Below are 107,556 nucleotides of genomic sequence, written 5' to 3' on the forward strand. Positions count from 1 at the left end.
GTCTTGCAGACAACTTCTGCTTTCCACTCTGCCAACAAAGAGAAGCAGAATGCTTGAAAGCATTTTTATACGAGGAAAACGAGGACGAAATGCAAGGAAACACAGAAGTTGAATTTTTTTTTTTTTTTTAGTGTCTATACACTCATTTTATTAGAGAGAGAGAGAGAGAGCGAGTTCCCATCTTTTCACTCATTGCTCAAATGCCTGTAATGCCCCTGGCTGAAGCCAAGAGCCAGGAACTTGATCCAGGTCTCCAATGTGGGTGGCAGGAACCCAATTGCTTCACCATCATTGCTGTCTCCAGGATCTACTCTGGTAGGCCGCTGGAATCAGGAGCTGGAGCCAGGTATCAAACCCAGGCACCCTGATATGGGACATGGTTGTCCTAACCGATGGCTTAACCACTAGGCCAAATGCCCACCCAGAGTATTTTTCCAGAGTATCTGGAAAATTACTCTGTTGCAAAAGGAGTGGCTGCAGCACATAGGCCAGAAGTAGCAGGTGAGAAAGACACATGACATGCTGGATGCCATGCTAGGGAACTTGGGCTTTTTCCTGGAGGCAATGGATTGCCAATAAACTTCACCATGGTCAGATCTGTACTTCAGGGTAGCAGGTACTTAGAACTGTGCAGGGAGACCAGCTTGCACATGCCTACAGCGGGCCACAAAAGATATGACAGGGCCTGACAGCGAGCACAGGGAGGCCACATAGTGTTCACTGAGGAGGGCCCTGAAGGTGGCCAACACGACGGTTTTGCAGAGAGCTTAAGAGAGTAGAAATGACAGGACTTGATGGATGTAGAATGGAATTAGAGGAAATGAGACGCCTTCTTAGGTTTCTGGCTAGGATGACTAAAGACAGTGCCATTAGCCAAGAAAGATTAAAGAGGAACAGGCTTTAAGAAGCACAGCCGAGGGGCCTGAATTTGACGTCACTGTAACCCTTACTGACGGAGAGATGTCTGCAGCTACCATGCACAGCTGTGTGGCTCTCAGAAGAGTCCCGGTTGACAAGAGGAAGACAGCCTCTGCAGAAGGGAATGCTGATAAGCAGCATCAACCTCGCACCTGAGAGTGGTCCGCTGTCTCTGGCGATCAGAAGGTCATCACTGACCTTGGCCTGAGAAGTTTCCGCAGTGGAGAAGGGGAAGGCTGTGAAGAAGTGAAAAGGCAGAAGCCCCTCTTCCAGGGAGCGTGGCTGGGAGGGGAAGCTATGGCATAAGTTCACAGGGCAGAGGACCACAGGGATGAGGACGGATTCTTCTTTTTAGGGGAGGAGAAGCCCGGGGCTGCTGAAGCTCAGGGGTGGACCCCGAGTTGAGATCGGGGAAAAATTGAAGGAGTGAGGGACTTCGTCAAGGAACTGGAAGGTAGTGAGTCAGAGGAAGGGTGAAGCAGGGACTTTCTTCCTCTGACAGCCCTAGGGAGTAGCTGGGGATTGAGTGTCCTCTGCCCACTGTCCAGGTGTCAGCCCAGGAAGTGAAGAGAGAGCATGCAACAAATAATGAGTCTCTACTTTGCTTACATAGAGGCGTGAGTCAGGTAGACACCAGAGAATGAGGAAAATACTAGAAATGTGAACCAATCATCGTGAGCGGGGTATGAACCCCAGGGTTGTTTGGAGGAAGAATGGGATGTCTGGGGCTTTTGGAACGATGCAAGGAAGGACTGAGAGAAGCTTGGCAGGACATTCCCCTCTTAGGCAGCAGATTCTGCAAAAAGCCCAAGAGTCTAGGTGGGAAAAATGGAAGGGCGGACAGAAAACAAGCAGTAACGACCTGCTCCAGATTTCAGGCATTGAGTTAAATTAGGCACCTTGTTGGCAGGTGTTTTGAATCCTCCAAACACTCCTGTGGGAAATGCATTATGACTTCTATCTTGTTGAGATAAAATTGAACATTGGTTCTTTCTCTTTCATTCCACATCTCCACGGGGGAGTAAAATGCTTTGAACGTGGAGGGGGTAGTTTTTACTTCACTTATGAAGCCAGGTGAAAACAACATGAGGAAACTTCCTCTGTGGGCCTCAGCCAGTGCAATCACCTGTCTGTAGGGCCTTGGTCATGGCTGGGGGAAAACCTGGTGGAATTCCAAAGAAAAGCCCAAGGAACTAGGGTGTGGAAGTGATCACCTGTGGTGGGAGCAGGTCCCCCAGGGCCCAGCACAAACCAGGCACCCCGGGGAAAAAACTGTGTTGGGGCTGGGCCCATTTCAGAGAGGCACACTGAAACATGAACTGGCATTTAAAGTTAGCACACCCTTCCATTTGTAACTTTCTATGATAAAATGAACTAGAAGAGAGGAGTTAGATGCCTCTAAAAAAATAACAAGGGGACAGCAATCATCAACACCGGCTGTGTAAACGTATTGAAATACCACACTGTACCCCGGAGATATGTGTTAATAGAAATGTACAAAAATCCTTATGGAATGCAAAGCGATTAAAGATATATAAAAAATAGAATAGCCCGCAAAAGGATAAGAAGCAATATATGATAATCTATTGCTTTCAGTACGATTGGGGAGGACTAAGCAAACGAGCAGATGATCTACTGGCGATCAAAAGATTTTCTAATGTTTTATAACATGAGTGTTATATGATTTTATGCCGTTTTACATTCACGCCAAAGACCTTTTTTGCACTTTACTCGTTTTTTCCAGCAGTTGGGCTCTCAGTCCCACGTGACGCGCCGCAAGGTTGTCATGGAGACCACAAGAAACTTTTTAAAAATACAATACCGCTCCTGTCGCCGCAGGCAAGAGAAAATCGCGGCTCCGCCCTCCCAGGCCAGGGCCGCGGAGAGCGCCCAGAAGCCGCACGTGCCCCGGGCCCCCGGGGAGCCAGGCGGCGAGGGCGCTGCGCCGCCGGGAGGGGGAGGCGAGGCGCGCGTCACGTGGCCGGGGCGGGGCCTGCGCGCCGCCCTCCCGCCTCCCGTCCGGCCGCCGCCGCCGAGTCTCATTCATGAGAGCCGCCTGGCTCGGCTGCGGCCCAGGCGGCTCTCGAGACAGCGGCGGCGGCGGGCGCCCCGGACCCGCGCGCGCCCCCAGCCGGCCCCGCCCCTCCCGCCGCCCGCGAGCCCGCCCTCCCCGGCGGGCCCTCGCCGCAGCCGTCCAGCCGCCGCGTCCCCTCGGCCGGCCGCGGGCGCCGGCGCGGCCCGGGAGCCGGGCAGCCGCCTCAGGTAAGCGGGCACGGGCTGAGGTCCTCGCGTCCACCATCGCTGGGCGGACTCGTGGGGCGGCTGTGACGGGGCTGCGCGGGAGGGCCGGCGGGGGCTCCCTCGCGGCGCTGGCCGGGACCCTCCGAGGCAGCGCGCGCGGCCGGGCCGCCCCCTCATCCCCATCCCCATCCCTGACCCGCGCCACGTAGTCGCGGCTCCAGTCGCCGCCGCAGGACGAGCTGGCGGGGTGCGTGGAGCCAGGAGGAGGACCACGGGCCCCCGGAGGCATGCGGGTCCGTGCCGCCGCTCGTGGGGTCGGTCACCTGAGACCCCCCCCCCCCCCGGGTCTGTGGCGCGGAGATGCGCTCTGCGGCCGAGCGGGTAGCGACTGGGAAAGCCCGTGGGCGGCCGGGGCCCTAGCGCGCTGGGCCCAGGGCGAGCGGGGGCCGGCGGGGAGCTGTTACTTCCTCTGGGCGGGCGGTCGCGGGCCCGGCGCCTCCTCCCCGAGTCTGCAGAACGTATTCGGGGTGAGCTGTTTTCGCAAACCCCCAGCCCCCGAGGCGAAGCTTCAATTGTATCGAACGTGCGGAGATAACAGTCCGCACCTAGGGCTCTCTCCCCCCTTTGGACGCCGAGGAGCCCCATTTTCCCCAGTCACTCGAACAAATTAAGACGATTGGCATTGAAAATCCGGGGTGACATTTTGAAGGCATAATTATGCAAAACTAGAGCAGAAAGATCACCCTTCCTTTCAGAAAGTACTGGAACTCTGAATACTTGGAAAGGCTCTGAAGGATTGCCTAACGAGCAGCCAGACTGATTTTTGATGCACATTTGGGGCTTGTTTTCCAAATTTGTGGATTGTTTTTCATTGAATATGAGCCCCTCTTTGTTGAGGTGAAGCCAGGCCCTGCCGAAGTTCTTTGCCCCCAGAGAGATGCTGGCCATTACTACCTATTAAAATTAGGCCTGCCTAATTTATTATATTTTTACAATGCAATGTCAGGTTTGAAGTGCATTTTCAAATATTTGTCATCTGTTTAGTGGCCCATAATATATGGCTTATGTGTTGCTGGTGTGGTGTGAACAAGTGGCTTGCATGAAAAGCATGGTGGGCGATGCTGGAGCGGGAAGCTGGAGAGTGGGCACGCAGGTGCTGGAGTCGAGGCAGACACTCAGTCCTTGGTGGGCTGGCGCGCCTACTGAGCATCCTCATTTTGGCCAGACCCTGCTGAGTGTTGGACTGGGTGGATGGCTTTTTCCCTCCCATTAAGTGAGAAGTTGTTGATTGTAGTACAACTTCAGTATCCCTTGCCCCAAATTCTTGGGACCAGAAGTATTTTCTCATTTATTTTCAGATTTTTAAATATTTGAATATACATCATTGAGCTGTTTTGCGAATGGGACCCAAGTTAAGCATGAAATTCATTTATATTTCATACATATATATAACCTAGGTAGTTTTGTACAGTATTTTAAATAATTTTGTGCGTATTCCAAAGTTTCATGGAGTAGAATTTTCTACCTATGCTATCATGTCGACACTGAAAGTTTAGAATATTGGAACATTTTTGGATTAGGGTTGTTCAACCTGTGTCCCAGATTGAAGTATCTCGATACGCAAATGTTGGTGGGAACCCTTGTAGAATGCTAGAAAGGAAACAACAGCTTCTGTTTTAATTTTTCCTAGCACGATTAAGAGTCAGCAGAGAAACGTTAGGCTTAAGATGAACTGGAAACAGAAGCATTTGAAAACCCTGAACACTGTAGTAAAACGCTGGAAGCAAGTAATAGGGTCAGCTGGGGCTTTGTTTCCTTTATTGCTACATTCTTGTAGCAGTAAATGTTATCTCCCTGCATTGTAATTTTTGGTCTTACTGGACTGTTCCTTCCACTGGAACCGGAGTGCTACCCAGTGTCAAGTACAGACTTGACTTAGAGCCTTGGTTGAGGTCTGTTGAATGATGGCAGGAAGCAGCAGTCTGTTTGCCCTTCCGGGTGACCTGAGAGCTCCTGGCACTTCCTGAATGAGTTCACTCAATTTTCCTGAATGGTGAGCCTTGGATGAATAATCTTGGTGGTACCCGGTGGTCAAGGTGGTTGAAACTTTAATGAAGCCAATGAACAAATACAGCGAACATTTGTGATGTTTAGTTTAAATATTAATGTTTAGTTTGAATAGTTTGGTTCTCTGTGTCAGCAGCCATATTCTATGCCTCTTTGTATACATATTTCCTGATATATATCGACAGCTAGAAGCTTCCTTATTAGGAGACAGGTTTGGCTACCTCCCTTAGGTGCTTGGCAACCTGAGTCAGGAAGGTTTTAAGTTTTTTTTTTTAAGTGTTTATTTTCATTTACTTGAGAGAGGTAGGTAGATATCACTTCACAGATGCCCACAGTAGTGCTGGGCCAGGCTGATTCCAGGAGCCTAGAACTCCATCTGCGTCTCCCAGGTGGGTGACTGGGACCCAAGCACCTGAGCTGTCATCAGCTGCCTCCCAGGGTGCATCAGCAGAAAACTGGATTGGAAGTGTATCTGGAACTCCAGCCAGGCACTCCAGTATGGAATACAGGCATTGCAAGCAGTGGCTTAACCCACCACGCCACTGTGTTCTGACATAAATTGTTCATCTTTAAAATCCTTCCTTTGCTCTGACCCTAGGGATTCTCACTGTGTGTGTGTGTGCATGTTGGCTTGCACGTCAGTTGTCAGGTAGTGGTTTAGAACCTTTATTTTGAAATCCTGTTTTTAGCTCTCTGATTCCTTTCTTGGCTAAGTGCCTGGCCATACTCCGTTTCGGACCTATCATTTGCCTTCTTCATGGTGAAACAAGTCACAAGTTGCTAGGCAGAGCCTCTAATTGGCAGAATACATATATGTATATATATATACATATACATATATATATACACACATATAATTTATGTATCATTAAGACTTGAAAGAGTTTGAAGATTTTATTATAGGCTGGAGCAGTAAGTTTTAGGGCTATATCTTAGTAATGAGGCATTAGAATAAGTTACCTTGGTGGCTTTGCTAGAAACTGATTTTTTGAATTCACTTCCCCAACTGTCAACTAGATTTTTTTGTTTTAGTAATATACTCTTACTAAACACTTTACATGAGTGAGGTTCTGTACTTTTAACACTGACGTATGATGGAAGGTCAAGATGGAACATCTAGGAATCTCTGAGTCAGGGACAGTCTGTGACAAAGAGGTGGCTACAATGCTGCTTTGCCCCTCCAGTCTCTGCTGTTCTCATGTTAGGCCCCCTGCTCCTGATATGAGGCTGGAAGCTTCCCTGCCCCTGTTCAGCTCTTCAGTCGATAACTGAACAGTGCTGCAGTAGAAGATAAATCCCTTACTGTGACTTTTAGGATTAAAATGGTGAAGAAAATATCATTTATCTGATTTGACTCACTGCCTGAGTTTAGAGTATTTTTCCTCTAAAGCCTTTGAATGCTAAATTTTTGTCAGTTTCAGTTGGTATTAAAATTGTTCTAAGAAATGAGGATAATGGGGCTGGTGCTGTAGCACAGGAGGTTAGACCACGGTCTGCAGTGCCAGCATCCCATGTGGGCCCTCCACTTCTGATCCATCTCCCTGCTAATGTGCCTGGGAAAGCAGCAAAGGGTGGTCCAAGTCTGGATTCTGATGAAGCTCCTGGCTTCGACCTGGCCCAGCCCTGGCCCTGGCCACCATTCGGGGAGTGAACCAGCCGATGGAAGATGTCTTGGTGTCTCTCCCTCTTTTTCTGTAATTGACTTTCAAATTAAATACATAAATAAATAATAAACTTTAAAAAAAAAACTGTTAAAAAAAAAGCCAGAATTCATTTAACAAGTAAAGTCTAACAAATGATTAAGTTATCAGTCCTTTTCCTACTTTCATTTTATCTCTGTACAAAGCCAATGTTGTTTATATGACTTTTAAAAAGATTTATTTATTTAAAAGAGTTAGAGATCTTCCATCAACTGGTTCACTCTCCAGATGGCCACAATGGCCAGGGCTTGGCCAGGTCAAAGCTAGGAGCTTCATCTGGGTCTCGCTTGTGGGTGGCAGGGGTCCAACTCTTGGACCATCTTCTGCTTTTCCCAGGCCACGAATAAGGACATGGATTGAAAGTTGGAGCAACCAGGACACAAACTGATGCCCGTGTGGGATGCCAGTATTGCACACGGTGGTTTTACCTGCTGTGCTACAACTGCCCCCAAATCTCGAATATTTTAAAATTCTTTTTCAGTTATATAGGTCACATGTAAAATTTGAATAACTGTATAACTGCATTAGAAAGGTAGAGGGGTAGAGTGGTTTCTAGAATGTGATCTTTTAAAAATCCTTTAGGAATGTGGTACTGTTTTTGAAGTTAGAACATTATTAATACTTATGTGTATCTGTAGTGCTTTATATTTTTAACCTGAATTACCAATATTAGGCTATTCTACCTTTTCTATGGAGAAGAAACATTGGCTCACAGAAAAGTACTCTTTGTTCTTGGGTAGCCTGTAGATTGCTTTCCTGGTTTGCCTGTGTATCCAACTTTTTGGCATGTTTGAACAGTTTAGAAAGCCTTTACTCCCATCGTTGTTTTTTTTTTTTTTTTGAGCATTGAGCAGCAACTGAACATTAAGTCCATTGTCTTTGTTTCATACATTCCTTATTTACTTTTTCTACCAATTCTCTTAATTTTATGGTTGTATTTGTCTAAACTGCCCAATTTTTTTCAGACAGAGTACAAATAAAATTTAAATAATGACTTACAAATTTGAGTCATTTTAAAATCATAGTGCCTTTTTTTCTTTCCTGTTCAAGAATCTAGGATGATCCATTCTTACATATTTTAGTAAATCTACATTTTTCACTTCATCTTGGGTCTCTCAATTTAAGTTTCAGTTCATTTCAGTTCATCTCCACTTCGCCCAAACATTTAATTTTTAAAAATTTTTTTAGGGCCGATGCCGTGGCTCAGTAGGCTAATCCTCCACCTGCGGCGCCGGCACACCGGGTTCTAGTCCTGGTCAGGGCGCCGGATTCTGTCCCGGTTGCTCCTCTTCCAGGCCAGCTCTCTGCTATGGCCCGGGAGTGCAGTGGAGGATGGCCCAAGTGCTTGGGCCCTGCACCTGCATGGGAGACCATCCTCCTGGCTCCTGACTTTGGATCAGCGCGATGCGCCAGCCACGGCGGCCGTTGGAGGGTGAACCAACGGTAAAGGAAGGCCTTTCTCTCTCAGTCTCTCTCTCTCACTGTCCACTCTGCCAGTCAAAACATAAATAAAAAATTTTTTTTTCAATATTTATTTTCCTTGATCAACTTTGGAGGTAGGAATTACGTCCTTTTATTTGCCTTAATATTGTTATGCTGTTTGTGTTTCTTTGTTTTGGTTGTCAAGTCATTTATGGTTTTCTTCTAGTTGTTGATCAGCATTGGGGTGAATGAATATTATCTCCTTGATTTTCTGTCACTCTCTGTAGGTAAAACCATTTTGCCAGCTTTTTTTTTTTTTTTTTTTAAATTTAAGGTACACAAATGTCTTGTATTTTATATATACAGATTTAGGAACATAATGGTACTTCTGACCCTCTTTTCTGCCCACACTCCTACCCTTCTTCCTTTCCCATTCCCACTCTTAATCTGTTTTTTTGTGTTTGTTTGTTTTGTTTTATTTATTTGAAAGAGTTACAGAGAGAGGTAGAGACAGAGAAAGAGGTCTTCCATCCGCTGGTTCACTCCCCAGATGGCCGCAACGGGTGCAGGGGCTCAAGCACTTGGGCCATTTTCTGCTTTCCTAGGCCATCAGCAGTGAGCTGGAGCTGGATTGGAAGTGGAGCAGCTGGGACTTGAACTGGCGCTTGTATGGGATGCTGGCACTGCAGGCCAGGGCTTTAACCCGCTGTGCCACAGTACTGGCCCCTGCTTTGTTTTCTGTAAATACTGAACTAAGGGGAAAAGTAGTGGAGAGAGAAGGATGGAATGAAAGTATTAAAAAAGTAGCCTTGAGGATTTGGCAAATTCTAGTCCAGAAAGTATTTGAGGAGGGGAGGAGGAGTTTAAGCCTGGATTCTTATGGAGTATGGCAAAGGGTAGAGAAGATCTGTTGATTTTTCAAGTAGGTATTAAAGGGAAATGAGGCTGAGACCTTTGTAGGTTGATGGGTAGCAGGGGCCTGAAGGACAGTGAGCTGAGGTGGGTATGGAAAACTGTGATTTTCAGTGTGTTGGAAACTTTTTGAAGGTCTGGTGTGTTCTTCTGTTGTTTCAATTTTGACTTTTGTTAGTTTCATATAGATTTTAAGTAAGATTTAAAGGATGCCTGAAGGGACATGAATTTGAAAAGTTTAAGAAACATAATTAAAAACACTAATATTTCAAAAAGATTGGGTACCAGGACCTAGGTTTAAAAATTACTTGGTTTTAGTGGTTATAACTGTACTTTAGTAGATGAAGAGAAGCTAAAGATGGGGAAGCATCCTTAATAAATGTAAAGTTGGAAAAATGATTTTACTTGCAAAAAAAAATACATGTGTGCCATTCACTTTAATGACTGAATTTCTGCATTTACAAATAATGAAATGGAGTGGAAGGGATAATGGACCCAAGGCTATTGATTTAAATATCATGTTTAATAATTTTTATTTAATTGAAAGGCAGATAGAGACAGAGCTATCGTCCATTCACTCGTTCACTCCTGTGATACTTGTAACACCTAGGACTGGGCCAGGCCAAAGCCAGGAACTCAGTCTGGGTCTTCCATGTAGGTGACAGGGGCCCAAGTACTTGAGCCATCACATGCTGCCACCCACACTGCACATTTGGAAGAAGCTGAATCAGCAACTGAGGGGTCAGGACTCAAACCCAGACACCGATATGAAATGTGGGCATCCCAAATGATGTTTTAATTGCTGTGGCAGAGGCATGCTAAGTGGTTTTCTTAATTTATAGTAATATTATTTCTTTTTATAAAAAGGAAGTATAATTGTTAACAAAAAGTTCATCAGAGATTGAAATATACCTGAAGGCTTTTTTGATATCTTGTAATAAACAGTGGAATTGGGTAATGGCCAAGATAGTTCTAATCTGTCAGTGCATTATTAGTGATATTTATACTGTTGGCAAGATGGATATATTCAGCTGTGCTAGAAACTTGGTGTTTAACTTATTCTAAAAGAGTGATGTCCACAATGCAAATAATGCTTAAAAGGTATTTGTAAATAATCATTTTGTCATAATATCATGTAATAATTTGATTACATGACTGTGAATTGTTATCCACTATGTGGTCTGCAAAACCATCAGATAGTTAATATGATTTAAATCTCATTTGAAGGGCCGGCATTGTGGCGTAGTGGGTGAAACCACCACCTGCAATGCTGGCACCCATGAGTGCCAGTTCATGTCCCAGCTGCTCACTTCTCATTTGCTCTCTGCTGATGGACTGGGAAAAGCCTCTCAGGGTGCATATTAGCAGAACTCAAACCCCGATACTCTAATATGGGATGCAGGTATTCCAGCTGGTGGTTAACTACTAGGCCAGTTGCCTGCACTCATAGCTTCTATATATGACGGTATATGAATAAGGAATAAGACCTTTATAGGAATAAGACCCATTTATAGAAAAATTAGAAAGCTGTTTCATCATTAAAAATATGTATCAGGCCAATTACTTATAAGACAAGACTGATCTTCTATTGTAAGAATTTCTAGCTTGCCTAAGTAGCTTTATTTAAAAGGTAAGAATTTGGAATTTTGGCGTCTTTCTTACGTATTGTGTCCCTTTGTGATTCTTAGTCCATAAAATGGTGCTGATTCCTATTAGGAGCACTAAATATTCTAGGAGGTACTTAATGTTTGTAAAAAGATTATTGATTAAATTTTGAATACCTTCTGTGAGCTACATAGTGTTCTAACTAGCTTCACATAAATTAACACAACAATTCAGCAAGTTAGAAATAATAGCTGTTTTCTTTTTCAAGATTGATTTGAAAGGCAGAGCTGAGGGAGAGGGAAAGGGACAATTTCCTGTCCATTGGCTCACTCCCCAAATGGCTGCAACAGCCTGGCCGAAGCCAGGAGCCAAGAACTCCATCCTGGTTTCCAGTGTGGGTAGCAGGGGCCCAAGTACCCAAGCCATCCTCTATTACCTTCCTAGGCTCATTATCAGGAAACTGGATTAGAAGCAGAGCAGCCATCAGTTAAATTACTTGGATAGGTGCTGGCTATACAAGCAGCAGCTTACCTTGTGGGGCCACACCATCAGCACCTAGCCCTGTTTACTACTTTTTCTTTTTCTTTCTTTTTTTTTTTTTTTTTGTTATAAAGATTTATTTATTTATTTGAAAGGTAGAGGCAGAAAGAGAGAGAGAGAGGGAGAGAGAGAGAGAGAGATCTTCCATCCACTGGTTCACTCCCTAGATGGCTGCAAAGGCTGGAGCTGCGCCCATCCGAAGCCAGGGTAAACCCAGGACTTTAGCCGCTATACCACAGCGCCGGCCCCCTAGCCCTGTTTGCTATGTGAGGACACAGCAACTGAAAGGGATTTGCCAAAGGCCACTCCACCATGTGGCAGGGACCGACCTCTGTTGCCCTTACTCCCATCCCACCGCACTGCCCAAGGACTGTAATAGTGTTTGTGCATTTATTTGACATTTCTGAGTTATTGTCATGTTTTTAACTTTTATTAGATGAAATTCTAGAAACTTTTTTTTTTCTCACTTCAGAAAAAGAGACAGCTCCCATCCACTGGTTCACTCTCCAGTTCCCTAAAACAGCTAGCACTGGACTGGGATTTAAGCTGGGAGCAGGGATTTCAATCCAGGTCTCCCATGTTGGTGGCAGGAGCCCAATTACTTGGGCTATCACCACTGTCTCCCAGGGTCGTCTTTGGTAGGAAGCTGGAACCAGGAGCCAGAACCAAGAATTGAACCCAGGTACTCCAATGTGGGACACACGTGTCTTAACTAGTGTAGAGAACCTGTTACTAATGTCAGCACCTGTAAACTGGGTATAAAAGGATAGCACCTGCTTTACAGGGACCTTGAGTTTCTCTGAATCACTTAATGTATGCAAAGCCAGTTGTGCCAGGGAGAGAAATACCAGCCAAGATAGCGGCAGAGTTGTTTCAGCCCCACCATTCATGCTTGATGCATGTTCTGGAATGAGTTAGATAATGTAACTCTGATGTCTCTCTGTCTGCTTTTCACAGATCCAGGTTGAGACTGGATCAGGTATCTGAAAGATTTTTCATACATTATGGCCCTTAAACTCAAGCTAAATTTTGCTCTTAGGCTTTTAGCCTGAGAGGGAGATGATTCTATTTTAGTGGGGGAAGAAAGGACAGGAGTTTGATTTGAGACAGCCTTTGTCAGTATCTAACATGATACCTTTTCTGTGGTTTTCCCTGATAATTTTGACTGTTCCTGATTTGAGTAAGTATATACCATAACCCTTGGGTTATATGAAGCTCAGCTGTGTGTAGAAGAAACCTGAAGTTAAACAGTTTCTGAGTTGCATGGAGCTTCCAGGCTTTTAATCTTCAAAAATCTTTGCCCATCCTGATTATTGGTAGCCGGTTGAAAACCTTAATACGGTTGAGTATCTGAGTTCTTGAACAGAATTGCCTTTTTTGAACTAGAGCTTTCTTCACTAGACTCACTTGATAACTACATTTGTGGAAAAGCTCCTCTCTAGTAGACTTTTAATAATGCTTTACTTTCTGTCATTTAATCAATGAATGACTTGTCAACTCTTTACAGAAGAACCTTTATTTAAACAAGTACTTGGGGCTGGCATTGTGGTGCAGTAGGTTGAGCTGCCACCTGCTGGTATTCCATGTCAGAATGCTGATTCAAGACCAGGCTGCTCTGCTTCCCTACTCTCTGCTATTGCTCCTAGGAAAGCAGTCCAGAAGTCCCTAGTATTTGGGCCCCTGATTTCATGTGGGAGACCCAGAAGAATCTTCTGGTTCCTGGCTTTGGCTTGGCCCAGCCCTGGCCATTGGAGGCCGTTTGGGAAGTGAACCAGCAGATGAAAGATCTCTCTCGCTATCTCTCCCTCTCTCTTTGGCATTTTGTCTTTCAAATAATTACATAAGTCTTCAAATCAAAACAAAAAACAAATACTCATGCACTCATAGACCTTTAGGAATTCCCAAATTCAAGAGTATTCTTTTTTAAATATTATTTTTTCCCCTTCTCTGCTTCCTTTTTGCATTGATACATAGAAAGTTTTGATTTTTCTTTTTTTAAAGATTTATTTATTTTTTGAAAGGCAGAATTAGAGGCAGAAGCAGAGAGAGAGAGAGAGGTCTTCCATCCGCTGGTTCACTCCCCAGATGGCTGCAAGGGCCAGAGCCACGCCGATCCGAAGCTGGGAGCCAGGAGCTTCTTCCTTGTCTCCCACGCGGATGCAGGGGCCCAAGCACCTGGGCCATCTTCTACTGCTTTTCCAAGCCATAGCAGAGAGCTGGATGTTAAGTGGAGCAGCCGGGACTAGAACCAGCACCCATATGGGATGCCGGCACTTCAGCCGGTGGCTTTACCCACTATGCTACAGCGCCGGCCCCTGATTTTTCTTTTTAAAAAAGTATTTATTTATTTGAAAGAGTTAAAGTGGTTCATTTTCCCAAATGGCAGCAATGGGTGCAGGAGCCCCAGCACATTAGCAGGGAGCTTGATGGAAAAGTGGAGCAGCTGAAATTTGAACTTGTTGCAGGCAGCAGCTTAACCTACTTTGCCACAGTGCCGATCCCAAGAGTATACTTTTGATAGACAATTTATTCAGTTGTTACTTTTGTAATACAGGGATAACTGGTTCTGAAGATTAAATGAGGTTGCATGTTAAATCAGTGCCTTGTCCTAGTAGGCTAAGCCTCTGCCTGTGGCACTGGCATCCCATATGGGTGCCAGTTCAAATCCTGGCTTCTCCTTTTCTGATCCAGCTCTGTGCTATGGCCTGGGAAAGCAGCAGAAAATGGCCCAGGTCCTTGGGCCCCTATACCCGCATGGGAGGCCCAGAAGAAGCTCCTGGCTTCGAATCAGCTCAGCTTTGGCTATTGCGGCCATCTGGGGAGTGAACCAGCAGGTTGAAGACCCTTCTCTCTGTAACTCAACCTCTCAAATAAATAAATAAAATCTTAAAAAAAATCAGAGCCACCAGCCACCTGAAGGTCCAGAGACCAGCAGAAGTCTAGGAGCTGCAGCTAGACCAGGGACAGCAGAGTGGAGACAATCACAAGGCAAAGGGCAAAAGACATCAAACATCCCTCTTGCTCTGAAGTAGTGTGTTGGCATTGTAAGGGAATTAAGTAAATCCTGTTCAGTGTAAAGCAGAGTTTTTTGAAACCAGGACAGGAAGGTATTGGGAAGGGAGTATTGCACGAGTGCTTGAAAGTGACAGTCAAAGGAAGTAACCTGGAGAGAGCTTCATGTGTTTTTAATGTGTAAAGATGATGTTTCGAAATATGTTTTTATGCCTCAAAAAAGTTGTTTCATGTGCTTGCTTAAAATTGTTCCTTGACCCAGAACTTTTATCTTCATGGAATTGACATTAATAATTTTGTATACAAATTCTGTCCACTGCATGTGTTTCTAAATGAAGCTTTGGGATTTTTGCCATCATTTCACTTATAGCTTTATGAATTCTGTTTGTACAGTCCTGAATGTAGATAGAGCCTTATCTTTGTATCTAGAATGTGACTCCTAGAAAGCAGAGTTGTCTTTTATACTTACTGTAGAGCAGATGAATGATTAAGTGAAAGAAAATAAGTTCGCTGGCTATTCGTAGAACATTTAAGTAATTAACTTTTTTTCTATAAACTCTAATAATTGATTCTTACTAAAATGGACAACAATTTTAAATTATAAAAGTACACAAGGCTGGCACCGCGGCTCAATAGGCTAATCCTCCGCTTTGCGGCGCCGGCACACCGGGTTCTAGTCCCGGTCGGGGCGCCGGATTCTGTCCCTCTTCCAGTCCAGCTCTCTGCTGTGGCCCCGGAGGGCAGTGGAGGATGGCCCAAGTGCTTGGGCCCCGCACCCAAAAAAAAAAAATTCTAAGATTTTTTTTCTCATTCTTGAATGCTCATTTTCATTAGCATCCTTTTGTTCATAGTATTTTCTCTTGCCTCTGACAGTATTATAATGTTTATGGAACTTCTTTGCATTGTTCTTTTCCCTAAAAATTTTTTTAAAGATTTATTTATTTATTTGAGAGGTAGAGTTACAGACAGTGAGAGGGAGATACAGACAGAAAGGTTTTCGATCCACTGGTTCACTCCCCAAATGGCTGCAACTGCCTGAGTTGATCCAATCCAAAGCCAGGAGCCAGGAGCTTTTTTTGGAATCCCATGCGGGTGCAGGAGCTTGGATCATCTGCTGCTGCTTTCGCAGGACATAGCAGAGAGCTGGATTGGAAGAGGGGCAGCCAGGACTCAAACCGGTACCCATTTAGGATGCTGGTACCACAGGCGGAAGATAAGCCTACTGTGCCACAGCGCCGGCCCTTCTTCCCCTAAAATTTCCCATTTGTTTTCATTTCTGTCTTGTAAATTAAGCTCTCCACAGATACCTAGTATTTGTTGGCTATTTTTGTGTTGAATGAGACTGAACAGCTGGTTGGAACTACTTTGTGCGGGCACTTCCTTTAAGTGCTGGTAGCCCTTAGGATAGGTGATCAGGTAAGGAAATTTCAAGTATCATTATCTGCATATCTCCCTTTCCCCTTTGGATGATAAATTCCCGGAGAAGAATCTGCTCAGTATCTTGTTTGAGAAAAACAGAATTGGGGCTGCCAAGGAATGAAGGAGAAGGTGGCCCTGATATCTGAGCCTTCAGAAGTTTCTCTAAAGTGATTGCAGCTTGCTACCTGGTGGTATTTCCTGTGTCAGGTCTGTCTGATTTGCTGAGTCAGCTATCTCTTCTCCATCTGTTACTTTTCTTTTTTAGTGGACACTTATTTTTAGAACAGTTTTAGATTTGCAGAAAAATTGAGAAGATGGCATAGAGTTCCCATATATCCTATGCTGAGCTTCTCCTGTTACTAACATCTTCCATTAGCCTGGAAGATTTGTAACAATGAGCTGATACTAATACATTAATATTATTAACTTAAGTCCATAGTTTATTTAGATTCTCTGTCTTTATCTGTTGTCCTTCCTCTGTGCCATTATCTCATTCAAATTGCTAAGGTACCTCACACCTCTTTGGCCTCCTCTTGCTGTGGTAGCGTCTCAGACTTTTCTTTGCCCTTGCAGATGTGGGAAGTACTAATCAGATATTCTGTGGGATGCCTTAATGTTAGAATTTGTCTTGTTTTTCTCATTATCAGACTGGATTATGAGTTAATAAGAGGAAGATTACAAAAGTAAATACTATTTTGTCATGTAATATCAAGGGTATGCTATCCATATGAAAATATTGTTGTTATTGTTAATATTGTTATATTGTTATTGCATTTGATCACCTGGTTGAGGTAGTGTAAGTCAAGTTTCTCCACTGTAAACTTAATATTTTTTTCTCCTTTTTCATTCTGCATTCTTTGGAAATCACTCAGCGTGGTCCACACCTAGAGTTGGAGAATTATACTTTGTCTTTTTTTTTTTTTTTGGTAATAAAAATGCATTTATTTGAAAGGCAGAGTGATGGGGATTTAGTGGAGGTAGAGATACAAGATACTCCATCCATTGGCTCAGTGCACACATGCCCACAACAGCCAGGGCTGGGCCCAGGCCAAAGCCAGGAGCCAGGAATTCCATTTGGATCTCCCATGTGGGTGGCAGGGGCCTAAGCACTTGAGCCACCAATGCATTAACAAAAAAAAATTAACAAGAGACTGTGTTGGAAAGAAACATAGTAGCTAGGACTCAAACTGGTTCTCCAGTGTGGATGTGGACATTGCAAGCAGTGGCTTAACTGAGTGTGCAAAACACCTGCCCACCTTAAGCTTTCCTTCAGTCTGGAGTATTACTTGGAATTTGTATCTTCTTCCCCATTCACGTAATCAACCATTTGTTTATATTGGAGTGTACATATAGATATTTATTTGATACTTTATGTTACAGTCCAGTACTACTTTATTTATTGTGCTGCCTCAAATTGTTCTGACTTTGGCCATTGAGCAGTCTTTTAGTTGGCTCTCTGCTCCTTTGATTTATGCCCCCAGTGTGGGGTTGGATTTTATTTTATCTGCTTTCTTTCTTCTGGTGCTCCATCCATTTTTCATCTTCCAAGAATTTAACCTGTTTCATATCCCGTCAACACGTCTAACCATTTTCTTCTGCCTTTGTATTTCTTTTTTTTTTTTATTTTTTTAAGATTTATTTATTTAAAAGGCAAATTACGGAGAGAGAGGAAGAGACAGAGAGAAATCTATCCACTGGTTCACTTCCCAGATGACCGTAATGGCCAGGGTTGGGCCAGGAGCCAGGAACTCTATCCCTGTCTCCCATGTGGGTGGCAGGGGCTCAAGCACTTAAGCCATCCTCTGCTGCTTTCCCAGGTGCATTGGTGGAGAACTTGATTGGAAATGGAGCAGTGAGAACTTAAACTAATGCTCATACGCAATATTGATGTTGCAGGATGCAGCCTAACCTGCCATGCCACAAGCTGGCCTCTTTGTATTTCTTTTTTTTTTTTTTAATTTTTTTTAACTTTTATTTAATGAGTATAAATTTCCAAAGTACAGCTTATGGATTACAATGGCTTCCCCCCCATAACTTCCCTCCCACCTGCAACCCTCTCCTTTCCCGCTCCCTCTCCCCTTCCATTCACATCAAGATTCATTTTCAATTCTCTATAATACAGAAGATCAGTTTAGTATATATTAAGTAAAGATTTCAACAGTTTGCCCCCACATAGCAACACAAAGTGAAAAAATACTGTTGGAGTACTAGTTATAGCATTGAATAACAGTGTACAGCACATTAAAGACAGAGATCCTACATGATATTTTTTAAAAATTAATTTTCTATGCAATTTCTAATTTAACACCAGGTTTTTTTTTTCATTTTCAATTATCTTTATATACAGAAGATCGATTCAGTATATACTAAGTAAAGATTTTATCAGTTTGCACCCATACAGAAATACAAAGTGTAAAAATACTGTTTTAGTACTAGTTATAGCATCACTTCACATTAGACAACACATTAAGGACAGATCCCACATGAGATGTAAGTACACAGTGACTCCCGTTGTTGACTTAACAATTTGATACTCTTGTTTATGGCGTCAGTAATCTCCCTAGGCTCTAGTCATGAGTTGCCAAGGCTATGGAAGCCTTTAGGGTTTGCCAACTTTGATCTTATTCCGATAGGGTCATAGTCAAAGTGGAAGTTCTCTCCTCCCTTCAGAGAAAGGTACCTCCTTCTTTGATGGTCCCGTTCTTTCCACTGGGATCTCACTCGCAGAGATCTTTGATTTAGGTCTTTTGTTTGTTTGTTTTTTTTGTTTTGTTTTTTTTTGCCCAGGGTGTCTTGGCTTTCCATGCCTACAATACTCTCATGGGCTCTTCAGTCAGATCCAAATGCCTTAAGGGCTGATTCTGAGGCCAGAGTGCTATTTAGGACATCTGCCATTCTATGAGTCTGCTGTGTATCCCGCTTTCCATGTTGGATCCTTCTCTCCCTTTTTGATTCTATCAGTTAGTGTTAGCAGACACTAGTCTTGTTTGTGTGATCCCTTTGACTCTTAGACCTATCAGAGTCATCAATTGTGAACTGAAATTGATCACTTGGACTAGTGAGATGGCATTGGTACATGCCACCTTGATAGGATTGTATTGGAATCCCCTGGCACATTTCTAACTCCACCACTTGGGGCAAATCCGATTGAGCATGTCCCAAATTGTACATCTCCTCCCTCTCTTTTTCCCACTCTTACTGTTAGGCTAGTGAGTGTATTCATTTGCTAGGGCTGTAATAACAAAATTAATTTATTGTCACACAGTCTAAGAGCTAGATTGTTGGCAGGGTTGATTTTTTTCTTCCCTCCTAGCTTCTGAATATTTGCTGCGATCTGCAGTGTTCTTGACTTTTAGATGCATCACCCTGATCTGCCTTACTTTCAGAAGACATTCTTCCTGTGTGCATGTGTGTCTCTGTGTTCTAATTTCTTTTCATAAGGACAAAACTTATGCTGTCCTAGGCCTCACTCTAATGACCACATGTTGACTTGAGTACCTCTGTAAAGATCCTATTTCCTAATAAGGTCACAAGCAGCAGAAGATGGTCCAAGTGCTTGGGCCCCTGCACCCATGTGAGAGACCCAGAAAAAGCTCCTGGCTTCTGGCGTCAGATCAACCCAGCTCTGGCCATTGCAGCCATTTAGGGAGTGAACCAGCAGATGGAAGACCTCTCTCTGTCTCTCTCTCTGTAACTCGGCCTCTCAAGTAAATAAGTAAATCTTTTTTAAAAAATTCTGTCATATGCTTAACTTGTTTGGACCCTACAATTCCTTTACCTAAAGTTGCCCCCTTCTGCCCTTCCTCCCTTTGTGACAGCATCTCTTTTATTTCCTTTACAATAGATAATCCCAGTCTCAAATTGTTGTCCCTCTTGCTCCATTAGAACGTAGGTACCAAAAGTGGATATTTGGCACAGTGATTAAGATGCCAATTGGGATACCCACATCCTATGTCAGAGTGCCTGGGTTCTAGTTCTGGTTGCACTATTGATTCCAGCTTCTTGCTAATGTGCACTCTGGAGGGCAGCAGTAGTGGCTCAAGTGCTTGGGTTCCTGCCACCCACATGCTAGACCAAGATCAAGTTCTATGTTCCTGGCCTTGTTCAGCCCCAGCCTCAGCCCCTGCTATTGCAGGCACTTGGGGAGTGAACCAGCAGATGGAAGATCTCTGTCTCTCTGCCTTTCAACTAAATAAATATAATAATCATAAAGAATGTAGGTACCAGTGGCAGGAACCTCATCAGCTAAGTTCATCAGTGCTTGAGTCTGGCTCAGAATAGAATCGTGCCTGACACACAAGCGTAGCCCACTGCTGGTGAATGGATTGGTGGATGAAGCAGGCTTTACTTTCTGACATTTCTAGGATTGCTTCACTGACTGTTGTTGCTCTTGGAAGTCTTCCTTTCTTGGTGAAGTTGCTCAGTGTTTAAGTCAGCTTGCGATAACACACTGGTGCAGCCTTACATGGTGTTTGTTTTGTGAAGCTGTAAAAAAAAAAAAAAATGGGACACAGCCCTAACAGGATTGATGGGTGGTGCTGACAGCCACAGTGCAGCTGGTGTAGCTTCTGGCTCCACAGCCTCTCCCTTTATCCAATCAAATGTCTTCCCAGAGCCAGGAAAGGGAGGTCTCCCTTCTGACATTTCTGAATATTTTCATAGGGTTCTATTGGGCACTGTGCAGATAAAGTAGGGTGGGAAATTCAAGCTGTGTTTGACTGCCATTTGGAAAGATGCACTCATCGCCATAGCCTCTCTTTGTTACCCCAGGACTCTGCAGATGCAGCACAGGAAGCTTGGTGCTGGGGACGGATCCCTCGTGGTCACCATATTCTATTTAACTGACACAGAGAGACCCAGGCAATTTCAAAGAAAAGACGCTGGGAATTTGTGCTTCCTGATCTAGCTTGACTTCTCTCTAGGGTCTGGGATGCTGCATTCCTAAGAGCTAGAGCTGGGAAAAATTGGAGATATTTTAAAAGTCTAAGAGTCTGTCATAGGTGTGAGGATTTTCCTGGTCACTTCTGTGACATTAACTAAATAAACTGATGGAATGATTGTTTTCTTCTCTTTTTAAAAAATTATTGATTCTGATAATCATGAAGATCTCCATCTACCAGAAACATAATCAATGCAGTTTTCGAGGATGGTGAGATTGTTTATGCAGCAAAAGTCACCTTTTGTCTAGAACTTAAGTTACGCATTTCATCATGGGACGCTGTGGGGTTGCCAGTACAGGGGCATGGCATTCTAATGATGTCTTGAAGGGATTGTGGTAGCTTTGACCTCACTTAGGTTCCTTTAAATTTCATTTAGGTTTAGAAAAATACAGACCTCCAGAAATGAAGTATACATATTTATGAGGTGCTGATTCTGGCATCTTTCATGCAAAGTTTATGTCTGATCATAGAATAGTGATTACTAGAAGCTGGGAAAGGTAGTAGGGAGAGAAAAGGAGGGAGATTGGATAATTGGTACCAAAACACAGAGAAGAATAATAAGTTCTAGTATTCTATAGCATACAGGGGTGACTATACTTCACAAATAACCCGTTAAATATTATATGAAGAAATAGAATAGAGGAGCTTAAAGACGCCAAACAATTTTAAGAAAATGGAATTGCTAATCACCCTGATTTGATCCTTATGTGTTGTATACTTGTATTAGACTATCACATTGTACCCCATAAATTTGTGTAATTATTATGTATTAGTAAATTTTTTTTTCAATTAGCTTTGGCATTCCTAGCAGTTATAGAGAACTTGGTTCCTGAGACAAGGTCTTTGTAAAACCATATGATGCTTTGAGGGGCTGGGGTGGTGTGGTTCTGTTGTGAGGTGTGTGTGTGTGTGTGTGTATGATATTCTAGAGAAGGATACTGTCCTGGGATGTGAACAGCTGAATAGTCATTTCTTTTCTGCATGCTTGTTAAGATGGAGATGATGGATGATGTAATTGATGGGCATTCTGAATAACATGTAGTACTTTATTAGTAAGTCTGTAAAGTATATCCATAAGATCTGATTACCTTGGACTCATCAGTTTTACCCCCAATTATATATGCATAATAAGGAAACTCTTGTTATTGCTGTTTTGAAAATGTAACTGTGAAGGGAATATAACCAAAATGTGCATAGTCAAATGTACATCTCCCACTTGACAGTACGTTCATTTCGATGATGCTGTTGTTCAGAAAAACATGCTGTGAAGCCTTTTTAAATCGCTGTCAGTCTTACAGTGTGTCCTTTATGCTCAGTGTTGGAAGATCTTTATCTTTCAAGTTAGATTGGGCTTTTGAAAATAGAACCATTTCAAGTAATATTTGGTCGAGGCCGGTGCTGTGGTGTAGCAGGTAAAGCCGCCGTCTCTAGTGCCGGTATCCCATATGAGTGCTGGTTCAAGTCCCAGCTCCTCCACTTCCAATCCAGCTCTCTGCTGTGGCCTGGGAAAGCAGTAGAAGATGGCCCAGGTCCTTGGGCCCCTGCACCTGTGTGGGAGACCTGGCAGAGGCTCCTGGCTTCTGGCTTCGAATCAGCGAAGCTCCAGCTGTTACAGCTAATTGGGGAGTGAACCAGCAGATGGAAGACCTCTCTCTCTCCCTCTGCCTGTCCTCCTCTCTCCGTGTAACTTCCAAAAAAATAAATAAATCTTAAAAAAAAGTCATATTTGGTGAATTAAGCATGTCAGAGAGATGAATCTTATTTACTTTTAGACTCTAGTAACGAATTTTGATCATATGATACTAGTTTTGGTTTTTATCCTTTGCAGCACATTATTATTTCCACAGTAAGTTGAATTTAAATATAGCTGTTTCGGATAGGAGCACTAACAACATACTGGACAGTGGCATATTTAGGGAATCAATTTCGTGTAGGCTTCAGAGGTTTTTAATGTAAAAGACAACATGCATGTTAAGTAGAGTTAGGTGGCATGTAGTTGTGATAACCAGTTTAACACTACAACGTGGTAGAAGAGGATACGATACACTGGTTAAAGTACCTTCCTTCCCTCAGTTGTGTGAATGCTGGTGTGGGAACTGCTGGATCCACTAGTTTTTACCTGAAGACCATCCCTTTAAGTCCCTATGTTCCTCTGACCCATTGTAGTCTTATTTTGGCAATTGGACTTCGAATGTGAATTATACTGAAAACTACTTTACAAATAGGCTGAAGAGTAGAATTCAGTTAGAAGGGCCTGAGGGAATGGGGAAATGATTTGGGAAGCTAAGACAAAGAGATGCAAGGAGCTGTTGCTTGAAGTAGGAGTTTAGATTTAGAAGTGCTTGTTTACTTTCCTATATCCTTCACTAAATAATGCGCTCATTGAGCATAAGTCATGGAGCCAGGCACTTGGTAATTTTCTTCCTTCTTTTTGTGAAAAACACATTAAGTAGCAATTAGTTTCTAGGTGCCACCTCATGGATCCTTGCAGTAATTCTGACTCCTGCTCTGTGGAGGGGTCATATGAAGCCCAGAAAGTGCTGAGGGGGTCTGGGAAATGGAAGAGCTCTATGTTAAAAACTTACCTGTCTAAATTCAGAGCCCACATTCTGTGCCTGCTGGTCCACATCTAACTTGTGGGACTCAGTCAGGGGCCACATACGATTGGTTTAAATCCTTACTTCTCAACTGGAAGTAATTTAGCCTCCAGGAAGCAGTCATAAGCGATGGGAGACACAGCCAGGAAGGGTGCTCCCGACACCTGGTGGTTGGAGGCGAGGAATGCTGCACCTCTCTTCCCCTCTAAGAGAATTTTTTTTTTTTTTGACAGAAATAAATTGATTTTTCCATCCACTGGTTCACTATCCAAATGTATACAATAGACAGGGCTGGGCCAGGCCAAAGCCAGAGGCTCAGAACTCAATTTTGGTCTCCTACATGGGCGGCAGGGACCCAAATATTTGAGTCATTACCTACTGCCTCCCCATGTGTGTATTAGCAGGAAGCTGGAATTCGAAGTGGAGCTAGGACTTGAATCAGCACTCCAAAATGGGATGCCAGTGTCCCCCAATCAGGGACCTAACCACTGTGTGCCACAAAGCCCACCCCTCTCAAAAAATTATCTGGCCCCAAATGTTAGTATGCCAAGACTGAGAAACCTTAGTCTAAATTATTAAAAGCTGTAAATACAAATACCAACCCCATGCCTAGCCTCCATTCCCACTAACAGCCGTACAGAAGGTGTGTTTTTTCTAGATGTCTGAGAGCCTGCATGCAGGTCTGCTGCACAGATCTGCTTGGGAAGCACAGGACGCAGGTCCGGAGACAGTGTGGTTTGTGCTTAACGCTTGTTCTCTTAGCTAAATTGTCTTCAGAAAACCTTCCTAGAGATCTGATGAAAAGAGAAACACAGTCTTTTTGCTGCAGGTTTGTGCTATACAGAGCCTTCTAAAGTACAGGGGGAAAGGCTGAAGGCAGTCCTCATGCAGCATATAGTGGGCAGTAGAAAAATGTTTTAGAATATTTTATTTCCACAGTAACAAATCTTTGCTTGATAGACATGCATTTATGTATATTCTGTACATCTTCATTTTAAGGACTGTTAAGATGTTAGGCTAGATTGGGCATGTATTAACTACTTTGGCCAGAAGGTAATTGAAGTTTTCAGTACATGCATGTTCTTATCTCCAAATAGCACTTTGGATTGGAGTCAGGGATTTCTTGCTCGGGATCTACATAGTCCTGCCATAGTGCTGCTTTTGTGGGTATGCACATATTCTGCTGGTGTTCACACTCTGATTAATGAGATGACACAGCTACCATTAAATTGTATATCTCTCCTCCATCTCCATCTCTTATCTGTCACCTACCTACACATGCACTATTCTTTACTTCTAGAAGCTTAGAAGCTTAGTTTAGGAATTAGAGTTGGGATCAGAAGTGGATTTGTTTTGGTACTGTGTCATTTTGCCAGAAGGAAGAAGCCCCCTGTTGAACATAGCTATACATGAAATGAAAGTTATACGTAATTTTTTATTGAGGAGTCATTGTTGTTATAGTATCACCATACTCGTGATGAAAACTAGGTTGTAGGAAACATTTTCCATTTAGTAGAGTTAAAACTCATGTAACTAGTTTTTACAGTATCAGCTTGTTTTACCTAGAAGGAAAGCATGGAAACTATCCAGTTCATTTTTTCAGATGAGGAAATTAAGAGTTAGTGATATACAATTATTTGCTCAAATAACCTAGTAAGATAGTGACAGTGTAAGACTAGGATTTTATAGTATTTAAAACCTAGAATTAATATATTCTCATTTTAAATTCTGGGTTATATTGACATTGCTTCAAGTTTCAATTAAGGTTTCATTGCACAATTTTTTTATTGTGGCATATTACATGTAAAACTTGACATTTTAACTTTTTTTTAAAAGATTTATTTTTAAAGATTTTATTTATTTGAATGGCAGAATTAGACAGTTTTCCATCTTCTGGTTCACTGCCCAAATGGCTACAATGGCCAGGACTGGGCCAGGCCTAAGCCAGGAGCTTCATCCAGATCTTTCATGAGGGTCACGGGCCATCCTTCACTGTTTTCCCAAGTACATTAGCAGGAAGCTGTATTGGAAGTGGGACAGCTGGGATTCAAACTAGTGCCCATAAAGGATGCTAACATTACAAGTGGTAGGTTTACCGGCTATGCCACAACACTGGCCCCAGTTTTAACTATTTTTAAGTATACTATTTAGTGGCATTAATTATATTACAGAGTTTTGCAAGCATCACCACTATGTCCAAAACTTTTTCATTACCCCAAACTATAACCATTAAGCAATAACTCCATTCTCCCCACCCTGCCTCCTGATACCCTGTGTACAAATTACTAGGGAGTCACAGGGCACAGATCTAAGAGCAGTGTGGCTTTCACTTATTACCATGTTTCCTTGATTAAGTTAGACTTTCTGTTTATGAGTTTGCCTATTCTGGATATTTCATATAACTGGAACTATTTTGTGTTTGGCTTGTTTTATTTAGCATATACATAGTTTACTGTATAAATTCTTATTTATATGTAGCTTGCATTACCTTTGTATGCTTACTGCTTTTCACATTTAGTTTTGTGATTAAAATCTATATTAAAATTTTGAGTAAAATTAGTTTAAAATGATCAATGATTTTTATACAAATTAAATATTCTTTTCCTCAACTTTTTTTTTTTTAAGTGTGCTGAAAGACAAATGCAATAAAATGTTACACTTGTTCTAAGTGCTATTGCATCCCTAGAAGAGAGGAACATTTCTTGTAATGTGCTACTTCAGATAGCTCTTTGCTTTTCTGATCTTATCTGTGTTCTGTTATTATAAGCTTATATTGAAAACATTACTGATGTTTAACCTCTAAGAGTAGCAAAGCTGATTGACTTTTCTTTAAGATTGATTTATTTAAAAGGCAGAGTGATAGCGAGAGGAGAGACAAAGAGATATCTTCCATCTGCTGGTTCACGCCACCAAATAACCACAACAGCTAAGTCTGGGTGACGGGAGCCCAAGTACGGGAGCCATTCTTCACTACCTTCCTAGACATATTAGCAGGGAGCTGAATCAGAAGTGGAGCAGCCAGTACTCAAACCAACACTCAGATGTGGGATACTGGCAACACACTGAGTCACAACACCAGCCTCTAACATAACTTTGCTTTACAACTGAGTTGTGTTATTTGAGGCTTTCCTCTCAGTGAGGGAGCAGTTACTTCCACCATCTGAAATTGTGTTTGTCTTTGTGTGTGTAATACAATTGTCATGTATAAAACTGAGTGTCAACACTGCAGTTTTTTTCTTTTTCTTATACGCTTTAGTTGAACTTTAGATAGCAATAGTGTCAAATTTTGAAGGCAATAATTAAGAATTTGATTATTTTCTTTTAATTTAAATTTCACTAGTTACCCTTACTTGGTTAAGTTTACATGTAGCATTAGGATTTTCTGTTGTAAAAGTGACTTCTTTAAGTTGTCATTCTCTTAGCAAATTAGCCATTTTTGTTCCTTGTTAACTTCCTGAAGAACACAGAGGAACCTGCATGCAAGAATAGGAAACATTGCACATCCTGACAGAAGTAAGAGTGGCAGAGTACAGTTAGAGGTTGGGAGGCTTGGTGGAAGTTGAAAAAAAGCAGCAGAAATTGGGAGAGCGGACCTCTGAAGCAAAGCAGGGTTGCCAGGTTCCATTGGGGGTCCACTTGAGGCTACAGGTCAAAAATTTATGCTGTCACCCATCTGTCCTATTGAGCTGGCTCTTCCTGACAGCACTCATGCTGATCATTAAGATAATAACGTCAACTGTGAAGGTGGTATTTTTTCTTTAATAAGATAGAGTGCAAGCTGTAACTTAAATTATGGTTAAAAGCAGGGTCTCTAGAATCAAACTTTGATTTATATCCTGGTCTCTCACTTGGTACCTATAAGACATGAGCAGATTCTCACTGCTAAGGATAATTATGTATGTAAAATGTTTATTGTTTATGTTCTTTGTACATTTATCTCTTGACATCCTATAGAATTTATTTGTGTGAACTTTATATGTGAAAGAATGACTACATTCTTGCCCCAGAAACTACACATGCAGAAGATTATTGCTGACTTTTTTTGGTTTCTGAGTACTTAGCATTACTATAGCAGCTATTCATTCCTGTATGTGGAAGATGGTGGCAGGAAGGAGAGTAACAGCTAATCACGAATATTTTTTAAATTCAAAAAATTCTAGGTGTTTGAAGTAAGTGAAAGATACCAAAGCAACAAAATAATTAAAGCAACCATCCCTGGTTTTTCAAGTGGTTGAGAAAATCTTTTTTTTTTTTTTTTTTTTTAATTTTTTTGACAGGCAGAGTGGACAGTGAGAGAGAGGCAGAGAGAAAGGTCTTCCTTTTTGCCGTTGGTTCACCCTCCAATGGCCACTGCGGCGGGAGCATCACGCTGGTCCGAAGCCAGGAGCCAGGTGCTTCCTCCTGGTCTCCCATGCGGGTGCAGGGCCCAAGCACTTGGGCCATCCTCCACTGCACTCCCTGGCCACAGCAGAGAGCTGGCCTGGAAGAGGGGCAGCTGGGACAGAATCCGGCGCCCCGACTGGGACTAGAACCTGGTGTGCTGGTGCTGCAAGGTGGAGGATTAGCCTAGTGAGCCGCGGCGCCAGCCAGAGAAAATCTTGAAGTAGAAGGGAAAAGTCTTCTTGGGAGTTAAGGAATGTATGACTGAATAGGGTCTCTACATGTTGCCAATCTCATGATTTGTGATTGTCTTCACTGGATTGAGATAATGATGGAATCAACTTTTGCTCACCTTGATTTAACATTCATTGCTATTTTCTTTGGTAAATTTAAACTATCTCACTTTTTTGATATAGAGTGGAGAAACACAACATAATGCTTCCTGAAGTACTTTTCAAACTTGGCCTTACGGTGTTGTGAAGCTCTAGGATGCCCCTGTTACTTGTATGTTTATGACAGATAATTTGTTTCTGCATAGTTTAAATCATAATTTTAAAATTATTTAGTATTTTTTAATTTGACAATAATAAGACTTTGATTTCAACATGATTTCTTGAGTTTGGATGAAATAAGAATGATGGTCCTGTAATTAGTATGTCCTTCTGTGTGCATCACCACACAAACTGCTGTTCAGAAGGTGAAGAGAAGAAAATGATGGACATTTAAACAGAAACTATTATGTGCTTCAACACATCCCCATCTCCACCCCAGTAAAGCAGGGCAGAAGGGTTCCCATTTCTTTCAGCTTTATTTTGTTGGAAGTTTCCAGAATTATGCGACAGAAATCAAGCCATAATTCTCCTGATCCTTAATTTGTCTGTTTAATATTACTCTCTTGATGATCAGATATACCTGGCTGCTGCAGCCAGGCAACTGTTTTTTCTCTCATATGAAAATATTGGGTGAGGGGCCTGCACTGTGGCACAGCAGATAAAGCCACTGCTTGTAGCACTGGCATCCCATGTGGGTGCTAGTTCAAGTCCCAGCTGCTCTGCTTCTAATCAGCTCCCTGCCGGTGTACCGGGGAAAGCAGCAGAAGATGACCCAAGTTCTTAGGCTCTGCACCTATGTGGGAGGCCCCAAGGAGGCTCCTAGCTTCAGATCTGCCTGGTTCTGGCCATTTCAGCCATTTGAGGAGTGAACCAGCAGATGGAAGATCTGTCTCTCCCTCTCTCTCTCTAACTTTGCCTTTCAAATAAATAATTAAACGCGCACACACACACATGGTGAAAGCTTGACCTAGGACATTAGTGTCAACAGGGTTAGAACTCAGAGGTTTATTTAGTCCCAAACTCCTTAAACTTTAAGGCAAACACTGAGGATATTCCAAGCCATACAGTAAATATTACACATCAACCCTTGAACTTAGTAGAAGAGAATTTTGCCATTAGGCACCTTTTATTATTAAAAAAGTAGACCAATCAGGGTAGAATACAGAACATGTGACTCTTAAATGAGAAATCTTCAAATGTCTTATTTTTTGAAGGCCACCGACCTCAGGAGACCCTTCCTGTTTTTCTCCTATATTCTTGGAAAGACCTTGTTTGCATTTGATTATTCACTCACAGTTCAGTGCAATACCCACTAGCTGTCCTCTTTAGAGTTTGAGGGCAGTATGAAGATATTATGAAACACTGGAACTTGAGTAATACTATATAGCCAGCATCTATTAAGCAATTAAGCCCCAAATGTTTGAAAAACCTGAGCATTACCAAATTTTCCCGTTTAATTTGTTTCCATAGTTTAAACAGTGAATTATAAGTAATTCTGAATAGAAGAAGAAACCCTTTTTATGCTGCAGGGTAGCTGGTAGGAGAGCCAGCCAGTGCTAAATTAAAACAAGGAAATTTGTTGCAGGTGGTCTGTGCTCTTTCTACATTGTGGTTCCCTCAATAATGAGTGTCTTTGAAGATGCAGAAATGCACTGAAGTTGATTACTTTATTGTGATATAATTACAGTGGAGATTATGAAATTCTTTGTAATTGAAACTTTAAAAATATTTTCATCATGATTTTTCTCCACCCAAAACTTTCTCATTTTCTCACATTTTCATCGGTAATCCAGGAGAAGGGTATTGCTGTTCTGCAATATGACCACTAGGGGGAGTATAATTATTTTATGTTTGTGGTAAAATGAGAATGGCTTATGGCATAAAAGTACTTCTATTGAATCAGTGTAGCACAAATTCAAAGAAGCAAATTTTAGGTTAAGAAGTTTTAAATTAATCACCAAATTTTCTCAAAAAGCCCATCATATACATCACCTTTATGTAACATACTTACAGGATTAGTAGGAGAAAAACAAAGAAGGTATATATTTTACTTAGCATTGTTATCACTTGTGGAATCTGAATAAGATTCTGATTTTCCTAACTAGCATTTTAGCTTTGTTTCCCTAAATGATACTGTTGTTTTGAAAAATTCATGTCTTAGTAAAGACTTCGAATTTCCATCTACCTTCTTTCTTAAGATCACTCAAGATGCTGAAAGTAATTTTTTCTTAGTACTCAACCACTTATTGTTATTTTAACCTATAAAAAAAAGTTTGACATCATAGGGACTATTTGAAATTGCTGGTCCTGTAACAGGAGTTGTGGTGCAGCAGATCAAGCTACCACTTGTAATGCCTACATCTTGCCTACATCCCATATCAGAGTGCTGGTTTGAAGTCCTTGCTCCTCTGCTTCTCATCCAGCTCTCTGCTAATGTGCCTGGGAAAGCAGTGGGTGATGGCCCAAGTACTTGGGTCCTGCCATCCATGTGGGTGACAGCTGAAGTTCCTGGTTTCCGCTTTTGCTCTGGCCCACCTATGGCTGTTGTGGCCATATCAGGAATGAATCAGTGGTTGAAAGTTCTCTCTTTGTCTCTCCTTTGTCACTCTGCCTTTCAAATAAGATAAATCTTTTCTTAAAACTTGTTAAACTCAATTTTAGCATTTATTGACAGAGGTGATAGACTAGAACCAGAATGTCAGGTTGATGCTGAGGTCACCCATGGAGGAAACTGTAGGTTTGTGCCGGGTGGTGACATAAGTGTTTACAAAATGAGCTAAATCTCTGATGGATCCATGGTGCATTCTCCCTTGCAGTCAGGACATTCTGTGACTAATAGATCAAAATAATAAAATAATACCGTGACTAGCAGGAAACCCAAATGGTTGACCTGGGGCCTAATTATTGTGTAAGAGCCCTTTTAAGTGAATGTTGCCTGAACAGAGTTCATCCTGCTGACCTCTGCCCTCTACCACTAATCACTTATTTTATGCCCTTCCTCTTCTGTTTCTTGTCAGCCTCCTTCCTCCTTCCTAGCCCATTCTTGATCTCAGCTTAGAATAATGAAAAAAAGCTCTGCCAAAAATTGGGAGGCCATGTGTTCTGATTAAGCAGGTTATCTTGGACTAATTGCCTGATCCCTTTCTGGACTGTTTTGTCACATTTAAAATGGATAAAGTTTTTGTTTTTCCCTTCCATCCACCTTCCTACTTATAAATTTCCCTTCCTGCATATTTTCTTAATCTGTGCCCCATTTTGTTTCCCCTGCCCCTCTGACTTCTCCCTTCTTTCATCTTTGGTTGTTTCTTTTTAATCTCCCTGTGTTGTTCTCTTACTTGCCGCCTCTTTTCTCCTGGTCTCTTGTTTTTCCTTCCATTTCATTCCTCCACTAGCAGCACCCCAACATTGGATTTTTATTACTGCCTTCTGATGCCAGGGATCTGAAACTGCTGCAGGTCATGGAAGAAGAAGATTTCAGTTTTTTTGGTTTTTTTGACAGGTAGAGTTATAGACAGTGAGAGAGACAGAGGGAAATGTCTTCCTTCCGTTGGTTCACTCCCCAAATGGCTGCTATGGCAAGAGCTGCACCGATCCGAAGCCAGGAGCCAGGTGCTTCCTCCTGGTCTCCCACGCGGGTGCAGGGGCCCAAGCACTTGGGCCATCCTCCACTGCCCTCCTGGGCCACAGCAGAGAACTGGAGTGGAAGAGGAGCAACTAGGACTAGAACCTGGCACCCATATGGGATGCTGGTGCCCCAGGCGGAGGATTAACCAAGTGAGCCACGGCGCCGGCCCCTAAGATTTCAATTTTTATATAGGCATGTAGACCACAAAAATCCGATCATTGGGGCCACCATTGTGGGGCAGTGAGCTAAGCTGCCACCTACAGCGCTGGCATCTCTTATGGAAGTGTGAATTTGAGTCTTAGCTGCCCCATTTCTGATCTGGCTACCTGCTAATGTGCTTGGGAAGGCAGCAGAGCATGGTCCAAGTACTAGGACCACTGCCACCTATGTGGGAGATCCCAAAAGAGTTCTGGGCTTCTGGCTTCAGCCTGCACCAGCCTGGCCATTTTGGCCACGTGGAGAGTGAAACAGTGGGTGGAAAATCTCTATTACTCTGCCTTTCAAATAAATAAATCTTTTTAAAAAAAATCCACTCACTTTTCTTTTGAAAGGAGAGATTTGTGTACATGATGTGTAGTGAATTAGGTTACAAGCCATGGTAGCTACTTTGGTGTATTCCAGGCCACAATTTTACCTGGTAGACGAGACAACAAGCAGGGAAGCATGTTGATGCAAGAAAAGTTCCTGCTAGTTCTGCTGAAATTGTTTCAGTTCTGCCACTTAACATTTTATTATATGAACCTTAATATATTGCTACATTAAACATTATCACTTCTTCCTTGCTTGGTCAAGTGTTTAGAAATTTTGTCTTTTTGTGAAGTTTAGTTGTAGAGAAGGTGGTTTAATAATGTGAAGATTGTTCACTATATATGGATTGGGTAGTATATTTTTGTTGAATTAAATACTTTCACAGAATGATAAATTCCTGCCTGTTTTAGTTCTTCAACAGGTGAAACTTTGAATGTTCCTCCCCTCCCCCATTGCTTTCAGAGTTGTTTCAGCAGGGACCTATAGCAGTAAGGACAGTAGAAACAAGATATAAGCCACATGTGTAATTTAAAATTTTCTAACAATACTAAAAAGAAAAAACCTGGTGAAATTAACTGTAATAATACCTTACTTAGCTCAGTATATCTAAAACATTACCATTTCTGCTACAGTTATTTGGCACAGTGGTTAAACAAATAACACTTGGCACCTGCATTCCATATCGAAGTGCCTGGTTTGAGTCCCAGCTCCTTGGCTTCCGATTCAGCTTCCTGCTAATACACATCATGGGAGGCAGCACTGATGGCTCAAATACTAGGGTCCTCGCCACCCACCTGAGAGACCTGAGCTCCTGGCTTCCACCTACCCTGGTCATGGCTATTGTGAACATTGGAGGAGTGGACTTGTGGATAGAAGATCTTTCTCTGTCTCTCTCAAATAAAGCAAAAACAAAGCAAAAAAAAAAAAAATTTAAAAAAATTCCAAATGTGGGGCCAGCATTTGTGGCATAGCAGGTAAAGCTGCTACATGCAGTGCCAGCATTCTATATGAGTGCTGGTTTGTGTCCCAGCTGCTTCACTTCTGATCCAAATACCTGCCAATGGTTTGGGAAAAGCAGTGGGAGATGGCCCTATCACCCATATGGGAGATCTGGATGAAGTTCCTGGCTCCTGACTTAGGCCTGGCCCAACCCTGGCTGTTGTGGCTGTCTGGAGAGTGAACCAGCAGATGGAAAAATCTCTCTGTCACTGTCTCTCATTCTCTGTCACTCTGATTTTCAAATAAATAAATAAATCCCTAAAAAATTTTCAAATGTATATGCTATGTTTGAAATAAACAAAATATTACTATGCCAATGTGTGATAAGCATAAAAAAATATGAGATTATTTCACATTCCTTTTTTTTTCATTCCAGGTTTTCAAAAGCTTGTGTATATTTTATACTTAGAACATGTTGCATTTAGAACTAGCCTGATAGCAAATGCTCATTATCCACATGTGATTAATGCTATTTATAATGTATAGCACAATCTTAGACAAATGCCTTGAATAAAATAACATTCTTTATTTAAAAATATAGTGGAATGACAACTATTAAGACTTTAGAGTTTAAACATCTGCATGAGTTTTGGGGGACACAAGTCGTACTCTACCCATAACATGGTTTTGGAATCAAAGCAAATACTGGCCTCATAGAGTGAGTTTGAAAAGAATTGATGTTCTTAAGAGTTTAGTAGAATTCAGCAGTGAAAAAAAATAGTATATTTTTGTCTGTTTTAGATTTTTAGAAAAATTCAGTTGCATTTACTGTAGAGTTACTAAGAGCTGGTAAGGAAATGCCAGGAATCTTTGAATTTTACAATATTGCAGCATCATATTCTTGAAGTATAATGAAATTTGCTGTTTACTGTGCTAGGTAGGATCTCTCCCAGAATTGTCAAAATATATTGGGTTGTGTCATATGTGACGAAGTAAACATGTTTAGTTAGTTGGGTGCTATGAAGTAAATGTAGCTTAGCTGAGTTTGAGGAAGCTGACTGATTTTCAGAAAATAGATGTAAATTATGTCCCTACCATGATTAATTTACATAAGATCACTTCTCTGAATACATAGCTATTTTCTTTCTAAAAGTGAGGATGTGATTGGTTTAGAGAATCATTAACTCAATCCCTGTCCAAGTGATGGAAGCTACAGTGACCGTCATGTGATTGGGCAGGGCTTGGTACCTATCAGTGTAAACACATGGTACAGCCTGTCCCAGGCCTCTGCTTATCTCCTTTAGAGCGAAGGGGTTGAGGCATTTGGAGCAAATCTCATTGGTAAAGTTGTGTATGCATTGCTTTTTTTTTTTTTTTTTTTTTTTAAGAACCATTTCCTTTCAGTTTTAACCAATATCACTGTTGTCTGCAAACAGTTTGCACAGTTTGTCAGCAGGGAAGCTTTCTGTTTTGATAACTTCATCTCTGAAAAAAGAACATGCTTAATAATCAAGTTCAACTTTAAAATGTTTTACGTAGAAGATGATAGTGAAGATGAGGAAGAGCAGGTTCATGAGGACTCATTAAGTAAGACTCAAGGGATTTACCATGGCAAGGCCCCTTCAGGCATTCTGGTGAGTTCCATCTGCATCCATGTCTGTTCCCTTGCTTCTTTGCTCAGTCTGGATAGTACTGAGATGAGAGGACACCCACAGAAGTGGCTAGTGCTCTTTCTTTGGAAGCTTAATGTCGTGGTGAATTTTACTAACTTGTGTTATGTTGAACAGAAATTGGCTACCTGCCCTCTCTCTTTTGCTGTATGCCATCTTTCTACCTTTAGTAACTCACTGCCTAGGAAAAAAATTTAGGTGTTGCTTTAAACTGAGAATCTTTTAAGCAGGTTTCAAAATAATGTGTTTGGTCCCATATTCTCTTTATATCCCAGTGTAGTAGTTAAGTATAAAAATCATTTTAAGGGGCCAGTGCCGTGGCTCACATGGCTAAAAATCATTTTACAACTATGGTTTTTATTTTCCTAGCCAAAATTTTTTGAAAGCTAAACAATTATGAAACTGGAATTTTATTTGTTTGATTGAGGAGAAGACTGTAGTCTTTATTCTGTGATTATAAACAAAAATGTTTTTATTGGCTAGAGAGGTATGTGAGAAAAATATACATTGATTTTTTTTTTTTTTAAGAGTTTTCTCTCCCAGCCAAGTAATGAAAGTCAACAGAGTGCCTTCCCCTAGGAGGTTCACACCTCCCTTAGGATATACCCCATGTGAAGAGATAGATAGGTCTGGGCCTCTTAACTCACAAGGCCTAAAGCCCAACAGATTATTATCAAGCCCCTTCTATCAGGTTCTATTTGCCTCTCAATCAGAAAAATTACTTGTAGCTTAGACAGCACCTTTCTTAGCTCCTCTAATAAAGACTCTGTCCTTTGTTCTAGGCCCTGTCTAGCACACTTGGGCCTCATTCCTTTGTAATCATAACCTCTACTCTACCACCAATGGCTCTACTCCCAACCTGTGTGTACTGATGGTCCTCTTCCCCACTTAATGCTGTATAATTGTTCAAACCTGGTAAATGCCACTCTTAGGATCATTGGTTACTATCCTCACTGTCTTCTATGACCTTGTCTAAATATGATCAGAGTCGGCAAACTTGGAAGGCTTCCATAGCCTTGGCAACTCATGACGACAGCCTAGGATGGTTACTGGCGCCATAAACTAGAGTGTCAATTTGTTGGGTCAACAACAGGAGCCACTGTGCACTTGCTGCTCAGTGGGATCTCTGTCCTTAATGTGCTGTACATTTTGATTTAATGCTATAACTAGTACTCAAACAGTATGTTTCACTTTGTGTTTCTATGTGGGTGCAAACTGTTGAAATCTTTATACTAAATTGATCTTCTGTATATAAAGAGAATTGAAAATGAATCTTGATGCAAATGGAAGGGGAGAGGGAGCGGGAGAGGGGAGGGTTGCGGGTGGGAGGGAAGTTATGGGAGGGGGAAGCCATTGTAATCCATAAGCTGTACACTGGAAATTTATATTCATTAAATAAAAGTTTAAAAAATAATAATAATACAAAAAGAAAAATATAAAAAAATAAATAAATAAAGAGTTTTCTCTCTTGTTGCAAGGTATAAAATAGGATAAGTTATGTAAGTATAGAGTAACTCCCAAAAGTGCATTAAGGAGACAAAATCAGGTGACAGAGTTTACCTGTGGAATCTTTTCTTCTAAAAACAATGTGACATAAATGCTTACTTTAAAGGTTTTTTAAAATTGCAGTTGACTTTTTGTGAAAACAGCATAAAATAAAAAGGATAAATTACAGTTTCTGAATATCTGGTTCTTGTTCTTGAAATTATAAAATTTTATTGTCATCTTTAAAAATGTTATGCTCTGTGTGCTTTTTGTTTTTGGATCTCTTGATAAATATATATTCATAATTCTCAAGAACTGATGGAAAGATGTTAGATTATGAGTGGAAGTCGGGTGCTCCTGAAATAGGCAGTTTACTTTTGAAATCTCCATTTTAATATGAAGTGTATAGGTGTCTGGGTTCATGTACATTTATTGTAGAGGTCAGAAGGGAGAATAGTGAATTTAAGTGACAATGAGAACATTTTAAAATTCATTTAGTAAGTAGCACCAACACACACAAATTATCCATCACAGGGGAAGAAGTTCCTAAACTCTTGCTGGTGTTTTTACAGGGAGGTCAAAGGGTGTTTGCTGAGGCTGCATTTTATTAACAGTTTTCTTTTACTGTTTGAACGTTAGAGTCCCATGAGTCATCTCCCAGCTGCATGAGGAGCGTGAATTTTCTGAATGGCCAGTGTTTGGAATACTAGATTGGATATCTGCTAAATAAGCTGTAATTATATAAGCATTCAACTTTATAACCTGGGTGTGTGTGTGGTAAGAGAGAAGGAGAGGATACTGGTTTTCAGGGTTTGGGCCTTCTGGACCTGGACATTCCTTACACATCTTTTCCGGGCACATCTCTTGTTTTGGAAGGTGACAGGTTCAATTTTGATGGAGTCTTCTCTCATGGTTTTATGTGTTTGGAATGTATATGTATACTTCTCATGGTTTAAAAACCCACAAGAAAACTATGTTTTTTTAGAAATTTAGATATTTGAAAAATACATTTTTTTTTAAAGTTCTTAAGGGGCTGGCATTGTGGTACAATAGGTTAGGACCCCACTTGCAGTGCCAGCATCCCGTATCAGAATGTGAGTAAGAGTCCTGACTCACTGTTCAGCTTTCAATTCAGCTTCCTGCCAGTGTGCCTGGGAAGGCAGTGAAAAATGACCCACATACTTGTTACCCATGTGGGAGACCTGGATGGAGTTTCTGGTTCATGGCTTCAGCTTGGCTCAGTCCTAGCTGTTGCAACCATTTGGAAATGAATTAGCAGATGGAAAGTGGAAGGTCTATGTGTCTCTTCCTTTCCCTTTCCCCACCCTTAGCCTCTCCCTCTCTGTCACTCTGCCTTTCAGGTAAATCTTCAAAAAAAATCTTCAAAAAATTTTAATTTCCTTTTTATTTAAAAGGCAGAGAGAGGATGCTCTCGTCCACTGGTTCACTCCCCAAATGCCTGCAACACCAGGGACTGGGCCAGGCTTAAGCTGGGAGCTCAGTCCAGGTCTCTCTTCACGAGCTTGATCACATTATCTGCTGCCTTCCAGGGTCTGTATTAGCAGAATGATGGAGCTAGGAGCCCAGGCGTTGAACCTAGCCACTGTTAGGGGATGCAGGCAACCTAACAGGCATCTTAACTGCTAGACTAAAGGCCCAACCTTCTATATTTTTAAAACAAGTTCAGATAATCTCTTAATTTAACAGGGAAAAGGCCAAGTTATGTTATATTCAAATACTCCAAAGTTCCAAAACAATCTGCCTTATTTTCCTCTCATTTATTTTCCCTTGACACATAGTGGTTGTACATATATAAGGGGTGCAGTATGATATTATTAATACATGTGTACAATAGGTCATGATCAGATCAGGGTCATTGGTATGTCACCTCAAGTTTGTATCATTTTCTCATGTTGGGAACATTCAAAATCCTATTAGATATTTTGAAATATTCAACTAGTTATTGTCAACTATGCATATCCTACTATTCTGTAGACCACTAAAAGTTCTATACAACTGCATTCCTATACTCATTTAACCATTCTCTGTCACACACCCTTCCCAGCCCCCTCATTTATTGTAAATTATCTTGATTACATTTCATGAGTTAGGGCAGAATGTACCACAGGAGTCCTAGCCAAATACTTATAGAATGGGAGGCTAAGATTTAGAACTAGAAGGAACACCAGAGGTCTTCTGGCTGTTCTTAGAGAGAACCAGGGTACAGAGGTTTCCCAGACATGTTGTCGGCAGAAGTGAAACTTAGATCTTCACATCCTCACCAGCTGCAGAGGACTCTGGGAAGCCCCAAGAGCAATGCTCCTCAGTTCTTGTCTCTTTGAGCTCTTTACCAGAGGACCTGGGCATTCCTGATTAACTCAAAGGCTAAGTAAGATTTGATTACGAGGCCAGCGCCGTGGCTTAACAGGCTAATCCTCCGCCTTGCGGCGCCGGTACACCGGGTTCTAGTCCCGGTTGGGGCACCGGATTCTATCCCGGTTGCCCCTCTTCCAGGCCAGCTCTCTGCTATGGCCCAGGAGTGCAGTGGAGGATGGCCCAAGTGCTTGGGCCCTGCACCCGCATGGGAGACCAGGAGAAGCACCTGGCTCCTGGCTTCGGATCAGCGCGATGAGCCGGCCACAGCGGCCATTGGAGGGTGAACCAATGGCAAAAAGGAAGACCTTTCTCTCTGTTTCTCTCTCACTATCCACTCTGCCTGTAAAAAAAAAAAAAAAAAAAAAGATTTGATTACGTAAACAGTGGTAGCAGGCAGCAAGTCACCCTGCAGATGGAGCACAGCATGTGATGCAGAGTGCTTTTTACTAAGTTAGGAAACCCTGAGTCCACCTGGGGTTCAAGGTGATGGCATGGATATCGGAACAGGTAGGGGTTGGGGCCCAGCTTTATTACATTGTTGTTAACTTGTAGCTCAATGAAATCCCAAAACAACACTGGAAGAATGGATTCAAAATAACCACATTCCTCCAATCTAGTATGAGCAGTTCTCTCTGTCTCATACACACACACACACACACAAATTTAGCTGAGTAAGGAGAATTTCATGTCCTCACAGAAGTAGTGTTATTAAAATTAACTGCCTCATAATTAACTGTATAACTCAGTCAACCCGAGTCCTGGAACTAGGAAGAGAAAAGGACTTTCAAGAAGCAAAAATTTTTTACTGCTTTTCTAGGTTCTTTAAGGCCCAAAGTTTACTAAATTTTTGATAAGCTTTTTCTGAGTTCCACTTTCCAAATCCTCTTTTAGCTCCCACTCTTCCTGGACAACAATCTTGATGCATTTGAAAATTACGCCTTTTTTCTCCTTCCTGACCATCTACTTCTGCCCCCTGCCCCTCAATTTTAGGAGGAACCCTGGATATCTGTGCTTTTGCTCTAGCTGTGAATGCACATGGTTCCTTCATCCCTGGGGAGGTGGCTGCATTTGAAAGAGGATTTAAGATTTGTATTTATTTTCATTTTGCTTGAAAGGCACAAAGAGAGCCTCTATCTATTCCCCCAAATACTTGGAATAGCCAGAGCTGAGCCAGGCCAAAGTCATGTGGGTGACAGGTACTGAAGTACCTGAACCATCACTTGCTGTCGCCCAGGGTATACATTAACAGAAACCTGGAATAGGATGTAGAGCCAGGACTTGAACCCATACACTCCAGTATGGGATGTAAGCATCCCAAGTGGCATCCTAACTGCTGCGCAAACAGCCTACCCTGAAAGAGTAATCCTAGGTTGCTATGGTATGATCCCTAAACAAGATAATGTAGGCTGAAAACTTGAAGGCCTGATAAGAGGATATATGGGGCTGGGTTAGAACTCCTGTATTCCTTGAATGTCAACATTGTTTTGAGCATTTCCTGTTTTCTGGAACTGTAAGATGCTCCAGCATCATCTTTTATTTTCCTACCTCTACCACTACCCCTAGAATCAGCCTCCTTCAAAAATAAATTCCCCTTTTTTTTGTGTGTGTACTGAAGTAGAAAATGACTCAGTTTTATGGTGAATATTCTTATAAGAATTTGTCAGAGAAGTTGAGATTAATGTTGAGTGGGTTAAATGCCCAGAGAAGCTGTTAAACATTTTGGTTAACATATAAACAGTCCACCCAAACAAATGACAAAATGTTTCAGAATTTCATTAAAATCAAATTTATTTTAATCCTTGAATTACCGTCTTTTTTCTTTTTAAAGGTAGTCTTCACTCTTTATAAAGCACAGCTTTCTTTTTAAAGCAACAGCTTTTTCAGACTTCTTGATAATAAATCCTACAGCCTTGAGTGGTCCAGAGTGTTGGATTAGAAACTTTATGAATACAGTTACTTGTTAAGTTAGCTAAAGCAGGTGTAGTACCCTTTAAATGCCAATGGTAGTCCATCTGGCTTGTTCCAATCTGAACTTAACCAGGGTACCTATATGATAAAGGCGAGAGAGCTTCAATGTGACTTGTTCAATTAGAACAAGTCTAAAATGTCAACTTAATTCACCTGTGATCTTCACTAAGATTGTTTTCAGGAGAGTGCGAGAGGGTGACAAGATGGAAGGGAGGAAGATGAGTGAAGTTTACCCTGTCTTTCCCTGGACTTAAAACCTACAGGAAAATGTCAAATTGTTCTCAGTCTGGGGCTGTAATTTTGACTTAGTAAGAGTCAGAATGTCAACTCCTGACTCCTAGCTCAGTGTGTAACTAGAACTTAACAGAGTCAGAATGTTTCAAGGGGACTTGTATCCTATCAGTGTCAGTGACTTCCATAGAAGTGCTACACATAGTTTTCTTAGCAACCCACTAAAATTGTGTTCCTTTTCTATGTAGAAGTAAAGGATTGGATTCCTGATACATTTTAGAGATGTTTATGATTATCAGTGATCACCACTGAAAACAGGTTGCACAGCTGTCTTAAAAGATGGAGATGAGTGCCTGTCACTTAAAACACACATAAACATAATCATATCTTAAAGGCTACTCTTTTTTTTTTTTAAAGTTGACATGTCACGCCTTTTTTTTTTTTTTTTTTTTTTACTTGAAAGTTTCTGTGTAGAGGAGAGGCAGAGAGAGAGAGGTCTTCCATCCAATGGTTCATTCTCCAATTGGCCACAACGGCCAGAACTGTGCTGATCTGAAGTCAGGAGCCAGGAGCTTCTTCCAGGTCTCCCACGTGGGTGCAGGGGCCCAAGGACTTGTGCCTTTTTCTGCTATCCCAGGCCATAGCAGAGAGCTGGATGTTAAGTGGAGCATCCTGGACTTGAAACGGCACCCATATGGGTTTCCAGCGCTTCAGGCCAGGGTGTTAACCCACTGTGCCACAGTGCCAGCCCCTAAAGGCTACTCTTAATAGCCTAATTTTTAAATTTTGAAAGCATATGGGTGTGTCATGGCCTAAAAACCTTTGTGGAATTCCTACCTACATATACCTTGAAAATTCCATAAACTTAGTGTTTAGGAGCTTGTGGTCCCTAGCTACAGTTGAGTTTGGACATTCATCTGGGCCTCTCTGGAACTGCTCGATCCAGATAGTTACTTACCTTCTTCGGGGCCTTGTTTTTGTTCTAGTACAATGCATATAACATTTACATCACTAGTAGTGAGGAATAAATCAGATGAGGTGTATACAGTAGCATTTGGAAAGGTTAAGTGTTGATTTTTTTCCTTTTCCTATATCACCTCCCCATGACTAACACTAGGAAGAAATAATTAAAACTTCTGAATTGCAGCCTGGGTCATATGTGATCTGTCATGGATAGTCATTTCCTCGTGTGACCATAAGGAAATGAAGAGTTTGTATTTTCACCAGTAGAGTAAATCTACATTTTAAGCCAGTGCCACATGTGAAAATTCAAACTTATAAATGGTTAAATTATCACTTTGAAAATAATTAAAAAGGCATTTCTTTAAATAGCAGATTCCCATAGTGCCCTGAAGATACCTCCTTATGAAATTAACCTTGCAAAAATACATCTAAACAATTCCACTCATAAGTATTTACCCAAATAAAATAATGTTCACACAAAAGCCTGTATGAAAATGTTATAGTAGCTTTATTTGTAATTACTAAAGGCTAAAAATAACCCAGATGTCTTCCAGCTGTGACTGTATAAACAATTTTGGTATATCGGTACAATTGGATGCTACCTAACAACAACAAATGAACTACTGCTACATGCAACAGCATTAATTCATCTCAAATGCATTACAAATAGAAGAAGCTGGGTTTCAAAAATACATACTATATGGTTCCATTTATCTAATAATCTGAAGATGCAAGAATAAGGCCACAGAACGTGTCAGAAGTTGTTGGTGTGGGAAGGATTGACTGCAGAGGAACATGAGGCTGTTTTGGGAGAGTGATCTTGATGACCATGGCAGTTACATGATTGCATGGCTAAAACCGGCTAAACTGTGTACTACACAAAGGCTCATTTTAATGGGTTCTTTCTAGCCTATAAAGTGTATTTTTAACTATTTTGAATAGTTCAAGGTTGGCTATTTGACATCTTTAAAATTTCAACTCAAAGGAGAGTCAACATGAACATTTAGCTAGTCGGTTCTCTATGCTGATAGGTATAGCTATGACGCAAAGGTTGACTGGTGTAGTCATTTAATATCTTTCCTGAGTAATTAATAAACTTAAGCTCGTTATGCTATTTTTAAAAAATTTATTTTACTTGAAAGTCACAGTTACACAGAGCAGAGAGAAAGGTCTTCCATCCGATGGTTCATTCCCCAGATGGCCACAACAGCTGGAGCCAGGCCCATCCAAAGCGAGGAGCCAGGAGCTTCTTCCAGGTCTCCCATACAGGTACAGGGGCCCAAGGACTTAGGCCATCTTCTACTGCTTTCCTAGGCCATAGCAGAGAGCTGGATGGGAAGTGGAGCAGCCAGGTCTCGAACCGGCGCCCATATGGATGCTGGCACCACAAGAGGCAGCTTTACCTACTATGCCACAGCACCGACCCCCATTATGATTTTTTTTAAAGATTTATTTATTTATCTGAAAGGCAGAATTAGAGAGATCTTCCATCTGCTGATTGACTCACAGATGGTTGCAATGGCTTCTGGTGATTGAAGCTAGGAGCTTCATCTGGGTCTCCCACATGGGTGGCAGGGGCCGGGGCCCAAGCAGTTGGATATCTTCTGCTGCTTTCTTTTACTATTAGCAGGGAGCTGGATCAAAAACAGGGTAGCCTGGACACAAACTGGCACCCATATGGGATGCCACAATGCTGACTCCTCATGTTTCTTAATGATTTTACCTCTTACATTTCTGTCTATCCTGCAGCTTGGTTAAATGTGCCATGTCACCTGTCACCTTAGACTTACAAAGTTAAAGATGGGCATTTTTTAGCTGTGACAGGAACAGAGAAGAGCTAAATTATCAAAGTCTTTATGAAGTTTTATTCTGTAGTTTGGCAAATGAAGGGAGAATTGGTGAATAGAGAAATACAAGAGTGTAAACCATTTTGTTTTGTAGAGTTACTGTAGTTTGAAACAAGTCTGGTCACATGAGTGATTTGGGGTTAAGACAGAAGCTGAAGCCCACTTCTGACATGCAGCTTGCCATTTTAGTATCTACTCAAGCAACACTGGAGGTTTTTTTGGTTTATTTTTTGTTGTGGTTTTTTGTTTGTTTGAAACCTAGAGATATGTGTAAAATTGAACATTTAATTTTTCTTGCTCTGTACCAAGTTCTCTTGTTCAAGAAAATGAATGCTCTTGTACACTGTTGAGTGTCAGAGAAATTGTTATCAGCCATTACCTTGATGGTTGTACTCTGTAGGATTATAATGTTATATTGTCTTGTAAGTAAAATAACAAATAGAAAATTGTTATTGTTTTTAATCTATTTTTAGTACTTCAAGGTCTAGCTATTTGAAATTTTGAACATGCATTTTGTAGCTAAGTCAGCATAAACATTTAGCCAGAAGTTTTTCCTATGTTGATAGGTATAGTCATCAGAAAAAGCTTAAGTAACACTAATGGTTCTCTTGCACTGTTTTCTTTGATGTAGATCCTGATTGTGGTCATTGTCACATTCAGCTCTTGCTTATATCTCAGCTGACTCCCCACGCGGATTTCCTGATTGACCAGCTTGCTTCCGTCCTGGGTTATGCTGGGAACTTGCTTGGGTTCTTCAGAATGATCTGCACAGTTGTCATTTGTTCTCACGGGTATATTTTTAGATTTACCCATCCTGAGGCCGGTGTCATTCTTAATTGTCACTCACATAGACTAGATTTATGCAAATTTTTTTTCTGTGAGGCCCTCACAGACCTCCGGAGAAAAGTGTTGGTTTCTGAGTTTATGAGCATCACTTTTGGGACTTTGGATTGACTTCCCATTGTTAATGTGTTTTTTTTTAAGTGGTTGTATATCTTCATTTACCGATTGAATTTCGCTGTCTCAGTGAAACAAAATAAAATGAAGCACTGTGTATAATCCTCCCTCTCCTTGCTGATTCTGTTCACTATATCTTGCATTCATTCATTGATTGGTACATTCATGGATATAGAAATAGTCATTAAGAATGTGCCATTGCAGGATCCTGTGCCCTCCTTTGGGAAGAGAGTGAAACCTGAACAACTTTCCCTTCTTTGTCACTACTTAGAGTTTGGAGGTATGGTAAACACACTGGTGCAGCCTGGTGCATCCTGTAGTGGGGAGAAGGAAGGGTTCCCCTAACACTTCAGCCTTGTTGTTGTGTTCCACTTTTGTCTTAACCACAGAACAGGTACCATTGACAGTCCTTTCCATAGGTATTCCTGCTGTAAGAAGCTGAAGCAAGTAATTGAAAGATTGGGACCACAACTAAGAAAATAACATATGTTGCTGTAATCACAAAATGTCTTCCCTTTGGTTTTGTTAATAGTGATTATGTTGAAATCATCCTAGAGAAGTGTTCTCAGTGAGCAGAAATATGTGCTTCCATACTGCCTTAAAGAAAATGTTTTGATGATCCAAAATCTGAATTTATTATCAGTCTTGACAATTAAATTTAACACTAGCCTCACGTCTTCTAATTAAAAAAAAACAAAAACATTGTTTTCAGGTAGCAGGCAGTTTTCATTGGGTTATGCTGAGGTGTTTTCTTGCAAGTTTGCCAGGCTGATTTAAAAAAATTTTTTTTACTTGTTTATTTGAGAGAGAAAAGATGCATTTTCATTCCCTGGTTCATTTTCTTTTCTTTTTTTTTTTTGACAGGCAGAGTGGACAGTGAGAGAGAGATAGAGAGAAAGGTCTTCCTTTTGCCATTGGTTCACCCTCCAGTGGCCGCCGCGGTAGGCACGCTGCGGCCGGCGCACCGCGCTGATCCGATGGCAGGAGCCAGGTGCTTCTCCTGGTCTCCCATGGGGTGCAGGGCCCAAGTACTTGGGCCATCCTCCACTGCACTCCCTGGCCACAGCAGAGAGCTGGCCTGGAAGAGGGGCAACCGGGACAGGATCGGTGCCCCGAGTGGGACTAGAACCTGGTGTGCCGGCGCCGCAAGGCGGAGGATTAGCCTAGTGAGACGCGGCGCCGGCTCCCTGGTTCATTTTCTAAAAGCCCACAACTACTAGGACTGAGTCAGGCCATAGCCAGGGGTCAGGTACTCAGTCTAGTTCTTCCATGTGGGTGTCAGGAACCTAATTACTTGAGCCCTCACCACTGCTTCCACAGATTCCACATTAGCAGGAAGCTGGAGTCAGGAGCCAGGCATCAAGCCAGGCACTCCCTTGGAACTATGCTTCCCTAATACGGCTCATCTTCATAATTAGTCATGAAATTTTAAAAACAGAACTCAAGGAAATTCATTTCTTTAAAAACCTCCCAAGATAATTTTTATGTATACAAAATTTTGAACCAAATTAGTAAATAACTTCTCTAAGTCCAATCTCAAAGAAAAGTTCCTTGCCAAATCTGGGTTTTTTCCCCCATGTATCTAAGTTGATCCTTTTCTTCACTCAGTAATATTTACTGAATCCTAACTATTTGTTCAATGTGTTTCTAGCTCTGTTTAGCATGATTACCATGATTTTGGCATGATCCTAACTACTGTTTCCTTTCCCATAGATTCTGCCCTCAGTCAGTCTCCAAGCCTTACTGATCCCAGTCCCCGTGTGCCTCTTCTGCCTTAGACCTGTATTTTGTCTCTTTTCTTGAATTTGTTGCAGTGGTTTTGGAAATGGTCTGTGTTTTAGCCTTCTTCTGTCCAGTTCATCTTCCCCACATGATCAGATATTGTCATTCCATGGCTAGAACCATTGATCATGCCTCTCGCTGGTGAGGTAACTTGCATGCCTCTTGCCTTCATGATGTAACAGCCTTGTATCATCTCATCTTTGCTTCTCAAACTTGGCTTATCTTCACCATATGCTGATCTCTGTCCCTGGGGCTCTCCTTTTCCTACTCTGATAAACCCTCACACTTAGTTGTACTCCTGGAACAAATATTTTCTGCTCCTTGAAGTCTTCCTTGACTCTCTCAAGCAGAATTTTCTCTTTGCCTTTTGAGAGCTTTTCTAAAAGTAACCAAAATGTCATTATTGCAAGATGTTATACAAGTTAAGACATAATTTGTTATGTCTCTTTACTCTTGGTAGAAATAGGGTCCCCCATGAGAGGAGGGCAGTTTTGTTACCTATGTATTTTAAGGACTTACTGTGGCTTCTGGCATAAAGTAGGTGCTCAGTTTGTTTTGCTGATACAAAACCAAATCTTACCAGAAACAAGCCAATAAAATGGAATTTGGTATTTGATTAAAAATCTGTTGTTTTTGATGATGGAGTTATATAGTCTTTTTTTTTTTTTGACAGGCAGAATGGACAGTGAGAGAGAGAAAGGTCTTCCTTTGCCATTGGTTCACCCTCCAATGGCTGCCGTGGCCGGTGCACTGCAGCTGGCCCACCACGCTGATCCGAAGCCAGGAGCCAGGTGCTTCTCCTGGTCTCCATGCGGGTGCGGGGCCTAAGCACTTGGGCCATCCTCCACTGCACTCCTGGGCCACAGCAGAGAGCTGGCCTGGAAGAGGGGCAACCGGGACAGAATCCGGTGCCCCGACCGGGACTAGAACCCGGTGTGCCGGCGCCGCAAGGCGGAGGATTAGCCTGTTGAGCCACGGCGCCGGCCAAGTTTTCTTCTTACAGACTTCCTTTTTCATTGTGACAAAAAGGTTATCTGCAGAACTTAGTGTATTGAGGCAGTTTTCTGGGAGATACTGGGTTTTAATTTACAGATTCTGTACACAGGTCCTAGAAGTGAAGAGAGTGCTGTTCCACCAGCTGCCCTACACTGCTGGACAGAAAGAGACCTGCCACATTTTTGGGAGACATTTGGGGTTCTTGTTCTGCTGAGGACCTGGGAGCAGTAAATTTTAGATGTGGAACTGCCAACATTTCTTCATGGATTGATTCACCTTCTAGGAAGGAGATCACTTGAGCCTTAATGGACCAGCTATTTTCTGGAGTGGACCAGGTTGGACCAGGTTGTTCCTTGTTGTTGCTGCTGTTTCCCATTTCTTATTTTATAAGAATTAAAAGGTAACTAATAAAAATTAAATTATGGTGTTTACTAGAGTGGAGAGAGTACAGAGAAGGAGGAGATGGGATATCTGCACCGCCATATTTATAGCAACACTGTTCACAATAGCCAAAATATGGAATCAACCAAGATGTCTATCATCAGATGAATGGATAAATAAAGTGTATTATATATATGCACAGTGGAATATTATTCATCTATAAAAGGATGAAATTCTACCATTTGCATCAAAATGGGTACAACTGAAGGTCATCATGTTGAGTGAAATAAGCCAGACGTAGAAAGACAAATACCATATGTTTTTCCATTTATGTGATAGCTAAAATTTGAAAAAATAAGAAATGCCTGTATATCAGTATTGCTGCAAATATTGTTTATCAAACTTTGCTTTATGTCTTGTCACACCAGTGGCTAAAAAAAAATCTAGACCCAAATAAGTTCCCATAAGATGTGGGCAAACTCTTGAGGCTTTACCTTCTGCCCTCCCTTACCAGGGAGAAGCTTACAAGTAGGTGCTACTGTGAAATCAGTGTTCCTTTTCATTATCTATATTCAGGTAAACAAATTTCTTAGTCTCCAGAATACTCCAGACTCTGATGTGGCCACCTCTGTAGTACTCTGGGGTTCTTGGAGAAAAATTGTAAGGATTTAGTACAAAGTGAGTTCAGCTCTCAGATCTCTTGGCCTTAAGAGGGACACCAGGTGATCCTGGGATTCCAGTGATTTAAACCACAGGTGGGAGGTAGCAGAGAAAGTTAGGTCTCTTGAGTTGAGGTGGAGCTCGGTTCCAGTGAATAGAAATCTTATAAATACCTCTTGTCTCATCCTCAAATACAAAATAATGCAGGCCTTGTGTAATGAACATTCTCTTCTTGAAGACCAAGTGTAGTGTTTTTGAGAAAGTTTTTAAAAAATGCTAAGCACTAATCAAATGCAGAATGTAATTGGGTGTCTTGGAGGACTTCGGTCCAGGAGCTTAGGCATAAGCTAGAATGTCTAACTAGGTAACAGTGTCCTTTATTTCTTGAAGCATCTAGGAGCCTCTGTTCCCTCTTAGTACTTTCCTTGCCTCTGTCAGCAGGTTAGGTGGAATGACAGGTTATTTGATGAAGGCTGCTTTATTCTCTGTCCATAAGCCTGATCGTGTTGCCCCCAGGAAGTCTGCTTTATAGCCTTGACCTGTGATTCAGTGGGAGGATTGGTAGTAGATGCAAGGCCACTTGGAGGTGCCTTACACAGCACCTGACACATGTGCAATATATAAGAAAATGTATTTGTGCTATTTGTTAGTAGTAGTACTGCAAATATATAAACAAACTTTTGGAAACAGATTTTAATGATAATTGGAATAGAATGCGTCTATTTTATATTGATGTTATAAGTTGTTGTATTTTAATAACCATCTTGTATCTATGGTTTTTGTCTTTTCCTGCACTGAAGTTATTTTTGATTGAATGTATCACCTTAAAATAATTTGGGGCAGTTTTTGTAGGAGGAAGGTGTGTATTTAAACCTATTTACTGATGCATTCAATTTATAAATCCCCACTACAAGTCATGATGTTTTACTTTAGTTTCTTTTTTTTTAAGCCTATTTATTTTTAAAGATTTATTTATTCATTTGAAAGATAGATTTACAGAGAGGCAGAGGCAGAGAGGTCTTCCATCTGCTGGTTCACTCCTCAAATGGTCACAATGGTTGGAGCTTTGCCGATCTGAAGCCAGGAGCCTCTTCTGGGTCTCCCACGCCGGTGCACATGTCCAAGGACCTGGCCTATCTTTTGCTGCTTTCCCAGGCCACAGCAGAGAGCTGGATTGGAAGTGAAACAGCCAGGGCTTAAACCAGCGCCCATAGGGGATGCCAGCACTGCAGGCGGCGGCTTCACCTACTACACCACAGTGCTGGCCATACTTACTTTAATTTCTTCAATGCTCGGGAAAAGATGCTAAGCATCTAAGCCGTTGTATCTAGTTTTGTGTATCCTATTGAGAAAGACAGACAGCTCTATAAATTGATCTGTCAAAAGTGAAAGTATGTCCAGTCATTTTAAGGAGTAAGAATTTTTAGTCCTAGTTGTAGTATGTATTAATGTCATCTAGAAGAGGATGGCTAATGGTCAGTGTGATATCTAGTAGACATGGTAACCAGAGTCATCTGATATTGCTGTGTGCTTCTTGGTGAAGCAGTGAGACTCTGTCAACTGGAAGTATCCCAAAATTGAAAATCAGCACAGCATATTACATTTGAGAAGATACTTGTCTTAGTCTACTCAGGCTGCTTATAACAAAATACCGCAGATGATATGTGGCTCACTAAATGTGGTTAAGCAACAAATACTTATTTCTCACAGTTCTAGAGGCTGGGAAGTCCCAGATCAAGGTGCTAGAGGATTCAGTGTTGAAAACCCTCTTCCTGGCTTACACACTTCTTGCTGTGTTCTCACATGGTGTGGGTGAGAGAGTGGAGAGGGAGTTGATTTCATTTTCTTTAAAACTAGAAAGAATAATATCCATCTGTAAGCTGGTTCTGAGGTGATAATGCATATATAAATGTAAGACGTTGCAATGTAGTAAGCTCTTAGAAAAGTTTCTGCTTCTGTAATTATTAACAAGATCATATTTCAGAGATATGCTAGCAGCATTTTGATACTTTAAAAAAAACTGGATGAGTTCTTCCATTCCAAGAATCAATAAGTGCATTTTCATATTTTCACGTGTTCTCATGAACCTCACGATAGGGATGCTGGTCCTCAAATGTCCCTCAGTTGTTCATGAGGGCATCTTCACATCCGCCTGCCCTTCTGATTATGTATACTGTCTACTTTTTCTCTAACTTCTTTGTAAGATTATTATTTAATAGGCAGAGAGAGAGAGAATGATCTTCCATATGTCAGTTCACTCCCCAAATGGTTGCATCTAACAAGGGCTGGGCCAGGCCAAAGAGGCCAAAGCTAGGAGCCAGAAACTCCATTCACATTTCTCACCTGGGTGGTGAAGCCCAGGCATTTGGCCATCTCATGCATTAATAGGAAGCTGGATCAGAAGTGGAACAACTGGGGCCGGCGCTGTGGCTTAGTGTGAAGCCACCATCTGCAGTCAGTATCCCATATGTTTGCCGGTTCAAGTCCTGGATGTTCCACTTCTGATCCAGCTCTCTGCTATGGCCTGGGAAAGCAGTGGAAGATGGCTCAAGTCCTTGGCCTCCTGCATATGCATGGGGTTCCCAGAAGAAGCTCCTGGCTTGGGATAGGCACAGCTCCAGCCGTTGTGACCCTTTGGAGAGTGACCGGCGGATGGAAGGCCCCACCCACCCACCTCTGCCTCTGCATCTCTGTAACTCTGCCTTTCAAATAAATAAATAAATCTTAAAAAAAAAAAAAAAAAAGAACAACTAAGCCTCAAAGCAGCATGATGGGATGCTACCATTGCAGATGGCAGTTTTACCCACTGTTCCACAACATTGGCCCCTCTCTTGGTATCCTTTTCCCTGTCTCTTGGGATGTTTCCCCATATATGGCTTGGATTACATAATCATCAATGTTTTCTGCTCCTGGTTCAGAGTTTGGCTTTCCCGAACATTGACCAGGGCAGTTTGGTGTCAGAAGCCTCATTTCTTTGTTTTTGGGCTTTGTTGCTGTTACTCAGTTGCCATGTAGGAACCAAGTTTTATGGTGCTGCAGTCGTGCTTAGAGGCAGCTGTTCAGCACATCTGCTCATGTGTGTGATGATCAATTCTTTTTCCTTCAGACACAGCCATGAAGAAATCTCTTCCTTCAGCTTTGTTGGGTGACCCTTCTAGCAGTTTTCTGCTTATCACTCCCAGGGCATAGTACATGTTAAGGCACTGGATCTCCCTTTACTTTTGTTTTCCCAACTTTCATGTAATGTCAACAAAATTGTTTCATATATGCTAAGAGAAAACTAGTGATTTGACAGCCTGTATTTTTCTGCATTTAGCAACTAGCATTTATACAATAGATTTCTATCTGTAACAGCACATCCCTTAATCATGGTAATTAAAATCATCTTGAATAGATGTAGTTACACTTAATTATGGATTTTATGCTTTGGTTGATGTACACTGCCGCACATTTTTATTTATGAAACTGTTGTTTATAGCTGGATTCAGGTGCTTAAAAGTTATTTTCATTGTCTTAAGAAAAGTCCTATATAGTCACTTAAAATATGTATTTATTTGGAAGAGAGACAGGGAGAAAGACCTTCTGTCCTCTGGTTCACTCTCTGAATGCCCTCGACAGTGGGACTGGACCAGGTGAAAACCAGGATCCTGGAACTCATTCTGTATGGGTTGAGGGATCCAACTACTTAAGCCATTATCTGGTGCTTTCTAGAGTATACATTAACAGTAAGCTAGATCAGAAGAAGAGCCAGGACTGAAGCCCAAGGACTCTTGTATGGGATGTGAGCATCCTAAGGTGGCCTCTTAACCACTGCACCAAATGTCTGCCCTTAAATTTTTTGAATTTTCTGTAACAAAATTAATTTTAATATTGCCAGCATCATTCAGGTGTTAAAATGGAAATGGCATAGAAAATTAATTAATTTTAAAAAAAAATTATGTAGGATCTCTGTCTTTAATGTGCTGTACATTGCTATTTAATGCTATAATTAGTAATCCAATGGTAGTTTTTTCACTTTATGTTGCTATATGGGCAAAATGTTGAAATATTTACCTAATATATACTAAACTGATCTTCTGTATACAAAGAGAATTGAAAATGAATCTTTACATGAATGGAAGGGGAAAGGGAGCGGGAAGGGGGAGGATTGTGGGCGGGAGGGAAGTTATGGGAGGGGGGAAGCCATTGTAACCCATGGGCTATACTTTGGAAATTTATATTCATTAAATAAAAGTTAAAAAAAAATAAAAAAAATTAAAAAAAAAAGAAAAAAAATATTCCTATTGTTTACTCGGGATTTTCTTTGTACTTTTACTGGGAGGTTTTCCTGCCTTCACCTTCTTTCATAGTGATGACAGTGTTTCTGTGTGCAGCACATCCTTAAGCATCTTTTGTAAGGCTGGATAAGTGGTGACAAATTATTTAGATTTCTGTTTGTTATGGAAGGTCTTTATTTCACCTTCACTCATAAATGAGAGCTTTTTTTTGCAGGGTACAGCATTCTGGGTTGACAGTTTTTTTCTGTTAAGATTTGTAATGTATCTCACTATTCTCTCCAAGCCTATAGGGTTTCCGATGAGAAATCAGCTGTGAGTCTAATTGGAGATTGTCTGAAAGTGATCTGGCATTTCTCTCATGCCTGTTTTAGAATCTTCTTTATGTTTTACAATGTAGAGTTTGACTACAGTGTTTCATGGTGAAGATCTTTTCTGGTCATGTCTGTTAGGAGTTCTATGTGCCTCCTGTATGTGGACATCCCTTTCTTTCTCCAAAGTAAGGAAGTTTTCTGTAATTATTTCACTGAAAAGGCCTTCTAATCCATTCTCTTTCCATGCCTTCAGAAATTCCTGATACCAATATGTTGGGTCATTTGATAGTACCCTGTAAATCTTCAATACTGTTTTTTAGTTTTCTAATTTCTAATTCTTTTTTTTTTTTTTTTTTTGGCCTGACTGTAAAATTTCCAGAGGTTTGTCTTCTAACTTGGATATTCCTTCTTCTGTCTCACCAAGTCTATTGTTAAGGCTTTCTGCCACGTTTTTTATTGATCTATTGAATTCTTCATTTCTAATATTTCATTTTGATTTCCCTCTAAAATTTCAATTTCATAGGCAGAATGTTCATGTATGTCATGTATGAATTTCTTCATGTCATGTATGAATTTCTTTGTGGATTTGCTTCTGATACTTCAAGTAATCCTACAATCACTTTTTTGAATGCCGTTTCTGGCATTTCTTCAACCTCTTCATTTTCACATTCTAGTATAGAAGTGTGTTCCTTTGAAGGCCTCGTGTTTTTCTTCTTATTCTTGTTTCTTTAATTGCTGTGTTTATTTTTAAGCATTTGTGGAGATACTGGTTGGTTTTTTTCCCTGTGATGGCTTTTATCTTTGGACTATTGCCTCTGTGGCTTAGTGGAGTGTCCGCTCTTTCGATGAATACCCTGAAGCATGTGTGGTCAGGCAGTTTTATTCAATGCTCCAGGGTGAGGGAAGTGTCCAAAGTGACACCCAAATTGGGCATGGCAAATCTCTTTTAATCAGAGAGGAGGTTTAATATGTTCTGTCGGCATAGCCTCATGCTCACCTCCTCTCCTCCAAGGAGACCAGAGCCTGGTTGCCATCCCTAGTGGGTATAATATGCATTCATGCTGTCAGAGAACAACACAGACAATGCATGCAGTCCTCTGTGTGAGCACGGATCCCACAGCAATGACCCTACCTGCAACAGGGAATCATGGAGCTCTGAACATGTGGAGCCGCCCACAGTGACTATCGAAGACCCAGCCACACCCTGTGCCCTCACACGCAGTCACAGTGTTTTCACAGTCCTAGCACACAAGGCTCCCACAGTCATGAGCACCCAGCCCCTGTCAGTTCTCCCAGCCAGACTCAAGCATCTCCTTTCAGCTAATTACTGGGCCCATGGACAGGAGCTGGCACAGCTGTTACATATGTCCAAAATGGTGCCCTCCCACTCTCAGCTAGTTACAAGACACTGGTGCCAGCTGGTTGGGGAGAAAAAAACGTGCCACCCCCTTTTTTCCTCTATATTTACTGGTATACTGTCCCTTACAGGGTTCCAAGCCAGACTCACACCGCAGCTTTATTGCCAGTGGCTTGGGCTGCTGCAGTCTGGTTTCACTTTACTCTCTCCAAAGCTGGTGATGAGGCTGTAGGCTGCTGGGGCCTTGAGTTGTGTATCTCCATACCCTCCACATGGATCTACAGTGTCCCTCTAATTTGCATGGAGTTTCCTCTGCCATTTTCTCCCTAACTCTTCCCTGAGATTTAAGTCTCTCTACTTTTTTTTTTTTTTTTTTTTAACTATCTTCCTCCAGATTAGAACAGTAAGCTCCCTCCCTTTCTGCTATCTTGGTGTCTATTCAGAAATATTCTTTTTTTTTTGACAGGCAGAGTGGACAGTGAGAGAGAGAGAAAGGTCTTCCTTTTGCTGTTGGTTCACCCTCCAGTGGCCGCCGCGGCTGGCACGCTGCGGCTGGCGCACCGTGCTGATCTGAAGGCAGGAGCCAGGTGCTTCTCCTGGTCTCCCATGGGGTGCAGGGCCCAAGGACTTGGGTCATCCTCCACTGCACTCCCGGGCCACAGCAGAGAGCTGGCCTGGAAGAGGGGCAGCCGGGACAGAATCTGGCACCCCAACTGGGACTAGAACCCGGTGTGCCGGAGCTGCAAGGCGGAGGGTTAGCCTATTGAGCCGCGGCGCCGGCCCAGAAATATTCTTAACACATAAGAATTGTGTACCATGACCTTAAGAAGTAAGGACCAGGGACCAGTGCTATGGTACAGTGGGTTAATGCCCTGGCCACAAGCGCCGTCATCCCATATGGGCACCGGTTCGAGACCCGGCTGCTCCATTTCCTGTCCAGCTCTCTGCTGTGGCCCGGGAAAGCAGTGGAGGATGGCCCAAGTCCTTGGACCTCTGCACCCATGTGGGGGACCCGGAGGAAGCTCTAGGCTCCTGGTTTCGGATCGGTGCAGCTCCGGCCATTGTGGCCATTTGGGGAGTGAACCATCATCGGATGGAAGATCTCTCTCTCTCTCTCTCTGCCTCTCCTTCTCTCTCTGTGTAACTCTGACTTTCAAATAAATAATAAATTTAAAAAAAAAAAATAAGGACCAAAAAAGATGTGTATATTCTCTTTTCTTCTAAATTGCAGTACTCTCTTCTGAAATAAAATGCAGTGTGATATTCACAGGGTGAATCAGCAAGTGGAAGATGTTTGGTATCAGTGGCCATTAGGGAAGTGTAAATGACAGCCAGCATGACTGCATATTTGTCATCTATGGCTAAAGAGAAAATAACAACAATGCTACACTGTGATGTAGATACCAGATAACTAGATCTCTGATGCACTGCAGGGTAGGAATGTAAAAAGATATAACAGCAACTCTGGAGAAGTTTGACAGTGTCCTAAGAGAACTAAGTGTGCAATCAGCAGTTGCAGTCTTGCACATTTGTAATAGCCACAAACTGGAAACAGTTCAGCCCTTCCTCATTAGGTGAGTGATAAACTGTGGTTCGTCTGTACCAGGGAACACTACTCGGCAAGAAAAAGGAACAGACTGTTGATAGAATACCTTGGATAAATCTCCAGAAAAATATACTGAGTGACAAAAAGCAGCCCCAAAAAGTTGCATGTTGTATCGTTCCATTTGTATAACTTCCTCTTTAAAATGACAAAAATTATAGAAATGGAGAATAGATTGGTGGTTGCCAGGGATTAGGGAAGGAATGAGGTGATAATGAAGTAAGTGTGGCTACAGGAGAGATCCTTGTGATAATGGAAGTATTGTGAATCTTGAGTGTGTCGTTGTTGATATTCTGACTGTGAAGTTGCACTAGTTACTCCATGTAATGAACACATGAGGTTGGGGCAGGTGTTTGGTGCTGCTTGAGATGTTTGCATCCCATATCAGAGTTCCTGGGTTTGAGTCCTAACTCCACTCCCAATTCCAGCTTCCTGCTGGCAGGCACCCTGGGAGGCAGCAGGTGATGGCTCAAGTAGTTGGGTTTCTGGCAGTCAACATGGGAGACCTGGATTGAGTTCCTGACTCCCAGCTTTTCCCTGGCCCAGCTCTGGCTGTTTTAGGCATTTGTGTCTCTCTGCCTTTCAGATAAATAATAAAACAAATTTTTTTTAAAGTATGAGACAGAGGTATTTCCAACCATTACATATGACTCTACACCGATATTAAATTAGAAAGGTTCATTTTGTAAAATATGAGATGTTACGTGAATGTTCTGATTAAATGCTGTTTCCTCCCTGAGTGTTATTTTTTAAGTCAAATTTATTAGTGATTCATCTGATTATTCCTTTATTCATTCAGGAAATAATTGAGCACTTGAAATGTACTTAATCTTGCTTTTCTGTCAAGGTCAGGTCAGTCTAAATCCCAAATGACTGCCAACTTGTAATTGTTTTATAATTACTATATAAAGATGCCACCTTACTTTATCATTTAGGCAGCAAATTCTGCAGAAAAGTGTACATTGCTCAAAGCCAGCTCTTGTGTAGGCATATTTCAGACATTGCTAACATTGGTTTTAAAATATTTTTCAAGGTATAATTATTCTGTCTGTTTCATAATGTAGAACTGATGAACCTTGTGTGGAAGAGCAGGAAAAAAAAATACTAGAATCAGGGCATTACCTGGTTCATCTGAGGAGAGTAGAGTGAGTTTCTGTATAGGCAGATGTCTTGTAGGCCCTAATGAGATGGAATTCATTCTTACAGCCCCACTTTAGACTTCCCTGACAACACGGAATGTGCCCTCTGGAACTTTTCAGAGCATGGAACTTTGAGCTCCAAGGTAGCTCCAAAGCTGGGTTCAGAAAGACAACTGTGGCTATGGTGAATAACTTGGAGAATAGTTTGTCATACATGTGGTTCAAGGAAAGTATGTCTCTGGTCTTGGTCTGCATCACTCCAGTCCCCTGGAGAATGACTTGCACTTAATTGTGCTTTGGATAGTATTAAGGTGTCGGTGTCTAACAATTGCACTTTGGTAGCTCAGTAGCTAGAAATGAAATCTGACAACCTTAGGACTAAAGGGTGAATTTCTTTTCTTTTTTTAAAATTAATGGAAGGATTGAGGGGAGGCATAGGAACAAAACCAGCCCCAGCTTCAGCTGCCCTCCTTTGACCCTTGCTGGAGGACTCTTCGCAAACCTCTGATAATCCTCATTGGAATAGTGAATTGAAGTTGAGGAACCAGACTGTGCTTTGAACTTTGTGGAACACATGTATATGTTTAGGCATTGAAGAGATTTTTTTTCCTTGGAAGTAGTGTTAGAAGTGGATTAGACCCAGACCTCCCATCAGAGTTTATTTAATCTAGCATATATCTGAGACATAATATTCCATTAATAGTTAAATACTGAACCCAGCTCTCACTTGCTACATTGTGTTGTTGAAAGGTGAGATGATTTTTTTATATATGTATATAATTTGACTGCTGTGGCCAAAATAAATGGATAGCCCAGTTCCAAATGCTGCATCAGCAGGACAGCAGTGAAGATAGTCATGGTTCTTGGTGATTCTGTGCAGGTCCTGAAATTTGAAGAAAAATCTCTAATGGCAGTTGGTACTATCCTTTATGGTAAGAAAAGAAAAGGCAGTTTCTGTGTCCTCAGTCTCTGGTGGGGACAGCCTGTCAGATACAGGACAGCTTGGGACTGTATGTGTCTGGAAATGTATAAAGACAGTAGTAGCATCAGACTGATGGGTTTAAGACCAGCAAGATTAATAGGGATATGAAATCTGGTGTAAAAATGAACAATGTAGTTTCCCACTATTTCTTTGTCATTGTCATTAGCGCTACAAATTTGTTAACATCAAATTTTTTTTTTTCTTACAGTCTCAAACCATGAATTATGTGGGACAGCTGGCTGGGCAGGTGCTTGTCACTGTGAAGGAACTCTACAAGGGCATTAACCAGGCCACCTTATCTGGGTGCATTGATGTCGTCGTGGTGCAGCAGCAGGATGGCACCTACCAGTGTTCACCTTTCCATGTTCGCTTTGGGAAGCTGGGAGTCCTGAGATCCAAAGAGAAAGTGGTGAGTTGCAGGGCACAGCCTGTCCCTCATGGAGGGGAAAGTTAGTGTCAATGAGTAAAATGCTATTGGTAGCTTTGGGGACTTTTTTTTTTTTTTAAAGATATAAATGATGTTGAAGGCAAGTGACACAAAAAGTCAATCTTTAGATATCGATTTTGAAGTTGCTTATAAATTCAGTAAGTTGTAATATGGGAAATTTCTCCAAGGGGAAAAGAAACTGAAAATAATTATGATAATCCTATATGTTGCTACTAAGAAGAACAAAACTAAAGCTAGAATTATACTTGTGGATGTTAGGCTTATTTAGAAAAAGAAAAATTTCCTTTACCTTATATTGCACTTTAAAATATTTAGGGTAATGCTATCATATGGAATTGGCTGACACAATCAGCATATTTCCTAGAGGAAATTAATTAATGGTATATTTTATTTGTTTTAACAAAGCTTAAAATCTTGTGATCTGAATTCAATCATTGTTACCAGCACTTGTCCCTAGGTATGATGGACATGCCACCTCACAGACCATACTGGTTGGCTTTCATTTGTTATAGGAAAGATTCCTTCAGAAGATATTTATGTTGGTTTTTCTTTTTATAGATATAGATACAGATATAGATATATAGAAATACAGATAATATCCATCTATCCTCTTCCCTTCTGGATTTGGAGATATTGAAATGTTTGCCAGTGTATCTGATACCAATCAAGCTGGAAAATTTGAGTTAGTAGTAAAATGTTGCAGGTACCTAGTAGCATTTTCTTTTCGATTCTTGCCCCAACAGTATCTGCCTAAATAATGTAGAGGTTTTGTCAAGGTTTTAAAGCACAGTGAATCTTTAAAAAGAAAGGGGGGGGGTAGTCAGCACTGTGGCGAAGTGGGTTAACTCCCTGGCCTGAAGTATGGGGTATCCCATATGGGTGCCGGTTCGAGACCCAGCTGCTCCACTTCCTATCCAGCTCCCTGCTATGTCCTGGGAAAGCAGTAGAAGATGGCTGAAGTCCTTGGGCCCCTGCACCCACTTGGGAGACCCAGAAGAAGCTCCTGGCTTTGGATCAGCGCAGCTCCGGCCATTGCGGCCAATTGGGCAGTGAACCATCGGATGGAAGATTCTCTCTCTCTGCCTCTCTGCCTCTCTCTCTCTCTGCCTCTCCTCTCTCTGTGTAACTCTTTCAAATAAATAAATAAATCTTAAACAGAAAAGCACAGTGAAAGATCCTCATAGCTGTCTAGCACAGATCTAGATCTATGGCATGAGTTGGAAACATCTGTTTTCAACTTTTTGCTATTTGACACAGTTTATCTCATTCTTTAAACAGAAGTTTCCATGTATTAAACTTGCGTTATGTTGAGAGTAAAAGAGAATGAATTTCACAAAATTCAGTGTTCTTTCTTTTTATTCTCCCTTCAGGAAAAACTCATTTCTAGGTGTTAGAATATCAATTTCCACCTGAGAGTACTGTTTAGAATAACAGGGCTTCTGTGCTCTGGCCTCTGCTCCCAGTCACCCTTTAGAAAGCAAGAGCAGTTGCAATTTGCTGTGTGTCTTAGAAACTTTCCTTTGTAAAAATGGTGTTGTATAGCTACAGTTTAGCTTCTCTGTTATTTTTTCTTTCTTTCAGGTTATAGTAGCTAATAGTAATGTCAGGGTGAATCTATTTTGGGGGAATCAGCAACAAACTTTATACACTGGAATTTCCCATCAGTTGTGCAAGGATCTCTGTAAAACTGCTTCTAGGGCTTTTTTATTTTTATTTTTCTGAGATCCAGGTTTTTGATCATATTGGATCAGTCTTCTGGCCTTTTGAGATGGAACCTGCAGGCAGTTTTACTTTACAGAAGATTTGTGCATCTGCAAATGGTGACTGAGCACAAGATAGCTTTTTCTGCATGCTGTGTGCCTCTGATTTAGGAAGTAATTCAATTTCTGTGCAAGGCTTCACAATTCATTTGTTTGAACATTTCGTCTAGCCCTTGAGTTCCTAGTAGGAGCGTATCCCTAAGATGCAGAAAAAGAGAACAGTTCTTTCTCACTCCCTCAGTATCCTGGAAACCCAAAGGATAGGTTTGGGAGAAAGTTTGGCCATTTGATTTACCAAAACACATCATGCCTGTAACATTAAAATTGAATCCATATCTACTTTGAGATATGCTGGAAATTTGTATTAACTTTTTTTTTGCATTGAAACTTCTGTTTCTTTGCATTGATTCTAATTTTAAGTAAGTTTGTTAGAGAAAGCTTTTCACTGATTTAATATAAGGCCTCATTTTTAAATGTGGTGATACCTATGAAGTGGACTTGAAGTTATAACCATGCTAAAACTACTGTTTAGAGAGCTGCAGTATAATAATTTTGATTACATGTTCTTGTTTCATAGAACATCAGTACTCCTGGTGTATCATAGTAACTCAGGAGTTTAATTTTAGAAGGTGAATCTGTACCTGATATTTTTAAATATTAATTTGGATGCCTTATCACACAACTGATGATTTAATTATTTAGAAAAAAAAAAAAAAAACCTGGCGGGGGCGGCGCCATGGCTCACTTGGTTAATGCTCCGCCTGCGGCACCAGCATCCCATATGGGCACCGGGTTCTAGTCCCAGTTGCTCCTCTTCCAGTCCAGCTCTCTGCTGTGGCCCGGGAGTGCAGTGGAGGATGGCCCAGGTTCTTGGGATCTGCACCCGCATGGGAGACCAGGAGAAGCACTTGGCTCCTGGCTTCGGATCGGCGCAGCACCAGCCGTTGCGGCCATTTGGGGGGTGAACCAACAGAAGGAAGACCTTTCTCTCTCTCTCTCTCACTATTTATATCTCTAACTGTCGAATATATTTTAAAAAAAAGAAAAGAAAAAGAAAGAAAATAACCCTGGGGCCAGCACTGTGGTGTAGTGGGTAAAGCCTCTGCCTGCAGTGCCAGATCCCATATGGGCACCAGTTCAAGTCCTGGCTGCTCCTCTTACCATCCAGCTCTCTGCCATGGCTTGGGAAAGCAGTAGAAGATGGCCCAAATTCTTGGGCCCCCTGAACCCACATGAGAGATCTGGAGGAAGTTCTTGGCTCCTGGCTTCGGATTGGCCCAGCTCTGGCCATTGTAGCCATTTGAGGAGTGAACCAGTGGATCGAATACTGACTCTCTCTCTCCCTCTCTCTCTTTGACTCTGCCTCTGTAACTTTGCTTTTCAAATAAATAAATAAATCTTTAGAAAGAAATAAGTTAAATAACCCCTGTTATAAATGTTACCATTATGGGTAACAAAAATCTACCTCTTAATAAAAGCAAACAAAGCTTGCAGAGCTGAAGTTCAGGGGCATTTGTTCAGTCCGGATTGTATTAAAGTTGTTAACAGAATTCGTACTCCCCACCTCTTAGCTCTGTCACCTTGTTTGGATTCTTTTTAATGTGAGATGGCTGCCAATGCCTGAAGCTCACTTAACCCATTGGAAAGACAACTTTCTACAGAAGTATAGAATAGTGCTTTCAGACTTGGATTATGTATCTTGGGGAGTAGTTCATGTTGCCCAGTATGAAGTTTATTGATTGGCCTGACTTGAACAACTGTTCTACTTCCACTCTAAAAATATGCCTGAAATACAAAGTCTGAAATAGAGAATGAATTGATCCCCAAAAGACACTGGAGATTGTCTTAGACAAAGAATGATATACAAAATCAAATGTGTGCTACATCTAGTAGTTTCTCAGAGTATATCTGTTCTACTTCAGCATCTCAGTTCTATGCTGTGTGTGTTGAGCGAGAGTGAGCCACAGTGTAAGAACTAAAATTATATGGAAATGAGTGGTTTTGTTTGTTTTTTTTTTTGTTGTTGTTGTTGTTTGTTTTTTTTTTGTTTGTTTGTTTGTTTTTTTGACAGGCAGAGTAGACAGAGAGAAAGGTCTTCCTTTTTGCCATCGGTTCACCCTCCAATGGCTACTGCAGCCGGCGCACCGCGCCGAAGGCAGGAGCCAGGTCCTTTTTCTGGTCTCCCACGGGGTGCAGGGCCCAAGCACTTGGGCCATCCTCCACTGCACTCCCGGGCCATAGCAGATAGCTGGCCTGGAAGAGGGGCAACCAGGACAGAATCCGGTGCTCCGACCAGGACTAGAACCTGGTGTGCCGGCGCCGCAGGTGGAGGATTAGCCTATTGAGCCATGGCGCCGGCATGAGTGGTTATTTTAGAATCCAGTTTACTAGAATTTAATAAAACAAGTGTCCTCTTTAAAATAATCACCTAGGTTGGACGTTGTGGCACAGTGGGTTAGGTTAAATTGCTTGCTTGGGACTTTGGCATCCCAAATCAGAGTGCCAGTTCAAGAGTGGCTGCTCTGCTTCTGATCTAGTTTGCTGCTAATGTGCCTGGAAAGCAGCAAATGATGGTTCAAGTACTTGAGTCCCTGCCACCCACTTAGGAGACCTGGATGGAGTTCCAGGTTCTTTGCTTTGGCTTGGCCCAGCTCCTGCTGTTGCAACCATTTAGGGTGTAAGCCAGCAGATGGAAGATATCTCTCTCCCCCTCCTTCTCCCTCCATATCTCTCTTTCCCCCTCTTCCTCTCCCTCTTTCCCTCTCCATTTCTTTCTCCCTCTCCCTCCCCCCCATTTCCTTCTCCCTCTCCCTCCCTCCCTTCTCTCCCCATCTCTCTCTTTCTGCCTTCAGATAAGTAAAATTTCAAGTAATCACCTTAGGAAGGATTTATAACAACTTAGTGCTTTCTCTCCATAAGTATTTTAAAAAATCCTTTTACTCTGTTGCCTAAAGAAGTCATGGCATACCCTTTTTAATAGCTTCAATATTGGCACAGTGTGAGGTTCAGTTTAATTTTTGGAAAGACCAAATTCCATTCAGAGTCGAGAGAGTAAACGATAAGTAATTATACTCGTATTGAGAAATGTCATATTTGATCCCTAGAAGTAAGGACTTTGAAATGTAATTTTTCTAAGATGGTATATAAACAGTTTAGACTGAATTTATATCCTAAAGAAACATCATTTTATTTTTCCCGGCTGTACTGGGTAAATGGATAACTTCCAGAAAGGACAATTATGAGGGATAGTTGAATCTGTTTTTTTATTAAATATAAAATAACTTTAAATATTTCATTTGTTGTTAATTTATCCTAAACAGAGTTTATACAATAATAACTGTTGTTTTAATTATATTCCGTGTCCAACATCTGGTTCAGTAATTTTAATTAAAATTTTTAGATCATCCTGAGAAACTTAAAATTTAAGATTATGGAGCTAATTTAGTTTTTCCCTACCTTCTTGCTAACAATAGTTCAGAAAAATAATTTTTTTAAACTTTTTTAGTTCTCATGTAACTTTTTAAGTTAATATTCTGATTGTAGAAGAAGCTGCTGCTGTTAGAGCTGCTTCAGAAATTTCAGATTGTGCTAGGTATTTAGGTGACTTCTGCCAGTCTGAGTTTCTTTGCAGTGACTATTAACAGTAATATGTAAAACATTAAAGAGGCTGATTGGAAAATGAGTTAATATTTGTCCCATGCAAACTGATTTATGAAATTGTTTCTGGAAAATTAGTTTTTGTGTTAAATTACTAGCATTCTTAAGTCACCTTGAGTTTTTCCTCATTTTAGTTTCCCATTTTCTAATTTTTCTTTCATAACATTGCTGTTTATCCTTTTTTCCAATTTATCCTATTTTCCAATTTCTATTATAGTTAACATACAGTAAATTAACATATTTAAAGAATATAGTTTGATAAATCTTAACGTATGTTTGCACCTATTAAACCATCACTGCAATCAAGATAAGAACATTCTTTTTTTTTTTTTTTTTTTTTTTGACAGGCAGAGTGGACAGTGAGAGAGAGACAGAAAGAAAGGTCTTCCTTTTTTTGCCGTTGGTTCACCCTCCAGTGGCCGCCGCGGTAGGTGCGCTACGGCGGCGCACCGCGCTGATCCGATGGCAGGAGCCAGGTGCCTATCCTGGTCTCCCATGGGGTGCAGGGCCCAAGTACTTGGGCCATCCTCCACTGCACTCCCTGGCCACAGCAGAGAGCTGGCCTGGAAGAGGGGCAACCGGGACAGGATCGGTGCCCCGACCGGGACTAGAACCCAGTGTGCCGGCGCCGCAAGGCGGAGGATTAGCCTGTTGAGCCGCGGCGCCGGCCCAAGATAAGAACATTCTATTGTCCTTAGTTCCCTCCTGTTTTGTTTTTTTTTGTTTTTTGTTTTTAACAGGCAGAGTGGACAGTGAGAGAGAGAGAGAGAAAGGTCTTCCTTTACTTTTGGTTCACCCTCCAATGGCTGCTGCGGCCGGTGCGCTGCGGATGGCGCACCGCGCCGATCCGAAGCCAGGAGCCAGGTGCTTCTCCTGGGCTCCCATGCAGGTACAGGGCCCAAGCACTTGGGCCATCCTCCACTGCACTCCCGGGCCACAGCAGAGAGCTGGCCTGGAAGAGGAGCAACCGGGACAGAATCCGGCGCCCCAGTCTTGATTAGAATCCAGTGTGCCGGCACCGCAGGCAGATTAGCCTATTGAGCCGCGGTGCCTGCCAGTTTCCTCCTGTTTTTGACAGTTCCTCAGTCTTTGTTTTTCTTGATGTTGATTTAATTTTTTAGCTTTTTATTTTTTTGGTTAATTTTTAGAGTTAAGGACAAATTAAAATGAATTTTAAAGTGTTCATGTTTCACCCAACTTCTTCCCCTAATGTTAACATTTTATATGACAGTTTTACAGTTATCAGAACCAGGAAATCAACATTGATATTAATACTGTTAACTAAAGGCCTTATCCAAATTTTACACCAGTTTTTTGATGACTTTACTCTTTCTGTTCCAGGATTCTATCCAGAGCTCCATGTACATTCATCCTGCATTCTCTTACAATTCCTCAGTCTTTCCCTATGACCTTGACTCTTAAAGAACAGTTATTATGTTGACTGTTTCTTGATTTGAGCTATCTGTTGTTTTCTCATTTGGGGCAAGAATGACAGAGTGATGCTGTGCCCTTCCTGGTACATCCCACCAGGAGACGTTGCTCTGATTACTGGTGTTGTGAACTTGAATCACTTCGTTAATGGTATCTGCTAGGTTTCTTCACTATGAATTTATATGGGGGAGAAACTTTGGATCTGTGCAAATATCTTTAAAAAAAAAAGATTTATTTATTTGAAAGAGTTACACAGAATAGAGAAGGGGATAGAGAGAGAAGAGAGGTCTTTCATCCACTGGTTCACTCCCCAGATGGCCGCAATGGCCAGAGCTGCGCTGATCCGAAGCCAGGAGCCAGGAGCTTCTTCCGGGTCTCCTATGCGGGTGCAGGGGCCCAAGGAGTTGGGCCATCTTCTGTTTTCCCAGGCTATAGCAGAGAGCTGGGTCGGAAGTGGAGCAGCCAGGACTAGATGCCGGCACTGCAGGCAGAGGCTTTACCCACTCTGCCACAGGTTGGCCCTACAAATATATTTATCATATTTTTGCCCACAAAATTTTAGCATGCATTCATGAATTTTGCTCACAGCAGTTATTACTATGATGTTTGCCAAGTGTTTCCTTATTTGAGAAACAGAATGCTCCCATCTGCTGGTTCACTCCCCCAAATGCCTGCAGTGGCTGAACAGCAGCTGGGAGCAGGGAGCCTGATTTAGGTCTCCCACTTGAGTGGCAGGAACCCAGTTACATGAGCCATCATCAATGCCTCTAAGGATTTGCATTAAGAGGAAGCTGGACTCGGGGGCTGGAGTCAGGAATCAAAGCCAGGCACTTAGGTTCATGGGCATCTTAACTGTGGGGCTACACACCTGCTCCCCCTTCTCCATTTATTAATTAAAAATTTGCTGTGTCAGAGCTAGCCTTTTTCTCCTGTTTACTTAATCATTTATGTCATTTGAACTTGTCAATTTTACGATTTGTGTTATTACTTATGATTATGAGGGAACTTTAAAAAATTGGAAAATACGATTAAAAGATAAGTTTGTTTTGGTGCAAAAAATTCAGAAATCCATGCTCATGAGCGTCTTTAGAGAGTTCAAGGAAAATGCATATAGTGAAAGAACTATGTATGGATCTCAAAAATTTTGTGCAGCAAGAGAAACTTCTCAATCAATTCCAGTTTCCAGACTGGAAATTTTTTTAAACTTTGTTGTTGTTGTTTAATTTGAGAGAGTTACAGAGATAGAGACAGAAAGAGAGAGGTCTTTGATCCAGGAGCTTCTTCCAGGTCTCCCATGTGGGTGCAGAGTCGCAAGGACTTGGGCCATCCTCCGCTGCTTTCCCAGGTGCATTAGTAGGGAGCTGGATGGGAAGTGCAGCGGCTGAGACCTGAACCAGCACCCAGTGGGATGCCAGCGCCACAGTCTGGGGCCTCAACCCACTGGCGCCACAGTTCCAGCCCTTTTTCCAGACTTTTTAAAGTACCATCATACTTATTTAGTTGCTTGAATTGGCACACTTTGACTATTAGTGTAACTCCTTTAAGTCTCTTTTAAATACTCCCATCAATTTTTGAGCGCCTCCTGGCTTTTTTGCACCATGAAGTGCTCCCAGAATTAGCTACTTCCCTGCCTCCATCAAGAAATCTCTTGACTTCTCCAGGGAGCTCTGATACCTTTTATAGGAGAATATTTAAATAGAAATGAAGATCTCAAAACTAAGTGTGCTCATTACTATTGAAGCATCTTTGATTCTATACTGTCTCAGCCTGGAGAGCTAGGAAAGTGAGCGAGTGTGTGTGTCTCTGTGTGTGTATGTGTGTGCTCATACATACACATACCATGTGCACATCTACATTGATCGGAACAATCTTGAGTTCTCAGGGATTCTTCTGATTCCAGCCTATCCACAGGCTTCGTTCCCATCTCCTTATTTATAACCTTTCTCTGACCATGAGAAACATAGCTCGGATTATCCAGTGTATCTACTTATTTGTTCAGTCCTGGAAAACATGAAATACTTTCAGAATTGCTACCCTACATCTGTGTGATTAAGATTATAGTTCTGTACATGTATAAACTGTCTTTGGAGAGAACATTTGATGTAGCAGTTAAGATACCACTTGGGATGCCTGCGTCTGATATCAAAGTGTCTGGGTTCAAGTCCAGGCTCTACTCCCAGTCCCACCTTCTACTGATGTGCACCATGGAGGCAGCAGGTGATAACCCAAGTACTTGGGTCCCTGCCCACCCATTTGAGAGACCAAATTGAGTCCCTTGCTTTGGCCTGGCCCAGCCCTAGCAGCTGTTATTGAGGAGTAAAACAGTGGATGGGAGATATATATGTCACTATCTCTTTGCCTTTCAAATAAATAAAAGTTAAAATATGTCTTTAGACTTAATAAAAATAAGTACTTTTTTATCATACATTTTTTTTTCCTCTGGCTGTACTTCTAGAGTCTCTATGATTGTCAGCAGAGTCATGGTCCCCATGATCAGCCATTTTTTCTGTAATTCTGTGATGTTTGATTTGAATTTTACTTCCACATTATCACTTTTTGTCTCTTTGCTGCACTTTTATCTTGGCCAATCAATGAGAGATGAGGTGTCCACACAACAGCATTTTGTTGTCTGTCCCTGAACTGAAATTGATGTGCAGTGATCAGTCACTGGCAGACTTTGAAGAAGTGACGTGGTTGGTCACTGGTCATGATGGCTTCTGTTACCCACTTAGTGACCTGTGGACTGAAGAGCTGGCAGTGAAGTTGCCCACAGCCCACATACTGAGGTTACTGAAATTTACACAGATCTGAACTGTGCAAGGAAAGGCCTGCCAGTTCTGTAACTTGGAAGGTACTCATATTTGGTAATAGTGATATTTCTCCTATTTTACAACTTTGATGAATTAAGTAATTAAAATTTTTATTTATTGTAGAAGTAGATGGAGAAACATTTTCTTTTGATCCCTGGTTAGCCATCCTCTCCCCACCCAGGTCCATTTTTGTCTTTTTAGAAATGGAATGTGGGTCAGGTAGCAATGTTTTTCTGGGGCAGTGGCTCTAGGACCCTTAGTACTAAGTTCGTCTTGAGAACCCAGAATTTAGATTGAGTTTAACTTGAATGAGAGATTCTTTGGGTGCAAAATTATACTTTATTGTTTCTTTCTCCTTAGATCGATATAGAAATCAATGGCAATGCAGTGGATCTTCACATGAAGTTGGGTGACAATGGAGAAGCTTTCTTTGTGGAGGAGACTGAAGAGGAATATGTGAGTTCTCAAGGATTGCATCTACTTTAGCTGTTGTGCTCAGGTCTCCTGTACATGCCCCAGAATAGTTCAGTAGTTTTTGTACTTGGTTGTAGCAATAATTGTTACTGGTTAGGCAAACTTTAGCTTAGTTTGGGAAACTAAACTGTGGAAAAAAATTGGAGAGATAAGGAACTTTCTCTACATCATGTTTGAAAGTACAGCGAGCATAGAAAAAAGCCTTTGTACTTGCTTTTTCTGAAAGGAAAGGTTCATCTTTTTTTTACTTTATTGACTTTTCTTAATTAATGCTTATTACAGTTTATACCTTGATTTGAATTCATTCAGTTCTGCCTAAGTAATCAAGACATATTGCTTAAGACTGTGTTTGCATACATGTAACCTTTAAACTGAGAAAACATGTTTACCATTTTAGTTAAGGACATTACATTCCTAATCTTGAATGGGAATTAATTTATTATGATCTCAAGAGATCTCAATTAAATTGGCCTTTGTCCTTTCATGAGTGATTATGTGTTTGGTCTCTTTCATCATAAGAGCACTTTGTCTACCTTCCTCACCCATCTACACACTCACACACAGCTCTGTATCTGCCAGTTTGAACCATGGTAGAACTTTTCTTGATGAATTTAATATAGATCTTCTAAAAACAATCTTTAGAAGTCATCTTTACATCTTTTTGCATAAAGAATAGTACCTCAGATAGCAAAAATGATAAGCTTCATGGAACTGAGGCTACAGGACAGCTATTTTGGTTTTAAAGATGAACTGTTGGGACTGGCTTTTTGGCACTGGTTTGAGCTACCACCTATGACTACTTTTGATCAAGTTCCCTACTGATGCATCTGGGAAAGCAGTGAAGGTGATCCTTCGACCTTAGCCAGCTGCGGCCTTTTAGGAAGTGAACCAGTGGATGGAAGATCTCTTTCTCCTTCTCCCACTCTATTTGCCACCACTCTGCTCTCATGCTCCCCCTTCCCTGCACCCTGTCTCTAACTCTGCCTTTCAAATAAATATATAATTATTCTCTTTATTTATTATTTGAAAAAGCAGAGTTACAGAGAGAAGCAGAGGCAGAGAGAGAGATACTCTACCTTCTGGTTTACTCCCTACATGGCCTTAATGCCTAGAGCTGTGCCATTCAGGAGCCAGGAGCTTCTTGTGGATCTCCCACGTCAGTGCAGGGGCTCAAGCAATTGGCCATCCTCCACTGCTTGCCCAGGCATGTCAGCTGGGAGTTGGGTCAGAAATGGAGCAGTTAGGTTAATTCACAATAGCTAAGACCTGCAGTCAACCTAAATGCCCATCAACAGTAGACTGGATAAAGAAATTATGGGATATGTACTCTATAGAATACTATACAACGGTTAAAAAAAAAATGAAATCTGGTCATTTGCAACAAAATGGAGGAATCTGGAAAACATCATGCTGAGAGAATTAAGCCAGTCACAAAGGGACAAATATCATATGTTCTCCCCGATTGGTGACAACTAACCGAGCACCAAAAAGGAAACCTGTAGAAGTGAAATGGACACTATGAGAAACAATGGCTTGATCAGCCCTTGTCCTGACTGTCGAGGAACAACTTAATACTTTATCCCTTTTAGTATTTTGTTGTTGTTGTTCTGCTTAATACTATTTGTTGAACTCTGTAATTAACACACAGTTATTTTTAGGTGTTTAAATTTAACTGAAAAGTGATCCCTGTTAAATAAAAGAGTGAGAGGCCAGTGCTGTGGCTTAACAGGCTAATCCTCCACCTTGCGGCGCCGGCACACCGGGTTCTAGTCCCGGTTGGGGCGCCGGATTCTGTCCCGATTGCCCCTCTTCCAGGCCAGCTCTCTGCTATGGCCCGGGAAGGCAGTGGAGGATGGCCCAAGTGCTTGGGCCCTGCACCCGCATGGAAGGCCAGGAGAAGCACCTGGCTCCTGCCTTCGGATCAGCATGATGAGCTGTCCACAGCGGCCATTGGAGGGTGAACCAACGGCAAAAAGGAAGACCTTTCTCTCTGTCTCTCTCTCTCTCACTATCTACTCTGCCTGTCAAAAAAAAAAATTAAAAAAAAAATAAAAGAGTGAGAATAAGAGAGGGAGGAGATGTACAGTTTGGCACATGCTTAATCGGACTTGCCCCAAATGATAGAGTTAGTTAGGGGATTCCAATTCAATCCCATCAAGGTGGCATGTACCAATGCCATCTCACTAGTCAAAGTGATCAGTTTCAGTTCGTAATTGATCATAATGATAGGATTAAGAGTCAAAGGGATCAGATAAACAAGACTAGTGTCTGCTAATACTAACTGATAGGATTAAAAAGGAGAGAATGCTCCAACATAGGAAGTGGGATACACAGCAGACTCATAAAATGGCAGATGTCCTAAACAGCACTCTGGCCTCAGAATCAGCCCTTAAGGCATTCAGATCTGGCTAAAAAGCCCATGAGAGTATTTCAGGCATGGAAAGCCAAGACACTGTGGCAAAAAAAAAAAGAAAAGAAAAGAAAAACCTAAATGAAAGATATCTGTGAGTGAGATCCCAGCAGAAAGAATGGGCCATCAAGGAAGGAGGTACCTTTTTCTGAAGGGAGGAGAGAACTTCCACTTTGACTATGGCTTTGTCTAAATAAGATTGGAATTGGCGAACTTAAGAGGCTTCCATAGCCTTGGCAACTCATGACAAGAGCCTTGGGTGATTACTGACGCCATAAACAAGAGTGTCAATTGTTAAATCAACAACAGGAGTCACTGTGCACTTACTCCCCATGTAGGATTTCTGTCCTTAATGTGTTGTACTATGTGAATTAACGGTATAACTAGTACTCAAACAGTACTTTATACTTTGTGTTTCTGTGTGGGTGCACACTGTTGAAATCTTTACTTAGTATATACTAAATTGATCTTCTGTATATAAAGATAATTGAAAATGAATCTTGATGTGAATGGGATGGGAGAGGGAGTGGGAGATGGGATGGTTGTGGGTGGGAGGGAGGTTATGGGGAGGGAAAAGCCACTGTAATCCAAAAGCTGTACTTTGGAAATTTATATTTATTAAATAAAAGTTAACAGAAAAATAGACTATAAAAAAATGGAGCAGCTAAGACTTGAACAAGCACCCATATGGGATGCTAACCCCGCAGGCCAGGGCTTTAACCTGCTACGCCACAGTGCTGGCCCATCTTTATGCTTTAAAAAAAAAAGGGGGGGGGGGAGTGGGATGATGAACTTCCAATTTGTTATAAATTCATAAACACTGAAAAGTCACCAAAAAATATAGCAAAACGAGCTTATGTTTATTATTTATTATTTTTTGTTTAAAGAAAAGTCAGCAACTTAATACCAACATCTAGAGCAAGTATTAAAACAGTGTGATTTGTGAGAGGGAACTTCACCAGCCCAGTAATCTTCCTAGTATCTTAGTTACTTATTTTTGTTACCTTGTTGGTATTTACATGGCCTAAGAAAAACTTCATTGGAAACAGGAAAAGAGCAGGATAAAACATAATCATTAATAGTTGTCACAGAACAAAATACTTTTTTTAAGTTTTTTTAAATTTTATTTATTTATTTATTTGAGAGGTAGAGTAACAGTGAGAGGGAGAGACAGGTCTTTCTTCTGGTTCACTCCCCATATGGCCACAATGGCCATGGCTGCACCGATTCGAAGCCAGGAGCCAGGTGCTTCTTCCCAGTCTCCCATGTGGGTGCGGGGGCCCAAGGACTTAGGCCATCTTCTACTGCTTTCCCAGGCCATAGCAGAGAGCTGGATTGGAAGAGGAGCAGCCGGGACTAGAACCAATGCCCACATGGGATGCCAGCACCACAGACGGAAGATTAACCTACTGCACCATGGTGCCACCTCATGAAGAAAATACTTTTAATGTGTTTCCTAAAAATTAGGTTTAATCCATATTACTGATTATTCTTGTATAAATCCACAGATGAGAGGACCGCATTGATAATGTGTTCCTTAGTTCTCTAGGGCTATTCTTGTAATTTGATTTAAAAACTGTGCTTAGCAAAATTAACTTGGAGGAGATCAACTTTTCAGCCTTTTTCCTGTTCTAGGTGTGACCAGATTGACCAGACTGTAGTGTAGTATGTTTCTCCTTCAAATGAGACATTTGCTAATTTATCCAATAAACATCAGATGAACATAGAGCAGGCAGTATCTCAGTTCAGTGTGACTTTCTTACCTTGAGTAAGGAATGTGTGTACCACTGAAAATTTATAGACTTAAACAATTCATTGTTTTGATTCATTGTCTGGTTTGGCATGGATTAACTTTTCTGTCTCCACGTTCTTTTTAAGGAAAAGCTTCCTGCCTACCTTGCCACCTCACCAATTCCTACTGAAGATCAGTTCTTTAAAGATATTGATACCTGTTTGGTGAAATCAGTTGGAAATGAAAGATCATCTCAGAGTTCAGACATCTCACACATCCTGGAAACAGAGACGATTTTTACTCCAAGTTCTGTGAAAAAGAAAAAACGAAGGAGAAAGAAATGCAAACAAGACAGTAAAAAGGAAGAGCAGGCTGTTTCTCCTGCTGCAGAAGACACATGTGATGTGGCCGTGAGCTCTGATGAAGAGAAAGGAGCCCAGGCAGCAAGGTAGGACTCAGCCTGGGATGGTCTTGTGCAGGTATTGAGCTACCACGTATACTTTAGATAGAGCTCAGGTAGAGCCAGAGCTGCTGGTTCGCTTAGAGATATGTAGTGTAAGGTTGAAACTTGTTCTTCCCCCTATGGCTAACTGAGGAATTAAGTGTGAAAGACAGTTCTTTTTTTCTTTCCTCTTACTCCTCAAAATTTGTGGTACTTAAATGTCATTTGTATCAGACTTGTGATGTGCTTCTGTCTATTTAGTACATTTCCAAAAGCAGAATAAATCATAAGTCAAAAAAAAAAAATCTGAATTAGTGACTTGTCCCGAGGAGAGCAGATATAAGTAGACACAGCATCAATTGTGGGATTTCCCACTCAGGATTTTCTGTGTGATTATCTCACCTATTTTTGGTTCTTTCTTCCCTTAATAGCTTTTTAAAAATTTTAACTGATACATAAAATTTGTATATATTCATAGAGGTGCCGTGTGATGTTTTGATATGTGTATACACTGTGTAATGTCTAATCAAGGTAAACATGCCTATCTCCTCAAACATTTATCATTTCTTTGGTGTAAAACCTTTAAAAAATCCCTTTCTTCTAGTTTTATTTTTTCAGAGAAATATGTAGTATGTTAATCTACCATCACCCTACTGTGCAGTAGAACACTAGAACATCTTACTCCTAACTATAACTGAGTGCTCTTAATCACCCTGTCCCCATCCTCCCTTTTTCTCTCCTCAGCCAGTGGGAACCACCATTCTACTTTCAGCTTCTGTGAGATCTATTTATTTTAATTTACTTGAGAGGCAGAGATTTTTATTTTTTTAAAGGTTTATTTAATTGAAAGGCAGAACGACAGAGAGGAGGGAGAAGAGGTCTTGTGTCTCCTGGTTCATTCCCCAAATGCTTGAAACAGCCAGGGCTGAGCCAGGCCAAAGTCACTGGCTTAGAAGTCCATCCAATGGCCCAGGTGTTTGAGTCATTATCTGCTGCCTGCCAGCATGTATTAGCAAGAAGCTGGATCAAAAAGGGAGTAGCTGGCACTCAGACTAGCACTGTGATGCAGGATGCAGGTATCCCAAGCTATGACTTAACCCACTGTGCCACAACACACACACTGAGATCAACTTTTTTAGATGCCACACATTAGTGAGATCATTTAGTACTTGTGTTTCTGTTCTTGGCTTATTTCTTTCACATAGTGACCTCTAGTTCCATCATGGTGTTGCAAATGGAAAATTTTCCATCCTTTTTTATGGCTGAATAGTATTCCATCATATCTCTGTATGTTTTGTTTATCCATCAATCAGACATGTAGATTGTTTCCACTTCTTGTAATGAATGGTGAGTGATCTCATTTCCCTTCAGTATATACTCGGTAGTGGGATTATATGTAATTGTGCTTTCTAGTTTTTTTAAGGAGCCTGCATACCCTTTTCCACAAGGGCTGTCTTAATTTGCATTCCCACCAACCATGTGCAAGGGTTCCCTCTTCTCCACATTCTCACCAGCATTTGTTTTGCATTGTCTTTTCGTTAGTAGCCGCACTGGAGTGAGTTGATGTCTCCTTGTGTTTTTGACTTGCATTTTCTTGATGATTAGTGATAGTATTTTTCAAGACCCAGGTGTCCATTTTTGTGTCTTCCTTTGGAAAATGCCTGTTTATATCTACTGCCATTTTTTAATCGGAATTTTTAAACTATTCGGTTGTTTTCATTCCTGTGTATCCCGGTTATTATCAAATATATAGTTTGCAGATATTTTCTCCCATTATAAGTTGTTTCTTCCCTCTGTTGTTTCCTTTGCTGGACAAAAGCTCTTTAGTTTGATGAGATCCTGTATGTGTATTTTTGGTTGTGTTTCCTGTGGTTTTGTTCCTTTGTTTGTGATCTGACTCCAGATAATCCTTGCTCATTCCAGTCTCTTAAAATGTCTCCCTTATGTGTTTTTCTGGTACTTTTCAAAGTTTCAAGTCTTAAATTTAGATTTTTTTTTTAAAGGATTTATTTATTGGGACCAGTGTGTGGCATAGTGAGTTAAGCCACTGCAGGTATTTCTACCATCTCCTATGGGCGCCAATTTGATTCCCACATGCTCCACTTCTGATCCAGCTCCCTGCTAATACACCTGGAAAAGCAGTGAGAGGATCCTCTCTCTCTCTAACTATTCCTTTCAAATAAATAAATAAATCTTTAAAAAATTATGATAATGTGAAGGACCATACATAGGATCATCAGCATATTAACATGTTAAAGAATCTGAGAGAAAGTCAATTGCTTTTGTAGTTGTAGAATCTAGGAATTATGTGGAGAATTTGAAGGTTTCAAATATCTTATTCTCCTGGGCCCTTATGAGAGAAATTGTTTTGAAAGAAGATACATAAAATAGATTTTCATTTGAGTTTGATAAATGTCATTCTATTTAAACTCTACTTTTCAAGAATTTCTTTGATAATAGAATTAACTGAAGCCCCTTGAAGAGGCAGTTGAAAGAGAAAATCATTCTTTAAAGCAGGTTACTGTTGCATAGCTAGAAAAATTCATATGGAAGTGAGAGCACTTAAACTCCCTGAGGCTTATCTAAACTGTACCTGGTGAGTCTCCTTTCCTCTTCTGAAGTGAGCTTTTGGCTTGTGTGTAGCATGGAGTCCCTGTTTCCTTCCAAAGGTGGGTGGGTGTGCTTATGTTAAAAACATTGCGCTTAGGTATAAGTAGCCTATGGGAGGGAAGGGACTTTATAAATTGGATGGTATTCTAGCACAGACACTAGCAGAAGTATAAAAAACTTACCGCTGATGGAAATATTTCAGATACCCAGTGATAGCAGAAATGGACTCTTAAAGACTGGAGCATCAGGGGCAGCGCTATGGCATAATAGGTTAAGCTTCCACCTGGGGCACAGCTTCCCATATGGTTGCGAGTTCAAGTCCCAGCTGCTCCACTTCTGATCCAACTCCCTTCCAATTGCACCTGGGAAAGCAGAGGAAAATGCCCAACTGCTTGGGTCCTTCTACCCACATGAGAGATCCAGAAACAGCTCTGGCTGCAGATTGCCTCAGCTCCAGCCATTGCAGCCATTTAGGAGTGAACCAGCAGATGGACAATCTCTCTCTGTCTGTAACTCAGCCTCTCAAATAAATAAATCTTTAATATATATATATGTGTGTGTGTGTGTGTGTGTATACATATATATATGTATATATGAATATATATATATATATGTATATATGTACACACACACAAACAGACCATCAGAAAGGAATCTCAACTTCTAATCCACAAAAGCCAATTTGCTTAAAAAGTTTTATCTGGGAGCTAAATACAGGGAACCTAAGACTTTTCATGATTAATGTTTTAACCCTGAGGCTGCATACTTGTCTTTCATCTCATCAGTAACTGGCTTCTAGAGAAACCTCCAGTTCTTCTGTGGTGAGTGTAGGTATTCAAGGTGACCTGGATCTTACGGATGCTCCCTGCCTTTCCCTGTCTTTAAGTATGTTTTTGGGGGCCAGCGCCGTGGTGCACTATGTCAATCCTCTGCCTGCGGTGCCAGCATCCCAAATGGGCGCTGGGTTCTCGTCCTGGTTGCTCCTCTTCCAGTCCAGCTCTCTGCTTGGCCCGGGAAAGCAGCGGAGGATGGCCCAAGTGCTTGGGGCCTTGCACCCACAAGGGGGACCAGGAGGAGGCACCTGGCTCCTGGCTTTGGATTGGCATAGCTCTGGCCGTTGTGGCCATTTGGGAAGTGAACCATCGGATGGAAGACCTTTCTCTCTGTCTCTCTCACTGTCTGTAACTCTACCTGTAAAACAAATAAACAAATAAATTTTAAAAAGTATGTTTTTCTCCTCTTGAATGAAGTTGTATGTCAGACTAATCCTCTGGAAGAAAGAAAATTAGAGTTAGAAAAACCTTAAATTAAAAGATTTATATGTGGAAAAACTGCCACATGGCAGAGTTAATGGCAAAACAGTATGTTAAATTAAGAGGAAGAAAAGTAATATTAAAAATTAATAAACTGATTTCTATTTTTTAGTCAAACATTGTAACAGATACTCTCATTTTACATTGAGTATCTGTGCTATTAGAACATTGAATTTTCTGTAGGAAGTTCTTAAATATGTATAATATGGTGCTTTATGCTTTTCAGAGTTTTCCTTTGTCCTTTATCCTTTTTGGAGATTTCAGCATCTCACATCAACTCTGAAGTAGACAGGACAAATGATAAATTTCCAGCTAAACATGAACATTGGGGCTGACATGCTTCTGAGAGATGTTTTCAAGGTTATATTGCAAGTTAGTTATATTAGCCCTGCAAATTAAAGAAAATCCAAGGGTAAATTAAGTAAAACTTTATTGGCATTAGTTCAGCCTTCTAGAATTCCAAGGTTTTTGTATGAATTTTAAAAGCATTTATTGGGCTGGCACTGTGGTGTGGCAGGTAAAGCTACCACCTGTGGTGCCAGTATCCCTTATGGGCACTGGTTCGAGTCTCAGCTGCTCCACGCTCCCTTTTAGTGTGCCTGGGAGAGCAGCAGAAGATGTCCCACATACTTGGGCCCTTGTACCCATGTGAGGGACCCAGATGAGGCTAGAGGCTCCTGGCTCCTGGCTTTGGATTGGCCCAGCTCTGGCCACTGGGGCCATTAGGGGAATGAACCAGCAGATGGAAGATTTTGCTCTCTGCCTCTGCTTCCCCCCAACTCTGCCTTTCAAATAAATAAATCTTTCAAAAAATAATAAAAGCATTCATCATGTTTTTGTATCATATTGCTCACATATCCACATCATGTAGATTCTGTCCAAGTAAACAAAGTTCTGAGATAATCCCAAGGCCAAACAAAGAAAATTGTTGCTGAGTTTTAAATTTCTGAGCCATAGCTTTTTAATATTCTTATATTTTCGGTAATATACAGAGGAGTGGACTTAGAACCAGAGTTTATACTTGTTCTGAGTCCAGCAACTTCTAGGTTTTTTGACTTTGAGCAAATTACCAAACTTTTTTGAATCCGTGGTTACCTGATATCTAACTTAGAATATTACTACTTTAGATTTGTATTCATTTTCTCCTTCTAGCCTTTGAATCACTTACCCTGAAGAGATGTAAGAAGAAATTTTCAATTATATTTCTCTTCTAACCTTCATCTAGTTTATATTTGAATAGTGATTGCTCGAATGTGGTGAATCCCCCTTCTTCCTATTTGCCTTTGAAAGGGATTAGTTATTCATCATTTGTCTGTGTTGTTGAGGTGATTTGTCAGTAGATTTGGAGGATATTTTAAAGCTGACATCAGTGTCATCCTTTCCTTTGTTTTTTCTTTCCACAGAGGCTCTTCGACTGCTTCCTTAAAGGAAGAAGAGTATAAGGAACCTTTGCTTTTCCATTCTGGAGACCACTACCCCTTATCTGATGGAGATTGGTCCCCTTTAGAGAAGTAAGTATCTTTGAAATTTCTTGGTTTCTTAAAAGAGGAAGGAGGATGTATTAAATAGCTTTTCTGTAACTTACAGTAATGATACTTCCCATTTCTCCAGTTCAGTAGAGGAACTGAAATTTATTTTAACTATTTATTTATTTGAAAGATGGACTGGCAGAGAAGAGAAATCTCCCATCTGCTAGTTCATTCCCCAAATACCAACCAGGAGCTGGGTATTTGGGCCAGGCCAAAGCCAGGAACTCAGAACTCAGTCTGGGTCCCCCACCTGGCAGGGGCCCAAGTCTTTAGTCTCTCCTCTGCTGCCTTCCTTGTGCATTAGCAGAAGCTGAATTGGAAGCAGAATAGCTGGGACTCAGACCAGCCCTTGCCCATGAATATTACCTTTTCATTAATATGAATCTTTTCTCTCAGTAACTGTTCTTACACGTGATCTGACTTATTCTAACAGTGTTGGCCACTTGTAGTTCTGAATAATCAGCACAGAATTTGGCCATCTACAGTTCTTCTAATTTTTCAATGTCAGCTGCTGACTGGTAAATGTGACTAATATATTAAGAGAACATGGAATCATGCTGTTTATTCTTCAATACAGTCCTCATGTGTTGTGTTAATTTAACTTGCATTGCTGTGCTTCTCATCATCTTTAAAATTATACTTCTCATTGATTTCTTGTGAGAAGCCAATGAGGTAATGCATATAAAGTGTTGAGGGAGGACCTAGCAAGTCCTCAATAGAAGCTAGTTAGTGTTTTTATTATTATTAAAGAACTCAAGTGGAAGAAATAAATGATATTTCCCTAAATAGTTTATTTGCAGGATAAAGTTAATATATTCAAATTTGTATTTCCTTTCATTTGCCAATCTCAATGAAACTGAAGGTTTCTCAACTTTAAAATCATCACATTTCTTTGTTCTTGTGTGTGCAGCACCTATTCCCAGGCAGTTTGTCCTAAGAGTGATTCAGAGTTGGAGGTGAAACCTGCCGAGAGCCTGCTCAGATCGGAGTCTCATATGGAGTGGACGTGGGGCGGGTTCCCAGAGTCCACCAAGGTACTTGGTCTTCTCACAAGTGGAATGTCTCACTGGATTTGAGAATCCAGTGCCTGCATCTGTGAGAAAAGGAAGCCATTGCTGACCCAGCTCATATGATTATAAATGACAGTAGTGCCCTCCTGTGGTCAGCAGAATCAATCCAAAGTTAACGGTTTTCATAACATTTGGACCATGTTTTTGGAACAGAAGAGATTCAGCAGAGTTTGTGTTTTCCTATTGAGTGAATGACAGTATTGGTTGTTAATTAACATAAGGAAATTTTTAAAGGCACCCAAATAAACTAAAATTTCTACCCTGAAATTTTAAATAGGAAATTATTAAGACTTTTTATTTCCAGCTCATAATAAAACAAAGAGCTGGGGAGATAACATATCTTAAAGGAGAAATTAGCTTGATCATATTGAATTTAGTTTTACAAAAATGTACATTTCGCAGATAGACTTTACTTCCTGTTTAAATTGTTTTAACTCAGCTTTGAGTTAGTTTAAGCAGTTAAATTTTCATTTAGTACTCTTAAGTTTTTTCCCCCCAAAATGAATGTTCTCTACCTCTTAATATCTAAAAATTGTCTTATTACCTCAGTCTTCTTCATTTTTTAGCTCTTCATGCAGTTATAACTCTTATAAATATGATATTAAATGCAATTACTAGCTTTTCTCCACTTTAATTTTTACACATGCAAAATAATGTATTTAATGAATGTATTGTTGTATATAAAGTAATATACTTAGCAACTTAAGAAATAAATCATAAAACACCTTTGAGAGTAGTTTAATTTTTTTTTAAATTTAACTTTTTTAGGTCACCAAAAGAGAGAGAGCTGATCATCATCCTAGGACAGCTACCATTACACCATCAGAAAATACCCATTTTCGGGTAATTCCCAGTGAGGACAACCTCATAAGTGAAGTCGAGAAGGATGCTTCCATTGAAGAAACTGTCTGCACCATAGTGAAACCCAAACCCAGAGCCTTGTGTATGCAAATGGGTGATGCAACTTCAGCTGCAGAACTTCTCGAACCTCTTCTTGAGAGTCCTCAGATTTCATCTATGTTAGATGCAGACCACCTTCCCAACCCATCCTTAGTGGAGGCTCCCTCAGAATCTAAACCAGCTGCTAAAGTAGACTCGCCATCGAAGAAGAAAGGTAATCATGTGTTTAGTTTGAAATCAGGTACTCTGCACTTACATGGTAAATTATATTGGTGTTTCAGATACTATGTGATGGCATTTGTATTCTCCAGTCAGAACCTTAATTATGAGTGCTTATTTACTGCGGCTTCCCCTTTTTGCCACAGTTTCCATTGGAGCAGAACTCTGTCTCCTGTTGCTACTCAGTAAGTCCTTGGGAAGCATTTATTGAGAAACTTAGTGACTGCATTCCAGTCATTTAATTATAAAACTGACCACTTTATTGACTAGGTAGGTCAAGTAAAGTGAAGAATAGTCTCAAACAAGTAATTGCATGTTTAAATAGAAATTGAATAGAGAAAGTTTGTTACCTGAAATATCTTAGTTGATGCCACATTAAGTATGCTTTTGCAATGATATGGAATAAAAATAAATATATGCTAATTTTGATAGGTATTCTCCTCTTTCATGGATTATTTCTCTCTAAAACAGGTAAGAGAGAAGATAAGGCCCAACTTGGCTAAACAATTCATCTCACTTTTGGAATACAAATCAGAATATTCTTACTATATAAAAATATAATGTTGTCTGTTGATGCTTGGTACAATAAAAGCCAGAACACGCACATTCTCTTAACAAAGGCCTTAGAGACTTTTTTTTTTTTTTTGAAGTGAAAACTTAACTAAAATTACTCTTCCTCATATATAGCCAAGCAACTACTTCCTTTTTTCTTAAATTCTAATGCCAAAGGTTAGATAATCACAGACTGACTTTAGAAATCTCTACTATAGCTATGGACCTTCTGAGTCACTCAAATAATTTTTATCTAAAATAAAAGAAGGTGACTATCAGGTATTTGTGATCAGATCTGGCCATCTAGCTGATAGTAGTGTGGCACCTGCCTTTTTACCAAATGCACATTAGCTGTTGTACTTTAATAAATGTGAAGAGAGATTTCCAGTTCTTCTAAGGTGAAAGCTTTGTTTCTGGCAGGAAATAACCTTTTTAAAAATATATTTATTTGTTTGAGAGGTAGAGTTACAGACAGAGAGAGGGAGAGACAGAGGGAGGGATCTTCCACTTGCTGGTTCACTCCCCAAATGGCCGCAACAGCCAGATCTGAGCTAATCAGAAGCCAAGAACTTCTTCTGGGTCTCCCACACAGGTGCAGGGGCCCAAGCACTTGGGCCATCCTCTGCTGCTTTCCTAGGCCATTAGCAGAGAGCTGGACTGGAAGAGGAGCAGTCGGAACACAAACCACGGCTTATACGAGATTCTGGTGCCGCAGGCGGATGCTTAGCCTACTACGCTACGCCAACGCACTGGCCCCCAAACCCTCTTCCTAGCACACAGGACCAGTGTTTCTTTCAACCTTGTTCTTTTTTCCCCAACTTTTTATTATGAAAAGTTTTGGCATATTGCCATACATCACTTAACAGTGCAGATATGTTCTGAGAAATGTGTCAGTAGTTCATTTTGTCCTTATTCAAACAGAGTGTGCTTATACAAACCTAGATGGTATGGGTCATTCAGTGTGTGATCTCTTGTTGCAGTCAGTATACATGACGTATATGATACTGCTGTTGGAGTCACATGGCATAAACTTTATTGACAGTAAACTTTTTTACATAGTTAGGAATACATCCTAAAATAAGGATAAGATGTATGGTATAATAAGCCAGCAAAATAGTTAATATGTACTATACATAATTGTGTGTGCTATATGCAGTTTTTTGTTTTTTGTTTTTTTTTTTTTAATGAGGAAAGTGTAGGTTTTTTTTTTTTTTAAAGATTTATTTATTTATTTATTTGCAAGTCAGAGTTACACAGAGAGAGGTCTTCCATCCACTGCTTCACTCCCCAGTTGGCTGCAACGGCCAGAGCTGCGCCAATCCAGAGCCAGGAGCTTCTTTCAGGTCTCCCACGCGGGTGCCAAGGACTTGGGCCATGCTTCACTGCCTTCCCAGGCCATAGCAGAGAGCTGGATAGGAAGTGGAGCAGCTGGGACTAGAACCAGTGCGCATATGAGATGCCGGTGCTTCAGGCCAGGGTGTTAACCCACGGCGCCACAGTGCCGGCCTCAGTATATATGCAGTTATTTTTAACTGATACATAAAAACCCTACTTTCTTCAAATAGAAGTTACTCTAATAACACGATGCAGTAAAAATGTAATATGAGCCACATACGTAATTTTGAGGTCTTCTCATAGCCAATTCAAAAGTGAAATAAGCAAATGAAATTGTTTAATCTGTATGAACCAATAAATCCAAAATATTTAATTTAGCAACTAATTTAAAAATTGCTAATGAGGTACTTATGTATTTTTGTTTTAGAATAAGTGGTATATTTTGTACTTTAAAAAAAAAAAAAATAGAATTAGCATACTGCCCTTTATACCAGAAACAGTTTAAGGACTCAGTAGCCACATATGTTGCTGGTGGTCACTAGAGGGAGTAGTGAAGATTAGTGGCTTAATTACATTTGGTTTAAGTATTTTATTGTTTGAATTCAAGATTACTTTCTAAATATCATTTATTATTTGTTAGAAAGTCATTGAGAGAGAGCACTCCTATCTGCCTGTTCAACCCCTAAATGCCTACAACAGCTGGGGTACCAAAGCTGGGTGACAGAAACCCAATTTTTTGAGCCATCACCACTAACACTCATTGGTCTAATTAGCAGGAAACTGAAGTTAGGAGCCAGAGAGAAGTTGAAAAGGGCTGAAGGTATCCGAACCAGCGCCTTAATTGTTAGGCCAAGTGCCTGCAATCCTGAAGATGACTTTATGGGGTGTATTGGGGTACTTCGTATTGTATCTCATGATGATCTATGGCTAGTGATCATTTGTGTAGTCTGCAGATGTAGCCATTGTAATGGATTTGTGTCCTTCTGCAGTTAGAAGGTGATATATAGGTTGATACTGGGGCACTATGTGAATATCCTTTTTCCCAATGATACTCTTCCCTTCATAGGTGATTGTCTCAAGCTTGGTCATGTTTGTTCTTATCTATAAATATTTTTAGAACTTCACCATTAAATATCCATTATCTAGGAGCTAGGGTTATTTATGTGACAGCAAATGAAAAAAAGAATGAGTAAATCACATGTGTTTTGAGCACTGAATTTCTCTGCCATTGGCTGGGGTTGTTGAGAACCAACATAAATGAAAAGGCTAATTGATACTTTCAAAAGTAAAATCATGGTCAGTCTTATGTTTGCAAACCTTCGTTTTCTTGCAGAGATGTAAATGAAAAATAAGTTCTTATCTGATATGATTTTCTTACGAAAACAGGTGTCCACAAGAGAAGCCAGCACCAAGGACCTGATGATATTTACCTTGATGACTTAAAAGTCCTAGAACCTGAAGTTGCAGCTCTATATTTCCCTAAAAGGTAGTGTGTTCTTTGTGTATTGAAGGGTGGACAGCTCTGAAGTGTTCTAATTATTTCATCTGAGGAAAAGGAATAAGGTAAATTGTCCTTAAGCTGAATCTGATGATTGCTTCAGGTTTTGGAAAATTCAGGAATAGTACATGTGTTGTTTGACTGTAATGACTTGAGATTAATAATTACCTACTTAGAAAAACAGTATTGATAAATTGAGAAGACAGACATTAAACTTACATAAGAATCTAACTTTGGTTAGTCATTTCTGTAGTCATTAATGCAAACTCAATATGCTTGGAGAAATTTGTTAGCGATTGTTTCCTTTATTCTGTGTTTTAAAAGTAATGCATCTATAGGCCGGCGCTGTGGCTCAATAGGCTAATCCTCCACCTGCGGTGCCGGCACACTGGGTTCTAGTCCCGGTCGGGGCACCGGATTCTATCCCGGTTGCCCCTCTTCCAGGCCAGCTCTCTGCTGTGGCCCGGGAGTGCAGTGGAGGATGACCCACGTCCTTGGGCCCTGCACCCGCATGGGAGGCCAGGAGAAGCACCTGGCTCCTGGCTTCGGATCAGCGCAGTGCGCCGGCTGCAGCACACCGGCCGCAGCGGCCATTGGAGGGTGAACCAACGGTAAAGGAAGACCTTTCTCTCTCTCTCTCTCTCTCTCCATTCTGCCTGTCAAAAAATAAATAAATAAATAAAAGTAATGCATCTGTATTTGAAAATGCTTTACAAAAAACATCTTCTCCCTTTGGAGTCTGGGATCCTAGACATTTCGTGAATTCAGCCTGGATCTGGTGAGGCCCCATTCTAGCAGGCTGTGTTCCCCACATTGCTGCTAGCTCTCACCATTGTCACCCAGTCTTCCTCCTGTCTCATGGTTTTTCTCTGTGAATAACGCAAATGTGAACCTCAAATGTAATAAACTTGAACTGTCTTTTCATGTTCATTTCCAGTCATAGGGAAATCCTCTGTGATTACAAAAAAGTCAACTTTTCTTCATGGGAAAATGACTTGAATATATTGAGCCACAGACACATAACCAAACACCTTTAAATGAGTTACTGGAAAACAGATTTTATTTTATTTATTTATTTATAAAGATTTATTTTATTTATCTGAAAGAGTTACAGAGAGAGGTAGAGACAGTGAGAGAGAAGTCTTCCATCTGCTGGTTCACTCCCCAGATGGCCACAATGGCTGGAGCTGTGTAGATCTGAAGCCAGAAGCCAGGAGCTTCTTTCAGGTCTCCCATGACTTGGGCCATCTTCCACTGCTTTCCCAGGCCATAGCAGAGAGCTGGATTGGAAGAGGAGCAGCCAGGACTAGAACTGGCGCCCATATGGGGTGCTAGTGCTTCAGGCCAGGGATTTTACTCGCTGCGCCAAAGCGCTGGCCCCTGGAAAACACATTTCATATTTTATTGTAATAGATGGGATTGACACAAAAATAAACTTAACTTTTTGCAGAATTTTTTTGGCGATTTGTAAAATTTCATCCTAGTTCCATGCCCTAAATTTGTGTCTAAATATCTATGTACTTTGTAGTAACAGGCTTTTTTTTTTTTTTAATGGTAAATAAAACAAACTTTTTTCACACTAGGAAAATAAAAATATAAGCTATCTTGAGAATTATCACTTTTCTATTTCCCTGTCCTTAATCATTTATTTACATTGGTATTCCTTTAGTAGATTTCTTGGTTTCCCTTTTAAAAAATGGACGATGTGACTAATACAATGAGATCTTTTCTTTTTTTTTTTTTTTTTTTTTTTTTTTTTGACAGGCAGAGTGGATAGTGAGAGAGAGAGACAGAGAGAGAGAAAGGTCTTCCTTTTTGCCGTTGGTTCACCCTCCAATGGCCGCTGTGGCCGGCTCATCGCGCTGATCCGAAGGCAGGAGCCAGGTGCTTCTCCTGGTCTCCCATGCGGGTGCAGGGCCCAAGCACTTGGGCCATCCTCCACTGCACTCCCTGGCCACAGCAGAGAGCTGGCCTGGAAGAGGGGCAACCGGGATAGAATCCGGTGCCCCAACCGGGACTAGAACCCGGTGTGCTGGCGCCGCAAGGCAGAGGATTAGCCTGTTAAGCCACGGCGCCAACCTGAGATCTTATTTTATTATAGTATATCTCTTTAGGCATTTACTATCTTAAGTGTCTTACCTCATGAACTAATTATTTCTTGAGACATTCCATAAATCCTTAGAGCATCTTTTACCTATAGGTTTTTGTTTTGCCATGATCATTATCTTTACTATTAAACATCCAGTATTTGTCATCGTAGCTAAACTTGACTGTAAGTCCCATCACTCTTGTGAATCTAGCAGCATGTTGAATCAAAAGACATCCTCCATGTGTTTGAGTGTTGCTGCTGTTGGAGAGCATCCATTGGCATCACAGTAGATGTTTATTTTTTGCCCATGTAATAATATTCTGGTCTTTTGTTTTGTAGGAGAGATTGTACACAAGGATTCAGAAACACAGGCTCCTTCCATCTTAATACTCCACCATTCTTTTAGGATCTCAGAATCCAATATTTATAGGCAGCAGCATTTATATTTATAAAACCACTATTTATAGGAGAAAGGGTCATTCAAGGGAGGGCAAACTGGAAAAGGGCACTGCACATCCTTTTGCCCACATTGACAACTTGATCATACAGTCACACAGCCACACTAACTGTGAGAGTCTTTACTGTGTGTTCCTGTGAAAGAGGACTTGGTGTTTATGAACGCAGAGCAACTTTTGTATGTATTTTACCCAAGATTAACCTTGCCACTTCATGCCAGCAGCCTAACAACAGGCTGTTAACCATTTACCAACAGGCTCTGGCTTTTTACCATTTCCAACAAAGAGAACATTCTGCTGATCCAGTCAAATTCCGCTTTGTGGTACAAGTGTGCTATTAAGGAAGAAAATTTCCAAAACTCCAAGTCTTTCATTGCTTCACATGCACAGCATAACAGCTTTTGAAACTGCTGATTACAGCGTATCTGTACTCTGCTGCTGCCCTCTACTGCCCAGTTTTGAGATTTTTCTAGTGATGTTGCGTCACTGGATCTGATATATTTTTAAAATCAAAAATTAAATTTACTATGTTTTTAAATACAATGAATTGTAAATTATAAGATGGTATCTCAAATGTCATATTAGATACTTAAAGGGAGTGGAGTAATGAACATCTTGGTTTAGAAATGTAAAGTGCCATTTCCTTGTTCTTTTTCTCTTAAATTTATGGTCCATAAAATAAAAAAGGTTTCCCTTTTGACCTAAGAGCCTAGCTTCTGTACCGTATCTAGCAAAATGAAAATACTAGGTGATTATCTTTAGTTCTGGTCCTCATTGCTTGAGGAACAGTTTACTTCCAGTTTGTCTCAGTATATGTGTTTCTCTTGAGAATTTTCTCTTGCTTAATTTCTGCTTTGTTTTTTGTAAGATAATAGATGAATTTAGAGAAGCTTTGTTTTTAAGACTACATCCTTGGATTATGGTAATTTTCTACAGGATATACTTAGAACCACAGCTTTTTATAGGAAGTTAGGATCAAAAGTCTTTGAAACATCAGATTTTTCTTAATTACCCTGTCATTTTCATTGTGGAAATTTAAATAAATGCTTATAACTCTAATTAAGCCAAGAAAGGTCATAGTTGAAATGTTTGCCTTATTGCAAATGACTGTAGTGATTTTGTTCATATTTATGATATCCATAGTTAATTCCTTAATAGTGCTATTAAGCTTCTCCCTAATATCATCTATGAGATAATTCTAAACACTCCCTGTAAGAGAAGCTGCAATCTGATTATAGATCTGTTTGTGCATTTTATAGGGTTATTTGATTTGAGCCCCCAACAAACTGTGGAGTAAACTAGGAGTGCAAGAGGTTGTATTAAAGCAAAATACTTTCCCTGTTTTCTTTCCACTTCCACAGTGACTTGGACCCCGGCTCCAGGCAGTGGCCCGAGTCTGACACGCTCTCTGGCTCCCAGTCCCCACAGTCTGTGGGAAGTGCTGCCGCGGATAGCGGTACTGAGTGCCTCTCAGATTCTGCTATGGACTTGCCTGATGTCACTCTCTCTCTTTGTGGGGGCCTCACTGAGAATGGAGAAATTTCCAAAGGTATGCCAGGGAATAGTGCTCTTCCTCTACCCCAGAATACGAACTGGTCGTCACTTTGCAAATTTGTATTTAGTCAGCTCAAAATGTTTGAATCCTCTAGAGATCTTTTGCAGGTAGTAGGTGTCTCCTTGTAATGTCTGGTCCTTTTCCCCATATTTAAAGTACCTTGGAGATTTTACTTTCAAATTAAGAGGTTGAGATTTCTCAAGCTGCCTGCTGCTTAACAGCTGGGGTCAGATCATACTGTGTTGGTTTTCTTATTTGTAAAGTTGTTGGAATGTTTGTGGAACTGGGCCCAGCTGCCCTCTTGGAAAGCACTGGGCCTTAGACATGAGGGTAGGGCCCTGAAGTTATAGGAAATTGGTTGTCCACTGAGTAAATGTTCTTTCTGGCAAAAGATGGGGTAACTTCTGTCTCAGGCTTGAGAGTTGGCCCACAAGGAAGGATCTTCACAGAGACACTTAGGACACTCCTTTGTGGTTGACCCTGTGGATGCAACCATCCGAAATTCTTTGGCCTTTTGGTTTTACTTTACTTTCAAACTAAACTCTTGTTTATGTTTTCCCAATTTAGCTGGTAGCCCTTGATTGATTTTCCTCCAAGTAAAGGTTTTCTTTCCATGAGTACCATCACCTTTTGTTTGCTCTCCCCATCAAAGGAACTGAAGTTGTGATGTGGTAGAGCAGGTGCCTGAGCCCTAGAACTGTGTTCTGAAGTTTTTCTTTTTGGGTTCACAGGACACATGTTCACCAGGCCTCTTTTCTTCTTCATCTCTTCATTCTGTTTGCTTTATATTTTGCAAGAAATTAAGAGTGTGTTATGACTAAATCCTCCTAAGAGCAAAATTAAATAGACCATATTCTTTTTATAATCTTTGTAAATCCTCAGTAGGCTATATATTTTGGAATGTTATAAATACATATTTTTAATACATAAGAAGAAAAAAATTATACAAAATTTATACTTACGTTTTAAATATTGATAACTTAGGTACTATTTGTTATTGGAGGAAGCAGAAACAGAAATGAAGGTAAATGTGCGGCCGGCGCCGTGGCTTAACAGGCTAATCCTCCGCCTTGCGGCGCCAGCACACCGGGTTCTAGTCCCGGTTGGGGCGCCGGATTCTGTCCCAGTTGCCCCTCTTCCAGGCCAGCTCTCTGCTGTGACCCGGGAGTGCAGTGGAGGATGGCCCAAGTGCTTGGGCCCTGCACCCGCATGGGAGACCAGGAGAAGCACCTGGCTCCTGCCTTCGGATCAGCGCGGTGTGCCGGCCGCAGCAGCCATTGGAGGGTGAACCAACGGCAAAAAGGAAGACCTTTCTCTCTGTCTCTCTCTCTCACTATCCACTCTGCCTGTCAAAAAAAAAAAAAAAAAAAAAAGAAGGTAAATGTGTGTGTCCTCTGAAAGAATTATCCATATGGCCAGCGCCGTGGCTCAATAGGCTAATCCTCCGCCTTGCAGTGCCGGCACCCCAGGTTCTAGTCCCGGTCGGGGCGCCGGATTCTGTCCCGGCTGCCCCTCTTCCAGTCCAGCTCTCTGCTGTGGCCCGGGAGTACAGTGGAGGATGGCCCAGGTCCTTGGGCCCTGCACCCGCATGGGAGACCAGGAGAAGCACCTGGCTCCTGGCTTCGGATCAGCGTGGTGCACCGGCCACGGTGACCATTGGAGGGTGAACCAACGGCAAAGGAAGACCTTTCTCTCTGTCTCTCTCTCACTGTCCACTCTGCCTGTCAAAAATACAAAAACAAAAAAAAAATTATCCATATGAGACATTTTTGTTAGCCCAGATCTATTTAATGCAGGTTTAGAGACAAGGCACAGAAATTCATGCAAAACCTCTATCTCTGGAAGAACTTGAGGTTTATTTCTTGACAGACCCTGAGCCATATTCTGGGTTTATTTTTTTCTCTGAGCAATTGTAAATAAGTTGTTATGTCTTTTTCCAATGTGCTGTGCACTTAACCTCACCCCCATGAGTACTTCTCATTACACAATTCTCTGTCTATAAAGAGTTTCTCTGGCTGTGAAGGGAATAGAATTTATAGCTTTATTAGTTGTGTGTGTATGTGTCTCTTCTGTCCACATCTGTGTGTGTGGCTGGCTGACTGGCCATATCTGTAATCTGTTTTCTTAAAAGTCTGTAGCGTGCCCTTTTTGCCTGTTTGTATCTTTGAATTAGGGGAAGAATGAGTAGAAGAGGGTTAGAATAAAAAAGAAGTGCTCTTTCTTGTTCGGGAAAAAAAGAAAAAAATCAGACATTTTGCTTTTGATGGAATAATAAAAGTGTCTTTTTAAAGAAAGAACTTATTTTATTTTAGTCTACTAAACTCCTGCAGTATTGTGATAATCTAATATAGGAATTTATGTAATCTCTAACCAAATTAATCGCTTATTACTTTACATTGCAGAAAAATTCATGGAGCATATCATTACTTACCATGAATTTGCAGAAAACCCTGGACTAATAGACAATCCTAACCTTGTAATAAGGATCTATAACCGGTAAATACTCTTAGTTTCTTCATTATTAAACACTCTTGTAGTGTTTTACAAGTGCTGTTTTTAAAAGTTTATCTTGGTTTAAAACTTGCCATATAAGCAAGCCAATTAACTAATGACTTTGAAGTGAAAGTGAAGCTCAACTTCAGTTCTGAATGAGATGTTGAAATGTTACTCAGTTTTATAGATTTTAAGGCTTCCTTATTCAGAGACATTTGGCCTGAATAAAAATTACTCACATGACAAAAATGTAGCTGGTCATCTTTTTTATTGAAAATTAATGTCAAATTAATATGATGTGAAATTGCATATTTTGTTTCTTTCTCTTCCTCCCTCCCTACCTGCTCCCTTCTCTCTCACTCTTTCCTTCTATAATGGTTTTGCACAATTTTTATTTCCCACAGTTACTATAATTGGGCTTTGGCTGCTCCCATGATTCTTAGCTTGCAAGTATTCCAGAAGAGTCTGCCTAAGGCAAGTGATCCACGTTGGTTTTTTTCTTGAAAGTATCCACAGTATAGAGTACTTTGAAAAATGTTAGAAAAATGCATGTGTATGTGTATTCCTGAACTGGGTACTAAACTGAAATATCTTAAGTTTAATATTTAATATAAAAGATCATAAGAACTATGTGCCCTCTAAAGTTATCTCATGCCCCAAATATAGCAGATTAACTAGGCTGCCACTTCTTCCTGTCATTTTTATTAGGTGTTTTTACCAGTTTCTGATTGTATATGAAAGTTGAGAGATTTTACTAATTATAAGTTAAATATGGAATGGATGGGGAAAATTTTATCACTGTGGGAAGAAGCAGCAAGAAGAGGGTGGTAGAGCCTACAGAAGCTTGACATCAGTGTGGTTAGGTCAGATTGTGGCTTAGACACCTGTTATGTGGAACCTCAAATTTTGTTTTTAATCTGTCTACCAAGATGTTATGAGCCTAGTTGGTCCTCTTAAGAGAACCATGTTTTCCAAAGACAGAGAAATGAGAACTTCCTACCTGCCATCCCCTCAGGTCCTAGATGGCCAAACTGCCTGCCTTACACCATAGAACTGGCAAAAAGTGATGCTTGCATGAAAGCAGGACACTTTCTTTTCAGAGGTGTTAAAGTCACTTTGGGAGCTATGCAAGTATCACTCACTCTCCCGAACAAGGCACCATCCTACAGGCTAATGGTAGAAAATAGTGAGATGCTCTGTGACCGACAGACCAAACTAACCTGAGCTGGTTGTTTCCAGGCCACAGTTGAGTCCTGGGTCAAAGACAAGATGCCAAAAAAATCTGGTCGCTGGTGGTTTTGGCGTAAGAGAGAAAGCATGACCAAACAGGTAACAGATCTAGAGGTAATCATTTCTATGGGCTGAAAAGAAATAAATCTTTCCTTTATTCAAGAAACTTTTTTGGAACTACAGAAAATGCTATAGGGTGCTATTTTTTAATAACAGTTACCATTTTTGTGCAGTTAGTGTGAAAAGTACAATGCTGGTTGCTTTATGTACATTACCTCCAGCCTTTACTACAGCTCAATACTAGAGATATTTAAATTGCCATTTTACTGGTAAAATCAAGTTTTAGTTTCCCAAAGCTTTCTGAGGAAGAGAATTTAGAGATTTTGGCTTGTTTTTCAAAGCTCAAAAGGATAGTCATGCCTGAACTAAGTTCAAGTGCAATATCCGCTTAGTCTCCAGGCTGCCTTCTAGTCCTTTCTCAAGCAGGTGCTGAGCTATACTCCCGAGGAGAGAGAGAAATATCAGTCACTTCCATTTTGCAGTCCCAGTGTGTCTGCCAGGGATCTTACTAGTTTGGGCTAGTTGTATTTTATTTTGTGCCTTGAAGTCTTGCTTTTCTAAAGTCTTTTACCTCTGGCTTTGAAGGGATAGCTTTTTGTGTGGCAGCACACAACTTCTATCTCAGATTTCTGTCCTTAGGCTCAAAGTAGTATTTATTTTTTTAAGCATTTTTAAGTTGTGTGCTCAGAAAGCAGTTTTCTTTGAGAGGGTTGCTGATGAACTTTGGCTTGTCTGTGGGGAAAACATTTCGCAGTGTCATTATCATCTTTCTGTTTCAGTTGCCAGAGGCCAAGGAGGGAAAATCTGAGGCACTGCCTACCAGTGACCTGCCATCAAACACCAAGGAGCCAGTCAATGCCAGGTGGGGGTGTCCTTACCTTCCTGCCTGCTCATAGCTCTTGGGCTACTCCTGCTGTGGCTATTGCAACTAAGTTGGCTTTGGCGGTTTTATTTAATTCTTAGTCAGAAATGTTGTCGTCTATAGACAGATGTGGCATTGAATACTTTGTTCCACTTTGTAGTTGACAGCTTCTGGTTTTCAAAAAAAAAAAAAAAAGTGTGTGTGTATGTGTATAGGGGGAAAGGGGTGGATGTAGATGTGCTCGTCACTGCTCCCTGAATACCTTGTCCCCGCTGTGAAACCATGGAATTGGGTGTCTAAGAAAGGCACGGCTTTGGGAAAGGATCCTGAGGGACGTTTAAAGAGATGCTATCCCGGGGTCTCTGCTCCCTCTGCCTCCTGTCAGGTCCAAAGGAAAGACAAAAAGAATGTAAAGGGCTGGTTTGGGTGCCTTTTGTTTCCTGGATGAAGAGGTATCCTCTGGACATTTGGGCTGGCCACCCCTGAGGGGTTGCTCCCATACAGTGTGCCCCATTCTTATTGCTGCCATCTGTTTACATTCCCTAGTCCAGTTCTTCTCCACCCCTAACTCCTGAATGCAGTACTCTGTATGAACTTAGTTTCTTTTCTTACCTTGTACCATTTTCTTTGTAGGAGTGCATAAAATCTTTTTTTACTAGTTTTTTTAAAATCAGTTTAGCCTGGGGCCAGCATTGTGGTGCAGTGAGATAAGCCACTGTCTGTGATCCTGGCATTCTGTATGAGCACCCATTCAAGTCCTGGCTGCTTCACTTCTGATACAGCTGTCTACTGATGCTCCTGGGAAAGCAGCAGAAGAGAGACCAGATGTAGTTCCAGGCTCCTGGCTTTGGCCTGGCCCAGCTCTGGCCATTGTAACCACTTAGGAAGTGAACCAATGGATGGAAGATAACTCTCTCGCTCTCGCTCGCTCTCTCTCTCTCTCCCTTTCTCTCCCTCCCCTTCTCCCTCCCTCTCTCCCCCCTCTCTCACCCCTCTCCCTCTCTCCCTTTCTCTCCCTGTTTCTCCCTCTTTCTGTCAACTCTGCCTTTCTTTTTTTTTTTTATTTGACGGGTAGAGTTATAGACAGAGAAAAGTCCTCCCTCTGTTGGCTCACCCCGCAAATGGCCGCCATTGCACCGATCCGGAGCCAGGAGCTTCTCCCGGTGTCCCATGTGGGTGCAGGAGTCCAAGCTCCTGGGCCATCCTCCACTGCCCTCCCAGGCCACAGCAGAGAGCTGGACTGGAAGAGGAGCAACCGGGACTAGAACCGGCACTCATATGGGATGCTGGTGCAGCAGGTGGAGGATTAGCCAAGTGAGTCATGCACCATTCCCCTGCCTTTCAAGTCAATAAAAATAAATCTTTTTTTTTTTTTCTTTTTTTTTTTTAAAAAACCAGGAGCCAAGAGCTTCATGTGGGTCTCCCACATGGGTACAGGGGTCTGAGCACTTGGGCCATCCTCCACTGCTTTCCCAGGTGCATTAGCAGAAAGCTGGATCAGAAGTGGAGCAGGGGCCAGGGCTGTGGCGTAGCAGGTAAAGCCACTGCCTGCAGTGCCAGCATCCCATATGGGCACCAGTTCGAGTCCCACCTGCTCCTCTTCCGATCCAGTTCTCTGCGATGGCCTGGGAAAGCAGTGGAAAATGGCCAGGGTGGGAGACCTGGAGGAAGCTCCTGGCTTCAGATCGGTGCAGCTCCGGTTGTTGGAGCCATCTGGGGAATGAATCAGCAGATGGAAAATCTCGATCTCTCTCTGCCTCTGCCTCTTTGTAACTCTGCCTTTCAAATAAATAAATAAATCTTAAAAAAAAAAAAAAGTGGGAATATCTGTCCCAGAAAATCACTAAAAAAAAAAAAAAGTGGAGCAGCCAGGACTCGAGCCAGCACCCATATGGGATGCCAGCACTGCAGGCAGAGGCTTAACCATGTGCACCACAGTGCCAGCCCAAAAATAAATCTTTAAAAATATATAAAATCAGTATAGTCATTTGTTGCTTAACAACAGGAATGCATTCTGAGAAATACATCTTAGGTGGTTTTGTTGAATGGGAAATCAGAGTGCTTGCACAAACCTAGATAGTGTAGCTGCCTACATACCTAGGCTGTATTATAATCTTATGGAACTGTTGTTGTATATGTGGTCTGTGGTAAACTGAAACATTATGTGGCACTTAGCCATGTGAAACCAATTATATTTTTTTGAATTTGTACCTTTTGAAGCATAAATAGCCTTTTCAGCAGGAGTCAGTAGACCTCATAGTATTCACTGAGGATAGCAGAAAATGTCAGATCATAACCATAACCAGAAAGTAACTGTGCTAGTTATGAAAGGGAAGGGGACAGTAGCCTTCTCAGTTAATGATACAAATATTTAGACATAAGAAATTGTAGCAATGGAGAAATGATGGAGCAAACAGCTTTTCCCATTCCTAGAAAGGATTGAGGATGTGTTTTATTTTCTTGACCCTAAATGAAGAGTTCTTGTCAATTAAATCCCACTGCCTCTTCACTAATTGGTTTGATGTTGAATAGGCCAGCTGAGGACGACTCATCAAGTGACGAGGGGTCTCAGGAACTCGAAGAATCTATTAAAGTGGACCCTATACCCCCCGAGCCACTGAGCCATGGCAGCACAACCTCATATAAGAAGTCTCTCCGACTCTCCTCTGACCAGATCGTGAGTGTTCTGTGATCCATGTGGATCCAGTAGAACTTCACTAACTGTTTAATTGGACGTGCTTACTCTTCTGTTCCCTCTTGTTCCCTGCCTACATGGTGTGTGGTCATGTAAATGACTCATCTACACTAGATGGTGTGTGGTCATGTAAATGCTCATCTATAGGGGACAGTGTCTCTGACTTTCAGGCCACCTGGGGATCCTGTGACATGGGTTCTTCCACCACCAGAGCTCTCTCACTCCCTAGGTGTGAGCTGAGGAACCTATTTTAATGTGTTTCCCTGACACATCTTCCATAGCCAACCCAGTATGAGCCATGGAGTGTCTCTTGAGAGCCACAACAGTAGAAAAATATCATGTTTAGGCATAATTTCCCTTTTCCATTAATTCCACCCCTGACTTTGACCCATTTTCTGCTACCAGTAGGAGCCTGTGGTCTAGGCAGTGATTCTCAGTGTGGAGGAAGAATAGAGAGGTTTGTTTTGTGGGGGACCAGGAAAGTCCTTGGAATCCCAGAAGACTGTTTCAGCAGTGGCTCCCTCAGCCCATCTCATTGTGAGCACACTCAGCACTAGGTCAGTCTGCATCCTAACACCAGAGGAACCTTCCTGCCTTACGGTTGTTGGAATCCTGAAACACCAGTCATTGTAAATTTTTAAACTCTGCTCCAGACTGTTTTCAGCTGATTTCTCTCTATTCTCTTTATGAAAGGCAAAGCTGAAGCTCCACAATGGCCCAAATGATGTTGTATTCAGTATCACTACCCAGTATCAAGGCACCTGCCGCTGTGCCGGCACCATTTACCTCTGGAACTGGAATGACAAGATTGTCATTTCCGATATCGATGGAACAATAACCAAGTAAGCCCGAGCTTAGGAAGTGATAGACACTGGGGCAGGGTGGGGGTGGGTGTCTTCACCTGGGGCACCCAGCCCACAGGCATAACCAAGAGTGCTTTTTAAACTGTATGCCATGCAACATCCTTAATGTCATCTACACTCATTCTAGAGATGAAGGAAGATGGGTGGAGGCATATAAAAGTTAGGACAAAAATAACTTTTGGAAAGATTAAGCTATTCGGTCTCCAAATTCTGACATTAAAAGAATACAAACTTGAGATTAGGGAGGAGGAGAAGAAGATGCATTATCTCTGAAAATGAACATTTGGTCTTTGTGTCACTCCACTTTTAGAAGCACCTTAGTAAGTACATTGCAGGAGGCTGCCTCTCAGTAGCAGGAAGGGTGACGAAATTGGTTTTGTAGAGTGTCCACCAACTGCTCCCCAGACAGTGTTTATTGGCAACTGATATTCAACCAAACAGGAAAACACTCGGCTTTATGAATTCCTATTTCTACCTTCTTTTTAGGTCTGATGCTTTGGGACAGATCCTTCCACAGCTGGGTAAAGACTGGACTCATCAGGGCATAGCGAAACTCTACCATTCCATCAATGAGTAAGTATCCCCTCCTGTGTCCCCTCGCTCTAGAGGGCTGGAGTTGTGATTTAATAATTAAAGAAAAATCGCATCTTTTGTTAGTCTACATGCATTGTATGTTTATGGCCCAGCTATTCCTGCTCTTGCTTCCCACCCCTTTCCTTACAGCCTCACACAAAGAAAAGTGGCAACCACCACTTAGGAGCCGGAGCTTTGTGTGTCTAGCTCTACAGCACGATGATATCTGAGCTAATTCTCACACTGCCATGAGTTTTAAGCACTAGCTATATCTATGAGTGGTCTTCAAAAAAGTTCACAGAAACTGTATTCTGAAAAAAACTATCAGGGATTTCAGCATCTTTGTGTCAAAGTTATTTTTAAATTCCGTATTTCCAGGCCGGCGCCGTGGCTCACTAGGCTAATCCTCCGCCTTGCGGCGCCGGCACACCAGGTTCTAGTCCTGGTTGGGGCACCGATCCTGTCCCGGTTACCCCTCTTCCAGGCCAGCTCTCTGTTGTGGCCAGGGAGTGCAGTGGAGGATGGCCCAAGTGCTTGGGCCCTGCACCCCATGGGAGACCAGGAGAAGCACCTGGCTCCTGCCATCGGATCGGCGCGGTACGCCGGCCGCAGCGCGCCTACCGCGGCGGCCATTGGAGGGTGAACCAACGGCAAAAAGGAAGACCTTTCTCTCTGTCTCTCTCTCACTGTCCACTCTGCCTGTCAAAAAAAATTAAAATAAAATAAAATAAAAAAATTCCATATTTCCAGAAATGTTTTGTGGTACCTCAAGTAATGATAGTCGTAATTTTTTTTTTAAGATATAATTTAACAAGAGGGGTGGGCATTGTGGCATAGTGGGTTAAACTGCTGCTTAGGATGTCCACATCCCATATCAGAGTCTAGTTCAGCTCCCAGCTACCCTGCTTCCAATCTTGCTTCCTTTTGTCGTACTTGGGAAGGCAGCAAATAATGGCCCAAATATTTAGCTCCCTATCATGCATGTGAGAGACCTGGATGGAGTTCTAGGTTCTGGCCTCAACCTAACCCAGGGGAGTGAACCAGCAGATGGAACATCTGTGACTCTGCCTTTCACATAAATAAATCTTTTTAGATATATCTATATCTAGATATCTATATAGATGTAGATATCTAGATATAGATATAGATATACATATACATATATTGAGGCCAGCACCATGGCATAGTATGCTAAGCCTCTGCCTGCAGTGCTGATACCTTATATGGGCTCCAGTTCGAGTCCTGGCTGTTCCACTTCAATCCGGCTCTCTGCTATGGCCTGGGAAAGCAGTAGAAGATGACCCAGGTGCTTGGACCTCTGCCCCTGTATGGGAGATCCAGAAGAAGCTCCTGGCTTCAGATTGGCTCAGCTCCAGGCTTTACAGCCATTTGGGGAGTGAACCATCAGATGGAAGACCTCTCTCTCTCTCTCTTCCTCTGCCTCTCTGTAACTCTGCCTTTCAAATAAATAACTAAATCTTTAATGTGTGTGTGTGTGTGTGTATCAAGAAAGTTGATTTTCATTCCTGGTTGATTTACAATTTTTTTTTTTAAGATTTATTCATTTGTTTGAAAGGCAGAGTTACAAAGATGGGGGAAGAGTTACAGAGTTAGAGAGAGAGAGAAATCTTCCATCTGCTGGTTCACTTCCCAAATGGCCACAACAACTGAGCTGGGCCAAGATGAAGCTTGGAGCCTGGAACTTTTTCTGGGTCTCTAGTGTGGGTGCAGGAGCCCAAACACTTGGGCCATCTTCTACTGCTTTCAGGCGCATTATCAGGGAGCTGGATTAGTTGTAGAGCAACTGGCACTCATATCAGATGCTGGTGTTTCAGGCAGCAGCTTAATCTGTTGAGCCACAACACCAGTTCCTCTTTCCTGAAATTTTTTAACTGTAATACTTTGAGTAGATACTGCATGCATGCATGGGAAAGCAATTCACTCATGGGGTGATCCCTTTCTGAATATCCCTTTTTTTAAAAAAAATTAATTAATTTGAAAGGCAGAGTAGGAGGGAGGGATATCAAGATTTCAAGGTCTTACATCCACTGGTTCATTCCCCAGATGGCCACAATGGCCTGGGCTGGGCCATACCAAAGCCAGGAGCCAGGAGCTTCTTCCAGGTCTCCCACATGGGTGTAGGGGCCCTAGCCCTTGGGCCATCTTCCACTGCTTTCCCAGGAGCATTAGTGGAGAGAGCTTAATCAGAAGTGGAGCAGCCAGGACTTGAACCAGCAACCATAATGGGATGCCAGTGTTACAGGCAGCAGCTTTATCTGCTGCACCACAACCCCAGCCCTCTCAGTACCCTTTGAGGGAATACGTTGCCATCTAAGGCTTTTGTAGGATCCTAATGCTACAAATAAAATTGATTTGAAAAATTAGAGCATATTCATGGTTCTCCATCTTCTTTCTGTAACTCTGCCTTTCAAATAAATAAATAAATCTTTTAAAAAACTAGAGCATCTTTAGCAATAGTGAGAAGGCTATAATATTAAAATTACGAATATGACAGCTACCCAAAAATAATTTTGCTCCACGTCTGTGGAATGGGTTTTATTCTGTAAATTGTCCTTTTAAATAAAATAAAATTGTTTCTTTCATTTACAGCAGATAGTTAAGAGATAGTCTAGAATTTTTGTCTGTTCTATAATCTGACTTGTAGGCTAGATGCTTAGTGTATCAGAATTTATAAATTTAGCATAATCTCTAGTTTGCATAGTTTCATTGTTTTCGTTGGAAAGGTGAAATCTTGATAATCCTAACCAGCTACCTCTAAATTCTTGAATTTAGCAGAGCATGAAACTGCATTTTTTTTTTAAAAAAAGGATTGATTTATTTGAAAGACAGAGTTACAGAGAGGCAGAAGTAGAGGGAGATGTTCCATCCGCTGGTTCACTCCCCAAATGGCTACAATGGCCAGAACTGGGCTGATCTGAAGCCAGGAGCCAGGAGCTTCTTCCGGGTCTCCCAAGTGGGTGCGAGGACTCAAGAACCAGGGCCATCTTCCAGTGCTTTCCCAGGCCATAAACAGAGAGCTGGATCAGAAGAGGAGCAGCCAGGACTCAAATCGGTGCCCGTATGGGATGCCGGTGCTGCAGGCAGCGGCTTTACCTGCTACACCACAGCACTGGTCCCGAAAACATTATTTACATCTGTTGAAAGAAAAGTAGGGGCCAGAGTTGTAGCATAATGGATTAAGCCACTGCCTGCAATGCTGGCATCTCTTATGGGTGCCAGTTTGAGTCCTGGCTGCTCTACTTCCAATCTAGCTCCCTGCTCATGTGCCTGGGAAAGCAGCAGACGATGGCCCAAGTGCTTGGGCCTCTGCCACCCACATGGAAGACCCGCAGTAAGCTCCTGGCTTCAATCTGGCCCAGCCTTGACCATTATACCCTTTTATGGAGTGAGCCAGCAGATGGAAGAGCTCTCTGTCTTTCAAATAAATTAAAAATAAATAGAAAAGTGTTTTTTCTTCCTTTAGTAAAAACACATGAGCTAAACAGGCTATGTTTTCTTTCAGGAATGGCTACAAGTTTCTGTACTGTTCTGCGCGTGCCATCGGCATGGCCGACATGACCCGAGGTTACCTGCACTGGGTCAACGACCAGGGCACCATCTTGCCCCGAGGCCCTCTGATGCTGTCGCCCAGCAGCTTGTTCTCTGCCTTCCACAGGTGCCTCCCCAGCGTTCACCCTTGTCTGCCCCTGCATGTGGGATGGAACCAGGGACCAGACACAGAATATTTTTAAAAATTTAGGCGCATGCACTAGGGAAAACCATCGTTTTGAATTTGGTGATTGTATCGGTGTATTTTTTCCTTAGGGAAGTGATAGAAAAGAAACCAGAGAAGTTCAAAATTGAGTGTCTAAATGATATCAAGAATCTGTTTGCCCCGTCCAAGCAGCCCTTCTATGCTGCCTTTGGAAACCGTCCAAACGTAAGTGTCTCCTCGGCTCCAGATTCTGATGGGGGTGAAATTCAGAGAGATGGACTTCAGAGGGCATTAGCCATTCTTCAGCAGGTTTTGTCAGCAAGAGAAAATGTCCTTTCTGCTCTCCAGGTTTTCACTTGATCTGTTCCAAATTCCTGTAACAATTGTGAGAATCCTGTAGATTGCCTCAGAATTTGTATAAACAAAGGCACCTACTCTGCCCTGGGGCTTCAGTTCCATTTCCTCAGGCTGCTCTGACTCACGTTCTGAGAGGCTCTTAGCCATGTCCTTGGGCCTGCTCCAGACCGCAGTTTGAATGCTCACTCTTCCTTATCACCTCCCCCACCTGCCTCTCATCCTCTGGGGCCCTCGAATCTCAGGCGTGCAGAAGGCATTGCTTCCCGGCCTTTTCCTGCTCCAGGGCCACTGGCTTCTCCTTCTTGGCTGCCCATGGTTCTGACCTTCCCATGTGTTGAACTTGGCACAACTCTTCTTAGTTTGGGTTTATCTGAAGCTCAGTGGCAGTGGCAGGACTGCCCTGTGCCCAGCCCCACATGTTTTCCATAGAATCTTCTTTTTATGCAGTGCTGTGGCTCAACAAGGAGCTGGAGAAGCATCTCCTAACTTTTCTCCCTGGAATCACTTCTGCAGGATGTCTATGCATACACACAAGTTGGAGTTCCAGACTGTAGGATTTTCACCGTGAATCCCAAGGGTGAATTAATACAAGAGAGGACCAAAGGAAACAAGTCATCGTAAGTGTAACTCCAAGTCTTGGCCCCGTGTCCTGCAGGAAGCGGAGGCAGGGGGGTGTGCACATGGGGATAGACGTTCACTAAGATCAGCCCCATCTTGGAGGATGAACCTCTGGGTGTCTTCTCCTCCAGAATAGCTGTTGAAGGCATCCCTGGTTCTCCTAGACGTGTCCCAGGAAGTCTGTGCCTTGCAGCAGGACTGACCCACCTCTGAACCTGCCCATCTGAGGAATCTGAAAAACCGGCCTTGTAACCCATGATCTTGTACTTTTGACCAGTTTTTAAGTAACAGCTTGTGTCTTCCTCAATCCCTTCTCCTAGATATCACAGGCTGAGTGAACTTGTGGAGCATGTGTTCCCACTCCTCGATAAGGAACAGAATTCTGCCTTTCCGTGCCCAGAGTTCAGCTCATTCTGCTACTGGCGAGACCCCATCCCTGAGGTGGACCTGGATGACCTGGCCTGAGGCAGCATCTCTGGTAGTGAAGGGGCTGCAGTTACTCGCCTCACGGCAAAGGAAGGTGGCCGGACACCTGCTCACCCAAGCAGGGACAGGATTTCTGGAGCTGGCGCTGCTGACCTCCTTCGCCTTCCTAGGCCACTGCTCAGCACCTGGAAGCAGGAGCGAAGGATTCGACTTGGGTTAGAGGCCTATGGTCCATCACACACAGGCCCTCACATGTGCTTTTTGCCGAGTTATGTGCTGGCTGCTCCTTCAGTTGCATAATATGAAAGGAAAAAAGCTAAAAAGGAGTGGACCAAAACATTATACGAAGTATTATCATTTCCATTGGGCAGTTGGGATTGTTTATCTCGGTAACCAGGGCTTTTTCCAGAGGGTCAGGGTCCACTGAACTGCCCCAAGTCCAGTTTGTGATGCTGGCTGAAACTGCACACAGCTCCTCTCCAGGCCCCTCCTTTGCTGCACACTGAAACAACGGTGCTCAGGTGTGCCAAGCTGGGGGGGCCTCCAGGGGAGAATATCCCCTCCTGTCATCATTTTTTCATCTGTGACTACTCCATGCTGAGAGGCCTTTAAGTTATTTCTTAGACATAGTCAGGAGAACAGATCTTGTATGTCTATATTTGATGTCTGTAATAAAAATACTAATAACAGGAAGTTGGGTTTTAAAGCAAACAAAAACCATAACAGTTGTTTTCAAGGAAGCCTCAGAGACGCAGGTGTGTACTTGTGTTTGCCCTTGGGAGTAGACCTTTTTTCTGTCTCTACCTGTTGCCTGGCTTAGGTGGGCCTTTGGGTGTCTTGCTTTGGGAACAGGATTCCCAGAATTTGGTGCTTCCGATCTGTTAGGGGAGCACAGGGGAGCTTGTGTAAAGGTCACTGCCAGCAGGGATCGGCTCTGGCACTTACAGTTACAACCCCATAGAAGCTGGTAGGAAGCGTGTCAGTGCGTTTTTGGAGTTGCCTCTGGAGCGATCTGCCCTCTGCAGTGTCCTGAGCCCACCATTCTGCCTCTGCCATTAGCCAGGGGACTCCTGTGGTCTGCCATGCAGAGGCTGCACCATGAGATTTCATGGGGACTTGCAGGGTACCCATGCATTGTCACTAAAGTATACATCACCGCTTCATTTACTGACTTGTGATAAGCTCACGTCAGCAGGGAAGGGCGTGTACTGAAAGTCCTTCTGAGTGTTTCTGGGTGTTGACAGTGTCTGCGGTATTAACAGCAAGAGCACCATTAGCAGACTTTCAGGGAACCAGCAACAGCCCCGTGTCTTACTCCTCCCTGGGTATGTGCAGGAGGTGAGACACAGACGTCATCCTGAAAGGGTTTTCTTTCCAGATTTTCCTGCCTCTGCTGTTGTGTTGGAGACATCTTTTTGTTTTAGTTTGCCTCATCCAAATTAATACTGATCTGAAGTTTGAGTAAAGGGGTAGTTATTTTTCCAGATTGGAGAGTTCAGAATCCTGGCTGATTCCAGCCAGTGGCCCAGTGCTGTTGGATGCAGAGACAATGTTGAACCTGGTTCTCAGTGGCAGAATGTTCACAGAGGGGCTGCACAAGCTTTCTCCAGGGCAAATATTCCCCCCTACATAGTTGCCAAGGACTAGTTGCTCAGTGAGTTTGTTTCTGTACAAAACAAGGTTAGGGAAACTAGGTTATGTTCCTATGACATTCTGCCCAGCTAGGGAATTACAGTTGCAGTAGAGCAGCCATGCAGCTCCTCGATGTCATAGGCACCGTCAGCGTGGCCCCTCAGCCACCTTTGATTTACAGGAAGAGCAGGAGCTGCATGTGCCTCTCTCCAGCTCAGTGGGAATTTGCATATATGTGGTACGCAAAAGCTTAATTCACATCTTTCTTAGTTCTTTTTGGTTATTGTTGAGAGTATTTGACTGGTTTGTTTCTTTTTCCTGACAAGCTCTCCTCTTTGGACACAGGGGCTTTCTCAGAGGGTGCACCCTAGGGCCTGGATCTCTGGGGCAAGGTTGAGGACATCTGGTCCCTCTGTCCCAGTGTCTAGCACTAGACTTTGTTGCTGCAGATTGATCCAGTGGGTACATAGGCTAATTAATGTGAGTCTCTTTCCTTGTTTAAAGGAGTCCCTGTTGCTGAAAGTAGATGATTACTTTTGCTGTAGTGTTATGAACGTATTAGTTTGTGCTGAAAATCCATTGCCATTTGGTACAAATGACATTGTTCTTTCTGTGAAAGAGAGATGCTCTCGAGTGTGTTTGTACACAAACCTTAGGATGGTGAATTGAAGCATCACCCTAGGCTGGCCTCAGTGGTGGGTGAGGTTGCAGGCAGATGGGGCTCTACTGAGTCAGTCAGTCGGCCACTCCATGGGTGACAGAGCCCCTTTACCCCTTTCCAGTTCAGTCTGTCGTTAGTATTTGCTTTCATGTCCCTGTGTTGAGGCGTGTGCTGGTGTGGTGTGTGAGGGGCTTGACAGACCTGGAGCAGGCAGACTGAACCCTTATTCGAGGACTGTTTTGCTGTGCTTAAGAACATTTCATAATTTCAGTTGGAAAAGGGAACAACCAATGAGACGTCCTAAAGTCCTGGGCAGCACGGCTGAGGAAGCAAGCTGACAGTGACTGGAGAGCACGTCTGCCCCCAGCGGCCCGCCTGGCCCCGGGCCTGTGCACACAGCCCTGCTGCTGTTTGCCCCTGAAGGTGTGCAGGCAAGACCTTTTCAAGAAGAAACGGTTAGGAAAAAGGAAGCTCCTCTTCTTTTTGCAAGTTGGCGAAAACAGATTCTTCCAGGGAGTTTTACAAGTGTCATCGTATTCACCATCTGCAAAGCTTTGTTTCCCCTGCCTTTTTTTTTTTTTTAAATAGAGCATTTGGGGTTTAATAAAACTGGTTAGGTATTAGTTAAAATGAGTGCTCTTCCAGGTGAAAACTGCTTTTTTCGGTTTGCTTTGAAGGTAAGAAAGGGGGAGGGGGGAACTTTGCTCTTTTAATTTAATAATTATGTTCAGCCTCTGATAAAGTATTTGATTATTAAACAGCAATGCCACTAATAACTTTTAAGTTGTCAAAAATTAATTGTAAACATCAGTACAGTACTCTTAGTTATGGTAAAGACAGTTGTCTTAAAATGAATGGCTCATATTTTGATGCAGTGTTTGATGTTCAAAACAAAATGTTACGACAATAAAAAAATTAAACAATGCATTGACTCTTTCCTTCTGGGGACATATAAGCCATCTTTGTACTCTTGCCAGAAATAATAATTTCCATAAATTAGCATTTTGATCTTTGCTGATGCTGAAATTTGTCTAAAGGGAAGACTTATTTTTGGTGCTTATTTTTAAAACCTTACTGCAGAAGTAAGGCTGTACTCACAGGAACTACCCTCTCTGGCTTTGTACATTCTGCCAGGAAATGACTCAGTCATGCATATGTAATTTCTGTTGCAGTCTGGCTGGAATTCAGACTGGGTTGCCCTCTTGCCCCTTGGCACCCCACCTTTCATTAACCCCTACCATTTAGCAGCCTCGATGTTTTCATCAGATTAGCAAAGTGATCTTTGATCAAAAACCACATCTCCTGTTATTTAAATGAGGATCTGTGTCATCTCAGATCACTGGGCCTTTACCAGAGCAGCTTTTGTTGAGTCAGAGTCCCTCCTTGAGAATGAGCTTTTACATTTCATGCCATTCCATCATGACATGATGGCGGGGTGATGGGAACCATCGGTCTTTGGAGTGCATTTTGGCAATAGAATGGAAGCGCTCAGACCAGAAGTTTGATTATAAAGAAGTGGCCCTGAGAGCTGTCAGGTTCAGCAGGTCAACACACCCCTTTAGATTTATGTATTTGAAACGCAGTGTTAGAAGGACAGACAGATCTTCCATCCACTGGTTCACTCCCCAGATGACTGCATAGGCCAGGCCAAAACAAGGAGCTCCTGGGTTTCCTACATGGGTACAGGGGCCCAAACACTTGGGCCATCCTCTGCTGCTTTCCCAGGCACATTAGCAGGGAGCTGGATCAGGAGTGGAGCAGCTGGGACTTGAACCGGCACCCATATGTGATGACAGCATTGCAGTCAGCAGCCCAACCCACTGGGCCACTATACCAGTCCCGGTATGCTGGCTTCTCTTAGGGGCTGCCTCAGAGCCCACCTTCCCACTCCCAGCCCTTGAGCTCAGCTGTCTGCTGTTTTCTGGCTATACCAAAAGGTCTTGCCTTGCTATAGCTGTGTCTCCTAAATGGGCCAGGACCATCCTTCATCATTTATTTTGGAGTAAATACAGGATCCTGCTGTAAATCAGGCTTGTTCTGTTTTGCCTGCCTCAGATGCATAGAGCCAAAACTTTTGTCAGTAAATGAGTCAGGATTCACTTGAGAGAAAAGGACCAGGTCATACTTAATGCTCTGGAGAGCCTTCTATGATAGAGTAGTAAAAGGGGAGAACACTTCTCTACCTTCTCTGGCCCCTGCCTTTTCAGCCATTGCCCAGGTGTCCCCTTTGGACTGAGTAATCTCTCTTAACAAGAGAGTAGTCCATGGAGAGGAGGGTGAAACCACATGCACTTGCCAGCTGGGTTTCCTAAAAACCTCTGCTGTGTTGGGTTTTTTCCATGAGTCATTTCTAGGACAGCCAGGGGTACTGACAGCTCCCCAGCTGCAGAAACAAGGGGTGAGGAGGCCGTTATCCCTGGCCCCTCCTGGAGAGAGGGGTCCAAATTTTAACAGTAAAACCGCAGACCTGTAGTTCCTGCTCCCTCTTCCACAGCTGGGGTGGACAGATAAGAACTCTGAAGGGCGTGGTGACGAACCTGCACTTTTCATTTGCAAACAGACCTTGAAAGTCAGCATTTTGCAGCGTTAGAGCCTCTTTCCATGGCTCAATACAGGCCAAGGAAATCAGAGCTTTTGTTTCTGCCATCCAAACCTTGTCCAGGGGCCCCGGGGGTACTTGACTGACCAGGTTTCCCAAAACTGAGTAGCAAAAACTGCCCTGAACCAAGGATCTCCTGTGCCTGGAAGTTTCTGGGGCTGTTGGTGAAAGATCATTGTGCCTGGCCCCCACCCCCTCAGAACAAGCACACGCCAGCTCTGGGGAGATCCTGCCTCCTACATGCTCTCAGTGTTCCGTGTGTGATCAGCTTTATGTTGGGCCTGTTGTTGCTTAGGAACCTGAGAATTCATAAAGTTGTGT

The 107,556-nt window shown here is 41.8% G+C and overlaps 1 protein-coding gene across 2 annotated transcripts; it reads left to right on the forward strand.

Annotated features, from left to right (window-relative positions):
• Positions 1–3,104: 3,104 nt before the first annotated feature.
• Positions 3,105–105,561, forward strand: LPIN2 (lipin 2). 2 transcript variants are annotated; one of them, XM_062201417.1, is made up of 20 exons: positions 3,105–3,180; positions 58,371–58,571; positions 68,629–68,724; positions 73,031–73,332; positions 78,653–78,760; positions 79,689–79,812; positions 80,617–80,962; positions 84,241–84,340; positions 88,258–88,445; positions 90,854–90,947; positions 91,349–91,418; positions 92,184–92,273; positions 93,014–93,096; positions 95,629–95,773; positions 96,485–96,633; positions 97,141–97,227; positions 100,751–100,903; positions 101,053–101,167; positions 101,813–101,916; positions 102,238–105,561. In XM_062201417.1, exons 2-20 carry the CDS (start codon positions 58,380–58,382, stop codon positions 102,380–102,382), a joined length of 2,691 nt encoding a protein of 896 aa, XP_062057401.1. In that variant the 5' UTR covers positions 3,105–3,180; positions 58,371–58,379; the 3' UTR covers positions 102,383–105,561. The 2 variants fall into 2 exon arrangements, with proteins under 2 accessions (XP_062057401.1, XP_062057400.1); XM_062201416.1 differs by lacking the exon at positions 3,105–3,180 and adding an exon at positions 34,581–34,811.
• The last annotated feature ends 1,995 nt before the right edge of the window (positions 105,562–107,556 follow it).

Source organism: Lepus europaeus, chromosome 9 (genome assembly GCF_033115175.1).
Source record: "Lepus europaeus isolate LE1 chromosome 9, mLepTim1.pri, whole genome shotgun sequence".
Lineage (NCBI taxonomy): Eukaryota > Metazoa > Chordata > Mammalia > Lagomorpha > Leporidae > Lepus > Lepus europaeus.

Coding starts and splice junctions, on each gene's coding strand:
- LPIN2 (XM_062201416.1), top strand. CDS start 34,704: ATGTTTTACGTAGAAGATGATAGTGAAGATGAGGAAGAGCAGGTTCAT. Junction 78,761..79,688: donor GATTGGTCCCCTTTAGAGAA/GTAAGTATCTTT, acceptor TTGTGTGTGCAG/CACCTATTCCCAGGCAGTTT. Junction 91,419..92,183: donor TCCAGAAGAGTCTGCCTAAG/GCAAGTGATCCA, acceptor GGTTGTTTCCAG/GCCACAGTTGAGTCCTGGGT.